We start from the raw sequence: 111,093 nt of genomic DNA, 5'->3' as shown, positions 1-111,093 counted from the left end.
GCTCCTCACGTAGCGAAGACCTTGTTTTGCCTTTTTATGTTGACTTTTGCATACATTTAGGCGTTAATCTTGTTACGCTAGCTCGCGCTTAATACTCAGTATTATAATCTTCAAACATAGCATATTTTCGGGCGCAATATACTACGAACAATTCTCCCTTAGCGTACAGTTTCTCAAAATAGAATAAAAAATCGCTTAAAATATTAAACTATGTCCATCTCGAAGATTTTTTTTATTATACCACACTCCAAGCTCAATCCTTCGTATCGGCAAATGCCACAGGTCGGTCGATTCCATTTCTCAAACCTAAAACAAGCAAAAAATCTTCCAACCCCTCCAAAAAGGTAGCCGCAGATAATCCTTCGCCAGCGTGACAGAAACCACGCGAGAATCTCGTGGTGTGCGAGTGTGTGCAATCAAAACAAACTCCTCCACGAGGACGAGTCCCGACCACCCTTTTCGGATGGGGTTTGGATTTTCTTACCAACCTAAATAAACAAAAAATTGCACGACCAGTACTGGACGGTGCGGTGCTGTAGAAGCAGAAGGGAAAGCTAAAAGAGTAAACATCACCAGGCGCCAGCCAGCGAGACATGTCCAGTGTGCAGAGATAGCAGAAAGCGGATCCTTTGCTGGTGCTGCTACAGATGGGAAAAAAACTGCATCCAAATAAATCGGCAAAGCACACACAACTCTGTGGTAAAAGAGACCAACAAACAGAGTGACGCAAACTAGCCACACACACACACTCAACATTACAGCACACTCTCGTCAGCCGGAGAGAATCCCCGAGAAATTCGAGTAACTCACCTTGTTTCTCTCGACGGTTACGACTATTTTGCCCTCGTCCACGTTGTTATCCTAGCCGAAAGTCCTTGCTTACTTCCACAAGCACAGCAGAGACTGGGGAAAAAATAGTGCCCCAGAGCGTCCGGTGTGTTCGTTCGGTATAGCGCGGTACACCTTACACCCGTTGTAAGCGTTGTGGTGAGCGACTGTGGCGCTCCGGACGACCGAAAACCCCGTTCGGCTTACATCGTTCGGCACTGTGCAACAACAACAAGTTACTCGCAGCATCGTTATCTGCTGGTTGGGTTTTGGGGGGGGGGGAGAAATTCTTGCACTTGCTCCCGTCGCCAGACATTCTCCACGGTGAGGTTCCACTGACCGACCCTCCCGATACCTTGAAGTTGACGGCGACGTCTGGCTGCCTGCTCCAGATCAAGTGTAATCGACCGAACAACAAAACTGATAGCCATAACACCATACGTCCGTGACAGGCGCTCAACGCTAGCATATCGGACCATCCTTGGTCACATCCTTGTACAAAAACCCCTCCGCATCCCTACTACTGAGATGAAGTTAGATTGGTACATTGGTGGATAGAATTTCCACCGAAGTCGTCTAAAAACTTGTCGTAAGTGAAGGTGTCAGTTGTCCAGCATTCTCGGCTCCTTCTGCCCATCCACCTTCGTCGAGACTATCTGCATGGGGCAAAATGTCTCCATGACAGCTTTACATCCTCCGTCCACCCATTCTGATCCCTCACCCGCCACTCCGTTCCCTGGTTAGGACCATTACATCAAAAAAGTGGAATTACGCTACGAAGCATGAAAACTCACGCGTCTCATGCATACAGCCACACCGACACAGACAATAAGTCCTTGGAACCTTTCTGGACTAGACACCGAGTCCGAGCCGGGAACGGACAGTTTGACGTCTTTTCCAGTCCACGGGCGCCCATTTCCCTTCCCTCTCATCCAGATATCTCCGACTCTCCGGATATCGATGGGGATGTCGGTACGGTTCGGTTGGTTCAAATGGTACCGACATTAAAGAGGACATCCGGTGCATCTTTCTCCTACAGGGATGAATCTTATGCACACATTACCTTCGAAATGGGGTTGCCAATGTACGGTGAGGTTAGGAAGGGGTAAGAAGGACGGGGAGTAGAGATGAGGGTGCGGTGGGGGATAGCAATTTTCCTCAACACTGCACGCGCCAGATTACATTGCACGTACGTGTTGGTGTGTATGGTTTTGCTTCCCATCTCTTCCTCTTCCCACTGCGACTCACTCTTCTATCGGTGTATATGTGTCCTCTAGCTCTCTCTCTCTCTCCCTCTCTCGTTCTCGCTCGCCCTCTCCTGCTTGTGTAGTTAGTATCCGCTTTGGTGCATCCACAGCATGCAGCCTAGAGTCGTGGAGTCCAGAGTGTCCTGATTATGTAAAACCATGTAACTCACTCCGTCCGGGCGTCCTCACACCTCCAGCATCCCGAGGACCGCGTCTCCCTATGGCGGCGGGTAGTGTAAGGTCACATGCGCTTCCTCTCAAAACCGGGAGATGCGCGGGCTAGGATGTTGGAGGGGGCTGGAGACATTCGGCTTCCGTTACTGGCGAACCTCGCCTCCCCTTTCCCCTCGCCCTTTCCCGCACCCTCCTCCATCATCACGGGAATCGGGAAAATCGAAGCAGATAATTCGAAAAACGGTAGCAACAGCAATTTTTTTATGTCTGTGTGCCTTGTGCATGCAGTGTATGTGTGGTCCGCTAGGCATAGTGCATCCGTGGCGTCGTGTTAGTCGCTCGGTTGTTAGTTGCTCGCTGCGTTGCGTCGCCGACTGGTGCATCTGCACAATTTTCGTGTCCTTCGAGCACTAGACCGAGTCCTATTGCTACTCCGCTACGCTGTCTCTACAGCCGTGCACGGATGCGTGTGTGAGTGAGTGCAGAAACCCGCGAGGACACTGGATGTGTGTTACAGAGAGACAGACCGAGAGAGAGAGAGAGAGAGAAAGAGAGGGAGAGAAAGCGATTGTGCAACCCAAGGGAGGAAGAATAGGGGAAGAACAGGGGAAAATGGAGGCACGAGAGGAGTGTAGTGGCTGGCTAGTTTTCAGGGTCAGACGGTTTTAACTTCCTAGCAACAGTGCACCGAGACACGGCACGCACGAACACGGACTCAACAGCGAGACACCGCCGAACACTGGGACACCCGATTCGCCCGATGCCCGGCGTGTGCGTGTGTATGTGTGTGTGTGTGTGCATGTGCATCCACTGGTGCTGGTGCATGGTGCTACCGTGTGTGGTCCGTGGTGCATTCTGTGCGACACCAGTTACCATTGTCACTCTGGCCAGCCGCTTACGATGGTGACGCTCCCGGTGTAAAGTCGTAACCGGGGCTGTGTGCTTTTGGAGCCAAACCAACCGACAGAAAAAAGGAGAAAAAAAGGAAAAAAAGGCAATAGAAGCAAAGATAATACACTGTCGACTGTGTGGTGACTTTATCGAATAGTTATAGAGTTGCAGTGATACTTGTGGGGCAAGTGTGTGAGTGCGTACGTGCGTGTGTGTGTGTGCGGCACCGGGTCGATAGTGGAGCCACGCCGCTAGCGAGACATCCTTCATCATCCCCGGGACATCATCATCTTCATCCTGCCGTAACTGCCGCCGTCGCCGCTGCCGCCACATCCGGCCGCCATCTTTCCTCGTCCCGTCCAAACCATGTGCTTTAGCGCACTAGACGCAACGGGTAAGTCCACTATCCTTAGTATCCATTATTTCCTTTAAAATTAAACAACAAGTAAACCAAGAAAGGAAGAAAAAAATTTTTTAAATAAAATTTAAAAAAAGAAGAAGAAGAAAATTGAAAGAAGAAAATAAATATAGCAAAACACACATAGAAAAAAAAACAGCACGAACAGATACACAGAAAAGGAAGAAAAAAAAACAGTTGGTGAGACAGTAGAAAACAAAAGGAGCAAAAACGTTATGAAACCCTTCTCAGCCGACTGTTTCGGTGGGTGGGTTGGATCGGTTGGGCTGTGACAGTAAGTAGAAATCGAAATGCAAATAAAACTCCCACCCCCCCTTCCCACCTCCCCCCACTCCCTCAACCTCCCACGTACTACTTTTTTTTTTCTTTCGCAACCCCATTATTTATAGAGCTGGAGAAATTACGGCATAAAACAGGCTGGAAAATGAGAAACAAAAAAAAAAGAAGAAGGAAGAACTGTATTGTTCCTGTTCTGGCATCGAAGCAAACGATATGAATGAGTGTGGCAGAAGGGAGGGAAAGAGATTGAAGGGGCGGGAGGGGGAGGGGGGTCGGGGTAAAAAAGTATACATACATGGACGGACAAACTCACACGCACGCATACACAGATGGAAATGGTACGGCGAAAGGACGAATAAATTAGAACATTCACAGTAATGAAGAGAGATGCCGAGAAGCGCCGAAACGCGAGTGGAAATCTTTTAATTCCCAAGTGTTATAGGAAACGGGGAGAGGTTTGGGTGGGAGGTAGGAAAGAGGAAAGAGAGAGAGAGAGAGAAATAAATCTAGCGAACTAGAGAATGTGCGTGAGAGAAAGAGAGTGCGAATGAGAACTAGAGTGCACTATAGTTGGGGGTTTTCTGGTGGTAAAAAAAAAGTTGGCGATGGAAAATGAAAAACCTCTTTTGCACTTTTCCTGCCCCCTCACACCACCTCCTTGTTTGCATGCAAATACCGGAAAAGCTTGCCGTTTTTAAATACGCCACAACACACAAACCGACCGATTTTACACTATACTCACGTCCTGATTTGGGGATGAGTAGAGCGAGGGAGAGAGAGACAGAGAGAGGGAGAGAGAGAGAGGGAAGAAGATGACGGAATCCTGAGGGTTTCCTTGCTGTTGTTGCTTCCGGCCAATGTGTGTTTTGGTTTTTTCGGTGTAAAATCTCTGCCAACGGGGCCGATAAAGCAGTAACGAGCAATAATAGCCAGCCGACGTACTAATACCGATGTAAGCTGAGCGTTACCGTGATACATACGTACGGGACAGTTACCCGGGGTGCTTACATATACTTACATAGCGTGATCCGATTCCATCCCTGACAGCCGGCCAGTCTATATAGTGAACCGGTCGGTATATACTGTGCGAATCCTTTAGCTAAAGGGCAGTCTCGTGCATATATATGCCAGACCAGGCTGGCATATATATGTTTAAGGTCCGTTTTTATGTGCCCTTAAATTGCAGCATCCTTTTCCCACTGCCCTAGCTGTATGCCAACCGTTAACCTAACCTTAAGGAAATTAAGCATCAAAAGCATTATTGCATGCGAAAGAGCTGATCGGTATTCGGGCTTTGGCCATGGCTAACGAGCCGCTTCCTAGCCTAGTACCTAGTGCTGCTTGTAGCTAGATGCACCCCAGAGACGATCCACAGCGTTACGCACGGTATCCTCCACCCAACCCCGTATATACAGGCGCATGTGCATCGGTCTAGGCTGGCTATGTAACGCGCGCGTTACCATTTACGTCCTTCAGATTGCATACATTGCAGGCGCACGCTAATAATATAGCAATATAGTAGCAGGTTGCTGCTGGAGGAGCAGGATTATTGGAATCGTGGCGATGCATTGCGTTGTACACCCGAGAGAAACAGAGAGACAGAGAGAGAGAGAAAATATAACCGGACAGAAATGTGCATCAACCTTCACAGCTTCACAATAAGATTATTAGAACCACGCTAGCGGAAGAAGGAATTGCAAGGACACAAAATAACTGAAGCTGATAAAATAAACACTAACTAAATATCAAGCGCCACCGGGGGGATTTTTTTGTTTTGGTGTTGGCGATACTTTTATATGCCACCTAAAGCTGCCAGAACTATTTATGTGAAAAGCATCCTACGTAGCCAGCTTTATGTGCGTTGTGTGTAAGAGTATGTGTAAAAGGGAACGATTTTTTGCTTTTCTAGTTTTACATGAACTGCGTGCATTTTCTCATTCGGATTTAAAAACACACACACACATACACAGGACATCATAATGAATGCGGTGAAGGGAGATGACGAGAGAGAGAGAGACGAGGAGGAAGAGGAGGGGTGAGGAGGTAATAATTTTGTCCCTTAGTCCCTTTCGTCTAATGTGGTTTTACACAAGGACATACCAGCGTATTTATGTGTGAGAAAAATATAAAAATACATAAATACATGAAAAATTTCAATCGCCAACCTAGAACACATATGTAAGTGAATGCTGCTGGTACAAAAGTAAGTAAGTTATGTAAAAATAGTTAAAAGATGAAGGTAAAAATTGTAAAACAAGCAACATCTACCATAATAATGCAATAATGCAAAGCGTTTGAGTAGATAGTGGTTGGTAAATTTAATCCACGCCTTATCCCCTTTATGCCGTGTTGCTGGACAGTAGCCGGACTAACGCACGCACTATGTATAGAGATGGTGCGATAAGTTAAGCTTATTTTACAGCTTTCCAGGGCGAGTGAGCGAATGGGTGGGTGGGAGTTGTTTGGCCGTAGGGTCATGTCAACTGGCCAATTAATTCGCCAATATTGACAGATTTTATCGAACACGGAAGCACAGGACTTTATTACCACAGTGAGGGAAATGAAACGGGGGGGAGGGGAGGGAAAATGGGGTTGGTTTGGGTGGTGGGTGGGTTTGCTTACAGCTTCCCACCAGGAACGGCACCGACACCGTAATGTAACGCACATGTATATGTAACGCTTGACCGACTCCGTTCCGACGCTCGCTCTGTTGTGCTTTTGCAGGCGGCCATCGGTGGGTGGTGAAAATTAAACACACACACACACACACACACGCAGGAGTATAAACGGGGGGTGCCAGCGTACCCCCTCCGTGGACTGGGTGGATGGTAAAGCGTTGCATTTTAAAGCGACAGGAAATGCAGCTACTCTTTAAGGAGTCGGGCTGGTCGGTTCGAACAGCGGGATCGTCACGAGGGACAAGTATCACAGGGGAGGAAAGGATAGGAGAGGAGGAGAAGGAGGAGGAAGAGGAGGAGGACAGGAAAGGAAGGAAAAACTCTCCGGAAAACTAGGAAGAAAAGTTAGAATAGGGCTTTGACAAAGGGTGTCGCATTGTTCACGACCGGCCTGCATTGGCCTGCTGTTGGTGTTGCATCGTGGTTTTACTTATACTTTTAAATTTTAAGCGTTACATACCGCACTTTGCCGTTATGTATACATACAGGAAATCTGACTGTGTGTGTGTGTGTGTGTGTGTGTGTGTGTGTGTGGTGCTATAAAATACCGCTTTATTTATAGTACGCACGCAAAAGCTACTGGAGCGAGAAAACGTGCTCCTAGTTCGAGACACCAAGTAAGTAACGCATCCCATCTTCGATCAGCCCATGCAGCAAACGCCGTCAACCAGCAGGCTCCAGGAAGGGCAGTCATAGAGCAATAGGATGAGGGTGAAGCAGACCGAATAAAAGAGAGAACGAAACCTAGAGCGAGAGAGAGAGAGCGAGTGCGGAAATGCCATCAGTGTCGATGTTTTCCTTTCCAACCGTCTTTATTTTTAATTTTACACCCATATGCTTCCATCCTTACCCACTTGGAAGGACTGTGGAGTGTCCTTCGCTTGATAGAACTGTGTGAGTTCCACACAAAAACAACACGAAAGAGTGCAAGAGAGAGAGAGAAAGGGAGGGAGAGAGAGTGTGAAGCAAGAACCCGACCTAGGGAAAATGCATTGGAAAATCACGCGGAAGTGCATATACCGTTGGGAAAGTGCGCTCTCGGTACCTATGTGCTTTCCCTTACATAACGCTGCTTTGTACCATATATATATCTAGGTATAGCTGAGTTCCTTACTCACTTTACCTCGCTATCACTAACAAGGGTATTATTGTGAAGGAGATAGAGAGAGCGAGAGAGATCCATAGTGCTACCAAGAATTAAGCGAGAAGGGGAGAGCGAGATAGAACACACAGTACATACCAATCTGGCAGACTCCTGAAACCTCGGTGGTTAATGTACTGTGCACTATACCTCTGTAAGTGAACATATTTACCTATATTCATTCTCGCCTTCTCGACCTTTGACTCACCAAACTATGCAGCAAACAGCAAATGCAAAATGTAGCATAAGTACCAACAACGACCCACCAAAAAAAGCACTCGGAAAAGAAAGCACTGAGCATTCACAAACATAAGCGGACGCCTATATGTATGTATGTATATATATATATAGAAAGCACCAAGTCCTCGCTATGTTGCGGTTGGCAAGTGCACTACCAGTATATACATAGTGCAATTGCAGTTCACCATTTACAGTTGCCTGGGAGAGGTGTGAGGTATCAGGAAAAATTGCATCGAACAAAATGAGCTAGCTGTGCTTGTGGATGTCAAGATATCTGGAAAGGTCCGGGCTATTCCGGGAAAGAGTGAGGCGAAAACAGACGGAGGTGGAAGGGTGGGGCTGAACATGCTTGCTGGTTGAGTGAGTTGTCAACGTGGTAAATAAGCGACGGCGGCAACTGTGGAAGCAAGCTGTACCCCACGTTCGTAAGTTGGACCTGAACCTGTGAGTACATGTGGGCAGGGCGACCTCGTCCCTTGAAGCGTCTGTCGGGACTCTGGCCGCCGCCGCTCTGCTGCATCGGCTGTCGTGTATGTAAAGCTATATGATGAATCGCTGGTTGGAAAGGAATAGAGACAAACCTGGCGTGATGGAAACCAACGTCGAAACTCGGAACTCTGAACCTCCAGAGCAATGGGTACCTGGGTTCTTCACCGCGGAGAAGGTGTTAGAAGAGCTCTCCCTATATGTGTGTGTGTGGGTGGGAGGATCGGTTCAGAGGAGAGGGGGGGGGGAGGGGAGTTTTTTTCCTCTCTTCCTCCCGCCCCTCCACCACTCCGCGTTACGGGTGGTACACGAACGCTCCTCGCCCAAGTAATCGCTTCCAGGGTTTGATTGGGCTTTAAAGGACGAACTACATCGCACGGTATGTACTAGCTACCACTTTGCGAGGATTCTGCCGGGCAGGGTGCCGCTGTCAAATGGTTTGCTTATCGAGCTGGTAGATAGACATGGGCGCTACATGGCGTACGGTGGTGACGGAGACGAAGTTGGAGAGAGCGAGAGGTGGGTACCGAGGTTTGGGGTTTTTCGTTGGTTGATTGGTTGCTGGTTGGTTGTTGGTTGGCTGGCTGGTTAAATGGTCGCGTCGGCCCGGTTGGTTGGTTGGTTTGGTGGCTGGCTGCCGAACGTTGGTTGGCTGTAGCGTTGATTGGACCGAAACCCTCGCACCCCCCTCACCCCCCCCCCCCCCTCACCTCCCCGCCCGCGTATGTGCAAGGAGTCGTCGATCCTCCGTTCCCCTGGAACTCTCCCTCAGGAAACCGGGGAAAGGAGTAGTAGTGGCGGTAGTAGCTGGGAGTAAGCAAGGATCGTGACCAAGGCCTGGAAGGTGTACGGCGAGCAAGCAAAACCCAGGATAACTAACTGTCGCAGGACGATCTCGCCGCGCCGAGGATAGCCTTGGTGGGATCGCCGTTCACTGGCGGTGGGCGCACAGGTTGGATACACCCACCGACCACCAACCAATGGTCCGGAAGGTTGGGACGGGTGGTGGAGGGCACGGCTCGGGACCGACGAACCAACATCCAGCACCGGGCAGAGAAGGCAGAGTCGTCGTAACAAACAAGCCGACACGAGGGCCAGTAGTCGACCAGCAAGCGACGACGACGACGACGACGACGAGCCAAGGACTCCAAACGCAATCAAACGATTGCAAGGCTCTGGCAAGTGTATACCAGTGTGCGCGTGTATTTCTGTGTGCGTGTTCGTGTGTGTGTGTGTATGTTCGCCGACTGGTACTGCTACTGCTCCAGTATATTTAAAGTAATGTTGCGTTTTCATCATTATTTAGTACAACACGAGATCCCAAGCTGTAAAGTCGCAAAACTGTACGGTGTGTGTTCTCTCGCTCTCTTCTTCTTCCCTCGCGTCCCCGCTTCATCCACACTCCAAGCCTACCTCTTCCTTCCCTCTCCTCCCCTCCTCCCCTCTTCCCTCCACCCTTACTTCCTGTCTCCCTCTCTTCTCACCCTACCAGCCAACCAGTCTCACCAAACTTCACAAATCACATTAATCAGCCATTGGGCTCTGGGTTCTGGTTCGAGCCACGGTGTCGGACAGATTTAGTAATTGTCGAGCATCCGCCATCGATGCATACACGGGCATTTGTCGTGATTTGTGCTGCCCGGTGGGAACAAACGAAGAAAAAAAAAACCTCCGTCGACGGAATAAGAACCAATAACGCTATTCGTGTGTGCGTGCCTGCGTGTGTGTGTTTCCGTTGTTAGTGCATGTGTTTTCTAGTGTCTGGTTTTAAAAAGTGTAACAAAAAACACAAAATACAACTCATGACCGTGCGTGTGTCCTCGTGCTTTTTGTTGGTTTGTTGGGGGGCTTTCTTACGGTGATCCTTTTAGGTCCCTACCGATCACTTCAATGCACGCAAAGCTGTAGTGAGATGTAACGTTTGTTAATAATACGCATCACCGGTTGCATAACTTTAGGCGCTTACACATGCGATAAGTGGTTTGCGCTTCGATCTAAGTAGCAGCTGTCACTGCCGAAAGAGACAGACAAAACAGCAGAAGAAAACGGAAAGGATCTCAGGGGATTTTTGTTTTGTTTTCGCTCTGGATCGTGTTAGTGAGCGGTGAAACAGAGTGTCTGAGTTTGCTTCTCTTAGTATTAAGTAACTTCAAAACAAATGCGACGCGCCACATGTCGGTGCTGTGAATGCTTACTTAGCTCCTTCCTTGTTTTTGTGGTCATCGCTCGTTACACACACACACACACACGATTTTCTCTTGCAACGATTGAGCTCGGTTTTGCTACTGTCGTTGTTGAGAATAAGAAAGTAATAGTAAAACAACGCCAGCGTATGTAATCGAGTGTGTCCTTCGGTGTTCAAATGGTTCCTGGTTCTTGTCTGTGGCTGTGTGTGTTTGAATGTGATAAAAAGCTGTAACTGTGTTTGTTTGGAGATAAACCCCGTGGCTTTGGCTATCGGCAGAGACCGTGAGCGACCGAACGAAAATGCACCCAGCACGACTTCATTACACAGAGCTGGTTAGTTGGTGTGCGGTAGCCAAGTAAAACACGCACACACAATTGAGAGAGAGAGAGAGAGAGAGAGAGAGGGAGAAAGAGAGAGAGCGAGAGAGTGTCCAGAGTGTGTGCGAGACAGACAGGTCGAGGTCTGTAATGGCGGTGGTGGTAGTGCCAGGACGCCATGCCGCCATGTGAGTGACGCGGCATTAGTAGCTCGATGTAAACAAAAATGCAATTTTCGTCTGGCATTCGCCCGGCATTCGTGTTCGGGCTGCGTGCTGTTCGGCCGCTCGGTTTTTCCGCACAACACAGCCGTTCTGTTGGCTGCAGCGTTCTGTTGCGAACAAACAGGAAAACGGGTATTGTTGTGTATTGTCGCGTTAGCGCGCGCTTCACTTTACAAGCACATGTGTACGGTGTGCGGTGTGCGGACGACACACATATATTTGCGGACGAAGCTGTGCGACCGTCGGTCATATGCCGACCAGGCTGGCTGGCCGACTTCGCGGACGGGCCTGCACCACGAGGCGAACGCTAAAGTACGGGAAAAACGGGATACGCAACACACACACACAGGCAGACGGACACGCCACATTTATTGGCTGACATTTGACAGTCCCCACAGTCGGCAAGCAGTCCCTCGGTGAAGCTTCCCAATGTGCTCTGTGTGTTGCAGTTTCCTGGTGGTGGGCCCTGTACCATAAGTCCAGTGTGTGGTGTGTGCGTCTGCGGCTCCTTCCAGCAAGTGTATCTTTGTATGTGTGTAACGAGCAGTGATAGGACAGGTGAAGGAGGGCAGGCCCCCGAGGAGGCAGGGCAAACAGGACGAAAACGCATTCCGTACGAACCGGCGTCGGTGTCGTGTGCGCTGTTTTCATCACACGGTTCGTTACATAATTTCACTAATGGTTTATTATAATCATCTCAATCACACAGCCGCAACCCCAAACGTCAGCCAACCAACCGGATAGGACACATACACGAAAAAGCTCGCCCCCCCTCCAGAAACCCAGAAAATTACCATCCCCTTTTTCCATCCCCGCCACACACCACACACATCACCTTTTACCAACCAAGCACACCGACATCAAACACGACCAACACCAGGACTTCCAGCCAAGTCTCCAAAATTCAACTCCAGGCCCCAGAATTCCCAGAGAAAAAAAAATTAACCTTCCGATTCCCTGCAAGCTCCGTGTATACTAGGGCATGCTTCTTTTAAGTAGGCGAGTGGAACGCGTGTGCATCAGACAGACAGACCGACTGCGTACCCAGTGACGTGCGGTGCAGTCTTACAGTGCAGTGTGTGGTTTGCCTACCTTTAGGCATGCAGTGATTGAAGTTCTTAAATTCAAATGCGAAAAGGTATATAGAGAGTAGGAAAGACACATTGACAACCAAGAAGGATGCGGTGAAATCCATCAAATCTCGAATCCCGATGTAACGGTGTGTAACGATGAGTAACGCATCATCGGTTTCAAAACACAACGGTGCCCAGTGACGCAAAAAAGTGTCGACGAGTTTGACGAGGCACGCGTCCGCCTGTGGTGTGGTGCGGGTTTTAAATCCCAAATCGCGCAGCGCAAAAAAGCGCAAAACATAAACACAAGTCATAATCCGGAGCCGTTAAGTGTGATTGAAAGGGGTTCGGTATCAAGTGGTGTGCAATATCTACAATATCGCCCGCACCCTCCGAACCAAGAAGGTTTCGCGTAAGGGTCGCAAACAGTAAAGAGGTTAGTAGTGAGAGCTCTCTTTCACCACGTGAAAATGGTTTTAACTTCCTGTCCCAGTGACGTTATTTAAATGAAAGTTTGCTATTACCAGTTATTACGTTTTCAGCTTCCTTTTTTCTGTCTGCTACGGTCCTGCATTTACATCATTTCTTCCGCTTACTTCGCTTGTTCCGGTTGCCTACCTTTAGGCGCTTCGAGAGTTCGGTACGGATTGGCCCAGCTTTCACGTGGCTTTAGCGTGGCAACCGCTTAGCGAAGCGACCGTCAGTAATGTTATGTCCTGCCGTGTAATGCACCTGTGTTGACGACACGCTTGTATGTGTTGGTGTGTGAGGATTTTTTTTAAATACCAGCAGGCCCGATAAATATGCATAACATCAGGTCCGCTTTCACAAACCCAAAGTTCACCTCGCTAGCAGCGTGGTAAACCGTGAAGCTATTTTTAATGTTGATTTTTCCCTGCGAACATAAAAAAAAAAACAAACCCAGCAGCGGAAGAACAACAGCAAGGAAATTGAGACAGCATGCGAAATGTCCGCTTCCGTTCCGCCGGCATTGCCTGAGCGGTTGACATTCCGCTGATTGCCTGAGTGCTGGGGGTCTGGTTTCCGACGCGTTGCATACAGTGTGTTACGCTGGTGGTAAATGGCGGTGGTGACCATGGCCCGACGCGCGGTAGTCTCCATCGTGGTGTGCCACCACCACCACCATCACCAGGACATTTGTGTGGTGGTAGTGCAATTTTTCCCCTTTTTATTTGAAGCTTCGTCCTTGTGCGTCGCGAACGGGAGCGAGCGCGAGAGTGGTGAACGTACGAGAGAGATAGGAGGTGTCTGTGTTTGCGTTTACAAACCACAGCTTGGTAGGTGTAGTAACCGGATGCTGTAACGCTACTTCCCCAAGCACCAACACCGTAATGTAAGCGTACGCACGAATATCCCGACACGAGGACCACTCATTCTCTAAGCAAAAGTTTCTCTCTATCGCTCTCTCTCTCTGTATTTGGTTTGAACCGAATATCCGAGGACCTTCTCAACGCGAAGTTCAACACTTCGGAGTAAAATGCTGCAAAGTTCGCATCGGTACCCAGTCAAGTCCATACCTTCGGTGGTGATGCACTAGACTGTAGGTAGTAGAAGTTTTCTTTGTTCTTGTAATGTCCTTCGACTATCGGCAGTATTCCGGGATTTGTACACGCAATATCTTGTTCAGAGTCTGGAACTACCTCGCTGTAACTATTTACTGGCGATAGATATATAACTCACATCACATACATGGAAGTCATCGCAGTTCGTACATAGCCACAACGACGAAAAATGTCTGCTTCGCCCGAGGAGAGATTGTCAACCCGAAACAAAAAAAAAACAACATCCGAGACTTTTTACATGGTCTTTTACATGGACATGCTCGTCTGATCACGCGCCGGAGTTCTTGCACATAGGTGTACTGCTACATCGGGCAGTACATTGGCTAGCTACTATACCGTGGTGGCTTACATAAGCGAACCTCTGGATCTCTGGACATGCTGGACACGCTGGATGCGTTTTATTTAAAACCCTCAATATTAGCCCTGTACATAAGCGAATGAGCCAATGTACAATAGAAGTAGCCGTGGCACATAAGTTGAGGTTTTGTTTTTTGAAGTCTTGATCCTTGGATCCACATCTCCCTAGACATTTCCCTCCAGGCGGTTAGAGACCGTAATTGAATACAAACAAAACGAAACAAATTTGGAGAGACTAGTTATGGTCTTTTGCTGTAAGTTCCTAGAAGAGTTAAACCCGCGGCCCACTGTAACAATCACTCAGATCAACCGGAGATTGTTTCCTATTTTTATCCACCGGATGCTCCGGTGCTGCAGTAGTGACAAAAGGTTGCATTTCCGTAGCGGCGCACGACTTCCGCCTTCCCTTTCCTGCCCATTGGGTTACGTCCAATAGCGGGAGGTCACCCCTTCTTCCGGCTCGTCTTCCACGCCTTGGCCGTGTTTTGCTACATTCGGGATTTAATGTGGCCACCTCCATTACATACGGCCCGAATACGGTTGGTATGTAAAACATAGTAAACAACTTTCAAGCCAACATGCACATTGTACCGGGCTATGTGATGGACACATAGTTGTTAAACATACCGGCCGGTTTATTTACTTCCGAATTATCCGAAAAAGCATTTCCTTACTGGGCACACCGCTGCATATAACGCGCGCTGCATATAATGGCTGACAGGGAATGCAATAAATATGCGGTATATAGATCAAAAATGCATTTTCCGGTGTAGCAAAAGCTGCTGTAGGATCCGGGACTCGGTGAACAAAGAGCCAACATAGACGCTGAACCTTGCGCTTAATTTTGCTCCCGTGTAGGATAACAAAGAAAATCGTATCCATGGTGTACGAAAGATTTGAACCGGGAGTATTCGATTGAACTCCGGAACTGGGTGCGGATCTACCCGGAGGTGAACTTAGATCCGGAAAACTGGCGATATGTATATGTATAGCTAAGTCTGGAGCGGGGGAATATTGTAGTGGACAGATTTTAGGATTGGATGTACATGTACATGATTAATATGAATCTAATGGTCATCAAAAACGCATCCAATAATATGCTGGAGATGGTCTAATCAGAGCACTCAAAGGGAACTCTGATTCTATTTCTTTAAAATATATATTGGTTTGATGTCTGCTCGCTTTATCCATATGTTTGACAGCATCATTCACCACATCAAGGCTCAATGATTTCCAGAACTCACGTCTAATACTAATACGAAAGGTATTGACAAGACGATCTAACATTCTTATCAGCTTTAAAGAGGCGAATAAGGTCTCAAAGAGCGAAAGCATCTATTAAAAAGCTATTAAAAAACTCTTATCAGGTAAAGATGCAAGCCTCTCCTGATGTCATCAGGACCAGAATCCTTTATTTTTGAACCAATCGAAGTACAAGTTACAAAAGTTTTTTTTTTTTTGAGAAATTGACGATGCAATCGAATGCAATATACACACCAACCCCAACATCCTACAAGAGATCTCACACGATTTAACTATTTTCAGGCTATATCAGCAATCAAACTTTATCCTGCTCGCTTAACCAATCAACCAAGCAGCAGCAGTAGTAGCAGGCGAGACAACAGCAGCAGTACCGCTTAGCACCTCACAATCAAACACCCGTATCCGGACCGGTCAACCAACGCTCCCCCCCAACCGCCATCACCAAGATGCTATGTCTAGCGTCACTGCGTCATGATCGTTCCCCAACGGTCAGATACGATCGGGGCCGTGTAACCGTCCGGCAGTGGCGATGGTTGACTAAGGTCCGGATGAAAGGTGGACCCGGTGTTCGCCAGAAGTAAACGTGCCCGTGTTTGTCACCCGTTCGTAGTTCGCTTGTTTGCATCGTAGTCGTGGAAAGATGGTGACGCTAGTAGAATACACCATATCTTGTGTGTCTCGCTCCGGAGCTTAGGAAGTTTGTGAAACGTTCCTTCATCTTAGTGCGCGGTCCAAGTCTCGCTAACGTACGGGCTACTCTTTCCAGTTAGTATACAAGTAGTAGTGTTGCGTACCATCCTCTATTCGGTGGACGTCTTTCCTGAAGACTTAGCTTATCCAGTTCCCGTACACTGCAGTACACTTTATTAAGTAGCTCCGTAACCAATATACATGCTGTATATCCGCGCAATCTATGTAGCAAAACGATATCGTAATAAGTTCTTGAACTCTTGTACGACGCTCGGATGCCAGCGCGCTCGCCATCTTGTGTAAGTACCCCGTCCGCCTGTTGTTCCGGGTGCTAATTGGCACCCCGTGCTGTCGGTATCTCTGATAAAGCAAAAAGAACGAGCTTTGGAGTTGGGGGAACGAATTATCGATGCATCTGGTGTGGCGGTTCTGCTGATGCTGAGCTGCTCCCTGCCCAGCACCAGCTCTTCACCCTCGTCCTCCGACAGGGACACGCCAGCTGGTTCATGCTGGCCAGAGATATTAAGCCAGAAGAACTCTCCCGGAGAATTAAGCTTCAGCTTCCGGTTCGCTTCCGGGTGCGCTTCCGCTTTCCATTTTCGGGCTGGGGTCTGGCGCTGGTTGAGGGTTTAGGTGAGCCTATCTGAATCGCTGGGTTCTTCGCGGCCCACCTCCTCGTCGAATTCGCCCTGCAGTGCTCTTGTAACGCGCGTGCGAGCGATGCCTACCAAAAACTACGAAATAATTAAAAAAAAAGCACAGTACAAGGCAGACCCAATGCCTGCCTACCGGCTATCTATATTCTTTCTTCCTCGTTTTCCTACTGTACTCAATTATTTTCTCTCCTCTCTACCCTTCTCTTCCACTGCCACCGCTGCTGGCCGTATGCAGCTCCAACCGCACCGCAGCACCATCGGACTTGTTCAGCATGGCTTCCTCACCGGCACTTCCACTGTACGCGAGCCGCTATCCGACACCGAATGGGTACCCGCAGCTCAACGGGGAGGTCGACGCGCCGCTCGACTTTCGCAAGGTGGAATCATTACGCAGGTACGTGTGTTACTTCGCCCAACCCATCCAGGGCAAGTGGGGATGAATGGCTCTTGGAACAAACCAAAACCAAAAAATCTAAACCACTTATTGGGATGCAATTGTCGCAGATTGTCGGCGCAGTTGTCAACCGCCCATGGTAAACTAATCAACAATCAACCTCTACGGAGTATTGGTGGGAGATGGGCAGGGTAGCAGGATGCCCCAGCCGTTGTGATCAGGTGTGTGATGAAGAAGGCGAGATGTGTGTGTGTTTGTGTCGAATGTGCGTCTGTGTGGCGTTTTGACGCGTAAACGCTGGAAAACGGGAACACTCGAACACGTCCAACATTTAAGCAATATGGACATATCGAACATTGCAGGTGTAGGTGACACTCTAAAGGGGCAACTACACCTTCAATAGCATCATTATCATAATCGTACAGCAAAGTCTTTCGCATCGCATTACGTGAAAAGCTCTCGCCAGATATATCTATATATGACGTAACTAAATGGAGATATCCGGAAGTCTGACATTTGACAGCGGTGGACGCTTCTGGACGCTGTCTGTCGCAATGATGGCGTATCTGTATCTGTAGATTTACGCAAACGCTATATACATTGAACATATGCTTCCAACTCGAACGTTTATACATATGCGTAGCTTTTTACTTTCTACAAATATATATATATATACAAACATATATCCATATATATATACATATACAACATACGCAGAAATGGTTGTGTGGTACAATAAGCGCAGCTGTGTAGGCTCGCGACAATATAGCATTATGACCTGTTCGGTATGATAGAGCCGGCACAGGAACGACTGGTAGCGGTGTATCGGCGACGACATACGGTGTGTACATTACGGTAGCAGGGTCCCCCGAGGATACCGATCGCGGACCTGCTAGCCATCCCATCTCATCGACAAGAACTGTGCATAAATTAGTAATGCAGGCGCGGCGCATTTTCCGTTGCCTACATCTAGATATATCCATACGTATATCGCAACTCTCAGTATCAAAGAAAAAAAATCCGCTCTTCGCTTTAGGTTTTTGTTTTTATATTCTTCCTCCTTGGGCACCATACGCCATCAAGAAGAAAGCCAAGTAATAATGGACGCTGAAGAAGAAACAAAAAACAAACAAAACCACTCAAATCACTGTAAATGGTTCGTAGCGTTTCAAAAGTACAAAGTAACCGTAGTTGGAGCAATGGACACGCAACTGAGCGCCCCGCAAGACGTACTCTCCAGGATCGTCCTGGAGATCCCGCGTGGTCCGCCCGCGGCCACGCAGGGTTGTGATTGCTCTATTAAAGTAGTTTAGAACGGCACAGATTTATTTAGCGTACAGCCGACCGTAGCTAGCGATGTACAAAATGGCCTGCCTGTTGTGTAGGCGAGGACACACTTCAGACCCGGCGTCACCGGGTCGGGGTCGTGAACACATATCAGTAAACCACCACCACCATCACCTGGGAGAAAAAAAAGCGCGGTGATAGAGGCTTCACACTATAAACAAGCCTGTCTGTGTGTGTGTCTATGTGCGTGTGCGTGGAGAGGATTCCCATCTGCACGCCAATGGCAAACCTAAAAACTGCTGTGATACAGGGCCCGGACATACCGGCGATCGATAATGGCGGTTGACGTTTGGTTACAAATTTTGACAGACGAGCAAAGTAACGGGAAGATGAAACGTGTCCGTGTGCGTGCGTGCGATGAACGTGTGAAATGCGTTTCGCTTTTTTTTTTTTTTTGCTCCCTGGTCCAATACCAAACTTGTGTGCCAATTGTGCGAACCGAGCGACCATGCTCTGGTCGATGAGCTGTGTGCGAATGCGTGCGTGTGTGACTGTTACAATAAACCGATCCTAATGTATGCGGATCGGCTTCACGAGCTTCAATCAAACCAAGCAACAATCAAAAACAACCGGCACGATGCTGCGGTGTGCGGTTTCGGACGACGACGACTACCACCACCCCGTCCCGTCTACACTGCCGGATCGAACTCCGGACACTGGATGGACGTTTTACTGGTGGTAGTAGTAGTAGTAGTAATAATGGTGCTCCAGCAACACCTGCCGTCGACGAGTGCGCCCTGTTACCTGGAGCGTATCTGTGGTAAGTCTACACCCTCCACTCTCTATATCTAGCAGCGCTTCATTTTAGAACATGTGTTATCAGAGTTTTGTGCGTGATTATTGCTTGCAAATGAGGCGAAAGAGAACAATTCGAAACAAGTCAATATGCAGGATGTAACGGGGGTAGGGAGAGATGAGGTTAATGTTAATCGCAGGCACGGTCAGTTACCTGGAGGAGCGTGTGCCAGATCGGTTAACAGATGTGTGGATGGCGATTGAGAGGCACCGATTGCTTAATGCGTGCGATCGCCATTCACTGTACACTTTGAATCCTTATTTAAATAGTACTGGAAAGGTGGAACTATTCGGGGGTGAAGTTAAGGTCCCGATAGTTTGACTGTTTAAGTTTTGACAGTTGGATCGGAACCTTTACTGGGCAAATCTTTATCCTAACAACAGTACATAGAGATGGGTTGTTTATCCAGCTACGGATAATTTAAGTTGAGAATGTCTGGTAGATCCAAATACCACGAAGTTGTAACCCCAAAAGAGAATAGCCCAACAAATCTTACAAGGAGTCCGACATGAACTAGTGATAAAAACACGACGCCACTCAAGCTAATCTGAACAATCCTCTCGAACTGAACAGAGATATTGAAGTTCGGTTGTCCACTTAATATATTTTGAATTTATATATTTTTTTATTCATAAAGAACGGCCTGGCCGTATTGCTTATTTTGAATTTATGTACATAAATATAAATCTACGGAATGCATAGTACTTCTCCTGTTAAAAATCCTTATTTAATTTACTATAATATTTGATGTAGTACTGTTTATAGAAAAAATATCATCTATCACTTTTAGTAATATAAATTCCAAGACTACCCTCATCGATGATTTTTATCTCTTAATTCTATACACGTCTTGTGTATAAACATGAATTAAAAATTAACTGAGTTGCATAGTGATCTGTGATATTCAATCCATATGCATATATAGGTGATTTTTAGTGTCTGCATTCACATACTTATCTGAGACAGATGAACTCTGTTTAAAACTGTCGAATTCCTCTTAGTCACGATGGAGTGCAAGAAGCTCAAAAGGATTTTTGAGGTCCCATATATGTGCTATATGAGCTGTAGCTGAACACTCCGGTGCGTGTTGGTGATGTCTTGAGACTGGCAACAAACCACCGAGCTCGTTAAATCTTTTAAGATTGTTCCTGGACATGAATAACTGAAGGCATGATAGGCAAACTGACATGAAGTGATGGTGATGATGCATTCGCCAGAAAAGCCAGGATATTGGATTGGGAAACGTTGGTGTGCTAGACCAAGAATAGTAACGAGAATTTCTGAGCTCTTAAAAATCCGATAAACTTGTGTGCCTCCTAAATGTATGCAATATCCACAGCACAAAGCATTGTTTAAAGGCCTCTGCCGGCACGCATTCTCCTAAACGTCATCCGGGCTATAAGCTATTAGAGTAGCTGAAATCGGATTATTTCTACTTTCATCAGACTTATGATTCGAAACGATAATATCATATCAAATTACAATTGGAAATTTCCACCTGCCACTCCAACCACCGTCGTTCAAGTAGTTTTAGCTTCGGGCACGCAATCCGTCCCAAAACTCTGGACGCGTATATGCGTTGCATTCTTCCTCGAATCGAGAAAAGATACAAACCCATGCGTCGAAACGAGCCCTTTTTGCGTATGCAAAAATAAAGGATACAGCACTGGGTGCCCAACCGTCGCTTCAACAGTCGTTCACCAATACCAAGTACTCGACGCCCCTGCTCCAGACAATTTGAGAGACATACACACACCCGTACGTCGCTGCCACTTTCGGCAGTCCGGGCATTGCCTAACCTGCCTAAACGATGATCGCATTATAAATAAGCAATTAGCTCGCAAATCGCAAACCCAAGCATCAATCAATCTTGCAATCCTGTTATCCTTCGATTACAGCGCACCGAGGGGTCAAAAACTGTGGAAAGCAGTGGCAAACCGGCAGAGTGGTTGTTGCAGGAAATCAATGGATTGCAACCCCAACTCGTGTCGAGTGATGATTACATTCCAAACTGTCTATCGTGCCTTCGTGTGCACACGTCTTTCGACAGCGATGTGCCATTCAGAACGCGGGCTTCCTTGCACCCCGTGCAAAAGTGATTAGAATGAGCCTTTGTCGTCTCCGGCCGTTCGAGCCTACCTTCGGTCTGGCTCTTATATTGGGTCTGCTACCCGCCTGCACGGTCTGCGGACCAAATGATGTATAATCATATTTTATTGTTTGGCAGCGTGAAAGCTGCCCACAGCTCGGAGGAAATGCTGGAGACACCGGGTATCGGTCGATCGAATAAATGAGCAAAGGCAGGCATCAGGTTTTCGGATGCGTTACGCACTCCACCCATCCGAAGACCAAGAGTAATTGGTTCAACAAACTCGCAGCTCCTCAACAGCGCTTCTTTTAACTGCGGGCATAACTGAAGCAAAGCTGCCCAAATGCTGGGGAGTATAGCCGCCAGCAGTTACGCCAGCGGAGCTGTAGCGCCAAAGAAATCAATCAAAACCGGATGGGCATTAATTTTCACTAATGATATCAATTATCCTTCTCCGCCCCCGAAAGAACAACGGCAGCAGAGCGAAGTAGGTAGAGAGAGAGAGAGAACCCGCAAAATGAATGGCTCCATCCGGTAATGGTTACGAGTTAAAAACGTAACAACAACACCCGGAACACCCGTAACATGCTTTTGTCTTGCACCTGTGCTGTAAATGCGTGTATCTGAGGATGAGGTTGGTCGGAGAACATTAAATGGCGTTGACAGGTGTAAAGATCACAAGAGATCGCACATTCTGAAGTCTCTATCCTAGAGTCTATTAAGCGAAAACATCTAGATTCAAGTCTCATCTGGGCCGTTCCCCCATAGTGAGGGCTGACTATCCAACTATGCGGTATCAATAAGTCTAGAAAGCTAGAAATGGCAGGCATGACCTAAGAGGTAATTAGGCAAATAGAGAAGAAGAAGACCTTGTTTTAAATAATGTCCTATGACAAATGTCCTACCTCCAGAATAATGGATATTTCATCAAGCAATCTAGCATATAGCAATCTCTCATAGCTAGACCGTAGAAGTCTCTATCAGAGAGTCTATTAACCATAAATGCCTAATTTGAAATGAAATCCTGTCCTACTGAACATCATCAGCTTCTACCATCTGAATATTGGATATATTAAACAATATGTCAGGGTCGGGCCGAAATCTGTGACTCTCACAGAATTTCACTCTGAGGGTCTATTCCAGCCAACAATTTTGTTTTGAATCGAAGTCATAGTAATTCCTTCTTAACATCTTTAACTCCTACCTCCTGAATATTGGGTAAGTCTCTATCCTGGAGTCTATTTAGGGAGAATCACTCACTTTGAAGTGAAGTTCTAGAAAGTCCTATTGTACATCTGTAGCCTCTATCGCCTGAATATCCATAATATAAGACAATCTCTTAGGGATTGAGAGATGTGTCTATCGATTATCGAAGTCTCTAACTAAGCTCTGACTTATATTTTAGCGTAAACTTCTGGAGAAAAAATGAAGTCCCAGTAAGTTTCACTGCAAATCCTTAACTGGCCAAGATTGAAACCTCGAATCTCAAAGCAGAACTCGACAATTCAGCTCATGGATTCGATTCAGGGAATCATCAAGTCAGGGAAAATCTAATACAGGGAGATTAAGACCCCTCAAGAGAGAAAGAGCCAAGTGCGGTACACTTGTTGTCAACACCATCGCAAACCCACACTTCACTGACTTATTGTGTAGGCCATCAAAGGCTTTAACCATTAGACTTCATTCGTCTTTGCCAAACTTGATCGCAGGAGAAATTTGCAATACTGATGGCAATATCGCTATCTAAAGGATATATTGCGGAATCTCTCGATTTATTTCCATGATATTACTATACCTGTACCTGTAGCTTTGTACAGCTGCTCCCACCAACAATTCGAGAATAGCTGGAAATTTATTTGTTATTCCTCCATTAAATCTTGTTTCCTTCAAAGCAATAAAACAAGGTTACTTCCAATGCTTATCGACTTCCGACTATCTTACCAGTAAAATGTCAAACCGATAATCTTCGACAGCAATAAAAAAACACTTCCACCGATATAAAGGACACAGTACCAAGCGTTACCAGCACCGACAAAAGTACCGTGATTAGCTTCCCACCCAGACCAGACGAGCGAGTCGCACACCTTGAGCGAGGCCTCTTCGAAAAATGAAAACTTAAGTAATTTTTCAATCAAAACTCATTTCGTGACGTATTGATTAAACACTCCAATCAAAGGCCAGTTTGGCCAGCCCGTGATACAACCATTTTTCCTATTGATTTCATGTCCGCGGCCAGGTTTGTGTGTGAGGTGTCTGTGCGCTACCTGCTATATTACCGGAGGTCCCTCTTCTTACAGGACCTGTTCGCGAACCAAACTCGGCCACCTCAGTGTACGTTGACATGCCGGAATGTATAATTCCGCTCCTGTCATCGAGGACTCTTCAACACACACACACACACACCCAAACACGAAATTAAAACACAAAATACCAGACGACATTCGATGTACAAGTTCGGGCGGAAGACAGGACAAACACCTTACCGCCTTAAAATGGCGCGCGCACACAGCCAGGTGTAGTAGCTGTTTGGTGGCATCGAGTGGCACCTGGCTGTCAAAATTTTGCACACCTCTTCCATAAGTATGTCTCTCCACGTGTGTGTGTGAGTGCATGGCATAGCCGGGCCAAAGATCCTAACCCCCCTAACCTAACCATTAAAATTTCGCCATTTTTTATTGTTGTTGTTGCACTTTGTTTTGGTATGTTTTTTGCATTCGCTCGACAACCTTCCCCTAATGTCCGGTGTCTTCTCAGGTCACGTCTAATGATTATGTTACGTACCTTTCCACACATCAACGCTAACCTCACCGAGCCCCAAGCAGACGGAGTGATGCAAGTCAAGTGTGTGTTTTGCCGTGTGTGTGTGTTGATTGCGCGCCCTTTTATGCCTTTTATCACCTTCATGTCTGTACTTTTTTTTCAAATGTTTCGTTCACCACTCACCCTGGCTAGAAAGGAACAGGGCGTACACAAAACAAAGTTAAATTATGCACCTGGACACCTTCACGTTCCAAGTCCATCAGGCAGGCAGGCAGGGCCCATCAACACGAACAGACACACCGTTCATTCCGGCCATAAATGAACACGTGACGATATCTAATTTCTATTGTCTATCAATTTTCCTGGCGTGAACATCTACCGGCCCGCAGCGCTCCGGTTTCCCCCTTGTCGTTTTGCCGGAAGCAATCAAGTAAGCCTTCTGCCAAACTCGGCACGGCGAAAGCGGAAGTGAAGCCACGCTCGCTAGTGCACCAATATCCGAGGATACCGAATTGATGCGAATCCGCCGGTGTCGCTGCGTGCCCAGGTACTTGACGGACAACAATGAAGGCGAGAGAGAGAGGGAGAAAGAGAGAAGAGGAAAGGGTTGGAAGACGTCAAGTACTTCTGTCGTTTTTTTTTTTTTGTTTCGTATGAGGAGCATTGGACCTGGACAGGCTACTGGAAACCGGGCGAAGAGGCACCGGATAGAATTCAAGTTTGAAAAGGTGATAATCGAACAGTCACTGATTTTGACATTCACTTACAATTGCGCAACGGCGCCCAAATACAACCAAAAAAAAAACCCGGCCCATTTCGCATTTAGGGTACAGGTTCCAGGGGTGGATGGAATCGGAATTGGGCGGTGGGCGAGTAGTAGGTTGCCTGAACTGGCTGATTGTTGTTTTTGTTGTTGCTAGCGCGCTACGGGCCCGACCGGGCGCATAATTATGCTTTGAATCCTTCCGTTTTTCACTGGCCGTCCTTCAGGGGCAACCGGCTAATAGCGGGCTATTCTGATTTATTTGTGTAGTTTTTGAAGTGTGAGGCGCTATCGGGTGAGTTGAGGTTGCATTATCGATCGGGTGTACAGCAGTATCGGGTGTTGTTATTGATTTGGGTTGTAATTTCATAAAAGTTATTTATTCACAAAACACTCTAAAGAGATGAGAACCCAGTAGGCAGACATCACATGATGTGAGATGCGTCATCTCACACAATATGAAGCACGTGATGAACACGGATTGTGTTAGAATCCGGTTTACCAGAACTATTAATCAGCTTTCAATTTAACTTGCTGCAGCAAGTTCATGGGCTCTCCAACACCTCAATTTCCTATCAAGCTCAAATCTCGATCGATTGACGTGTCCTTCCCATAAAATTCTGCATCACTAATAGCCGTTGGACATCGATGGTAAAGTTTTTGAGCCTGCTAAGAAGAGGAAGATTTTGACGTCTTTTATCTTCCACCACGAAAAGAAGAGCCCATTGACCGAATGAAGTGCTAGTAACGTAATGCAACTTCTCCAGAGTTAGAAAAGACAACCAATAAATTGGAGGAGTTATCCTACGTTATAGTTTTAGAACTTCTCTAGAATAAGTAAAAAGATCAGGTATTGCATCAGGTTTAAACGCGACCTCCCCGTACATAGAACTGGCATCCCAGCTACGAATATAGTCAAGTCAAGGTTGTCAAAGATGGCAGTCCAACACCTCTAGAGGTTTTAGTGCTAAAGACGAAGAAGTGTGTTGAGATGTCAGGAATAGTAATAATTAATTTGGTGATAGAAATCGCGGCAAACAGCTTGTAGAAGTCAAGGGAGAATATATTTAAACTCCTGACACATAGTTCAGTCATTAGCTCGACACACCAAGCAATAAAATTGAAGATAGAGATTCCAGAACTCGAGAGAACTCTCGATTGGAAGATTAGAGTCAGATATCTCGAAAACCAGGATGTTAAAATCAATTGCGAATTTATTGTACCATCCATGAGGGCTTAGTTATGGTCTAGGTATCGCTGGAAGATATTCCTTGTAATTTTTAATGCTATGTATAGTGTAAAGTATTATCTAGCCAGTAGTCAATAGAAATTTAAGCCATCAACTCTTAATAACTTTATTAAACAGTAGAGGTAGAGATCCCATCCAGACCACCTCCCCGTACGCAGGGCTGACTACTTTGCTACGGTTAAAATCAAGTCACAGAAAGCCAGAAATGGCAGGCCGAAACCTCTCGAGGTTGTAGTGCCAAGCAAGAAGAAGCAGGAGGAGGTAGAGATCTCTGAAGTAAATAGGATGAACTTGGAGTTAGAGATTTTCAAAACCGACTTCTAAATTTCAATTCAAAATTTGTTAAATCACACTAGGTACCTTCTTCAGGACCAGCGTTGTAACGTCGTTAGCTCTTAATATCTCAAGCACCAGAATTAGATAAAGCTTGCTTGGAGTTATAGATTTCCTCTATCCTCTTGTACCAATTAATCCCAAATAAGCTGAAACTTTCTTAAGGTATTGTCATTGTTCGGATGTCCAGACACTTTGGGTCTAAGGTGTCTCTGGAAGATACTCAGATAATATCAAGTCAGTAATAAGCGATTGTCCTGATTTTAAAGTGAAGTGTTGTTAATTAACAGACTATCGATCTACCATTTAGCTGACCACTACCACAAATCCTATTCTGTACATTATCATTAAAACCCCTGCACTTCGAACGACACTTATCACCCTGGCATTGCAATAAACGGGCACCCAGCAGTAGCAACGGATAAATGGGGCCCGTGGATTGTGTGTTTATGGTTTAATGGAAACGCTTGTCGCATTTTCCGCACTCCGCTACATTGTGGGTACATCCGCGCTATCAATCATCCCGCCCGGGGTACACACAGAGCAAAACTACAGCATCGACTACAAATAGGAGGCAAAAACAGGCAAGCGACACGCGTACACAGCCCGAGGTAGTACGAAGAGATGCATTCCAAGGTCATGGCATTTAACATAGTTACGTACCTCGCGGTACACCGGGATATTGGGAAGGGTGCCTGCAGAATGGGGTGCAACGAGACTCACTCCTCGTTGCACTCGATTTTCTCGATTTCCCGACGCCGGATCGGCCAGACACGCGGTGCACATGTCTGCCGGTTGGTCGGACGCAACGCCACCACACCGCGAACTTCGCTTCGGTCGCGTGCTGTAACCGCGGCTGTTTTCGGCTGCGACGCACGCCCGGTCCAGACCCGGGTCACTCACGGTGAGTGGTCTGTACGGCGTCGTGCGACACTCGTATACGAAACCATGTGTACGTTCACCCCCCCCCCCCCCCGCCCCTTTACAGTACTATCGTCCCATTGCCACTGATATAGCAAGCAGTGGAGATTGAGAGCGCGAATGAGTGTGTGAGGTTAGATGTACGAACGTAAGAAAACCTCGGAGATGCCGACGACGACGACGACGATCGCTCCAAACTCTCCGCATCCGCAGGGTTCGCTGATGATGCCGCGTTAGTTCCACGAATACGCGAAACAGGGGTGGAGCGCCACTCACTTTGTAACAGCTGTTCCGTGAATCAGCTACATTGGCGAAAATCAGCCGCGTGAGTACTGTACCGCTCACCGGAAGGTCGTCCAAATAGAGTTGCTTGGATGGCAGATGGTGGAGCGGTGCGGTGGGAGGGGGCAGAGGTCACACGCAAGGGTGGACCACATAATGTGCGTAATAAAATCCAACAAGATGTCCATTCGCCAATAAAAAAAAACTGAGAGCTCGCCCTAACTAACCCAACACATCCCACGCACTCCGGGCGGCTCCATCACATACCTTGCAGCAGTAGTTGGCTCCCCGGTGGATGTGATCTAAACCAACACAGTGCCACCACCCGGTACCGTATCCCATCCGAATGTCATGCCTGCTTTGTCACCGTCATTATCTCTCTCTCTCACTCTCTCTCACCGCTCACTGGACCCAGGCTCCCTTCATACACCAGTAACTCCTCTTCATTATCTCCCACGCACGTATTCCCTTTCATCATCCCTGTTTTTTTGCCCATGCGGTGTCTATAAAACACACACAGAGACAGACAGTCACAAAAACAGGGGTGGGGGAACTAAATACACGAGCGCTCGGCACAACAACAAAAACAAGAGCAAAGAAAACAACAAACGTCCGCGTCCGCGTCTGCTGTCCTGTCAAACGGGCGCACTCGCACTCGTTAAGTCAACTCCGGGGGGGCACACGGGTTCGATCCCTTTAAAGTGGAAGTAATGCGAACTTTTCGCACAGGTAAGTGAGCCGCTTTTTTCGGGGAGGTGTTTTTTTAACCCGGTGATTTTTTGTTTTTCAAATTCGCGCGTGTCTGACAACTTTGACAGTTCGTACCGTGTTCGAGAGAAGCTGCAGTTCTGAAGCTTCACCCGTAAAACACCGGGATGGACGGGCGTTATCAATCTTTCCTCCTAGCTAAACTTTGCTTAGATAACCTTGAGGCCTACCCTACGCCGCCTCCGTAAACCCTTTTCTATTTTGTGGTGTTCCCTGCACCCCCCCGTTACTCATGTGACAGGGTGCGTGTCCGTGAGTGAGTGGTTCGAGTGAGTGATCTGGCGGAAATAAAAACAAATCAAGCGAACAAAAAATCCAACGACACGTTGTGTGTGATTTGTTCAGTTCATTTTTGCGAATCTCCTTAGTTGTGCAGGGGCTCTCACCCGTCCAAATTTTCGTGCTCGCGTTCGATCTGTCATCCGTCCAGATGAAAGTCTCTTTTCGTCCGATTGAAACGATCTGTTGTTTTTTTTTTTTGTATCATGTAAAAAAAACACACACACCAATTGGGAAGTGAGAGCGAATGGCAAAGACATTTAGGATGGATGAGATGCTCCCAAACAGCTCTCCAATCACTTACACTAACGCAAGAAAAAAAAAATCGTGTGCCTCTTTTTCGCAAATACACCGCGAAGTTTTGGTGATCAGATTTTTTAGTCCCCCCCCCCGGCCCCCCGCCCCACTCTTCTTGTTTGATTTCTTCCACCCTCAACGAACCTCTGCGCCTCCATCACTCAACTCAACTCACGCACACAACAGCTCACGGACCACCACCGGTGTGTCGGGTTTTTTTTTTGGGTGGCGTATGTTTATCTTTACCGTGTGTGTCGTCATCGTCGTTCGGAAGCCGGATTCGCTTTGCACGCTTGGCGCTCGACCACCCTTTCCTCGCTGACGTCTGGCTCAAACGGTCCCACTCAATCAACCGTGGCGCGCACACCTTACCCCGTGCGGTACCCAATTGCCTGTCAACCGAAAGCCCGCGTCTATAGTGTGGTTGTGCCTTCCTCTCTCTCTCTCTCGCACAGATCTAATGCCCTGCATTAGCTGTGTCCGCGAATTGTCTCTCATACATTATGCATGTTCCCGAGCACCCGGTCGATGTTGGTCCGGCAGGGGTGCTTTTGCGATGGTTTGTGCAAGACTTTGCGAGGTTTTCGGTAATATATCTTCCAAGGAAACTGTCAAACGTTCAAAGTCCTTTAAAATCTGACACTGTTCAGTGGGCAGCCCATAAAAGACCTTTGGTCGCGTGAAATCTCGATACTTGTTTTGTGTGTCACACACCTTCATTTTAGTTGGACAGAGTGAAGGAATCTTGATACCGAAGTCACACCAGTTCAGTTTTTTTTTACGGATTTAATCCCTTAATTAGATGCACATGAACATTTGAGTTAATGAATAAGAGTAGATTGTCATATTTCCTTGTTCAATTGTACACTTTAGAGATTATCTCTATAGTGGCTATCCCCCATCACATACGATTATACTACAAAACGTACAAGACTATTCAGCTTTGAAGTTAACGGAGGTTCTATGCCTTTGGCAAAGTCCCAGCTTAAAACAATCAGCGACAATATTAACCTGAATCTAGCAGAAATAAAGTGATTACCGATCGTAGCACTTGTCGGCATTTGAATTCTGATCTCTACAAACACTTACAATGGCGAATCAAGCCCCTTAGAGGCCCTTCTGCTTCTTTCTTGGCATAACGACCTCTTAAGTCATGTCTGCCATTTCTGGCTTTCTGGACTTATTGATAACGCATAGTTGGAACGTCAGTCCTCACTATTGGGGGGAACTGCCCAGATGGGATTTGCACCCCGGTCCTGCCGTGTGAAGACTGGCGCCACTGTCGCATCTACTACCGGGCCGTCCCTAAGAGGCGGAATGAAAATTGGAGTCCCCTAACATATCGAATTCGCTGATTGGAGCAGAGTGAAAGGCCAAACAGAGACATCATATAAGGCTCCTTTTGGAATCCAAGAGTTTGTGACTGATCGAGTCTCCCAGGACCATAAAGCCTGCTTATAAGAAGATAGAACAGGGCTGAACAGAAGCTCGAGTCTACAAGTATCTGCTTAGTTTGCTTATACTATGACCCACCCTTATACGCTGGACGAAAGATTGACTATTGAGCAATTGGTAGTGTCTCAAGATCTTCAAATTCTCCCTCTTCTTTGCTTAACGACTTTTCAGGTCATTTAGGCTATAGCCTAGTTATTGATACTACTTAGGAGGATAGTTAGTCCTTGTTATTTGAAGACCATTCAAGACGGCATTTGAAAAACAAGTCGATTAAGAATAATGATTACGAATAAAACAAAAGCAGCATAATGAAGAGGATGAAGAAATAAATTAAGTCGCCTAAGCTCATTGTTGATCACTGGGCTTTGCAGTTCTAATCTAGACTAACATCTCCATCTAAAATTCTGACTGTTCGTCAAAACCATCAAATAGACTAGAAGTCAGGTTAGGTCTTTGGGGTCTTTAAAGTAAGACTTCTCATCTATACGACCTCTTGTAATATACGTTTCGCACCTTATTTGATCGTGATGTAATTCAGTGTCGGCGACTTTACGGACCCTCTCGGCAGAGGCCTTACAAACCCCTGCACTAGCAAGTGTATGTGGTTCGCGTACAGGATTACAGCAAATCCAGTGCGTTGTTTGTATCTGTTGTGCTTCACACCATCTTCTCTATCTCGCTCTCTCTCTCTCGCACATCCAATCCCAGATCGGTCCACTTTCACCATGCTGAACCCATCCCCGGGCATCCGGCATCCAATCCCGGGCTCAACTCCTTAAACCTTTTCGGTCCAAAAAGATAAAACAAAACCAACAAAAAATAAATAAAAACATCACAATAAAGATCACCCATACACACCCGCAATCGTCAGTGCAAAACGGGACGCACTGGTCAGCGAAAATGGCAGCACGTGTGTACATCGTCGCGTTCGTCGCCACCGTAAGGTCGTCGAGCGAGCGAGACAGAGACAATACGTTGCGACCAGCCAAATTTGGCAAGAGGTTCAAGCAGCAAACGTCAGACGATGGAGAGTATGTTTTTTTTTTCTTCATATTATTGCTCTCCGGGCACTTAGTCCGGACCGCAACCCTCCGCGCCATTTTCGGTCCCTTCCTACCACCCTTCAATCAACGGCCTCTTAACAGTTGATCGGGGGTCGTTTGGTTGTGTATTTCGCTGTTAATTGGGTTCCTCTTTTATTTTTGCCGTTTGTTATCTCTCTCTCTCTCTCTCTCTCTCTCTTTCCCTTTCCCTTGCCCTCGGAGTTTATTTCTTTAATTCGCTCGAGGCCGGCGCAGTGTGGGCGCGAATGAATAATTTGGCATTCGGGATCGTTTTTTTTTTGAGTTTGTTGTTGCTGGGTGCGTTTTATTCGCAAAATCGGTCTTTTCTTTTCCTTCTCTCTAACTAGCTCTTGGTGGTACTTTTTTCTTAATTTTATGATGCTTGTCCAACAAACCGAGCCTCGCCGAAACGAGCGATACAGATAATTCCACGCGTAAAGTATGTGCCGAGCCAAAAAAAACTATGGCGGCACAGTGATAGATCGCAATGCGTAAGATGGAGCGATCGTAGCGTCGCGCCGAAAAAGTGTGACACATCGCGCTAAAATGTATTGGAACCCGATAGCGGTGCACCCGGGCCACCTGCGACTACACAGCGCAACCTGTTCGCCCCAATCGGGATCGCCAACTTTGCAGAAGAATTTTGAGGTTAGATCCGATGCGATCGGTGCGCAATCTGGTTTCCTCTGGTCGAGGAAACGGGCCAGCCCTAGAAAGCCCGGCACACGTTCACGACACCTGGCCCCCTTTTTATATCCCCCCCTCCCCCTTCGTCGACCGTCCGCCCGTATGTGTTCCCGTCCTGTGTCCCCATCTTTCGGCTACTTTCGGCCAACCTAGACCTAGACCGGCATACCACGTACACATAAACTAGCTTTCACTGTTATTCGTCATAAGCTTTGACATCGACTCCCGTGGATGTGACCTCCTACACGTCCCCGGCGGACCGGCAAGTGTTACCGCTGGCAGAGCACGCAAGCCCTTGCAAGCCCTGGCTGCGGCTGTGCCATTTCTAGCCGTGCCAAGGAACGGGTTTTGTTTTTTTTTATCTTCTCGGAGGCACCGTTTTGCATCATGCGGCGCACCAGAACCGGGCAGGTTCGAGGTTTGAGCACTCGGGGCTACCTATAGCAGCTTCCAAACTGAGCCGGTGTCTTCCTCACCCGAGAGACCTTCGCCATCAATTCTTCGCCTTCAGGGTTTTTTTTTACTGTTGCCGCTAATACCGCTGCGCTGGTGAAAAGGTTGACTTAGATTAATATTTTCGCCACAGCCGCCGGTGGGGATGAACAATAGAACCGGATCGGGAAGGAGCTCAGGTTCAGGTGTGTGTAGAAAAAAAAAATCCGGAGCGGAGCGGTAGGTGCGGCCGAAGGTTTCGGGCCTTGAAGGAAAAGTTTCGCAAAGGACATATCACACACATGAGCGACCATGTTTCTTTTTCCCTTGGCTTTTTTTTCGCGGGTGATATTTCACCAACGACCCCCCCCAATAATGGTCCGTGAGCTCTCGTGTGGCGGGCGATAAAAATTTAAAATTCAAATCTGTGCGCATCCCCCCGACCAAACAAATAACCCAAAAAAACTCAACGAAAAACGAAAGAAAAAAAAGCAAATCCGATATTGAACACTCCACACTCCTGTGCTGCTCCTGGTTTCCCTTTATGCTTTTGGGGCCGCACAAAACCGTCTCGCTGTACCCTTGAGTGGTTTTGAGCGCGCCCGGCGAATCACACACACACACACGCGTGGAATGCCCTCGGCAAACTTGGCCAAACGAAGTTAGAAAAATCCGCGCCTAGCACACCTTTCGGATGAGCCCGATTTGTGGCTGAGGTATGGTTGTGTGTGTGTCTCTGAGGAAGGGGAATGGGGCTGGGAGTTGTGGTGGAGATTAGTACCTGATCGTGTTTTGTCGAGCCTCCCTTCTTCGAGGCTCTGATGCGATCATGGCGACTAGCGACACCATCAACTGCCAACGTGCTCTGCATCAGTTAGGGGTCAAATGACAGTCATCACACATTACTACGAGGTCTCTTAAATCCTAGAGGATATAAAGTAAAAAATTAAGGATTAGCAAACTGGTCTACATAATCTGTTGCGATTCGCCATTGTCACTGTTACATCTCTTAACAAAACTCTATTTGAGGTACTGTATCTGCTAGAAGCTAGAACATGGCCTGATTAGAAACAAATATTTTAATTTGTAAAATAGTGAAGATAGAGTAGAAAATTTGGAACGACAATTCAGCTGTAAGTCTGCTGTAGTGAATCGCTACTGTCCCTAAGATATGCCTTAAATACTCTTCTTGAGGTACTTCATCTGCATGAGCTAAAGTATGACATGATCTAACATCAAATACCTCGTCTTCTTCTTTCTTGGCACTGCAACCTCGAGAAGTCTTGGCCTGCCATTTTTCACCGGACCACCCCAAATACCTCTGGTTTGGAAAATACTGGAGATACAGTAGAAAATTGAAGATGATAATACTGCACCTCCCACGAATCGCTATTGTCAACTACGACATTTTTTTAAAAAAATCTTTTCTTTAGGTTCTGCATCTGCATGAGCTAGTACATGGGCTAGAATAGTACTTTGATTTGTCACATCTCTCAAAACAGGCTCGTCTTGAGGTACTGCATCTGTACGATCTAGAATATCGGCATGGTGAGAAATCGAATTGATCAGTTCTTTCTCGAGCGATTTAGTGAGGAACTCCAGGTCCTTGAGTATTGAGTCTCTCCCATTAGTAGCCAACATATGCGCTGATGTTTGTTTTTGTAGGACTTTGATTACTTCGCCACTTTCAGATTGTACTTTGATATGTAAAATGTTCCTTTACTTCAAGGTCGAACTCTTCAAACTATTAAGAGGACATTCCTCGATCCCCAAAGTTTAGGATATATATCCGACCCCTTCTGTCAATACTCTCAATGTCCAGTAGAGAACTGATTGCAGAACAATATCCTGAATTCCACCCAAAGAGGCCCATAACGCACCTCCATGTTCCATTGGTTCAAGCTCGCTCGTCATCGCCCGGCAAACACGGAACAGGTTGCAAATCGCCACCGACGGTAGCACTAGTGTCACACCGGTACTTGAACTGTTTGCTTTGCTGGTTAGTATAGTTTTTGGGCTTTATTTTGCACGCGCATTCGTATTCGCGTGGTCGTGGCCGTCGCGGCCAACCGTTTTTTTTTTAACAAGTTGGGTCACTCTCATCCTTCCCTCTCTCGCTCGCTCGCTTGCCTGTCTCGCTCGTTTCGTTACGTTTAGGTGTTTTCAGATGAGGGGCTAGTGAAGGTTTGGAGTTCGGCCTGATCGGCCCTGATGGGTTATGTGGTTGTGGCGCTGCGCTTAGATTTCTACACCCATCGGTTCGCTACTCCAACCTTCCTACCCCTGCCTTACTTGTGTAAAGTGGTGAGTCTTGGTAACGTTTTTCAGGGGAAGTTATTGCCAAAAATTGGAAACGCTACGGACCACCACCACAACAAGCGGAAAGGGCTACAGGCGCTAATGGGTGAGCCATAGAAAGCCGTAGAAAGCCGGGGACGATCGTTGGCGAAAGGGCTCCCTGGGCTCAGGAAGAAGAGGTAGGGTAAGAATTTCATTGGGTGGTGCCTGGGAAAACAAGAAGATGACTTGTTTTTAGGGCAAGATATGGTCGATGTGAAGAAATGGACAGTAAGTAAATCAAGTGAGAGAGAGAAAAAAATGGAATGAAAATCGTTTGGCCGTTTCCGTATATCTTGAAGACTTTCCTTTTTGGAGTCTTCCTCTTCTTCTTCTGCTTCCTCAGCTTCTATCAGCCACCTTCGAAGTAGAAATCGCCGAAAGGGTTAGGGCAAGCCACGCCGCACCAAACCCGGCGATGACGTGATGCCTCTGGCGTCGGTTTTGTGCATGCGTGGCTAGGTTTGAATATATTTTTCTTCTGTTTGTGATTTAACTTTTTTTTCTATGCAGCAAAAAAAAAATCGCACACACATACAAATTGGGGCCACAGTGGGGTATTGAGTTGGCAGTGGCCACCGGAACCGGTGATCGAACCGGTCCTAGAGCCACCTAATGTATGTCTCCCCGATGACTCGATATCTACCTATCCTATGTCCCGGGATCCCTTATCCCTGTCCTCACTTCATCCGGCACCTGTACATACGTGTGTATGTGTGTGTGTGTATTTGCATAGCAAGGCCATTGGCCGCCGATAACGGGGACAGGTCAGATCTCTATGATGATGTCTTCAAGCTGCGTTGTACAAATGGCAGCAGCAGCAACAACAAACGAGGAGAAAAATGTGGAGAAAAAAGGGTGAAAATATTGATAAATATTTGCCGTAACAAATATACTCACCCGGGGCAGTTGACCGGGAAGGTTCGGTGGGCTGAATATTAACCACCGTCACCACCACCATCATCACTGCCAGTGATTTCGCGTCTCAGCCCTCGCACATTTATTTTTACGAGCAATGAGTTCTCCGGCCAGAATCCGGTTCCGTCCTCCTCCTTCTCCAGCAGAACCGGGAGTCTGTGGACCTTTGCCGACATCTAGACATATCGGATGGGGGAAGGGGAAGTCATCACGGGAGCACCAGGGAAGGACCCAGAGAGGTGGAAACCATTTCAGAAACCTATTGATGAAATCTGCACAGGAAAACAGAAATGATCACTAATGAGAAACTTGAATCCCTTTCCACGAAGATATCAGCCCTGGCCAGGTATAAGAAGTGTGCGGGATAACACAAACATACAAAAAAAAAAAACATACACACAGAGCGTCACCTTTTGCGCCCTAACTGCTGCGTCCGGAACCGGTGGGACCGAAACTGCGTGCACGAAGAAGCGAGCGAGCAACGAAACCAAAACGTCAGCAATAATATAATAAAAAAAAACAACAGTTAGCACAGATGAGAAGTTCCAGAGCAGAAGTACCTGCGGCAGGTGAGGGGGCCCGGGGTCAGGGTGCGAAGCATATTTTGCAGTGTAAATTGTCGCGTGCTTTTGGAGGGCGAACAAGTGAGCCCAACCCGTCAGCTCCCTCCCTTCCGACGGCTGGTGCTCCCAGGAGCGGTTAGGGTTTTTGGAGAGGAAGAAGAGATATTCAAAGACTGAGGGTCGCGGAAAGTACAGTAAGATCGCTCAACGCGACAACCTGCTCCTGAAGGTGCTAGAATCCGGATAGACTTTAAAAAGCACAAGGTGTGCGTGTGTGGATAGAAGTTGACGCATTAGTTTCCACCAATAAGCCATGCATCACCACACCACATCTTCATGAATATCTGGACATCAGCTTGTTAGCATCGATTTTATCAACGGGGGTTTTTTTTTTCTCTCGTTTTGTTTTGTTCGGTTTTTGTTTGTTGCTCCATCGATAACTTGATCGGGACCCGTGGGTCCCGTTAGTCTTGAACTGGGGGCCGCTAGTGTCCTGCTGGATACTACACGGTAGATCACCAATTAGGGTCAGGTGGAGTTCACTCACGACTATCAACACGAATATTGAGGTCTGTCGATGACTTCAGTCTGCTTTTTCTATATATGTATAAAGACGTTTGACAGCTATCTATAGTTATCGGAAAGCCATCGATTGAAGTATCAGATTTCATTGGAGCAACCTTCTCAAAACTAGATTCCCACAACTGCTCGATAGAAGGTCATAATAATTGACATACAATACTATAATATATATTTATCTTTATGATAAAATTCGAGTAATTAAATTTTGAAACTAAGAAGAAGGCACAGACTTTAAGTTTTCAAACTGAAGTCATCATGCTCACTTACAGCTTCCCCTACGGTTCGAGTATTCTAAGAACTCTTCTACTAGAATTCCTGAGACTACTTTCATCCATAGTCTTCGCTCGTCTTAATTCCCAAAAACCACACTCAATCGGCCCATCGACCACCAATCTGCAGGTATCTCCTCGCCTGCACACTACCTCACGATCTCAAACCAAGCCCGACCCAACACCATCCCAATATTCGTGGCATTTTGATCTAATTCTAAAAGAAATAATTAGCGCCCGAGAAATAAAGGCCTCAGGCGGGCTCAATTTTCTTCCCAACCCTCCCCGCAACAAAAAAACACCTAACTAGTCCTGCAACTGTTGTTCCTCCGTACAATCGGTTCAGGCATGCCAACCGCTTTCGGGCCGCTTGCACCTCACCGCACACAGAAATAGGCCAGGGGCCATATTCGGAGCATGGCCGGGTGTACGGCTAAAGTTTGATTTCGGAAGTTTGGAATTGGAGTTTCCACCCTTCACTGCCCCACACCCCCCCCCCCCCCCTCTCCACCACCCACGACTAAGCTGCCGACCACACGAGCCAACATGAAAACCCGCAAATGGCCGACAACGTGAGGCGCCATGTTGGCCGGTTATTATCAGTAACTATCGTGGGCCACAGCGCCACAGCGGAACAGGAGCGAAACAATAATCATTAAATGGTTTGCTGCAATGCATAGATTAATAGCACCGATCGACTTCCACCCTACTTCCTTCCTTCCGGCAACAGGTACCCAGAGAGAGCGTCCACACTTCGTGGTGCGTGGTGCGGGCCACCAGAACCACTCGCCGTTGCCGAAATTATAATACGTTATTTCACATTATTGCTGATAATTTGCCTCTGCATTCTTGCCGCACACCTGCGTGCGTGGGTGGATGTTCGGTAACCTCTCTCCCTTGCCCTATCTCCCCCCATCCCCCACCCACTCATTTCCACGATACGGTTTGCTCAATTTTCTTTTGCTCTGGATTTGCTGGATCTGCGGCGATAGATCGCGTGCGCTCGCGCGCGCCTACCCCCGCGGAAACGCTCATTACACATACACACACTCCCACACACACATGCTCTCCATGTTCCCCACGTTCCCCGCTCGCTGGACGGATTTTATCAGCGCAAACCCCCTCGTCACGTCGTCCATCCACAGCTTCCCGTCCAGAGTTCCGGAAGATGGCGAGCAGAGCGTTAGACGGGGGTAGTTGGAGTTTGGGGAAGTGAAGGTGTGTGCTATTTCCTTTTTTCGGAAGCTTTTTAACTTAATTTAGCATCTCCTCGTGCCACCAGTTTCCCAGCCTCCTCCTTGAGGATTCCAGAAGATCTGTAAAAAATCAGTCCAGTTCTAACCTCTCTCCGGGCGCACGCTTTTCGCTTTTTGGGGCCTTCGTTGATTCGCCCCTTTTCTAATGCATACTCTACCAGGTTTCTGGAATGGGAGGTGCAGGCGGGATGGAGAGTTGTTTGGTGGTATTCGGATGTTGGGAGGAAGCGGGAATGGTATCGTAACGGAAGCCACGAGCGCACCTGGTTTTCGGGGTAATTTTTTTTTTCTTCGTTGGAACTATCAAAACGGAAGTGGTATCGGAAGCGATCCAGTGATATGAAGATCATCCCTTCTACCTACCATTACCCAGCCTCCCGTGTTCTTCGAATCGGTTCCCTTCCTTTTCCCTTGATTTCACCTCCCAGTCCGGTCAAGCAGACCGCGGACGTTTATTTCGGAAGTTTGTAAATAACGAAATTGAAGCCTCCGCCATTACGATTGCTTACCAAAGCTGTGAGGACTGGGGGAAAGGTGGCCGGCATGGAACAGCCGGCCCGATCACTACCAGCTGGACCTAACCGGACTGCGGATAAAACAATTACTGCTGGCCAGCATCGCTCAAGCATTACACCTTGCTGGTAATAGCAAACAAAAAAGGCAGCTAAAAATAAAAGATGGCGTGTGCGTGCGTGTGCCTGCCGCCCTCATGTGGTACCTTCGGGCTTTTCGGCTGGCAGCAAGGTTAGGCCCCGAACGTAGGTTGGAGCAACTGTTCCGCTATTAACCTGTCGAACCGGGCCCCGGCCGAGCACGAGCGCAGCTCCCTCGCCACGGGCCATCCTCGCTTCGCCAAGCGGGAGTCCAAACGGGTAATACTGGAATGTTGAACTTCCGAGAGTAGCATGGACGAATCGTGAAAAGCGGCTGGTGCCAACCCGGTTCGGATGTGGTGTGCGTGTGTGGCTGTTGCACTTCTATACTTAATTTGTTGCCTTATTTTATGTGTATGATTCCTTTATTTAATGCTACAAGATGGCGGTGGTAGGAGCTGAGGAAGAGGGAGGTGGTCCTCAGTGGGTTTTTTTTTGCAAGCAAAATAATGCAAACAAGGCAACTGCTCAGAATCGAAAAAACCCGGAAGGACTGGTTTTTATCGTAAAATGTCATTTTATTGACTGTGGACCGTTTTCGAGCCCAAGAGGGTACTGTGAGAACTAGTCGATTTTGTTGCAGAGTTAGCTAAACGATGCACCCTTGCGTTAATCCCGTCCACTGCTACCAGCCTGCAACTTACAGTAGTAGTTGAGGTACCAGATATCTAGACTCCAGCTCCAAGCCTCAGAAACAGCGCTTTGTTTTCATTTTGGGTAACATTTTTTGTTGTTGGTGGAGGATGAGAAAGACCTTCAGATATCTAGACGCTTCGAGATCTTCACGGTGTGGCAAGGGCGGGAGAGGTGCGAGGGAAAGCAGCCAGCGCCGTTTTGGAATGCTGATGTCCCTTCGTGCAGATCACCGTCATCGATAAGGTATGGGCATTTTGATTTTGGCGAAATCGTCCATCGGAAAGCCGTGAAGGAGAGTCGTCCAAAGTTTTATTTCTACCGCTTTTTGCAAACACCCGAGACACCAAGACAGAGAAGAAGAGAGCTAGGGAGAGAGAGAGAGAGAGAGAGAGAGATGTGTGTAAGAGGTGCTTGAAGGAAGGGCACACACACACACACACACACTGAGTTGAGCGATACCGTCGCCTGAGGAAGCGACTTGGCGAAATAGTTCACCGAAGTTTTTTTTTCTGTGTTGCGACTTTCTAAGAGCTCACCAAACCAAGTTCGGATATTTTATTTTTTATTATTTTTGTCCGTAAAAGGTTACACGCTCTAATCAGTCGGTGGGGTGGTAGGAGCTCCGGAAAACGAGCGAGGCGTGGGGTGACCTTCGGAACGCTTTCCATTTTCACCAAACACACTCCAACCTGGGTCCTTTCCTTTCCTTTTTTGCTGGAGTGAGTTGCTGGTGTTTGAAGCTCAGCGTTTCGGGTGACATCCAAATGGTGGATTTGCAGCGAAGCGTGGGATGGCCGAGAGATCGTCCGGAATCCGGATGACTAAGGCGAGTTTGAAGACGGTGTCGCCAGCATCTAAATCATTCAATGTAGCACAATTAGCACCAACGAGGCTAGACTTCGCGAAAGATCCGCTGTTCTGGGGCGGGAGAGCTCGGAGATATTTGGGGTGCTCAGTAAGCTACGGGAGATCCGGGAGAACGCCTCCCTCCACCCGAAACAGATCCAGATGTTGTCCAGATGAAAGGGTTTGGAGGGCCCTGTACAACGTTAACTCCCGGGCAGTGACGTGATTTCTCTTCTAAGTTACCCACCAGCATGCCCCAAACTTCCTACTTCTAGCAGCATGGCGGACCCGTTATCTTCAGATAGGCACAATACACCGAAACCAGTGGCGCTGGTCTCTTTGTGTGCTGCTGCGTGTACTCTATCAGGGTAGAGTGCGCTGAAACGCTAGGTCACAGCCCTCCAGTGAGTGAGCCCTCCAGAATTGGAAGGTCCAATTCCAGATGGGGGTTTTGTTTTTGGGTGGGACACACACACACACAGATGTATCGATGTGGCGCGAAACGCGAAAAAGAAATCTAACGCCCTCCTCATCCATACTTCCCGTGCGAAAAAAAAAATATCGAAGGTGTGCGATACAGTGTGTGTGTGTGTGTATGTTTTCATATATCGAATATCAGTAAGAAGAGCACACGTAACGCAACAGATCGGTTAACAGAGACCGGGCGCGCGCGCGCGCTCACGCTTATACCACTAGGCCCCAAAAAGCTACTTACCATCCCTCTTCTGTCAGCATCACGTTCGCTCATTCCCTGGTTTAGGCTGTTAGCTTCCCTGCGCGTGTGTTTTTTCTTCTTCTTCTGTTGGATGTCTTGGCGCAAGGGCGCACACAATACTGCCCTCGTCTAGGTTTCGCGCTAGCTTAGTGCCGAAAAATTGACACTCACACCAATTAAGGTCAGGGAGGGATGGATAGAGGGGGGGGGGGGGGGGGGAGTGGTTGGACGCACCCTGGCAAAAAGGGTGTTTAGAGGTGGGAGATATGCGAAAAACCAGGGAGTGGAGAGGAACCTTGCGAATATAAAGGTCCCCCTGCTACTTCGCAACCTCCGGACTGCTACCCTGGACTACCTTGGAGTAGAGCGCGATAGATTTTCGGAGGTCCCCCAATCTCGGTGGTGCTCCCCCTTTGCCGAAACCTTCGACGGGTGGTCTCGCTCTATCGTCCTCTTCTTCAGAATCTAAGGCATTCAGCGTCTTCTCTTCGCAGACTCTACCCACACAGAGCTAGTGGGGCTGCGGCCCTTTTTCCTGCCGGGACAACAACTGTTGGAGAGCTACTGGCGGCGGTCCGAGTGACTAGTCTAGACGCAGTTAAAGGGAAGACAAAACAGAGAGAGAGAGAGAGAGAGAGAGAGCGCGCGCAAAACAGCGATGAGCCAATTTCGGTATATTTGTATCCAAACGTCGGCTGTTTCGGATAGGTTTTTCGGCGTTGTTGGCGTTGCTGTTTCGGGGCAGGGTTATGTCATGCCGTGTGCCATTTTGTTGTTGTTGCTGTTGTTCAACCCCCTCCTCGCTCACAACTAGTGGTGTGCGTTGCCGATTTTTTATTTCGTCCATTTTTTTCGTCGCTTGTCTCCTCTTTGTGGGAATGGGTATGTGTGCTATTTTTTTTTTGTTTCGTGTGTGAGTGGCACTATTGGTATTGGGATTTTAAGTTTGGTTGGGCCTGGTATGGTCCGCGCTTATTTGTACGCCGCTCGCTCCTCAGCTGGTCATTTGGCGGGGTGATAGTTTTATTTGATATGTTTCACTCTTCTCGGTTCGGTCCTCGGGTATGATTGTCTGTTGTCGATTTCTGTTGCCGTCGCGGCCGTTGTTGGGGTTGCGCTGTGTGGGTCATAGCGCTTCCTTGCGAACGCACTTGCTGATGAGGAGCTAGTTTTTGTTGGGCATTGAGATAGAAAGGTCGCGAGAGAGAGAAAGAGAGAGAGAGAGAGAGAGAGAGAGAGAGAGAGAGAGAGAGAGAGAGCGGTGAGAGATATAAAGATGAGGTAAGTGGAGTCATCTCGCATACTTTCCTATCTGATTGTTGCTTTTTAATGGTTTCGGGCCTTTGGGAAGAAGAGTCCCTCGACGATGTTTTCTCCAATAGCGCGATATGTCACTCTAATTAGAAGGAGGTCGTTTAGCGCAACAAGACAATTGAAAGTAATCAATTCGACGATGGAAGACGACGAAGTGGCCGATTGTGAATTTTGGAAGCCATTTTTTTGTTCGTCTTTGGATTGTCTTCGGTTACGCGCTTGTCAAGCGCTTGTTTCGTTCCGTTTACACTCATCCCCGGGTTGACGAGTGAAGTGTACGCATCGTGTACTTCGACCACGTGTTCGGTACGACCACTACAAGCACACAAATTTGCAATATTTCTCTCTCGCTCTCACTCTCTCCTTTCTTTTTCGCTCCACACGCATCGTGTGCACGAAACGTTCTAAATTAGGGCTTGAGTTTTTCGGTAGGCAATCACTAGCAGAACTGCCAGCATTCGTCCCCACCTCCCAAGCAACGTATAGAATAGCAACTACCAGCAACCGGTCACCGTGATTCATTGGTTTTCGCGGACGGTCCAAAATTCACCGGACCGGTTCCGGTTCGCTTGGCCGTGGAATCGCGCAATTTAAATCAGTTTTCTAACCTCCCCGGACAAAACCGATAACGATGGCTGTTTTTTTGCTATCCTCTTCTTCTTCTTCTTTGTCTTTCATTTTCCTGTGTCTGTCTTTACTTAATTTTGGATGCGCGGGTGGATCATTCGTGACCCGAAGTTAGAAGGGCAAAACAAGGAAGCAGCAAGTAACGAAACGCAAACATCCCGCAAATGAAACTAAAAAGGTAAATGGAAGAAAAATGGGCAGATTGTCAAGAGAGCAACAAAACAAAGCGAGAAAAAAAAAATGAAGGAGCGAAAAAAAAACTACAAGCAAGTAGTGAACAGAAAAACGACACGAGGTAAACGTAAGAAGAAGCTTAAACAGCACACACAAACACAAATACACTGATGAATCGGATCAAAAGACCGAAAGCTGCAGATTTTGGTTGCTGTTTCATTTTTTTTCGGTTTATTAACTCCGGAGGGATAGGGTGTGTTTATGGGCACAGGTTGGTGTGCGCGGATTTTTTGGCCTTCTCTTTTTCGGTCGTTCTCTCTCGCTCTCTCTCTCTCTCTCTGTTTGGTGCACACATTCCCTTCCCATCTGTCTCTTCTATTTGCGAACCCAATTTTTTGGTTTGCCATTCGGTGGCTTTCGATTTGTAGTGGACCTACCGAAGGGGGGGGGGGGGGGGTGGAGGAGGGTGCGCGACCCGTTGTTGGTTGATCTTTTTTTTTCTTCCTTTGCTTTTGTTTTGTTTTTGGCTATTTTACTTGGTTGAATTGAAATGGATCGTGCTCCTCGTCCCCACCGTTCTCCGGGTCCGTTCCTCAGTGGACCCGGTGCGAAAGGGTTGGAATGGTGGCGATTTAGCGATCTTTTTTTTTTCGCTCGTGTGTTGCTGCTTCACCTCTTCAGGCAGGGAGTAAAAAGGAGCGGAGTTGTGGGGTAAGGATGAGTCCAGCAAAAGTACCCCCGTGAGTGGGCGAAAGAAATAAACGAGAAAGCGACGGGAGTTGATTTACCCAACAGAGAGGAGGGAAAAAAAAACAAGACGCGAAATATATACACCATCTTTCTCTTTTTGGGCGACAAACGGTGAACGAGAAATGATCATTGCCGAAAATTTTACAACTGCCTTCACCTGCTCCCCCTCCCCAAACCGTTTCTGTGCACAGTGGTTTACATTACAACATCCAGCTTTTGGACTTGGATCACATTCACCGGAAGTCTCGCGAACTGGTACGATCGTATTTTTTGGCAAGGTTATCCGAGGGGGCCACACCGAAAAAAAGGGTTGCCGAGGAAGGGTGGGTGGAGAAGGAAGAGAAGAGAAGGGAATTTTCTCACAGAAAAGAATACCGAAAACTGAAACCATACAACCGGTTGGATGGATCGAGGGCTCCAAAACGCTTCGGGGTCGATTAACACGTTATCGGGCGCCTACATAGAACGCTGTTTACTATTTTACTAATTGAGCGCTCGTTAGCGGCTTATTAGTAGCTAATCGGGATATGATCGGTTAGCATTCGGATATTGTTTGTTTGTATTAGTTTTGCAGAATATTATTCCGAAATGGACTTTTCGTATAGGATTTTTTTTGAATACGAAATTATGTCACAATAAAATGAAGTAAAAATGGAACTCCTGGTACCAAAAAAAAAACAAAATTATCCCCATCCTACACTACAATGTTGTCTGGCCTAGTCATTTGTCAACCGGTTCATCTTCAAAGCTGTTACAAGAAAGGATGGTACATGTGTGTGTGTGTGTGTGTGTGGGTCGCTTATCAAAAAAAGAAGGCAAATAAAAGCGCATAGTGCTGATTTGGTGGCTTCAGTTAGTGGTGGTGGGAACCGTTGAAGAAAAACGGGTAGAGAATAAATGCGGGAAGCAACATATTACCTCCAGATGGGTACATATGTGAATATGTACCCATCTGGAGGTAATATGTTTCGGTTATGTTCGGCCATTCGGTTGCCGAATTTGTGGGGTTTTTTTTCGCAATCTAATCCGCTCACTCGTGACGCTCGAAGGGCACCGGCGTCTGCAAAGAAAGCAAGAGATGGCAGCAGCCTGTTCGAGTGTCACTGTTACGCACGCAGAAGCGATCCGATCCGCCAAATCTAGGAGAAACATACCGAAAAAGTACACGCGACGATAGAGCGTGGGACAGAGAAACAGAGAGCGCGTGACAGAGCGAGAGAGAATTTGTGCGAAAATTTGAGGTTAATTAGAGAACAACATCGAACATTGATATGCGAATGATAAAGAACAGGGCTAATGCGCGGTATGAAGAAGGGGTGAAACGTACATATCTGCGAGAGGAACGGGTAACAAGAGCGAGAGCGAGAGAGGGAGGGTGGGAGAGCGCGATCGTACGTGCGCGCGCGAGAAAGAGAGACGATCGCTCGATCATGCTCGGCAAAGGATCGGGTTGAAAGAGAATGGCGTCACGACACGTGGAAGCGACAAGTGTGTGGACGTGCGTGCGCGATGAGGGCGAGTGCGAACACAGTTCGGGGCATTTTTGCCGGCACTTTTTGTCGCTTTCGGCAAGGTGACGTGCGGTGGTGTGGTATGCGATAGCGACGGCAACTACCACGCTGCGAGTGTGCGTACCGCAATTCGCAATCCGCGCGTTTGCTCTCTCGCTCACCTAACTCATCCGCCGTCTATCGGTTACAGCAGGGGCAGGCACAAAACATGCTAACCGTGCGTTACATGGGAATGGAATTTTTAAATCCCGGTGAATCGGAATCAGGTGTACGCAAATTCTTGAAGCGAGCGCACGTGGCACATGATCCAGCATGGTGACGTACTGTCGGCGCTTTCAGCTAGAAGCTCAATATCGCTGATACGAAAAAATCAAACTTAATTCCATGAAGCAATGCGACAGACACTAGCAAAGGTCTAGTCCAGTGGCCGAAACATCGTCACACTCTTCGATAGGTTTAAAGTTCATCCTTTTATGGGATGTTGTTCCAGGTATATAAAACAAGGAGGGCCACTGCAAAAGTTTTGGGATGGAATATTTTCTTCCTCTCGGGTTTGTGGTCTATCCCATCGCTGGGCAGCCTGCTAGCCTTCTTGGAATGTAATTGGGCGCTGCCGTTCGGTTAGTTGTGCACGTACGCGAATTACAGCGAAAAGTAAGACAATAGGGCCGTACTGTAACGGGTGAGGGGCTTTTTTTTTTCGTCACAGGCGGAACGCAAATATTCGTGGATTGTCTCAAGCCGCCTAAAAGTAATAGCAATTACCGTTTGACTGCATTACTGTATGTTGAAATTTGATTCTTCCTCTTTTTGGTCTGTCTTTAGTGTTTTTTTCCTCTGCATGATTGCATCCGTATTTAGTTGGTTCTGTTTAACTCGCATACGGGGCAGACGATTTCAGCACGGGTTCTGTTACAAGGGCAAAATCGCGTGTAGATGATATCTTCTTCATATTCTTCTTTGATACTACAATATCTAAAGGTCTTGGTATTAACACCCACAAAGGTGAGTTTATTGCACTCGCTTGTACCTGATAAGTTTGAGTGTGGGTAAACGACACCTGCGCGAGTTTCAGTGAGTGTGAAGGACCAACAGATCGCCCTAATACCCTTATTCTTCTTCTTTAGTACTACATCCTAGCAAGATTTCGGTCTGACAGTATTAGTTTCCTTGTCTTCATTATACTCGGAGTAACTGAAAAGTCTGTTCTTCGTATCAGAAATACGATCCAGATGCAATCGGTCCAGTCTGTCAGCAGATTGCCTAATGTTTATATATGATAGGGTTTATATATGATTGCCTAATGTTTATATATGATAGGATTATGTTAAGATTCCCTTACGCAACCAAGCCGAAATAATTTTCTGGCTTCTTGGAGTTCTTATTTACATACAGCAGGATAATCCACACTGCGTACGAAAGGAAACATTGGAATTGGATTTGGTATGGTCTTTGATTGTTAAAGAGGCGAATGAGGTCTCAAAGACCCAAAACCTCTATTAATAAATGAATAAAAAAAGGTTTTTGGTAGGGTTGAAAATATTCAATCACAATGGAGCATTACTTAATGTCTTTTTGCATAGAATCCCGTATTATGATTCGCATCGAATTAACTAATGCAATGTTTGCCTTCTTCGGACTTCTTATCAACTCATAACCCCAGATGGGATTTGGAAGGTTTTGGTTTGGGAAAATTACAACGGCAATAGATTCTGGTGGAGAATCGTAATTCGCATGTCTGAAACGTAAGGAAAGCTGATGTTACTGCAGAGAAGGATTTTCAATTTTAGCCTCCTCTGTCCTCTTATTTATCCACAGCTCGGTTTTGGGCTTTAGAAGCATTTAGTGGGGGGAAATTACTGGACTAAGATCATTAATTCTAGCATAAACCATTTGATGTTCGCGAATGCCCAAAAGCCTGCCAAGATTGCAAACCACTGCTCTAATCAGTCCAAACGCCTCAGCACCGGGAAGCAAGCGAGAGAGCGGGAGAGCTCTCTCATGCACAGGTTGCCCGGTACTGTGCCTGACCGTTTGGAGCCCTTCCCCTTTGCTTTCTCTTTCTCGCCACCACCGCCTCAGTGGACATGATGCGGATCAAGGAATTCGTAAGGTCTCGCACCTCTCACCGCACCCTTTTCGATCCAGCATCTTCTAAGCAGCGCATCAACTCTCAAACGGTTTTATACGCGCGCTCTCTCTCTCTCCTTCTCTCTCTCTCTCTCTCTCGAAAATGTTTGTGCAAAATAAAAAAACCAAATTCTGGAAGAGAGCAACAAATCGGCACTGCCGGTTTGATGCTGGCTCGGCAGCGAGCGAACGAGCAAGAGAGAGAGGTCCGAACGACCGTACGCATGCACTGCTCTAGCTGCGGCGTGCGCTAACGCGCCAACACACTAATCTGACTGCGCACCACGCGATCCGAGCGCTTCAGCTGTCAGTCCCGAGCCGATCGTCCGCGGGCCCGGCAGTAACTTGGCAACCGAACGAACGCGCCAACAAACAATACGAAACGCACGGACAAAATCTCGCTCGCCAAAAAAAAAGCAACAACAAACAATACGGAAAAAAAAACATCAAAACACACACACACACATAAGCCAACGTTACAAAAGTCACCAGCCGAACTAGAAAATCGGTTCATTTGTTCTTGCTGTGTGTTGTTCACCGAAAACCGCGTGGGGGAGCTATATAGTGCTCCGCGAAAGGTTTCATCCAAAAGGAAAAGAAAGAAGAAAAGTCCGGGACAAAATTTTCCACCCCCTCCCCTCAACACCCCTTCCAACGCCTTCCCTTACCTCCCCACCCTCCCAACCCACATACACACCCCTCCCTACCGTGCGTGCGTATGTGTGTGTGAGTGTGTCGCGTGTGTGCATGTGATTGGCGGGAAGGCAACAACAGCAACAAAATTCGCAAACCGCCGCAGTTGACACACACGACATCCAATATCCTCCTGTGTGGTACTGCCTGCCTGCGTGAAAAACGGTCTCACGGTCACGGCCGGGAAGGAAAAGCGCGCGCGGATATTCATGTGTTATCGCGTTGTGAGTGCATGTGTGTGTGTGTGAGTGTGTGCGCGCGTATGTGAGTGCAAAATTTCACTAAGTTCTTAAAGCAAACAACAACCACCCGGGCGAGAGAGAGAGAGAGAGTGTTTAAGCGAATATCCCGCCAAGTCCTCAAGAGTCCTGACACGTACCCCGACAGAGTTAGTGTACACCGCGGCACGATGTTTCGAGTTTGTGGTGTTTGTTGGAAGAAATAAGAAATTGGTGATTAACCAGCCAGCGAGCCAGCAGCAGCAACAACCAGAACATCAGCAACAACAACAATACAACCGTCAACAAGTCAACCGCCCTGCAGAATTGAACACACACACCCGAACAAGAAAGATCTTTATCCTGGAAAAGTTCCTCGGAGAGAGTTCCTGGCGGAAGTTGCGTGTAAGAAAAATCCGAGTTTTTGATCGCATCTCAGAAGTGGAGGAAAACCCACACATCCCCTCCTACCCATCACTATTCCCAATCAAAGTCGGGGGTGTGGTGTTGTAGTGCGTGTACCTCTCGGGAGGAGTGGTGGTGGACCCGAAGGGAGCAAGGTGAAGGCGTCGGGCGGTGTGAAGGTGTCGGTTGCAATAGAGGAAAGTTTGATTCTTACAATTAGTGTATAGTAAGTCGTTTTTAAGTCAAGTTCCATGAGGCCCAGCGTCTGGAAGTCTTCCCGGGCTTGTTGAGCTTAATTAAAGAGTTGTAAACTTTGGAGTGCTTTTAGTGCTAATGAAATGATGAACGTGTCTCGAAGGGTTCTGGAAAGTAGCTTCAAACACTTTGCAAACGATACTATGCTTGAAGTTACTGCCATCTCCTGGTCCGACGGCTTCTGATGGTGGCCTACAGTTGCCGGTCTCGATAGTACTTAGTAGGATTCTAGATTGTGGACTTCGAGTGATCGGAGCTGGAGGTCCCAAAAAGCTGCACTCCCTCCCCCACCGAGCCTTGTTGTATCCTCACAAAGCGAGGGAGATCAGGAAAGGTTTCTAATGTACTCTGCTGATGATCAAGAACTGTATCTTGAATGTTTTTGGAGAGTGTGAAGAATTTAGAGATGTAAGCGAATTTCCTGGAACATAGAACAATTCTCCCTTCTCGTATAGATAGACTTCCAGTAAATTTATATAAGGGCGCATTTGATGAAATCCAATGTAAAAGCCCATTTATCTAAAGCTCTTTTAAATTTATCTTGAAGAGCCTGGATATCGACGGTTATTAATTTAGTAGAAATCTCTCATGTTTAAGATGATTTGTTGTGTCCCTAAATAAGTGAAAATAGTGAGATGCCTAAGATAGCTCCAGAATCTTATTAGTAACACACATGACAAATGGAACGCTCTGACAGCAACTCAGAAGAGAACAGAGCCAAAAAGTGATTAGCACTAAGATAGAGAAACCGGGCGACATATGGTCTTAGTGCTACAGTTGCCCGTGATAAAGTCTTTGTGGATTGTGACTTTGAGAATGTCTCGGGATGCTGAAACACTCAGATCAAGATGGTAGAAGAAGAGGATGCAGAAACATGGGAAATGCAAAACTAATCCTCCTTTTTGCTCAAAATTCTATAACCTAAACGATATCTTGGACCTGCCATTACTGTGCCAATCCTTGTGACTTGTGATTATAGCCGTAGTAGCTTGATAATCAGCCACTGCGAATAAAGCTAGTAAATTTTTTGAAAAGCATTAGCTCGTGTTCTTGACCAATAGAACCTAACATGGTAAGGTTTTTGGTTGGGTGATTACTGGCTTCACTCAACTTTATTAATTCCCGACTCCCCGGCCTGCGTTCCCGACGGACCCGGACCTTCTTCTTTGGCTCTACAACCTCGAGAGAGGTCTTGGTCCTACAATTGTTGGCTTGTGATCTTACTCGGATTAACTGGAGTGAGTCATCCAGCATACTCCGGAATCCTACCGTATGAATATCAGATACCGGACTGCGTCCCTAGGGGAAGATAATCATTGTCTTCTTTTTAGAATCTTCAAACTTGAGAGATCTCAGGCTTTTGTGACTAGCTGGTGATTATACCATACCCGCGTCGCACCTAATCTATCTTTATTTTATTTATTTATTTATTAATTCTTTCTTCTTTCTTGGCCTAACGACCTCTTAGGTCATGCCTGCCATTTCTGGTTTACTAGACTTATTGTTATCGCATAGTTGGATAGTCAGTCCTCGCTATTGGGGGTAATCGGCCCAGATGAGACTTGAACTCCGGTTCCTGCCGTGTGAAGACCGGCGCCGCAGTCCAATGCCGTATTGTCCTATTCAATTTTTAATTGATACACACTTTTTGACCTATATTTTGAAGGGCCAGGTCATAGTGCCCCTCAAATAAACTACAATTTCTTCAATGGTCCCACGCACACAGGTTGCAAACGGACACAGTTCCAGTTTTCATTCTTGCCCTTGCTTCTACTACTGCACTTGAACCATTCAATATCAAAGGCAAGGCAAGGCCATTTTTTGTGTGTGTGTACTTCTTCCCTTTTATGTTCGGCCCAAAAGCTGTAAACCGATGCGTAAAATTTCTTCGCATTCATTCATACTACTTTTTGTTCCTACCAATACTGTCCAGGTATTATGAACCATATTTGCGACACAATTTGGCACAAAAGAACACGATCACACACGGGCACGCAACAATAAAATCGATCTTCATTCTCATTTGCATGTGTGTGTTTTTTTTTTTTGTTTTTGTTGGTTTCGCAGTGTTGTGTGTGCTGAATTGCGAATTGCACCTTGCTCGCTCTGACTACTTTAGCCGGCGGGCGGTCGGTCGACCTCTCGCTCGCTCTCATTGATCACACACGCGTCCTAACTCGATCGTGTTTTTCGGGGGCCCCGACAGCAAGAAAAAAAAATCCCTAACCCCGGCCTTGCCAATATTCAGTGTGTTCCCTTGTGTTCCCGTTTCTTTCGCTCTCTCTCTTCCTTTCCTCCTGATAAAGCGCACGAAAGAGAGAGAGAGGGAGAGTGAGTAGGGCACCGTAAAAAAAAAGTGAGTTGCGCATTTTCTAACGGTACGCACGGTTCAAAAATTTAGCCTAGTGTACCCCATACACAAACACTTAGGCGCACAGTAGAAACACAGTTTTTCGGGTACTTTTCGCGGTGTGTGTGTGTGAAAGGGAGCGAAATAGATAGTGCGGGCCGGGGTCTGCTGAGTCGCCGTGTGGCGGCTTAGTTCCGAGATTTTTTTCCTTCTATCGAACAGCGCACAGTGCCGCCGGGGTACTTTTGGGCAATCGCGCGAATATTTTGTGTAGTGTGTGTGTGTGTGCGTGTATACATTTTTGCCATTCAGTAGCAGCACTAAGCGTAGTTGTAAAGTTTTGCCTCCCGTGCGTGGTGGTGGCCCTTTCTAATCTTGCCGAAATATTTTACAGCGCACGTTAAACTTCGGCTTACCTTTACAACCAGCGAGACACAACACAAATACAGACGCGCTTGGTTTTGGCAAATATTACATTTTTCGCCATGTTTTTTTTTCTTTTTCGGTTGCCGTCACACACATCACGTGCTTTTTTTTTTTGCTTCTCCTTCGTACAAATGGAAAATTTTGGTTACATCCATGCTGTGAATGTTGTTACAGATGTTACTTGCATGAAAGCACCAGCGTCTATAGGTTTAAAATAATTTTGCTGGTCGAGATGTACTGTGTGTGTATGTGTATGTGACGGCTTAATCGGGATGATTGTTTTAAACAATTGGACACCTGTCATATCAAATATTAAAACTAAGAGATCAGTAGTCATTTACTAATGGCTCCGTAACACAACAAAAATAAGTAAGAGGATAGGAGAAGCTGAAGCAAAATGACAACTGCTTTTTGACAGCTGCATTTGACAGGAATGTGATCTCAGCATTTGCAGTAATGTTATTCATGTAATTTTTTTTGTTGAAAATCGCTTTTAATTTTGATTTTACTGTCATTACACTCCAGACAACACACGCATCTTACTTTACAATCTAACACACACATGCGTGTCATACATACTGTCGTGACTTTCGTGTGATTTCTAAAGAATCAGTTTCCGTGGGTTAGAGTCTATACAAACTGTGCTTGGGAAGCAATGTACAACAGAATTGCCAGCATCTTCGCCGGTAAAGGATTTCCTAATCTGTGTGTGTGTGTGTGTTTGTGTCACATGTAGTGAAAACGTATTAGAATTGGTGTGAAAATAGCAGTGTTTGCATGGTGTCGACTTAAAAGTTTTTTTTCTTCTTTCGTTTGTGCCGGGTTCACTATCTCTGCGCCAACCCTAACGCGCGGGGTGCTGCGCCCTTACATCATCATCAATCAAATCTTCCGCCAAAAATTTGTGTTCGTGCGCGTGTGTGCGATTTTACTATCAAAATATATGTAGCAAGGGCACATAGAATGCTTAAAATCCCCCCACACACACACACCAACATCAGGGCGAGAAGCAAATCGTTGTGTGCCCCCCGCGCCCTGGTCTTTATGGTTGTGGAAGGGGGGGGGGGGGGAGTGAGGTGATTGAAGGACGGAGATCTCCACAATCAAATATTGCAAACCCATCTTTTATACTCTATCCCTGCATCAGCACGAGCGAAAGCGAGAGAGGGAGAGAGATTGCTGGCGCGTGGCCGCGCGAAAATGATGTCGCCACCCTTTACAGTATACAACTTTACTATCGTGCGAGAGAGATGTAGAAAAAAGGGCACGTACAGGGGGGACGCGATGGGGCTTGAAGATTTGCAAATCCCAAACAAAAAAATACCCCCTGAAGGAGAGACTTTACTATTCGGGAGAGAAGGCTTAAGCGTTGAGCGAGCGGGAGAATCAGTGAGTGAGTGTGAGAGAGAATGGAAGAAGGGGAGGTGAAGAAACCGGGTTTGCAAAACGTGTTGCCCAACCCCCCCTAAATTGCACTCACAAATTCACCGTTAGGAAGAGAGAGATAGCAAGATAGAGATAACGAGAGTGAATGAGAGAGCGAGAGAAAAAAGGGGAGCATTTTTTGGATTATTTTGTTGTTGTTTAATTTAATACGTGCAAAATCAAGTTTTGTCGCGTCTTGTCGTGTCGCAGCTTAAAGAGAAGAAGAAAAAAACATGTACACACACACACACACGCACACCTAATCCGATCCGCCTAGTCTGCGTCCCCGACTAGATCGAGTGGACGCGCACAGTATTAAGGGTCGAAGATGAGCTCCACTCAACGCGATGAGAGTGTGGGTGAGTGTCCGAAACACAAGCGAACGAACAAGGGCAAGGGTTTTTCGATCACGGGACGCGCTGTGTGCGATTTCTAGTGCGACTTCGTAGTTGAATGCGAAGGGATCAAGGACGGTCACTCTCAAATACGAGTGAGAGAGAGAGAGAGAGCGAGCTAGCGAGCGAGAGAGAGAGCGAGTTGGCCCCCAAAATTTGACACTTTTTGGGGGTGCGTTTGCATATTTTGCTTTTCTCTCTCTCTCTCGTCTCATTTTTCTAATCCACGATTCCTTCTCTCTGGCGCTCTCTGGCACTCTCTCATTCTCACCCCCCTAAATCTGATGCGAGAGAGATGATCGCGAAACTGTGCGTTTGAAGGAGGTGAGTGAGAGTCGGCAGAGAATTGCCAAAAAATTGGCGCATACGATTAAATCACACGCCGCTTCATCGGCTAGGTCTGTGCCTGGGCATGTCTTTCTCTGTGTGTGTGCGAACGGCATCAAGCAACATCACCATATGGTTCCATATGCTCCACCGACCGCATGATTTGTGTTGGGGAGAAAAATACCAAGAAGCAGCAACATTTTGCGCGCTAGGGCACTTATAATAATAAAGATTCGCGTCAAACGATCCCTCGCACACGCCTGACAGTGTGTGTGTGTGTGTCTTTTGGCCTCACGGAATGTCGCCAAAATTTAATTCTGCCAATATATATTCCGTGTTGCGCACGCACGCACTCACTTGCGCCTGCGTCCACTAAAAAGGTTAATCTTCTGTCTCGCTCTCTCTCTCGCTCGCTCACTGTATGCCCTCTACATACTCTGCATCCCTCTCTCCCCAATAAGACCCCCCCTTAAAAACCCTCCGGCCCAATAGGTTCCGTTTCGCCAATTGTCTGCATCTGTGTGTGTGTGTTTGGTAGTTTCCCCTTCTCCTATCCACCCCTATCCCTCTATCCCTTCTTGGGAAGTGTGAAAGGGGGTGAAGTGGGCACCCTTTTTTTTCGCGACCGCACCATCATTCGTTCATGGGGTGGTAGATGAGTTCCTTGTTGTTTTTTTTTTTGCTTGTGTTCCCTCTGCTTTTTAAAGGGTACGAGAGATGGAGGTTAGAATGTTCTATTTTAAAAATCGCCAACCCAGCCCCGAAATATGGGACGGCGTGCTTGGTGTCAGCACCGATGGAGGAGGAGGAGGAGGCGAAGATATGGAGTCTTGGTGGTTGTTTTTTGGCGGGTTTGGTTTTATAGTGTGCCTGGAAGAGAGACGTCGTCTTTTTTTGGGGACCAGAAACATGGCTAACATGTGCAAAACATTAATGAGCATCTCAAGGGGCTAAGAGCAGGACCTACTGGGGGAGAGTGCAGAAGAATTGGCAACAATTTAATAAGGCAAAACCATGGGACGTGTTGTATTTGTTTCGAATCTGCTAAGTTTTGCATACACTGACATGATCTCTCATCTCGGGCAAGAAATTCGGGGCAAGAAATGCAGTCAGTAGTAGTGCTTTATAGATCTGTAGATGAGGTCTGCATTAGCCATCCACGAGATGTGTCCAAGATATGAAATGGACGCCATTTCATTTCTAACCGTCATTTTGACACTGAATTGCAATTTTGGTGCGTGTAATTTCGGAGGTTGGCATACACATTGTAATAGGAGCTGTATTTTGCAGAAGTCTTCTGCTTCTTCTTTTTGACTTAACGACCTGAGTGGTCATGCCGGCTATATAATGGCTTACCAGACTTAATGATTCTTCGTAGTTCGATCATCCCCCAGGCCCCACTATGCGAGGAACGTGATGGCATTTAATCCCAGGTCCTGTCTGGTGGAAATAACTCTATTCCTCGTCAATTATTCTTCTGCTTCTTTATTGGCACTACAACCTCGAGAGGTCTCGACCTGCCAGCCATTTCTGGCTTTCTGTCACTTGATTTTACCCGTAGCAAAGTAGTCAGCCCTGCGTAAGGGGGAGGCGGTCTGGATGGGATTTGAACCCCGATCCTGCCGTGTGAAAACCGGCGCCGTTATCGCTTCGACCACCGGACCACCCCAACTATTATTGAAGCTATATTTTTTTCTCTGTAACTTAACTTCGTTAAGCTTTATGAACTTCCTTTTTTGAAAGGGATTCTTTGTGAGAGGGTCTTAACGGACTCTGTTTCGATTAATGTTTAAACTTGGTTCCTATTGGAGTTATAGTTAGATTGCAACAATGAACAATTTCCTAAGATATTGGAGTTTCTTTTTCTTCTGACTGGGCGCTATTTAACCTCAGAAGGTTTTGGTCTACTAGTTCTGGATCTAGCGACTTAATTTCCTCAAAGAGCTGGATGGTAAGTTCAGAACAAGGGGAAACGACCTGCATCGGGATCTACCTCCTATATTTCTTTGGACTGACCATCTGAAGTTGATAATACAATATTAGCACTTTCGAGGGCGTCGTTATCGTTTCTTCTGGAGTCTTTGCAAGAATTTCCAAATTTTGAGGACCCTTTCTCCTTGACCTTGGTCCTTTGCAAAGAATTCATCAAAATAAGTGGGAGTCTAATCCGGAACGTTGCACCCGTAGTGAGGACTAACTATCCATCTACGTGGTATCGTTAAGTCTAGCAAGTCAGAAATTATTGACTTAACCTTAAGAGGGCATTAGGCCAAGAAGGGAGAGAGAAGTGAGAGTCTTCAATAGATATTTTTCGATTGAGATAATATAATTTTTGAGATAAAAAGTACTATTTTCTAGGCTACAATTAAGCCACCAAAGAATTTTCCAAGAACTCCAAATGCTCTTCATCTTTGTATATGTTCTATATCTAAAAAAGGAATGGGGTGTATAAGAGTACCTTGGGGGAGTCGATAACTAGATACAGATAGAGGAGCTGATATATATTGGGATTCCAAGATGATCTCAGTGCTGAGTGTACTCGAGCCTATTATTGATTCTGCTCTTGATGATCTAGAAACATCCTGGAAATATTTCAATTCTGTCTAAGTGTCAATGTTTTGGGAGGCTTTGGTCCAGATCTATAACTTTAACTTGAACCGTTGCTAGAATAATTGCGACAGAGTCCAGTTCTAAGATGTCCACTACATACTGAGCAGTGTTCAGATATCTCAGATGCTGTAAGAGTCCTATCCCTGGTCTTTTTGTTGTTGGCATCAAAAAGCTGGACTCCACCGAGTAGAACAAGCCAGAGTTATAAATACTCAAAATAAGAAGGCGAAATCTTCGTTGAGGTCCTAGCCTGAGTATCAAGATCACTCAGATACTTCATATTTAGACTATCTGACGTCAATCAATTATTATCCCTTCGGGGTCAGGATCTGGTCAAGAAATTTGCAATATACAAAACATTGTGTTAACATCATCCATCCCTAGCATCCATCTTGTAGAATGGATGTTCTAAGACTGACTGTGGCTGACTCTCTCTCTATCTCTTACACACCCAAGAACAACCCTATTTTAAAAATAGGCCACAAAAAGGTTTTCTCTCCATTAAAGAAGCACACTCATAAACCCAAATTCAAAACTTCGAAACGATCGGGCCAGATCGTAAATTTTTGATCCCAAATGTCATTAAGTTTTTGCAAAATTCCAATCGCGCGCACGGCCTTAGGAGAGTCACCGTCAAGTGTGTGTGTTGTTACAACCAGGATTTGAGCTTAAAAGCTTACCCGATTTCTTCTTTTCCCCTCTTCGCGGCCCAGAGTCGTCTAGCCGAGCAGAGGAGATCAATCGAGTGTCCCCCCTCCCCCTCGAGTGGAAGTATAAAAAGGGTAAAGTGTCATAGAAATCGGTTACGCGCGGATTTTTATCCGATCGGGCAGTTTTGGCGCGTCGGCGCCGGCCTTTTTGGCGCGGGTCCTCAGTGAAAGCATGCAGTTTTGAGATCAGTTTGTGTGGGCTGGGGAATGATATTAAAAGGGAGAGGTGGGTGAAGGAGAAGCAGGAGGAGAAGAGGAGTTAATGGGTGGGAGAGGCAAAAAGGGAGTTTTTTTTAAATATTTGCAACGCAAATTGGTTTAGAAGCGGGACGATTGGTTAGTTTTCCGCTGCTTTGCCTTTTTGACTTCTTTTCGTCGAAAAAATCCAATATTTTCTACGACTTTTTGGAGGGAAATTTAAGCTCAAGAAGGGTTTTCTGTGTGTGTGTGTGTGTGTGTGTGTTTTTAGTAATACAAGCCCCCTCATAAAAAACCCCGACACACAAAATAAGCCAAAAGATATAGCACGCGCATATAAATATGTGCATACACGAATGTGTGTGTGTGAGTGTTTCTGATGCGACTTTGAGTTTAAGCCCAACCAGAAATGTAGAGGGTTCCACATTGGGGGCGCAAAGGTTAGGCAAAACAGTAAAAAAAAAAAACACGACAAACTGGTTTTTTGGGGGTTTGCAATCAAATTTAATGTTAATAATATGTAAATATTTGCAAATTTCTAATTCCGTGCTTGTTATTGATGGCGATTTTTGTCTGCGCGCCATTTTGGTGCTGTTGTTGTTTCCGTCTGGTTTTTTTTTCGTTGTTGCTTTTCTGCTTTTCATCCACCATTCCATCCAAATGGTGGTAGTTTTATTATAATATCTTTCGTATAATATGCAACTTTTTTTTCTTCTTCTTCTTTCTCTCACTGCCGCTGTTGTTTCTCTCTACCCTTGGCGGGGTCTTGTTTTTCTTTCTTCTGTTTCAGTTGTTGGGTGATGTGTGTGGTTTGCTGTTTATGGGAGGAGAAGTTTCCAATATGTTGATTTAATAAAACAACCGCCAGCTTCAGACACACCACAGGGCCGTTTGGCCTATTGGCAAGTTTTAAATGTCCTCCCAACCCCCTCTTAACCTACTCTTCTTCGTCTTCATCTCGCGCGATGTCAAACGACCTATCGGCGGGTGGGTTTTTTTTTTGCCTCCTTCGCTGTGGAGCTCTGTTTTTGGAAATATTTTCGAAAGGGATTTTTGGTTGACAACCACGACACAGTGTTTGGGCGATGCGCTGCCTTTTTTTTTGTTGGTTCTGCGCTAGTATTACTTGTTTCTGTCTTATGACATTCCGATGTGCCATTTTTTGTTGCTTTTTTTGTTGTACCGTCTTCTTTCTCTCTCTCCATATATTATTTTGGTGACATTTAGGTCCTTTTCGGTTTGGCGAACCGTTTTAGCCGACTTATCTGTTTTCTAACCTGCAAAACCCACAAGATATATTATGGTTGCGAGGTGTTGCTGCCCAACATCAGGGGGAGGGGGAGCGGGTGTTTAGAGGTCAGGCGAAATACAACCTGGTGACACCCCCTTCTATACTCACTGACCACTTTTAATCAGTGAATCATCCGAGCGGTATCGGTGAGGAGGAGGATCCAGGAGACCTGATGTTAACGGTCTTGTTGAATCTCCAAAGCCTTTGGTTTTGCATGGGGCGAATATATGGTTTTGGAAACGACTTTTCCCGGGCTTTTTTTGTTGTTGTTGGGATTGGGACACCAAACGATCGGTGAACCGGCTTTCGCAATCAGGCTAAACAGATAGACAGCAAGTATGTGTGTGTTGCCTTCTGAAGTCATCCAAGATGGAGGGACCGTTTCAGATATCTCGTCGCATCCTAATCGTATAATAGATGGTATTTGGGCTTTTCTGGTTCTGCCAGTAAGCTGGGCCGCTCAATTCGTTAGCTATTGAACCTCAGCGAACGATAGATTACAGGAGGTCTACAAAAGAAGCGACGTGTTAGGCTTGGAGTTTGTGACATAGAATTCCAAACTGTCCAAGTGGATGGGTATAGGAATCGATCCCCTTAATTTGACTCTTTCCTCCAAATGTAGGACTTTATGTGGGAAGTTTCGAAAATGATTTCCTTGAAGTCTCAGAAGCCTTCCGAGTGTAATCAGACCCTATAGTCGTGTTAAAATGACATACAGAAGCGATCATCCAAAACGCTTTATAAGACACCAAGAGGATAACTCTTTACGGTAAAACAGACACTTGTACATATCTGGATCGAGTATGTCTGGTTGAGTCGGGCGCACTTGGCTATGAAAACTTACAAAATATCTTGAGGGTCTAACTCCGTTCGTTGTTGTCCTCACCATGCGTTGAATCTAATCCGGATAATCTTCCCTTACGCTCGACTGATTATCAGCATTTCGGGTAACATCAAGTCAAGGAATCCCAGAAATTGAAGAAAACGACCTCTTGAAGTTGCAGAGCCAAAGAAAAAGAGATGCAAGATGAATCAGCTGCTGTGTCATCAACATCATCACAGTAATATATCAACCGATGGTTAGATATCGGTGAAATGTAATCATATCTCCACTCATAGCCATTCTAGACTATATTTTGAATATCCTAATAACTCTTGATGATCATCAGGTGACAATGTCTTCTAGCGCTGACAACGTCTATGTTCTAAATCTACCAATCCTAACCTTACGTACAAGTTGCTTTGTGGTCCACCAAGGCCAGACAGAGAAAAAGGAACCAACAAACGAACAAAATACTTTACAACAACTTCTCTTATTCGCAATCTGGCTGGCAATTGGAACTCAGTTGGAAAAGCCTATTTTCCTTCAGCGAAACTGAAAACTGGTTGGAAGCATATCTTTCAGATTGCTTCTTCTACACTATTTTTTACTCTTCAGTGAATCATCAAAACATTGCAATCGCGAACCGGTGGTAGAAGGGACAACAGCGCCGGTCTTCATACGGGGCAGGACCGGGGTTCAAATCCCATCCGTTCCGCTCCCTCCTAGTGAGGACCGACTTTCCAACTACGTGGTATCATTAATTCAAGTAAGCCAGAAATGGATGTCCAACAGAGCTGAGAGATCGTTGGGCCAAAGAAGAAGATACTCGGTACTGTGTGGAACAGTCATTATGCCCTAGATATCTTGAATATTCTTCAAGAGTTCCCGCTATTCCCGCATCCAATCTCGAACCGTTCTCTGTTAAAATGTTGCTGGAGCTCTTGAAAAAAGAAAATGGCGTTCATATTTGGATTTATTCATAAAAATGCAAGAAATTTCAAACATGAACTTCTGTGTGATGTTCGAACGCTGCAATCTCTAGAATATACGTTAAGTCTCATTCGACAAATTATTGTACAACAGTACAGCCGTTGGTCGCTTCGCAGAGGTACTGTGGGAAGATTTTCTGTGATACCACAGAGTTACTGAGGTATTTGCTGTTTGCTGCAAATATCTCTCCAGCCCCAAGAGTAGCAAAGCGATTGAAGTCACTGAAGTATGCTGTTGGGGTGCTAAAAATATGAGGTTTGTTATTGCTTTAATTGCCAAACCATGCTCTCTCTCTCTCTTCTCAATGGGAGGCCAAAGAACGATTCGCCTATATTCTCAAGCCCCCCCAGTGCCAAGAGACACACTGTACAATAGAAATTGACTAAATTAGGCTCAAAGAAAGACCTACGATACACGTGAGAACAGTTTCAACGCTAGCGCAGTAGAGAAATGTGCCATTTGACCGTTTGATACGCATTTGTGTGGATTTGCTTTCGGCAATTTTCGGCTTCCCATGGACGAGCATTCTGCGCGTGGGCGCGTCACGGTACTAATTTGTGAGGGGGACACACAGCTTTATACTGGTTACTCCAATAGCGACGGCTGGCTTATTAAGGTCGAGCCTTCTTCGCAAAAAAAAAATCCCAGTGTGACCGGTCGCTTATCACGGTCTGGTTTAGTGGCCCTTGATACAACTTCAGACACGAGGGAGATAGAGCAAGCGGAGTTATTTTTATTTTACGGTCTAAATACCAATTAAAGGTAGACGCAGATGAGCGGCGCTGGTTGACTGGGAGTGATTTAATAAAAGACAGAGTTATTCACTAGTTGCATTGCAAAGTGGGCGCAAATTTTTCAGTAGGACGTCCAATTTTTCTTCAACTTTCGGTTGAATTTTTATCGACTAATTGTTGGCTGGCGGGGCTTCTTGCGTATTTCTCGCTGCCCAATCCACTTTCGCGATGGGTCGCGTCCGAAGACATCGAGCGCGAGAAAACTGGAACCTTTGTATTGGTGCTTTTATTTTGGGGGAAAATGTCGGACTCGTGGATGGAGAAGCCCAATGCAAAGATAGCGGGGGGAACGAGTCGGCGTGAGTATCTACGATGAGCGAATGCAATAATGTGTTTTTTTTTCTTCGTTTTTTTCCTCCCCAACCTCGGTTCGACCAACAGGAACAGCACCGACACCGGCATCATGGACCAGCAATACTGTCTGCGCTGGAACAATCATCAGTCTAATTTAACCACCGTGCTCACCACGCTGCTGCAAGATGAGAAACTGTGCGACGTCACGCTGGCCTGCGATAAAGGAATCGTTAAAGTAAATCCACCACTGCCAACCATTAGCACTTTCGCGAAACACACACACACACACGATCACCCTCACGCAACTGTATTATTAATATCCTCCGTCCGATTGATGTTCGTTTGCAGGCACACCAAGCCATTCTGTCCGCGTGCAGTCCCTACTTCGAGCAGATATTCGTCGAGAACAAGCATCCGCATCCGATCATCTACCTGCGGGATGTGGAGGTGAACGAGATGCGCGCCCTGCTCGACTTCATGTACCAGGGCGAGGTGAACGTGGGCCAGCACAATTTGCAAAACTTTCTCAAGACGGCCGAAAGTCTCAAGGTAGGTCAGGATGCTATGCGAGAATCTTGTAACACATCTTCTCACGTTCCACCCTTCTCGATGTTTCTTATGTTGCCAGGTGCGAGGACTGACCGAAAGTAGCGCGGACCGATATTCGGCCGATGCGGACAAGCTGCGCTCGGAGCGGATCCGGGACTCACGGGATGAGCGCGATTCCCTGACGTTGCCAAACGCGTCCAACAACAACAACAACACGATTAGCAGTAACAACAACAACTCGCTACATCATGGGCCGCTGCGCGACAAGGAGCTTACCGAGCACGATCAGCTCGAGCGCCTTCAGCACCAGCAGCAGCAACAGCAACAGCAGCAACAGCAAACACAACACCAGCAGCAGCAGCAACAGCAACAGCAGCAGCAGCAACAACAACAACACCAGCAACAGCAACAACAATCGCACCAATCGCAACATCAGCAACCGTCGCATCAAACGCACCACCACCATCACCCGCACGTCGTCGGTTCCGGTGGTGCGGTCCAGCAACCCTCCCGGAGTGCGAGCATCGATCTGATGCAGTCCGCCCTGGTGGACGATCGCGACTACCTGCCCGCCGAGGATCGGGAGATCAGCACGGTAGAGAATAAGAAGAAGCGTAAAATGTCCACCACCTGTGATAACTCTTCGCCCTCGACGCCCTCCCTGATGAACGAACGGCAAGGAGGTTACGAATCACAGGTAAGAAGCGGGAGAGCGCCTAGGGGAAACCCAACAACCCACCTACTAAACCATGCCCGGAACCTTCTTATCGTTGTAGGCCTCGTCGCACAGTAGTTTCAAGCAAAGTCCCAAACCGGACGACGAGTTTAAGGTGAGCTCACCGGCACCGGTGGTACATCCGCTGGCGGGCCATCCGCTGAGCGGCATCAAGCAGGAGCTGCCCGAGTTACCAGTGCGCCATTCGCTGTCCTCCGACCTGATGCAGGTAGGTCCGACCCGGCGGGTTGCGACACCGCGCCCTTAACCGGCTTCATCCCTATTGTTGTACTGCTCTTCATATAGATATATGACTATTATACGTATTTCTCCCTCCCATTTTCTCTCCTCACGGGAAATTGATCTTTCGTTACTATGGCGGCGTACTGTTGTTGTTGTTGTTGATGTTATTGTGGTCAGTCGTGTTGTTTTTTTTTCCGAATTAGGGTTATCGCTTTAAATGTTTGTTTATGTGCGCGTGTGTGCGGTTGTGTGAGTGTGAGTGTTTGTGTGTTGGGAAGGGTGATCCGAAAAGGATCATCTTGTTGTCCTTTATGTCCCTTGGGTATCTTTCGGCCGCTCTAACCTTGCATGATTCCTTAGTCTCCCTCCACCCCTCCGGCCCTCCCCGAAACCTATATATTCCCCTGGATGGAGTTCTTCCATTCCATGCACCATTATTGACCAGAGTGTCTTCTTCGAGTGTTTGAGCTACCTCTTGATCCACCAACATTGGCGGTTCTATTACTTACGCCAATGATTGTGCTTGTTGTGACGTTTTGGAGATCCTCGTGCAAAAAACTAACATTCCGTGCTAGTATCTGATTTGAGGATTACATTTTTTTTCTGAACAATATCCCAAAAACTATATACCCGCGAGTATAGGTACTCCAAATTCCGAAACCGAATATTAGGCGTTCCGTAACTTGATTCGTCTCATTGCCCGACGCGCGGTCTTAATATCTGTCTCATGTGATCTGCAAGTGAATGAAGTGCGATTAGTACGAAGTGATCATCAGCCATTTCTAGCATCTCCATGGATATAGTCATTACAAGTGGTTCAAATATGATGTTCCCTCAAATATCCGCTTACTTTGAGGGACATTGGATGAAAGTTCGCAGCATAAGTTGTTGCGGGCCAGCTGGTTCAAACCTTGTCATCTTATTGCCCTTCCGTTTTGTGTTCCTGTTCTAGTGGTCCTACAGTTCTTTAACAACTCCATAGAGACATCCTCATTCCTAACTAATCTCTAGGTCTTACCAACACCCGGGCGGGAACACATCTTCCGCCGAAGAGCGTTCTGGGGCAGGGAAGAGAGGGTGCGGCGGCAGGAAGGTTGGTAGTGAAGTATGGGGCTAACGGGGGAGGGGGAAATAGAGGGGAGCTTACAAGTGGACATACACTACTGCTATAATTGGCGTACGTCCGAAGAAGCTTCTGTCGTCCACTCTCTCTCTCTCTCTCTCTCTCTCTCTCTCTCTCGCTTTTTCTCCTTCCTTGCACATCCTCTTTCCCATTGCTTCCCTTATCCCGAACATTGGACAGTCTTATCCTAGTCCCTAGTGTCCCCTCAATACTTTCCCTCCCCTTCCTTCACACCCCACCACTACCACCAAACCCACCCCCCGAAACCCATGCACATTTTTGCCAATCACGACAAGCAAAAAACAAGAGAAAAAAGAGAGACATGCACTGACTCCTCCTTCCCTTCCTATTGTATTGACAGAAAAATGTTTGGGGAGACGAATCGAAAGCACAACCGTCTGCATCGATCATGTCAGCTTCACCGTCATCATCGGCTTCACCGGCGACGTCGACGGCGGCGGCCACGGCGATGGTGGCGGCTGCGGCTGCGCTCCCTACCACCACCACCACCAACACCACCACGTTCGTCACTACTACCAGCTCCATCTCTTCCCTACCGCTTCCGTCCCTCTCGCTCTCCGCCGTACCGCGTACCATCATCTCCTTTTCTGGTCCTTCCACCTCTTCCTCCTCTGCGTCGTCGTCAGCCGCCTCCAATGTGCGGCAAATGTATGGTGACGGTGGCGGCGGCGGCGGCGGTGGTGGTGGGGGACGAAGAGACGGGCAGGTGACGGCGGCGGCGGCACTACTGCCCACACGGTATCAGCAGCCGAAGCGCTCACTGCTGCTCTCGAACGCCCTGCAGCTCGAACCGCCGGCTAAGCGAAGCGCTGCGTCACCCGCCCAAGGAACGTTAGCACCAGGCGAAGGAGCAGGAGGAGGAGGAGGAGGAAACGGGGGCGATTCGAATGCTGTTGCGTCTGCCGCTGCCGCTGCTGTGGCGGCCGCCGCCGCCCTCGCTTCCATTGCAGACTGGCCGGAAAGCAAGTCCTGCCTGCAGCGCTATCTGCTCGCGCACAAGGCACACCGGATGGGTAGTGGCAGCGGCGGTGGTGTTGTTGGTGGTGGTGGTAGTGGTGTCGGTGATGGTGGCGGAGACGGTGGAGTCGGTGATGGTGGCGAGGTTGGTGGAAGGGTCAGCCGGATGGCTGGGATATCGCACTCATCGTTGCTAGCCGCCGTTGAAGCCTTCCACAGTACTGCCTGCGGTGGTGATGGCGGCGGTCCTTTTGAAGAGGATCCTAAAACAGATGCAATCTTTGAGGCAGCATTCGGGACAACATCCGGTGGTGGCGGTGGTAGCGGTAAAGCAGCAGCAACCATCATACCACCCCCATCTACCGCCACTCCTTATCGGACGGCCTCCACCGGCGGAACTGGTGGATCCGGTGCGAAGGGGCATGCTGGTGCGGGTGGGAAGATGGTTGCGGCCAGTACCGGTTCCTCCCGCAAAGGTGGCCGTTTTAGGTTGAACTGGCTCGACCAGTTCGAATGGTTGAAGTACGACGAGGAAAAGAACTACATGTTCTGCACGTACTGTCGCCGTTGGAGCGGCGACATCCCGGACATTAGGACGTCGTTTGCCGAGGGCAACTCGAACTTTCGGCTGGAAATTGTAAACCACCACGACAAGTGTAAGGCGCACCGACTCTGCAGCGAGCGGGAAGCGACCGAGGTGCGCCGTACTGCCATTGGCTGTGATAGTGGCGAGAAGTCGTCGACTACTACTACTGCTGCTGCGGCTGCTGCTGCTGCCACCGCCATTACTGCACCACCAGATAGCGCCACACCCTGACCATCACTATACTACCGTCTACACCAACTCTCTCCCTGCACACTGTTTCACTTCCTCGCCACGCGGGAAAAGGGAAACAACAAACAAGGGAGATGGCCGCCATCTAAAGCTCAGCTACATAAGCTCGCTATGCAGGAATATCTAGGTCTCCTCACACCGCGTTTCCTGCTGTACTATATTGTAACCACCAGTGGCCATATTTGAGGTTATGCCATAATCCTCACACTACAAACCAGCAACAAACAAACAAAAAAAAAAAAACAAAACGAAGTGCAGCTTGCAAAACGTCATCCTAGTGCATAGAAAACGGTCCTTACGCCGGGACCACTTGATACAGATGTTAGAGTTAAGCATTTCGAAAACCTTCTAACGACACTTGGTGTCAAATTTTTACCTTAGGTGTTGTACTACTAAGTAGTGTTGTACCTCGAAGGCGCGCACCACTTCTGTGCGCAAGCAAACGATCGAAAATAAATCTGAATTTTATCGACCATTACAAACAAAAACGTCCAGCAGCGCTGCGTATGCAATGTTTTACGCCTGATAGAGATTGAGGTTGTTGTTGCGTATATTACCTGTAGTACCGCCGACTGTCATTATCGCTAGGGACGCTGTACCGGTTGTGCACTTTGAGCGTTCCTCCAGGTTGCTTCGAGGGGCGTATACATGACGGTGGCAGACGTGCTCTCACTAATCCCATGCTAATGCAATTTGTAAGTAGAAGAACAAAAAATCTAGATTGTCCTCCTTTCATAGCTAGGCTCGAAGGATCTTTTGGGGTGAGACAGCCTCGTACCAACCCTTTCTCTCACAATTGACACAGCCGTCGGTGGGGATGGCGAAATGGCTCATTATAAATGCATCATCTAATCCCTTTTTGTTCGGAGCGGACAAACAATCATATTATCCCCGGGTAGAGATGACCTGAGGGCGCGTGTGCCATGTTTCGGAGATACTCTCGTCCGCTAGTTTGCGGACAGTTGTCTATAAAAGAGAGAGAGGGTAGAGTAGTCGGAAGAAGGACGCTGTCTGAGGGTGAGCGTGTGTGTATGGATAGGTTTGGTGGGGAGTGTTTTGTCTGGACAGGCAATTTACCTATTACGTCTGTAACCATCAGTGTCCAGACGATGGTTGGGTTTGCGAGGTTATGTAATTAGACACAAGGACATTCAGCAAATTCAATATCCCTTGGTCGATTCTGATCCTATTTGTGTGGTTCGGGCTAAGCTCTGAGCCAGGACTGTATAACTACACAAAGCAGGGCTCGAGTTAGTCATCTTCAAACTAGTGTCCGCTAGACGTGTTCTACTTCCAGCTAATATACCTTTGTATGTATGTGTGTGTGTATGTGTATGTGTGCACGAGTGAGATAGCATCTGCCGCCCTTATTTAACTACAAAAAAGAGGACTCTTCCGGGGGTTTCTTCTCCCTCTTTCTCTCTTTCTTTCCCTCTTTCTTTCCCTTTTTCTCTCTTGAACCTTCTTACTCATCGCCTTACTTACTGCCCTTCTTTCCAACCTCGCCCTATATTTCTTCTAGCCCCTCAAGTTGCCGCTGTATGCTGACGAGATGTCTGCGAGCATCGGACTCGAACCGCACGCGCACCTCAACCACCTGCGCCATAAATCGAAACATGTAACTAGCGCACACACGCACACATACACATTCAATGAACACCAATGTCACACTTACACACACACAGACGTACTAAAAACATTCAAACACGCATACACACATTTTTTACTTATCCGGACATAAATTCTGCTCCTGTGCTTCTCTAGAAATCCTGCAAAGCAAAAAGCCCTTTTAGTGCGTTTCTTATTTGTTTTTAGTTCAGATTCTTTTACGACTTTTTCGTTCGCATTTGTACTTAGTTGCGACATCTGGTGGGAATGAGACCTTAGTTACTTAGTTATCTGCTGTGTGAGAGGGAGGGTGTATGTATGTGATATGATGAGAGAGAGAGATAGAGAGAGAGAAGAAAGGTATCAGCAAAAGAATTCCGTCGTGCGGTTGTGTGTGTGTGTGTGTGTGTTACTATCTAAGTAAAAGCCGCTTCTTTCTCCCGTACCATAAACAGTGCCTTGACAATCCTCGTTTTCATCATCCGTATTCTTCCTCGCTCTTAGTTGTTTTGTAGTCCTATTATACCGGCCATCTTTTTTAAGTCTTTAAACCTCTGGTGGCATTTCAACTAATCTGTGTTGTTTTTTCTATTGTTCTCTCTTTCTCTTACTCCGTTTATTGTTGTTTGCTGTGTGTTTGACGAATGCCAACGCCGGGAAATGGCACAGCCTATACCAATAAATCTGAACGCGGACGATATGAACAACATCCTAGCGCCCGGCAATATGGCGTCGCTCAACGAGAGCGGCGACAGTGACGCACACTTGTCACATCCGGATCATCCAGACAATATTGATGGTGAGCGAACGAACACATTTTCATTATTCTTATTGTTTTTTCTTTTATTACATTTATATTTAAAAAATATATATATATATATATTACTCTTAATTTAATCTGCTACTCCTTTCTGTCTGTAATCTCCCATTCTTAGAGTACTCCTACGCTCTTGCGACGACGCATACATAAGCGGGGTACGATTTGTCAGGTCCCCCTTAATTTTAGTCTCTCGGCACACCACATTCCGTACCGCGCTTATGTATGCGTTGACAATCGCATATACATATTAATATATAGAAGGAACAATTTCTATATATCTATTTTATTTTAAATTATTTAACCAAAGAAACTAAAATCGCCAAGCAAAACAAAAAATCTTTTACCCATTTTGATGATTAATATTTTTCCTTGTTTTGTTCCTTTTTTCGGAGACTGTTTGTAGTACCATTTGTGAATTTAAATACCTTTATATTTAAACACACACTTATATATATATATAACTATAAATATTTATACTCTTGTTAGTTTTGGTATCGTTTTTTTTTTGTTTCGGCTCGAACGCTTCAATGTTTTTGTTTCTCTTACTGTTTATTTCCCCTGTTTTCATTTTCCTATTACTCTATTCCCATTTTCTACACCTACCTAACATACAAAAACTACACAAGAAATAGCACTTACATATATACACACTCATACAATTAAACCTTGCATTCTTAATAGAAAATACAAAACACGCTACCCACATCTCTCTCTCTCTTTCTTTCGAAACACTCAGTTTACACACACACATACATATGTATCTTTTAGTTGACGTTGCTCTTCATCTTCATCATTGTGTGCTACTACTATTACTACTACTACTTTGTTTTTTTACTACTACTTACTACTACTACCACAACTACTTACTACTTACTACTTACTACTACTACCAATACTTTTACTTGGCTTTATTTAGTTAGCTTGTTTTGCTCATCGTTTGTAAGAAAGTATTTGCTACTCAACCCCCCCCCCCCCCCCCGCTTCCCTTCCTCACCACTCCTCCAATTCCCCCACACACGTACGATTGTGTTTTACTTTACCCTTCTCGTTACTTACCACCACTTACCAACCCTTTTCTATGATTGTATTGTTCGTATTGTTTGTCTTTTTTGTTTGTTCATTCTCTCAATATGCCTATTCTTCCCCTTTTTGATACCGTAGTTGTACTGTTTGTAGTGTTTTTTTTTTTCAAAAAATAATATCTAGGCTTAGAACCAATATATTTAACCACAAACATTTCTGCGCTACCCCCGTTTTAGTGTATCTCTGTTTAGATATGCCATGCTCACCATGATTATCTAGCTATTATATCGATATACATACCTATATATGAACATTTATAAATATTTCATCGTGGTTTATAAATATATTTGTATGTCTGTACTACTTCCCTTTTTCGTTTTATTTTACTCTTCAACACCTGGGTTTTGTTCGTGTGCTGTGTTAACACGTTCGTTTTTTTAATTTTATTTTTATACATTATTTGTATATTTACTACCACTACTATTATCCTGTTGTCGTCTTTCCCGCGCTATATTTCTCCATTGTTCAACACTTTCCGTATTTCTTTTTCTTCTTCTTCTATTTTCCATGTTTCTTCTTTCCACTCTTCTGTTTCTTCTCTTCGCCTTCTCTCACTCACACACACACACATACTTTCTTTATCTTTCTATCGCTTTTTACATGCTTGTGCTGAGCAGTAGAAGTTTTTAATGGTGAATGTTTTCTTTCATAAACTTGTTTATTATTTTAAACATTTTTCACACTTTTTGTTTTACATTTCTGTTTTGTTTGTTTTATTTATTATTACTATTATCTCCCATACATGGCTCTGCTGCTACCTTTGTTTGTTTGTTGCGAATTGTGTTTGATGATTTAGTTTTCGCTGTGTAAACGTGTGTAACGTTTTGGCGCGTTTAAAGTTTTTTTCCCCTTTTCGCTTATACCAGCTCTCTCCCCCTGCCCACACATTCATTATCCATTGTTTTTTTCTTTTCTTTTCGATATTTTCATTTAAAGAGTGTGCTAAAAAGTAACCTTCCTGTTTTTTATGCTTTAAAAATACGCTGCAAAATGGAGAACAAACGTATTTTTTTTTATTACTTTTTATATGTCTTTTCTTTCTTTACCTTTTATTCCCTCACGTCTATTAACCACTTTGCTAGTTTTTTTAAATTTATTTTCTTTTATATGATTAAAAAGACATAATTTATGGAGTTTCATATATTTTATTGTTCCTCACAATATTTATATCCATTGCTACATTATCTGATTTTTTTTGTTACACCGGTACCTTTTTATTTATTAATATAATTTTGGCTGTAATCAGCTGCTTTTGGATCAGAAGTTTCAGTGACACGCACCCAACATGTTTGTGTGTGTGTGTGCGCCTTTTTGCACCTATTTCTCGTACCAAAAACGGGTTACGAATCTCTGTTTGTTGTAGCATCCTGTACTGTTATAGACTTTTCGTTTTTGTTTTCCTTATTACAATTACTTTGCATTTATTATCTTGTTTTATTCCTTCTGATTTCCTTCCATTGTTTTGTTTCGTTTTATTTATTTGTATCTTTCTTCTCTCTTCTCTATCTTTCTCTTTTCATTTTTACTAACCACACTTGTTCGTGATTCTCTTTCAACATTCATTCTCCATGTTTTGTATCCATGTTTTGTTTCCTTCATATCTCACCTTTCATCGTCTTGTATTATCTTATCTCCTTCTTTTATCTCTTATTCTTCCTCGCATTCTTCTTCTTCTACTACTTCTACTTCTACTACTACTACTACTACTTCTACTACTTCTTCTACTTCTACTTCCGTAAATTATATTTGAGTTCAGCGATCGTTTCAGTATTGTTAAGCAAAGACACGAAAAGAAAGCAAAAAAAAAAAGTAAAAGCGAGTTACAGAATATAAAGAAATGAAAACCCCACTCTTTCTACGGTGCAAAATGTGCCACAAAAAAGGGCGCACAGTTGCCAGAGTCATTTGTTTGGTTGGTTCTCTGCCTGTGCAAGAGTGTGTACCGGGGTCCACGCGCACGCGACGATTTTGTGAATTGTATGGACATTGTTTTATGTATTAATCTACGTATACGTATACACACACATCGACACAGCCATACACAGTTAAACACATGCTAAACGCAAGTATGCAAGTGTGTGTGTGTGTGTGTGTGTCGCTATGCAATTCAACCGTGAATGTTTCTTTGCTGCGAGTAAGTATCTTTCGGTATACGACGATAAACCTTTTGTTGTTCGTTTTTATTCCTATTTTTGTTTCTATTTGTCACATCTCTTTCGACGGAAAAAATGTGCCTAGATATACTTATGATAATCTCCATTATCGCGATTCGGGTTCGTCTACCTTTATGCACATGTGTGTGCATGCTTGTTGGGGGAAAATCAGCTTTGATTCATCTACTAATAAGGCCACTATTGCCACATACTATTTTTTGTTTCCGTGTGTGTGTGTTGGAGCGTGTGAAAGCTGTGCGAATCTATACACTGTCGGGTATTTGCCCAATTTAGAATTCAACATGGGCGAGTATTATTAAAAACACATTTTCTTGAGTATTATTACAATTTTTATAGGGCGAGTATTATTACACTAGCACAATTTCTGGCCGATATTTCTTGATTTCTCGGCCACAAAATGGTTGCATTACCCGATTCGAGTTTATGGTCTCCGCTTTTGAAAGAAGAGAGAGTGTCCCGAACGTCAACGGATGTTTACTAAAGAGCGCCTAAATGTATGCAATTCTCGAGATCGTACTTTTCGCCAACCGTTATCTGTGAATATCGTCCGAGAAAGCGAACAGAAAAGTTAATCCAGGTAAAAGAAATGATAATGAAAAAGAAAGAGAGAAAGAGAGGGAGGGAGAGAGAGATAGATAGAAAAAAAACTTACTCTATATGCAATGCTCAACGAACACTTATACACTCGAAAATTGCAGTTTTGACAGATTCAAACAATTTTCCCTGACATTTCCATCGCACGGTGGTATATCTCCGTACCATTTGACGTGTAATTTGCTTTTCGTAAAACAAATATTTCTGTGGCTTCCTTGCAACTGTTTCTTCTCTTTGAGCTTCTCCGAACAGTCAAACCCTTGTCTTGTGTAATTTTTATCGTTCTCCGTTTATCTTTTTATCGTGTCTCTTTTTTGCACAACACTTTCTCTTTTCTCTAACGTTTTGTTAACAACATTACTTACTTATACACAAGTTTACTAAAAGTTGTGAATGCAGTGCACTGTTTTGTTATGGTTAAAGCTGACATTCGTTTTTTGTGCGTATGACAAAAATGATCTTTTCTTAGTTTTCTGATGGCTTCAACGGTTCTTTAAGGTATTTTTATGCAAGCAAAATGCTTTCAAAACTTTTTGTTACGGGTAAAAGGGATGTGCTTTATGCAGCGATATTTTACTGTCAGTAAGACAAATCTGTGTGTTGATTTATTTTGTTCGACACCCCGGTTTATGATACCATGCTCGCAAGATTCGGTTCAAACGTCATATTTGATTTAATGAGATGACATAATGACCTCTATACGAGAGCAGCCCATTCGTGTTTTTGAGTACATAAAGTTCTTTCGCGTAATATGTAAGAGAAAGTGTGACAGATATATTCGGGGACTTATTTATTAAAAAATGCAACAGTCGGTTAAAAAATACAACAAAAATCGTGTGGTGCTGTCAAGGTTTTTTTTAAATAAATTTAAAAGAAGTGACCATGTACCCAGCTGTCATAATAATGCAGCAGTAATACTGATGAAATTGTTTAAATTAATAAAAAAAAACAATATACAAAAATAGTCAGAGGCTATGGAAGAAGTACAAGAAATATTGAAAGTAATAAAATACTCAAACAAAATTTAAAAAAAAAAGAAAACCAACAAATATAATGCGACACAGCGGAAACATGCAAAAGGCATCAAAGAAAAATCAAAACAAATTACAAACGTAACAAAGCAAAACAACCAACAGCGACAAACAAATCATGTACAAGATAATCAAAGTAGAGAAAAGAGCTACAGTGAAAAGCGAACGACGCAAAAAATTGTGACACAAAACAGAAAAAAACTGTTGTGATACAACAAATTTCAACATGGCGATGGGTAGCGCCATTCTTTTCTCTTCCCCTCCCGTTATCCTCCCCCCCTCCACCCTTAACCGCCCCCCTCAATCAATACAAGTTTTGTCAGGTTTTGTTGTTGTGAAGTGGAGAGAAGATCGAATTATTATTGTTTCTCCAGTTTTCTCGTTCTTTCCTTATTGCTCACAATGTTCCGGTTCATTTTATATGTTCGATTTTTTCGTGTTTTTTTTGTTGTTGTCACTTTTATCATTTTGTTTTTGTGTTCTTCATATTTCATCACCTGTTTTGTTTCTTTTTGTTCTTCTTTTAATGATCGTTTTCGTTTCGTACGGTTAGTTAGAGTGTGTAGTGTTCGCTATATATCCCTGCAACATTTTAGTTTTGTTTCGTTGTTTCGTTTCCTTTACTTTCCACAGTTGTGTGTGTGTTTGTTTTTCATTTATGTTTTAACATATATTCTCCGTTGTTTTTACCGATGCCTTCTAACGTGTATTTTCAAAGTGTGTGTGTGTGCCAAAATAGATAGAACTTTAGTGCAGCAGTACCGTTTTGAATGTTCGTTCGTCAACTGTTTTGTGAAACTCTTAGCGACAGCTCAGTTTTGTTGTTCGTTGTGGTAATGTTTTTCCTTTTTTTTTGTTTAATTTGTGTTAGTTAGTTTTCGTTTTGGTTCGTTTTTTTTTGTTCATTGTTTAGCATCATTTTGTTTTTTACTCTTGCCGTGCTCATTCTGCGTCAATTCATCATGTCAAACAAACGAAAAATCTTTAACATAACAACTCGTATGGTAGCGAGTGTTTTGGTTTGTTTTTTCGTTTCATTTCGCCATCCATTAGAATAGCATTAGAGTACCCGGTACATTACCACTGAACTAAATACTTCATTCTCTTTCAACTACAGCCACAGCCCAATATTTTAAAATACAAAACCCAAAAAGCCCCAAAGCATTTCCCTTTGTTGTAATGTATAGCTGTTTGTTTATACTCTCTAGTTGCAAACCTGTGTCGTTAACTAGTCGCTTGATGCGGTGCCGCGGATACGTTATTAGTGTTTTTTGTTTCTTTTTTCCCCATCATTATCTCTTTCACCCATTCGCTACTCTTTATCTCTCTCTCACTCCCTCAAATATCACTTATGTTGATTACCTATTCCTTTTTTTTGTTGTTGGGTTTTTTTTTGTTTTTTCGTTTAAAAACATTTAGTGTTTTGTGTGCCTTAATAAGTGTCGTTTGAGTTTACGTCCTTATTCAGCTATTATTAAGGCAGCGCAATAATGCGGCGATCCAACACACACACCATTTAATACTCACGTAGTAGTAGTGGCTAGAGGGACAACCCATACAGTTCCATACAGCATTATCTTTATACTTAAACGTGGCTTAGTGTTAGAGCACGTCGTCCGGGCTGCCGCCATTACGTTCTTCCGTTCTACATCTTTGTGAGTGTGTGTGGAAGGAGGTTTCGTCCAATTCATCTCTTGGTTGTTTATAATTAGTTGCTGTTGTGTGTTTCGAAACCTTTGTTTTTGTTTCGTTCGTTGTTGTTTGTTGTTCCGTTTGCAATTCCAAAAAGGCCTTCTCCACTCTCCTGGCTCCATCCACATCCAAACCCACCCACACATTCATGCTGACTCGAGCCTTTAGTTTTAGCGTAATACGTTTTACTCTTCCCAGTCCCCACAAATTTGTAAAGCGAAAACCCCTAGTGCAGTTTATATAAGAATAGCTCTAAGCATAACGCATAAACATTAGCGATTAGAATAGTTATCAATATGTTATCGTTTTCTTACATATATACATACATATATAGCATAGGCTCTCCGTTTTTCCTTGTTTGCCGTTTTGTTTCAATTTGTTTTTAATTGTTGACTTTTGTTGTTGTTTGTTTAACCTTTCACCTCCTTCCCCTTCCTCCTCCTCTCCCTCGTTTCTGTTCTAGATTCTATTTTTAAACACACAAACACACCCACACACGCATACACACGCCTTATGATTACGACATAATGTGTTCCTAGGTTGATAGTTGATTATGAGTTTTCTGTTATTGTTTTGGAACGTTACCTGAGTGTTATACTATAGTGCGGCATATGTATTGTTTTCAAATTCTAGACGAAATCCAATCCAAGTTTAGCAAAAGATTGCATTCAAAACACGGAAAAAAACAAAACTATGAAAAACAAAATAATTATACCCGAATCGGTTAAACCAAAAATTAATACAAAACTAGTTATAATCATATATCTATTACATATTACATCAATATCTCATGTTTAAATATTAGTCATGCATTTGAGTGCCTCCTGTTTAAAGAAAAAAAAACATCAGTTTGTTTCACATTTTTTTTATTTTAGTTTTTTTTTCTTTTAATATCCTCCATTAAATCCTTGCCTTTGATACCTTTTAGTAAATATAAATAAAAAAAAAAAACAAAATAAAATCACAAAAACAACTACAATTAAGGGAAAAAAATAAGAAAACAAACGTACAACGAAACCAAAATCAGATTGAAATTAATTAAAAATAAGATAAAGAACACCAACACACGCATGCTATTAAAATTCCAGTAACGAATTACTTAATTGTTTGTGTGAGCGTGCGTGTGAGAGATAAACTTTTGTCCGCTGGGCCGCGCGAGAGTATAAAAAGCGCCGCAACTCTTGAAATAATCCGTTCGGAGCGATTCTGAGCTAAAGAGCGCTTCCCAAATTTCCTATTCCAATGGAATTTCCATCTCTTATATGTCCGTCTTAGTTCTGTTCAATTTTCTCCCTTTTGTTTTCTAGTTGTTGTTGTCTCTTTCCATTATCAAATCAACTCCCCGTTTCGTTGTACGTGTGTGTTTTTTCTTTCTTTTTATTCCTTTTATTTGTTGTTGTTGTTGTGATTTTTTTAATATGTTGTTTTTTTTTGGTTATCCGAGAGGTGTACAATTTGTTTCAGTTTTGGTTATGTTGGTTTCGACGTATTTTTTGTTGTTTTTTACTTATGTTCTGTTTCTCGGAGGCGAATGTGTTGTGGGCGAGGGCGCGCACTCGGTGACGCCGTTCTTGTGTGCCTGTGTGCTTTGCAGGTGACCGTATGTTGCGTCTAGCGATGGCGTCACGTCACCACCATCATCGTGCCGGTTTGCATCATCACGATCTTGCTTCAGGAGTGGTTGTGAATGCCGTTTTGGCAGCGGGAGGAGGTGGAGGTGGCTGCGTTAATGGAAGCCGTGCAGGCGGTGCAGGAGGTGGAAGTAGCGAAGGTGCAGACTATGAAAATGCAGGTAGAGGAGGAGGAGGAGGAGGGTCAGGTTTAGGGAGTAGGGCAAGTGGTTCCGTTATAGGGTCAGATAAGCAACAGCAGAACCGTAGTAATCACCACCGTTCCGATTCGGCGGACTGTGTAGGAGGTGGAGGTAGTGGAGGACTCGGGTGTGACGGTTCGGCGGCTGCTGCTGCTGCCGCCAGTATGCTTGGCTTCAGTACCGTCCCACTCCCGCTCGGCGGTAGCCTCGTGGAGTCCCTGGTCGAACATCATCGGCTGGCAGCGAGCCTAGGAGCAGCAGCAGCAGCAGGTGGTGGCTCAGGTGGTGGAGGAGTAACAGGAGGTAGTGGTGGTGGTGGTGGTGGTGGTGGGGCAGGAGGCGGCATCACGAACGGGTCGCAGTATGTTGGGGGACATCACCTATCCCATCACCACAACACCAACTCCAACACCACCAACACCGGTCATCACCATCAGCACCACCATCACCCACCGCACGCATCACACCATCATCCTCTGCAGCAGCACAATCACGCTGCGAGCAGTGCCTTTAACAGTGCCAGTGATGCTGCACGCACGGGAGTGGCGGTGGCGGCAGCGGCAGCAGCAGCAGCGGCGGCGGCCGCTCTTAACGCCACTAGCCAACCGGATGGTAGCAATCGAGGCGGTAGTAAACCGTCTGCCACGTCCACGACCCCACCGACACCGGCGTCCTTATCGTCGTCTTCATCGTCCTCATCCTCAGCATCGTCGACTTCCCTGTGCGGTGGTAATGGCGGTGCTGGTGGTGGTGGTGGCCCACCACCCGGCAGCTTCCTCGTAACAGGTGATCCCTCCGACGGTCAGATAAACCTAGGAGGTGGAGGAGGAGCAGGTGGTAGCAGTGGCGCTTCCGGCGGCGGTGGTGGTGGTCCCCTACGTAATAGTGGTGGTGCGTCGGGGGGTGCGGCCGGCGGTGGTGGATCGAGTACGACACGGCGCGATCACAACATTGACTACTCCTCACTGTTCATACAGCTTACCGGTACCTTTCCGACGCTGTACAGCTGCGTCAGCTGTCACAAGACCGTCTCGAACCGGTGGCACCACGCCAACATACACCGGCCCCAGAGCCATGAGTGTCCGGTGTGCGGACAGAAGTTTACCCGGCGAGACAATATGAAGGCACACTGCAAGGTGAAGCATCCGGAGCTGAGGGACCGGTTCTACAACCACATCGTACACATGTGATTAAGCGCCGCCCGTAACAAGCAGCGACTGAAGTATAAGAAGAACCTGTTCGTGTAATATGGGTGGGCGGTAGGTTGAACCATATTGTGGACCTTATCCAGGTGTGATGTTCGTGTGTTCTGAAAGAGCGAGAGAGAGAGAGAGAGAAAGAGATGAAGTGAGAGTGAGAGAGCATAGACGACAGGTCTACTAGCTCTATTACTAAGTGTGAAGAACAGGGTTAGGGTTGCTGCACGTCGGATTCATTGGGAAGGACTCCCTATGAGGGAGCTTAAACGTCCCAGTACTTGTCGTTGTTGTTCACCCACAGTATGGATGACACTTATACATATATATGCGCGTATAGACATACACATTCATGCCTAGTGTAGTAGTGTTGCCTTCTTTGTGCGTTAGACGTGTTATACATACGCGTCCTGGCGCGTAGTCGACTACCTGCGCGGTGTGGTGGTGGTGGTGGTCGTATGGTGCTAATCGGTGTAGTTGGGGTGTTACAGATATATACACGCACAAACTAATGTGAAAGAATCGTCCCCATTCCAGAATATAAACAGTGCCCCCACATGGTGTACTACTGTATAGTTTGTGGTCTCATATGCATGAGACACTCTTACACACTTTGTTGATGGGTTGAACCTTCTCTCTTCCGCCTATATGTTAGAGAACCAAATACAGGAACGAGAGAGATAAGGATAAAGTAAGAGCGAGAGAGATAGAGCGAGAGCGAGAGAGATAGCAACAAGTACTCGTAGGGAACAGAATGATCTTAAGATAAGAGGTTTAGTAAGTAAGAGGTATCCATAATTACAGTTTGTCTAGTGGACGATGTTGTTGATCAGGATTTTTTTTTTACAGTTTTGTTATGCGATTTGCATACCTCTCTAGGCGGTTATTGGCAGCTTATTGGACGAATTTTGCTCTGATGGTAGGCGTCGAGAACTTGTGGGATATAAGCCCTTCTTTCTGTTATCCCACGTACGCGATCGCTGTTTGAAGTTGATTTGATTCGTACTCGCTCTCTATAGCTCTCTTTCTCTCTTTTTATCTTTTTTCCTTCTCCTGCTTATACTTATAACTCTTTTAGCTAGTTCATTCTGTATGTGCGTTGTCGTCTAGACAGGATGCGGCGATGGTTAGCTGTAATTGATTTTCTGCATAACTATCTCTATCTCTCTCTCTCTCTCTATATATATACATGATCTTTAAAAATGGCTCCATTTGCAGCAAAGACGGGGTTACTCTAATTCGTAGTGCGTTGCCTATTTCAAACTGTAGTCGTTGTTGCGTTCTCGTTTACGTTGTCTCGTTGCGCCCGTGTCCTTTATCCCACCCTCTCTCACACACATACATATTCTCTTCGTTGCTGTGGGTGCGTGCTTTTATCTACGTTTCTAGTAAAAATTAACGAAACCAATACCCAACCAAACTATGGTAGTAAAACTTTTTAGGATTGGGGTGAGGGGGGGGGGGGAACAAGAAAATACAAATGGGAAGCCATTTTTAGTAACAATTGTGCTCAGGCAATTAGAGTGCTTCGCGGTTTAGGTGTAGAAGTTGAAAAGTTTTTTAGTGACGAGCCAGCATCTTACAGGAACAAAAACAAACACACACATACATAAACACACACACACACACATATACACAAATATAATACAGCCAATTATATATGAAATACAAAATGTATACACATTCCGACACAGAAAAGCTAACAGAGGATAACAGTAACCGAAGCAGCAGATTAACAAGAAGAAGAAGCGAAAACCAGTAGAAGTATCTACAAACACATATACATTTATATTTTTATATGATATGGAAACTATATTTATATGCGTAGGTGGCCCTCCCCCTGGTAACAAAAAGAAGGAGAAGCAGACGAAGAATAACAAAAGTCAACAGAAAATAAATCCAACATAAACTAGTGAACTTACCGATAGTGTACCAATTTGCGTAGTTGAGATAGATTTATAGACACAAACATACACAAAGGAAAACGAAAACAAATAATAAAATACTTATGTATCCAATAATCCCAACTGCAAAAAGAAAAGAAAAAGAAAAAGATGAATAACTAATACTCATACAAAATGAACAACAATAGAAGCCAACTCCCCATTTAAAGGAACAAAAGAAACAAAGCGAACAATGCATAGTATTAAACTAAATATTGAACTGCTAAACGAAAAAGAAAAAAAAACAGACAAAATAACCAAGAGAGAGAAAAAGATAGAGGGAGAGAAAGAGAGAGAAAAGAGAAAAACATCCCGAGTTGTCGTCGTATGATGATGTGGTAGTGGGTAAAAAATCGTAGATCGTTAAACAGAAGAAAAACAAAAGACACATTCACAAACACACAACCACACACAAACTTTATGGGCTTAATGATACCTTATATAGTGTTATGAAACAAAACAAAATACAAACGTAATGTTTAAGTACGTAAATGAAGGCAAGCAGTAACCAATATAGAAGAGAAAGAGAGAGAGAGAGAGAGAAGAACAAGCGAATGTGAAAAGAAGAAAGAGAAAACAAAACAGAGCTAAACCACCAACAACCAAACTAAACATTAGATAAATCGTATGATGTGATATTTAGAGATAGTAACAAAAAAACAAAAGAAAACACAACAACAAAAAAAAACATAAGGAAAGCAAACAAGAACATGAACAAAAACAACACAAAAAAATATTGGGCCTTTCCTGTTTTTTTTTTTCATGTTTTTGTTGTTATATTCTTTCGCATGTAGAAATGTCACAAACGCGAAAAAAATGCTCCAATCCGTGCATTTGTGTGTGTGTTCACGAGGGAGACAGCGAGAGTAGTAGAGGGAGAGAAGAGGGAGGAGATTAAAACCAAACATGAACTAATACTACAATATTACTACTTTTAATCCACGGGATCGATCATCTTCTTAAGCGATTCGAGAGTGGGAATTTTCGTTGCTGAAAGTCGGATGGGGAAAGAAGTAGGAGGGGAAGGGGTAAAATAGTAGCTCACTCACACGCACTTGGGTATAAGTGTCAAATTGGGACGAGTGTAATAGGGAACAATATGTTCGATAAGCCAAAATTTTTCATCCATACAAGTGGACGTTGAATATCTGGAGGTAAAGGGACTAGTAGTGATTATTATTAATTTAGTTGTCAATCGGGTAATCTGGGGATTTGTTGGTGTGCGTTTTGATTTTGTACCGTGAGACCGACTACCGTATAGCAGTAGCCAACATCCAGACCTGTCACTTCACTGTCATTGGAAACTCACTGCGAAATGCAGAGGGAAAGAGAAAGCGCGAGAGAGCGAACGATAGCCAGTGAATGCGAGAGAGAAAAAGGTAGCAGAAGAGTGCGTGGTTAGTGTATTTGATATTTGTTTAACACTTTCATTTAAATTTTCGCTATTTTTTCAAACCCGTTGGCTTACTGTTACAGTAGCAGTTTGACGTGTCGTAGTATCTTTTTTCGTTTGATTTAGCCTCTGTATACTTACCAGGCACTACAACCGATCCGCAGTCTTGGCCTGCTTCACAAGTCCTCGATACGAATTACGGAGCGTTGGCGGACGTCACTGCATAACACTATGACACCGTTTTGTACACGTTCATGTCCATTATCGTGCTGCGATTCTTCCAGTTTCGATTTAAGACACACTAGCCTAGGTCAGATTAAGCTGTTAAAGCTCGCCATATTGCTTGACAGTAAAATGACATTGGTGAAAGCTGCGTATGGCGATACACTTAAACGTCACTCCAGATACTACGTGTCAAGCGCTTATGTGACGAGTAGGTGGGTGAGGGTGGATAAGAGAGTGAGTGAGTATGAGGCTCTCATCCATAAGTATTCATGGCTTGGTCGAAACGTCAAACGTTCACGCATGTCACTGTCCACTCAGTTGCATCAGTTTCTCTTAGTTCCTCTTGTTTACTTTTTTTTGTTCATATGATACACACACACATACATATCTCCTTTCACTCGTGATTTTGACGTTTTACTTTTATATACTTATATGTCACTCTTGCTCTCTCTCTCTCTCTCTCTGTGCGTGTGTACCGTTGGGGTCCGTTTTAGTCGCGCGTGTACGGTTGTCAACTCAATTATTGTGTTATTGTTTCGTTGTTTCTTGTACTCGTTTACATTCGCTGCACTTGTACGTATTTTACGCTTCTTTCCATGCAACTGCATCGTATTAAAAAAAAACACCATTTTGAATACACCAACACACAGACACAACACTCTCTTGTACACCACTTAATGGATCGTTTTTCTTCTTTCTTCTTTTGCTCTCGATGTCGTTTGTTCTTTGCAAGCCACACACACTTACCAAGGATCACAATTCCAGCTATCGATGTGTGTGTGTGTGTGTGTTGATGTCAACTGGGTGTTGTTGTTTACTGGTGCGCTCTCTGCTTGCTGTTCGCCGTTTCAACTTCTTCTTACTCCTTCCTATCTCCTTCTTGTTCTAGCAAGCAGTGTGTTGTTGTGTGTGTGTGAATGTGTGTGTGTGTGCGTGTTTTCCCTGTTTGTATGTTCGTTTGTTTATTACTCATTGTGTATGCGTTTGTTGATTGATGTAGCGTAGCCCAAAAAACCCGGGCAAATGAAAACAGCTATAAAAGAACACACGTTAGCCGCGAAATTCGCGCTTCGAAAACATAAGAAAAAAAAACTAGGAGGGGATGTTTGTCGTCAACTACTATCCGGCTACTACCGGCAAAGGCAAAAAACAAGATGGCGTATGTCCTTGGCTGTATCTGTTGTGTTGTCGTCGGTTTCTTACCCGTCGTTTTCTTACTTTGCTGCCAATTGTCCCTCAATCTCTGTCTGTCTCTTTCTCTCTCTTTTATACACAAGCCAATACACTTGAAAAAAACAAACACACTCCCTCACATAAATCTATTTCTGAATGTTCTGAATTATCCTCTGTTGTGTGATGTTGTAGTACGCTCTTCACCATTTTTTCTCAAAAAAAAACTCATTGTGTCTGAATGTACCGCTCTGTGTGTGTGTGTTGTTACTACTTCTCTGTCTTCTCATGCAAAAAAGAAACGATTACTATATTTCAGTTATTGTTTATGCAAGCGTCGTTTACGTGTACCATTTTGAACTGTTCTAATCCTTGCGTACCCTTAATCTATCGAGCACCCTAAACTCTAGACGACTTCTTTATCTTTTTTTGTGGTCTTCTCCTTGTGACTGGGACTGATTTTTGTTTTGGTTTTTTATGTTCCTGTTTACTTCAACCAAATAAATTGCCGCCACCTTCTTTTTTCAAATAAAACGCTAAACTAAGGAAATGTAAGAGAGAAACGTAAAGAAAACGTAAACAAAACGAAAACAAACTACAACCGAAACACAACGCACCTCAAATACACACACATCCACAACAAACAATAGAAGAGGAAGCAAAAAGAATGAAAAACAAAATTATAAGCAAAAACCAATAAATTGTTTGTATACGCGCGTGTAGCAAAATCTATGTTCCTCTACCGTCAGCTCTAATAGTCCTTTCCTTTTCTTACCTACACCTTTTCACTCTTTCACCTTTTACACTCTTTCTCTCTGCTGTCTGGTTGTCTACTCCAACATACACATCGTCATACTACTTCTCTTTCTACCAATGTTGTTTACTACTATTACTACTACTATTACTACCATTACTACCACTACTACTACTACTACTTCTACTACTGCTGTTACACACCCACCAACACATTGTAAATAGAAGCGCAGACACGCGCTTGTGTGCGTTTTGTTTTTAAGGATGGGGAAGGGCAAAAGGGGAAGGAGAAAAATTGGAGTGGGGAAGTGATATTGTAAATTATGTTTATATCAATTGTCCGGTTGTTTTTTTACGTTTTGATTGGTTTTCACTGGGTGAATTTGATTATATAAATAACGTGTGTTAAATAAAACTGATACGAAGAGTGTATTCTCTTCTGTCACGCACACAAATACACTCTGAATTTCAGCACCAGTACGAACAAAAAAAAAAACGTTTAAAATTTGTTATCTTTGAGCTTTTTCTCTTGGTGTTGGTCAGGTCAGTAAGATCTCTTTTTTTGTGTACAAATTTTGTAAAAAAAACAATCTATAACTTATTGACTTATCGCAAAGAAAAGATAATTTTGACTAGCGCTTTTGCAGCGCTTTTTAGTATAAAAAAGGCGAAGTAAATTATGTAAACAACAGTACCACACATACACTCTTCCACATCCCACCCCCAACTCCACATGACAAACATTCAAAATATCCGTTGGTCACACTGAGTTTCTTCTTCCCTTCTTTTATCTGCCCATCTGGACAACTCTCTACGCCTTGCTCTTTCTATGTTTCCTTTATCCATTAAACTTCTCTATGTCTATTACGCCCTCTGCACTGTGTTAAGGATCATTTTGAGTAAAGACTCGAACATTTCATATCTCGCGACGGGCTGCAAATTCCCGGTTGAACAATCATATAGCGCTCCATTTGGTAGTATAAAACACCCAAGCAACACTCAATTAAGCTGCCGGACATTTGTAAGGTTCCGTGATAATTTGGTTTTAAAGTCCTAAAGCTGTGTATGGGTGCTGTAAATTGAGATTGAAATTTTATATTTTATCGTAAATTTGGTTTTTCCCAATTTAAATATCGAATTGAATGTGTGTTGTTAATTTATTTTTTAATGGGCGCTTGATCATTACTGATAATATATCTATGTGTATCCTCATCTTAGCTCACGATCTTTGTACCTCTGTGTTTACGCTAACCTATCTATCTGTCCTCGTCTCTGTTTATTGCTGCCTTTCTCTGTGTTACACTAATACCCTCTCCACTAACCTTATTTCTGTGTACTATCTGTTCTGTCCTATATATCTCAACGTCAAACTATATGTCATATTCCACCAAACAGTTTGTTTTGCCCAACTTATCCCTTTTTCCTCATATCTGTCAGAGCATACACGTTCATGTAGCATTATTTCCCAATCAGAAACGACATAGCGGACATAGTCTCTTTCATTATTACACACGACACACATACACACACATCAACACGAGGAAAATAAGGAACAAGAGGTGTCTCTAGCACGTCAACATCACGTACACAATCTCATAAACATCGTCTATATCACTGCTACTTTCAGTACTATTACTACTACTACCACTACTACTACAACTGTTACAACTACCATAACTACTACTTCTACTACTATGTTAACTGGCATAATACTAGTACTTCCACTGCTACTACTACTACTATTACTACTACTACTACTACTACTACTACTACTACTACTATTACTGTACTACTATACTACTACTATTACTACTACCAACTGCTACTTGTTTCAAACTGTCAAAAAAAAATCAAAAGCCAAAAAAAAACCAAAAGTTAAAAAAGGACCTCGCGTGTGACAATCTCATTGTTTTTGTTATCCCTCTTCTCTTCTCTCTCTCTTTGGTCTTTCTCTCTCTCTCTTCTCTGTGTGTATGTATATCTTCCCAACAGGCTCCAAGGCCTGGCACATGCGGCTGACCTTTGAACGGCTCTCAGGCGGTTGTAATCTGCATCGGTGCAAGCTTTGCGGCAAAGTGGTCACCCACATACGCAACCATTATCATGTGCACTTTCCGGGCCGCTTCGAATGTCCACTCTGCCGGGCGACCTACACCAGAAGCGATAATCTGCGCACGCATTGCAAGTTCAAGCATCCGATGTTCAACCCCGACACCAGAAAGTTCGAAAACATGCTTTCCCCCACGATGGCGTCGCAAGCGGCTGCGGCGGCAGCAGCCATTTCGGCAGCGGCTGCCGCCGCAAACAGTAGCTTCAAGCCCGATTTTTCTACGGCGGCGGCCGCGGTCGCGAACAGCTTCAAGTCGGAGCAGTTCTCCGCGGCGGCAGCCGTTGCCAATTACGCGCTGGGCTCGTTCAAGTCCGAATTCCCCCCCATTCCGAGCTCAACCGCGGCGGCGGCTGCGGCGGCTGTAGCGGCGGCGGTAGCAGCATCCGTCTCGCCCGGCAGTACCGGTGGTGGAGGCGGTGGCGGTGGTGGTGTCGGGAGCGGTGGCGTTGGTAGTACTAGTATGGGCGGCGTCGGGGGGAGTAGTATTGGAGGTGGTGTTGGTGCTGGCAGCCTCAGCATCATGCAGTCAGCCGCCACTGGCAGTTTGGTGACAGGCAGTGGGATAATGTCTACCGGCGCGGGCGGCGGTAGAGATGGAGGCTGTGGCGGTGTCGGTGGTGGGGGAGGAGGTGGCGGTGGTGGAGGTGGCAGTGTTGGTGGTAGCAGCAGTAGTGTCCGAGAAGGTAACAATGGTGGCGATCTATCCGACTGATATCGAAACACTAGATCCCACACTGATCAATCCCAGCCGCCTAATGACTATTACTATCCCGATCATGGAGACGAAGCAGGTGACGAGGCCCCTCATCATAATCATCAGTTTGCTGTCGGACGAAAAACACCCGACACGACACTACAGCAGCACCCGCACCAACCGCAACCCGAACTCTCTTACCCTCCCATCTCCCGTCCTGTATCGTCTGGGCCTACTGGTTCCGTGTCTTCTTGTGCAGCTGAATCACAGCCGCCTAGTGGTAGTCGAGAGCAGTGCATATATCCATATCCGTCAGTACATTCGTCGTTGCTATCGCCCTTCTTCTTACGGTCTACGGTTCAGCAACAGTCGGCAGGTTCTGTCACTAATACCACCACCACCACCACCACCACTACCAGCTTATCTTGCACGGCTGTCAGTACCGTGAGAAAGAATGGCGGCTGTAGCAGTAGAAGTCTTACCGAGCTAGAAGAATCGCCGACGTCCAGAATGGACTACGGGTTGGAAGCAGTAAAAAGCTACCAAAGTAGCTGTTGTCGGGATAATGCTGGTGGCTACATTGATTGCGGGCCGGCCTATCGTAGCAGCAGTAGTGGAGTTGGCAGCACTGATGCCATCAATAACATCAGTAGTAGCAGTAGCAGCAGCAGTAACAACCTTCCGAATCTCCCATCGTGCCGGATGGCGGGTCGCCATATTGCCGGCAGTAGCAGCTATCTGTTAGACCGTACTGCGGCGGCAAACAATGTCGCACCGAGCTGTCACACCGCCACCATTAAAGGGCGCCGTCCCTTATGTTCGCCGTGCGGTAGTAGTTGTAGAGGTAGTAGTAGTCGCTCTTCTCACTCCACCCTTCCGCACCGGGGCTACGTTTGGAGGGGTTACGAGTCGTCGCTGCAGCTGGGTGTTGATGTGTCGGCACCGTTACCGGCTGCCAGTGGTTGGCCGCTCGTATTCCGTACACCTACTGGACATGGTGCCGGTGCGGGCGGAGGTGGTGGTACCGTTGATTACCATCACCCTCGCCGGCAACAGTACTACCGACAGAAGCAGGAGCAACAACACCATAGGCCCTTCTTTCAATATCAGGCGCAGCTACAGCAACTGCGGCGCCGTCGAAGACGCCAAATAAAGCGCCCACTATCGGCCGTCTGCGAAAACTCATCCTCGTCAACAACGTTTCGGCGGGGTGAACTAAAAGCCGACTATCAAGGTTTCACGGAGGACAGTAATGGTGACGGTGGCGGTAGTAATGGCGGTGTTGGTGGTACCAATGGCAGCAGCAGCAGTACCCACCGTACGAGCGGTGGCACGGTCGTCTGTTCCACGCAGCTAGGTTAAGTCGCGTTACCCTGGTCTAGTTCTCGTCTGTGTTTTTGTCCTGTGCGCCACGTGGTGTGTATCTTTAACGGCTGCGAAACCATCATCATCTCCTGCTAGAAATGGCCGCCTTTTTCCTCATATATACATAGCCACACTCTCACACATACTACTCCCACTCAACATATCCGTTGGTCCTCATCTCTGCTTCGTCGAGTACACGCGTCAGACACAAACACTCCAACTTGTTGTTACTTTGAAGGAGGTGGATTGTGTGGTGAAGCTTTCTCCAAACGAGCGCAACAGCCCAACTGTGCAAATTTTGACAGCTGGTAGGGCGGGCACTACTTGGAACATCTACCTGCTCTGGTCCTCGTACATCTAAATCACCTGATGATACTTATAGTCATTGATGTTGATTGTATAGTTTGATAAGCTTTAGTGCTTAGTCTCTCGATGGTTACACAACCCCCGACTCTCACACACAAACACTCACACACTCACACATAGTCGTGCGTAATTAGTTATGTTTTTTCTTCTTCTTTGTGTTGTGGATGTGCCTACTCTCATTACCATACTCTCCCGATACTCCCTGTTCGCCAATCCAATCCCCATTATGCCTGAGCTCACACTGTGCGCGTAGTTCAGTAACGTTAAATCGGTGTCGGTCGGTTCGCTACAAGCGAACCTCAACTATCACTCCAGGTGCATTTAAACGCAATACGCCTTCGTTTACAATAATTGTACCATCGCAAAGCAAGACGTCCCCCATTAATATTGTATATGTTGTGTTATTATGATTATGGTTAGAGATTACCTAGATTCTTGTTTTTGCGTTTGCTCCTTCGAATTATAACTTCTTTTTGCTTAGTTTAGTTAATCCGCCTCTCCACAAGAAGCGTCGTGGCGTGAACACACACACACACACAGGAAGAGTGATGAAGTTGAGCCAGTTTGTCGAACGGTCGCTCCTATCTGCTACCTATATCTCCTTTACCTTCTGTATATCTTAGACGCTCATCATTATACCCATGTTTCTTGGTATGGTCGTTCATGCATGCCGTACGTACGTGACGTACTACCTGTAGAGAGAGAAAAAATAATTGTTTATATAATTTTATTTTTTGCTAGCTGTACTAGAATGTTTAAATGAATTTATCATAGTAAAAGCAAAGTGAGAAATCTGGGAGCCCAGGATCAGCCGGATCGTCGTGTCCAGCTAGAGACGATGGTGTTGCTTTGCCCCATCAAAAAATCAAAACAAGGAACTTTGTTTCGATACTAATAACCCAGTACGCTCTGTAGTCGTATAGCCTCCTAACACACATCACATCCAGCTTTTTTTTGTTTTTGTTTCAATGAGGATGTCTGTATCCTGAACGTTGCGTGATAGAAAAAAATAATAATGCAGACTCGATGAAGTGTTGAAGTCGTGATTCTTGAAGTTATGGGAAGAAGAAGAGATAATGTTTTGGGCGGGGTCGGAGGGAAGGGTAAAGAAGAGTGATCGTTTCTCAAGGGCAGAGAGCGGAGAGGGACTGGTAGGCAAGGGGCTCGGGAGGAGGGTGAAGGGGAGAGGTAGTAGTGTGAGGAGGTCCGGGAGGGGAGAAATTATGACAGTGTTAAGCTATTCCTTAATCTAGTCAAACACATAATGAATGGTTCTGTTCCGAGCTCCGGGCAACAGGTAACCATTTGACAGTGCTACTACTCGTTTGACAGCTACTGACATATTAAGTACACACACACACACACACATACACATCGCTCATACACACTCACACACATATAATTAAAATGTTCATATTTGAGTTGCTTTATGCATTTCTTTTTTTGTTTTGTTTCGTTTATTTGTTTATGATAAGCGTTAATCAAACAAAGTTTTCTTGAAGATGACAACCCGATTGTCAGAACTCTAGCAGTCACTAACAGGTTTTAGCCAGTCTTTTGAGATATTATAGTATTGAAGTAACGATGTGTGTGCATTATTTGAAGTAATAATAACTTGCAAGTTGGGAAAACCGCACTAGTAGTAGAGCTGAACTGTCACTGACAGATGACAGAAAGATTGACAAATAGGGTTTTTTGTTTTCGTCTATAAATAACCGAGGTTCTTTTGGTTTCTTTGTGTGTTGTATTACTTTTTTGGGCTGTTATCTTCTCTCCTCGAAATTTATTCATATAGTAGTGAAGTTCAAACTTCCAAACTCGGTTCCAGCACCTATACACACAAACACCCAGGTGATATAAGTTTCTCAGTGAGAACATTCCTGACCGTTTCGATAGGCGAGAGCGGTAAGATAGTGTGTGAATGTGAGAAAGAGAGAGAGGGAGAGTGTGTGTGTTGTGTATTTTATATTCTCGCACGGAAGCAAACACTGCGTCAAACTACTAAGTACTACTACTAAGATGAGATCATCTCAAGTTTATTACTTAGCTGGTTTGAATAATGGTGAGCTTTCCAATATCTAAGCAGCTCACACATATACACGCTTCTTCTCGAAAGCATTTTAAGTTAGACGAAACACGGGTATAGTGAGGAAGATTAGTTGGGTTCTCTGTTGATCCAGAACGAAGAGCAGGGAACCTATATCTCTTTCCTTCACGCTTCCTCTTTTGTGATCATTTGTTTTTGGTTTTTCGGGGTCCTTTTCGGGTTTTTTTCGTGATCGTACTGACATTGCCTAGCAAAAGGCGTAGACGAGAGAGAGTGAGAGAAAGAGAGAGATAGAGAGAGAGAGAGAGAGAGAGAGAGATAAGAATACTTATTACGTAGGGCGAATCGGTTACTTTTGCTCTGGACAAGAATAAATCGTCGACAACCGTAGAACATCAGAGTACTGCAAATAAATAATCCCCTCCCACACATACACGCACACACGCGCACTCTCCTTCACAACTCCACTAAAAACCGATTGTTACACGCAATGTGCGGGATGGGATCGATGATCAGAGTTCAGCGGCGTGTCGAATCATTCCTTGGATAATTAGTTCATGGGAGCGGGCCGGGCACGGGCGAGCAGGAGTGGAAATGCAGCAGAGCAAAACAAAGTAACAAAACACGAGGGAACGTGTATAACCAGTAGAAAATGGCCAGGAATAATAGGATATGTGTACATTTTTGCGCTCATACTCCCCTCATACTATACCAGTGTTCGTACGTTCGTTGCTAGTAATATATGTGTAATTCTCCGATTAGTGTTCACACTGTGTGTTATGTATGTGTTTTTTGGTGCGTGAGCGAAATAGAGCGAATGTGTATTTGTGTGTGTGTGTGCGCGCGCGTGAGTATGTGTGTGTGTGATGTGTTCGTGCGCGTCTGTATGTGTGTGTGTGTGTGGATGTGAGTGTAGTTGAATGATATTGTATTGTAAGTATTCTTTGCCATGTATATGTATTTTAAAAGTAGGATATGTATACATAGCGATGAGTATTTATGTGATAAGTTAACACACATGCGCACACACATACACACACAAACACATATTATATTCACACCAACATCTCTTTAACTCATAGGCGAAAGCGTTTTAAGATACCAATTATCGATAAAATTACTAATAATGTGCAATATAAACAAGAAAATGCCCAATTTTACGCTATATTTATATGTTCAAGTTATGTTTCTTAATTAAAAACTCCCTCGATATGCTTTTTATTATTATTATTATTATTATAGTTAGTGTGAATTAATATTAAAAGTTATGAATTATCCTTTACCCTTGCGTAGTTACTACAATCTTTACCGTAACCGTCATTACGCAAATGAAAGCAAGCAGGCAAGGCAAAAAATGGTTATGATTCGCATAACAAAAAAAAAAAAACAAGACAAAAAAGAAGGAAAACAAAGCATAACTCATTTTTGGTAAGCGCGTTTTGCTTGTTTCGTGTTTTAATTTAAAAAGGTTTTTTGTTTTCTTTTTTTACTTTTTTTCCACTTATTTTATTTTTGGTTCTGTATTTTCGCATTTATTTTTGTTTGTTGTTGTTATTCGTACGCGCCGTTTACACCGTTGATAGTATAAATGATTAACTTAAAAGTATAACGTACTACCTCATTTTGTATGGTTGTATTTAAATGTATTGAACTATATTTTTGTTTTTTTTCTGTTCTTCTGTTTGCTTTTTTTTCCATATTAACACACTCTCGTTTTTCTTTGTTTTGTTGTGAATTTGTTGTTATATTTGTGTTTTACTATTATTTTTTGCTTGTTTGTTTTTATTTACCACTTTTCTCGTTTTTTTCGGTTTTGTTAACAATACTCTAATCTCAAACAAGTTGTGTGTGTGTTGTACGAGCGCGCGTGTGTTTGTGTGTGTGCGTGTGATTGTGTACACACCACCTCCCCAATCTCTTCAGTTAAAGGGTCAGTTGGATATAATTTAATATTTTGTTTAGTTGAGTGTTGTGTTTTTTTTTTTAAATTATAGAAATGTTATTTTCTTTTAATAATTTTATTTAACCACAGAAAGATATTAGCCGTGTCTTACACATTTTACTGCGACTGTGTAAAACTGTGTAAGAGTGTAGGGAAAGGCAGGAAGATTCGAAAGTTAAAAAGTGAGATTAGAAAAAGCGGATTATTTAGGACAAATCCATGTGTTTTCCACTAGTCTAAGATTTTTGTTTGGGTCAGGGTGCATGCACGATGCGAACACCACTCATTAAATTCGCACCAGTGCCGCTGTGGCAAGCTTTAGTGTGCGTGAGTATCTAAAATACTCTAAAAGCTATTTCATGTTTCAGTTTTTTTTCTCTACAGATTGTTGAGCTTTATTTATTAGCATATTCGAGTGAAATTAACTTTGGTAAATCAATCAAAAAAAGGACTACTAGCTCAAGAAAACAGAAAAGTTACACAACATAATGTTTAAAACACACACACTAAAAGTTACTCAGCACGCGGTAAGAATAAGAGAGAGAGAGAGAGAGAGAGAGAGAGAGAGAGCAAGAGAAAGAAGCGAACAGGGAAAACTAACACGCACACTAATACTATAAAATGTTAATGGGGTTGTTTTTGGTAGGTTCTCGTGTTCTAAGTATTAAGGTAGTAGGCTACGCCCGCGCACTGCTCGCAATTTCAGTTAAGGTTGATACCCAGGGGACAATTTTTCATTGAGCTAAAATACCTTTCTCTCACTCGCAATTATTCATCGCTTTCCACTTTTCTCTCCCTCTCTCACTCACGCACACTTTGTCTGTAACACGCAAAAAAACATACACACACACACAAACGTTCGCGCACTCATTTAAACGCATAAAACGCCCGGTTTACGTTTTGTCACTCAGATATTTTAAAATCTCATCAATGCTTAGAACGTAACTCGTGTAACTTAATTTCCGTACAGCTAGCTAGTTGCTGCTTGGAGATCTGTCACTGGCAAAAAGAAAATAGTAATAATAATGACACAAACACGGAAAACACTCTCACACATACACAAGCACGCGTAGAGAAAATATCCATCCATTATACACGTCTTAAAAACGACCGTTTTTGCACAGTTTGTGATGTCTTGATCCGTGTGTCTACTCTTTTTTGCAGACTGTGTTTATTTGTTCGTACGTTAAGTCTTTTTTCTGTTTTTCTTTGTTTCTCTGTTTGTTAATTGTTATATTAGTGATTCAGCTAATTCGATGCAAAGACTCATTTAGAAAATTTCAGTGCAATTCTGGCAGATCCTCTTCGCGATCAAGTGCCGAACGGGTAATGCATTTAATGGTATATTATTATGTGTCTCTCGGTGTAGAAAAAGAAGTTAGAAAGGTGTAGGAGGAGGAGGCGGGGTGTTGCAAAAAATATATGCAGCTGAGAATGTGCCCCTTTCTTTCGACGCGTTTGGTTGGTGGTAGTGGTGGTGGTGCAGGAACAGGAAGAAGGGAACAAAAAAAGTTAAACAAAAAAAACATACGGGAACAAACAGAGAAGATATAACATACCGAATAAAAACAAAACAGAGAAAAATGGGGAAATTGTTGCTCGACAAGTCATTTATGTGGCTTTGGTTTGATTTGAATGATGGAATGTAAATGAGTTGGTTTGTTCCTCTCGATTCGGTGATGTGTGTCCCTTTTGACCTGTTCAACCTCCTGCATCATCTTCCTTAATAAGGGCTTAATAGCCAAGCTCTATAAGACAATGTTTATATAATAAGTGAAACTCAAACATCCAGTAATAAGGTATAAGTGGTAGGGTCTCTGTCTGTTCAATCCCCTCCCCGCCGACCTCACGATGCTATAGACCCACCTCCCGTGTAAAGTCTCCCAGCCCTCCCCCCTCATTAACCAATTCTTTGAATTTTCCTGCCTCGTTAGCTTACCAATTAGAGAAAAAAAACTCGTACGTGCAATAAAAAAAATATTAATCGCTATTTATGTTTTATACGATCCAACTCAGTTTGTAGGACAAGCGTAACCCAGTAGAGAGGGGGTGGAAGGAAAACAATCGTTCTAGCCGCCTTCTCGCTTTAAATTGGATTGTAGCATTGGGAATAGGAGAAAAAGGTGGTTTTTTGATGGAGAAAGTCCTCTTAAAGGAAATGTGGAGATTAAGGGCATAATATGAGGGAAGGGTGAAACAAATGGAATGGGAGAGGGGGGGAGGGGGAGGGGGGGGAGGGAAGAAAGGAAAAGAATGGAGTTCGGGATACGCTCCTCATATTCCACTGTCGTCTCCCTCTCCTCCATCTCATCACCGGTTCCCCCCCTTGGCCTCCCTCCCTATACACTACCATAAGATGTGTGTACTACTAGCGCGTGTGAACACATTTACTTTTAAAATCTCTAAACTTTAGTGTTCGGATTCGTATATTTAATGTTTATCATTGTTCTTGTTATAATATCTTTCGTTTCTCGGTTTTGTTTTCTTCTTTCCGATGGTGTATAATTGAATCTTACCTGATGTAAACGTAGCAAAGGCGGAAGAAGAAAACCGAAAAAAATAAAGCAGGAAACGGAGCAAGCAAAAATCAAAGCAAGAAACAGACGAAAGGTATGAAACGAAATGGGAATAAACAAAAGTATGGTGGGTAAGCAACAAAGTAAAGTAAAGTGAAAACAAGAGATAAAAATACACGGACAAAAAAAATTTAAAACAAGTAAAAAAAACGAAGATAACCAGTTTAGGGTAGATGAAGGTATGAAGCAGGAGAAGCAAAAAACACGCGCACACGTGAAAGGTAAACAAGGAAAAACAAACGGAAGCTAAACAAATTGACCGGAACTTTGAAAAAACGAAAAAAAAAAACACACACACGGGATGGCGTGAAAAGAAGGGGAAGGAAAAGAAAAGCTAAAATCCTATTTGTTATAATTTATACTAAAATAATTTATATTTGATGACTAAAAGACTTAATAAAACAAAGGCAAAGAAAAAAAAAACAATCATCATCGTTGCACCTCTCTTTCTGTCGTTTGTTCGTGGGAGTTTTTCGTGCAGTATGTGTGTTAAATGGTGATTTCCTGTCGCACTCTACACACGACGCCGTTGGTGCATTTTGTATTGCTAAGTAGTGCCTTTTCGATTTTGACATTTGGCAGCTTTTCGGTGGAAGCAAACAATTAAAACAAAACAAAAAGAGTAACGTCATAAATGGGGGAAGTAGTGGGAAAAATAGGGCCAAAACTAGCGCAAAATCAAATAGAGAAACGCAAATATCATCTCGCGGAAAGAAACTTTTCAAAACACGCGTGACTGCTCCATGAGTGTGAAATGTTAACTGAAAAGTGATTAATGAACTTTATTGTGAAGTGAACAACCATTGGAAGAGGAATCATTCATCGTGCTTACAAAAAAACAAAAGCCGTTTACAGCGAACCGAGCTTCGGGATAGAGAGAGCGAAAAAGAGATAAAGAGAGAAAGAGAGAAGGATAGTAGTAGAGGAACACACATGGAATGGGTACTTTAGTAGTACATACTGAAAAATAACCCAGCTGACAAAACATCACACGCTCAGTATCACCTCTTATTTCTCTCTTTCTCTCTCGCTTTCTCGCTTTGGCATACGCATACGTTCAGCAAGTACTCTGTTATTCTTTAATCTCCTTTACTCGGTATTCGAAGGTCTTTGTACCACGCGTTTGATGAGTGATTTGTGAGATTGTTAGTGTACTGTGTTTCAATCATGAAATATTATCAGCACGTTTTATTTGGTGCGATTTACTAATTGAGGTTTACTAAAATACCGGTTTTTAGCAAATATTCCTGAAACGGAATTGTAGTTATTGTGCTGCTTGTTAAGTAATCAAGTCTGGACAAAGTTCAGGAGGAACGGTTTACTCTGTTGAATCTACTTCTTGCGGATTTCAAATAGAATAATTGGATCTATGTGGAGTGGATGAAATAAGTTGGATTTGGTCTCACATGACCTTCCGTTTTTTTTTTTTTTTGTAGAGTTTATTCGTATGCTGTCTCTTCTCACAAACTCTGTGTATTTGTGTGAATATAATTGAATCGCTCTTCTGATTTAGTGTGGCCGAGGATTGTATATGCAGTCAGTTTCAAAACATACGCAACTTTTATTCATAAACTCACGTTGAACTCAATTCGCTCTTTCTTTTTGGTAAAAATATCTTGTTAAATATTGTTAGCTTAAAAAAAATCTGTATTGTTATAAAAAAAACCAAACAAACGAAAACGTAGAACAATGTTTATATAATGTATGGTAAAAAAAAGATACACACTTTGTCTCTCTTTTTCTCTTTCTCAATTAGGCACGCATCTGCAAGTATCTGTTGGCAGGAATATATTTACCAGTTTTGGATTAACTCAACCATCAATTTGATTTGTTGATATATTACTAACTTCTTCGCATTTGCCTACCTATCTATCAATCTGCAAACGTATCTAGTAGTACAGTTTTCTTTTTTCCTATGGGATTTTTAACGAACGTGACTTATTCATTGCACCGCTTTTCGATTTTTCGTGGCTTACTCTCAATTTATCTCGCTCTGTCTCTTCTCGCTCTCTCTCTATCTATCTCTCTCTGTTCTCTCTTTTTATACCATATTACAATATCTCTCTCTATCTCTTTCACTCACAATTGCTACTTTGTTTTATCCGTAACTTTGATATTATGTTTAAGTAAATCTAGTAACCCTGAAATAAACTGTTATACACGTGGTATAACGCACAATTGTCAATATCCTCTCATCCTGCCTGAAGCTGAAGAACAACCATTGAGAATATTTTTGTCCATGGGAAAATGACAAATGTCTAGACACACCTAATCATAACCCTGAACAAACCAAATAATGGCGTACGTGTGTTGATAATGAATACTTAAGTTTAGTACTCTGCTGATTGACGTTTGATAGCCGACCGTGTATAACATTGCTGGGTTTTGAGACTCGTATTGAACTTTTTTCCTCTTTATTAGCGGGTACAGTGCTCTCATCTGTTGAAACGTTTCTCTTAACTCAACTAATTTAACTTTCTTTCTTTTCTCTTTGTATTGTTTTTGGTTTCACATATTTTCTTTATTTTCATTTTAATTTCTAATTGCTTGATACTTTTATGTTATAATAATAAACTTGTGAATTCTTTTATGCAACATTATTTTCTACTTACCATTTCTATATTATGTTATTATGGTATTAGTTTTATCGACTTGCGTAATGTTGATCAGCGTCTTCTCATATCTTGCGGCTCAGTTCTTTTGTTTTGTTTTGCATTTCTTACTTAGTACATATTCGCCTCGTTGTTATACAGTTGTGGAATGGATCACGACTGTTGCTACGTTGAACATTTAACTTCTTTATGCCTGCCAACTATGTTCCTCTATTCTCTATTTTTATTGTCAACTTCACTTGTATGCTCTTTACAGTTTGTCTTTCTCTCTTGCTCTCTGTCTCTCTCTCTCTCTCACACACACACACACACTCCTTCTCTTTGTCTGCTCCACCTCTGTACTGTCTGACATTAGTATTTAGTACGTATAATGTATTTTCATGCAGCTTAGGGCACGTTCCGAAGATTTTCGCCAGTTTTTTGCCCCCGTTTATGAACAATATACGCCTTTCTATCTCTCTTATCTTTGTTCTGTCTCTATCTCATTCTCTCTCACACACACAGATTTATATTAAAGTACACTTTATTTCGACCTCTACTTTTTGCTCAAATCACATTTTCTATCTCGCTCCCAAGTCTGGCTGTCTCTCTTTCACCTTAATTCGATCCTTCTCTGGCTCTCTTTACTCTTTCTCTTTCTCTCTCTCACACACATACACAGTCACATACACTCTGTTCTTGTCATACTTTGCGTGCATCTCTTCTTTTACTACTTCATCTTCTGCTAATTGTACTTCTTCTTCTACTACTTCTACTACTACTATTTCTTCTTCGTATCTCTCTCTCTCTCGTCTCTCTCTCACTCTCTCTCTCTCTGTTTCTTCGCTTTATCTCACACACATACGCGCGCGCACTTTGTTTTGAGACTTTAAAAAAAAGCAAGAAACAATCGCTCTATTCTGTTCTACCAAAAGTCACTTCATTGTGTGTGAGAGTGTCAGTCATCTCTTTCTATCTTTTCTCTCTCTCTCTTCTCTCTTCTCTCTCTTCTCTCTCTCTCTTTCTCCTGCTGCCCTATATCCTGATTACACTTCCAGAGCTGAAGACCTATCGCATTGCGCAGATATTCGAGAAGGTGAACTCCCTGGACGAGCGAAAGCGGTGCCTGCTGTGCGGGAAGGTTGTGTGCAACGTGCGCAATCATTACTACGTGCACTTTCCGGGCAAATACGCCTGCAGCCTGTGTACCGCGGTTTACACACGCAGCGATACGTTGCTAATGCACTGCCGCTCCAAACATCCCGAGTTGAATGTGTGAATGTTGTGGCATCGATTGACGGGCGATCGCTGCTGAGGCTCTGCTTTCCCGGCTTTTCCCCAGTGCACAGAGGATGTTGCGCTTCTGTTGTTGGTCCGCTTTGTTAGAGCCTCCCCTCTCATACGCACCCCCCCCCCCCCCAATTCCTCTCTCGAAAGACCCCCAACCCGTTCCAGACCCGCAAGAGGTGTTGTTTGTCTTCCCGACCGATCCTGTATTCAATTCACCCCTGTATCACTGCGCGAGATATTAAGAGTTCGCGAATTTGTGGGCAGTCCAGTCTGTCATTCTTGGCACTAATGATACGTCTTGACAAGCTTGGTGGTGTGTGTCAGGTCTGCTGCTGCGTTCTCAGGATATATGTGGCTTAGGTTCTAAGTGAGTGCGCCGGTTCCAGCGTTTGGGCAGTTAGTCGTTAGTCGTAGTAGGTCTAGGATTGAGGTCCGCTTGAAGTTGATCTACGATATGCGTACCCAAGCTCTTGCCTCTAGTGTTCATGCTACTAGCCAGTACCACAGCGTGATAAATACAATCACAACATTGCACCGGGGACATTCTAACTTTACGTCTGGCAAATGAAAGATTAATAGTAGGTCCTACATTGGTCCTATACGATGACGCTCTTTTAACAGCTCTCACTGTGCCCTTTATAGTAGGCGCTGTTTGAGTAACGAGTATCGCATCGAGTTTGTAAATTCCATTTCTCAGGATCTGTACTTTTCGCTGACTTTTTTAACGACTGATTCTACATCAACCACTCTATCTCTCTGCCTCTTTCTTTATCTTCTCTTACCTACTGTTATGTACACTAATTTTTATCTTAAGTTTACTCTACTATACTTTTGGGTGTTTTTGTTACGGTTCTTGATATCCTCATCTCTTTCACTACACAACATACTTTCTCTCTGTCTTTCGCTCTTTCTCTCTCTCTCTCTCTGTCTGTCTCTTTATCTCTTATTCATTGTTACTACTCTCTGTCTATCTCTATCTCTAGCTCTTTTTCCCTTTCGTATGTTTGGTTGAAGTAATCTATCTCACAAGATATTTGTATCTTCTGTCACCCACTCCATCGGATCCTTGTTTTGAGTTCTTATTTCCATCCCCTGTACTACTGCTTCTCATTGTGTTCCGCTTCTTCCCCACTAACTACTACTTAGCGCGCTCATACTGGTTCCCTGCTCACCATTTGTTCGATACTGTCAACACACTAAGCTTTTTTTTTCATACTTCCTTTGAGTACACAACTATCGCTGAGGATTCCTCTGTCAGCACCCAACACTATCACCACAACTTAACCCACACTCATGCCTGAAAATTTTGTTTGTATTCATGTTTTTTTCCGGATCTTCTGTGTGCGACCAACTTTGCGTTTTTCATCTTCATTGTTTTCCGTTGCTTGTGCTACTACTACTACTACTATTTCCCAACTATGCAGTAATACTTATGCAGTATGCATATGCAGTAATAGCAAGTCTTATGCAGTAATAGTAGTAGATACTACTACTTATCTAATTTTATTTTCTTTCCTATTCTTATTGGTTTATTTGTTACCGTCTTTGCATTTTCCATACTCTACATCTGCATATTTATACCATACGCTGTACTACTACTACCACACCCGACCACTACCACTACCAGAAAAAGACTTGCTCTCTTTTGTTTTTGTCCTACCCCTAAAGTAGTTAAACTTTGTATTTGATCGATTTATAAAGCAAACTTTGGTTTGAATTTGCACGGGTATGCTCTCTGCGTGGCAGGCAATGATATTCGCTATCGGTATACTGTAGTGTATAACACCAGACGAAGTGAAACGAGAAAAAGACAGAGAAAGAAAGAGAGACCCAAAAACAGAGTAAAAGAGAGCGAGAGCGAGTGCATGTCTGACAGATGACAGTCGAAGCGTATAACAGATGAGCGGTCAGAACTGTTATACCTGAGTTTTTGTGTTTCGTTTACGTTAAAGATCCCATTTTAATGATTGCATTGACTACTACTTCTACAACCTCATCATCATACTACTTCTTCCACAGCAAATGGCCTTGTTTTCGCTCGCCAGCTCCCAGTCAAAGCTTTCTTGATACACAATTATCACTTTTTATGCTGTCCTCTCTCTCTCTCTCTCTCTCTCTCTCTCTCTCTCTTTTTATATGTCTCTCTTTCTCTCACTCTCTCCTTCTCTCTATCTCGCTCTCTTATTCTCTTGTTATATATCTTTGCTCGTTCAGTACTATTATTCCCTAATACTAAAACAAATTATCTCCCACTTTGAGTTCTGTCATTTGCTCTTCTCTTTTTCTTTCCTTCTTTTACACAACTATGTGGTTTGATAAACGAAAAGAAAGCAAAAAAGTAAACAAAAGCTTAGCTAATGAAACATTGAAACAAAGCACAAAAAATAAAGAAGAGAATAAAAAAAACAAGAAAGAGAGAATGAACACATTTGGTACAACATACCCTTTTTTCCAATTTGTTACCTTCTTTGTACTGGTTTGATACTTTTTTTATTTGTATTTAATTTTTGCTGTTTTTTTGTTTTGTTTATCTTTTGTGACATTCTCCGACCTTTGTTTTTGTCTTTAAAAACGTTTAATAAACTTAAACTTATGCCTTTTCTCCTTTTCCTCTCTCTTTCTCTCTTTCTCTCTTTCCACCTCACAACACCATCACCAACTACTGCTCCCACTTCATAATCCCGTGTTTACCATAACATATTTCACCGCTTGTTTCATCATCAACTCCCATGTAATCTCTTCTTTCTCTTTCTCTCTTTCTCTCTTTCTCTCTTTTCTCTGTCTCTTGCTCTCTCTCTTTCACTCTCTCTCTCTCTCTTTTGCTTTCCTTCACATCTCCAACAACTCCTAATCTCCTCAACTCCTCACTGTCTCTCCACCCCGGCTCCCTCTTCTCTTCATCACGGGATGGTATGATGGCCCCAACGACCCTTCTTTCACAACCCCCTTCAAACCCCAAACCCCCTCTACCCTTCACCACACACTTTTTTCTTCACGTTGCGTTTTGCCCATCGGTGTGTTCTCTGTTCCTTTCTCTTGTCGGTTGCAGGACCGGGGGGAGGAGGAGGAGGCGGAGGTGGAGGCGGCGGCAGTCGGTACGAGCATCACTTGTCACGGCACGCCAGCAGTATCCTACCATCCAGTCTTGTCTCGTCGCCCGATGGTAACGATCTGCCGCACCACACGCATTATCAGCTGCACCATCAGATGTCCTACCATAACATGTTCACACCGTCGCGGGAACCGGGCACGGCCTGGCGGTGCCGCTCGTGCGGCAAGGAGGTCACCAACAGATGGCACCACTTCCATTCGCATACGCCCCAGCGCTCCCTTTGCCCGTACTGTCCGGCGTCCTACAGTCGAATCGATACCCTCCGATCGCACCTCCGGATCAAGCATGCCGATCGGCTCAACGCGGCCAAGTTTAGCAATCCCCTGAACTGCAAGCTGCCGATGTAAGATGGCGGCTGCGTGCTAAAGTATGGCGCGTGCCACGTGTGTGATTGTGTGGATCATGTGGATGTGGAGAGAGAGAAAGAGTTTGAGTCATCACACATCCGTATCGACACACACATACACGCGCACGCACACACCAGCCCGTACAAACACATAACACACACGCGCACACCCACAGATATAATAGTTTATACCCATTTGGTTACCATCCGGACGATGTTTGATTTAGCCACCATGCTGCTTTCGTTGTTTTTCCATCCGTATTTGGTTAGGTTTTTTTTGTTTTTAAATACCCTCTTTTTCTTCTTTATTTTTACTCGTGAACTTGCCAAAAAAGAACGAGGGAGAGAGAGAGAGAGAGAGTGAGTCACCAGCCAGCAAACCTTTGCGCAGAATCAGTTACCAACATATGTCAAAAGCTCTTAGTAGACCCAAAGACGCATCTTGTCCCGATCCCGACTAATGCCCGTACACACGAAAAACACAAAATGGCACATCCTCTTGTCATCGACATTGGAGCTTATCAGTTGTGATAAAGAATGGGAGGGTGATGGAGATGGAGAATGATTCTGTTGAGGTGTGTCTTTGTGATATATCAGGTTTGCTATGGGCAAGTCACGTTACCCCATAAGTGCAATATTCATGGCTCGTTTTTTGTTTTGTGTGCGTATGTTTTTGCGAGTATTCCTGTCACCTCTTATTGTGTTCAATATGTCTTTGTTTAGTTCTTTCAATATTTATTTTCATCTCTCTCTTTCTCTCTCGCATTCTCTCTCTCTCTTTTTCTCTCTGTCATTCTATTTCTCTCGATCTTTAACTTCTGGTTATAATACGCAAACTTTTTTATGTACTTTCGTAGAATATGGGTCATAAGAATCCATAGCAACCGTCAAACATACACACACCCTACAGAGATATTGCCCACATCCATTCAGCCTCGAAAATATACTTGTACACTGGAATTGGAGAAGCTTGAATATCTCCATCAGGATGAAGTTTCACGAACTTTCTTCGCTTGCTAGCGTAAGAGGTGTTGGCTGAGCTTTTGGTTGAAGCTGTAAACAATGTCTTGTATAAACTACTCCCAAGTACTAAGAGATCCAATTGCATTGCACTACCATTTCTGTGACTTATAATATGACGGTTATAATGTGACGAGCTGTCATTTTTATTCCAAACTTTCTGCAGAGCCCAGCGTTGATGTATCGCTTCTGTCAGTCTCTAGCTCCAGATGTACCGTTTAGAGAGGTTGTATCGATACTGCTGGAGCAGGAAGGTGTATCAGACTACTGTTCCTTGATTTTTTTTAAATATCTCTGATTATTTAATATGTATTCTGTTACATTTCTGAATTGGTTGTTGAAAGCTTGTCTTTTTAAGTGAAGCTTGAATGTCCGGATGTTGTTGATTAGGCGTTGTGCTGCGACTTGGTGTTTAAGTGTAACGTTAGTTAAGTGCTTGGAATATCATTGTGAATCCTCAACTACACTTACTCTTGGCTCAAGCGATCCCGCAACTACACTTACTCTTATTAGCTCAAGCGACGGACAACTATAGGAGTGATAAAAGGAGATGCAGAGAGAAGAAAGTGAATGAGAGTAAAATAGAGAGAGAGTGAGAGAGAGAGTGTGTGAGAGAGATGGAAAATTGTGGAGATAAGTTTCTTAGAGGTTCCCACGGCAAGGCTCTAATAACTGCGTACAGTCACCTGTCAGCTAGAAATACTCGCTTGTCCTGTTCGTTCAGAGGGTTTCGGATTTCGCCCCGTCAGCAATCCCATTCTTTTGATGTGCTTCTTCCACACGTGCCATAGCGGGGAAGTGTTCTAGAAATAGCTGACACCCGGAGAGCTGACTCTAGAAGGAGGATTGACAAAGGGAAGCTTAAGAACTTCGAACTGAACTCAAACAAAATGGTGCAGATGAGACTCTCAGCCCCATACAACCAGCAGCGGGTTTGCGTCGTCCAAAGTCCTGAGGCGTTAGCTATAGCACTGGTTTAATGCATTTAAGTAGTCTCATTATGTTTTCCCTTTCTCTTTCTCTCTCTCTCTCTCTCTCTCTCTCTCTCTCGACCTTCGCTCACATACGGACACAAACACATACACCCTCGAATAGTAAACTGGCTCATGTAAACACACTGTACGTCAAAAATGAACTATGAAGAAGAAAAAAAAAAATGGAGGAGACTATCATTGTGACACGAAAGAAGTCTGTTAGTTTAGTTTGGATTAGTATATGTACGTTTTTCGGCCAAGAATCTCATTACCAAATCGGCTTTAGAACAAAATTTTCGTGTGTTTGTGTGTGACTGTTCTTTCGGATGTTTGGTGCAATCCTATGTTCTGCGTAAGTTTCTGTCAAATTAAGCAAAGATCTTTAATCCTTCATGTTATCGTATATGTCATGCAAGGTGGCTATTAAGCTGCAAACTGAACACACAAAAACACACTGTCAAAAACAAAATACTACTTACATAAGACTATCGGGCTTTCTGGTTTAATGTTTTGAGTTCCTAAGGGTGCCATTTTTTGGACTGTGTTAAACCGTCGCTCCACATTATAGTAGGAGAATAATAACTCAAATACACGCACACGAACACACACACACATACGCACAAATCTAAATTATATTTTAATGTCAAATGTGAAAATGTTAAGGGTCTCGTTTGAATCATTGGACTTTTTCTAATTTTTTTTCGCTCTTTCAACTATCCAATTACACGTTTTTGGTTATACAAATAAAAACAAAACATCACAAACACACAACAAAAAACTGTATTTTTTGGATAGGGATCAAGTGATGGTTGCAGAGAAACAGAGCGAAAAAGAGAGAGAGAGAGAGAGAGAGAGAGAGAGAGAGAGGGAGAGTAAGTCGTAAGCCTCAAGTCCCAGCAAACTTTACATTGTCTACTGTCCTCTCCTAGATCTACGACGATCTACATCCATATTCTCTTAAAAAGTATAACTGTACGCGGATCATCAATGTTCTGTAAAAAAAATGTAATGGTAAAACAAACAACCGAAAAACGGAAACAAAAAAAAAACACACTCACATTTAAACTGGAAAATTCGTTGATGCCAATAATTATAATATTGCTAATTGTGAGCCGAACCGATAAATAGCGAAGAGATGTTATGATATGAGGGAGACAGAGAGTAAAGCAAACCTCGCGCAACGAATGTCAAAAGGGAACAAATGAATTAAACATTAAAGCAAAACAAAGAAAAGCAAAACATTAAACAAAACACGTAAGACACAACAATATAAGTCTGAAAAATGAATATAATGTGTATAGAGAAAACGTAAAACCAACAAGCAAACAAAACTTAGCCAGATATGAACAGAAAGGAAGGCGAAGCACAGCTTTTGTGTACATATACATCTTCATTTCTGCCATACACTCCAACGCAGGAACGCGAGCGTTATTTTTTTTTAATTTCTTTTCGCTAGTATAAAAACTCCCGAACACACCGATACGAATAGTAAAGCCCGAGATTCTACTTACAAACACGGGATCAACCGGCTTGTGACAGCTAGAAGCTATGGGCAGGATATTCAGACGGACAGCCAGACAGCCATCTTGCGTAGTGGATGTTCGGAAGGCAGCCAGACAGATGCACAGCGGTTTGATACAAAAGGAAGGTTTTAATCACTCAGGGCAAGGGTAATGGAACTTTGTAATCATATAATGGACGCGTGCAAGCAGGGAGATATAGTTGCGTTGCATAGTCTCCCCAAACACTATGCCATGATTCCACTGTACGAATTGCAATGTTCCACGAAGGGCTTGCAATACTACGCAGTTCAATTAAAACTCTCCCCTAAGTGATTGAAAAGCTCCATTATACGTATCGAACCCCTGCATATAATGACAGTAAGCTTTTTTGTTTAGCCTGTTCTCTCTATCGTGTATATCCCAGTTTTTCAATCTTTCTCGCTCGTCGAATATGCTGTTACGGTATATCTTTAACGAATTAAAAAAAAACAAAATGGAGACACACACACACAACAAAGATAGCAAAGATATGGCGAACGATAAAACGTTGCGCCTGACAAACCTAGTTACCAGAGCAAAGAAAGATAAAAAAAGAGAGAGAGATAGAGAGGGAGAGCGAGAGAAAGGGAGAGATAATTTGCATTTGATTTCAATTTAATCGATATTATAAACGCGTCTAGTGTAAACAACTCTTATCTTAAGAAGTAAAACAAGCAACAAAAATATGTTCATTCTCGCATTTTTAAGTTTTTTTATTCTTTCAAATAAGCAACTAGAAACTAGTGGAACCTCTAATGTTCCTTATCCCCCCGCCTCTTCGTATGTATTATACATCAGGAGAGGTAAAGGTTTATAAAACTAATTTTAGCAAATTCTCGGAAACAAGCAAATGCAAGCAAACGAGAATTTGAGAAAGAGAAACAAAAACAAAAGAGGGAAAAATTCAAGAAAGAGTGGAAATAAATAAAAAATCTTCAAAAATTTCAGAGCACAACAAAAAAAGAAATCACGAAAGTAAAATAAAACCATGCATTCGTGTAAATGTATATACTAAGGCTATGGAAAATGTGTGTGAAAACAGCACAAAAGAAGAAACCGCTATCATAGATTAAAGCATCTTTCTCGAAGGATTTATTATTGAAGTATCGTATGAAATGCCATTCCCGAAATTATGTATAAATATATATAAATACATTGACATATTGAGCAACAAAAAGAATAAAAATGAAGCAAAATCCTCCCTCCCCCTTAAACAATTTATTACCTAAGAACATATGAAAATTAAAAAAAAAAAAACACACACAGAAGTAAAGCAAAAAATTGATGCAAGAAACCGAATAACTACATGATAAAATTGAGCACACACAGACATTCAGAACAAGAAAAAACACTCACATAGATAGATTTTGATTTTTGTTTTCAGTTTTTGTCATCTTTTATGCATTTGAATTTGAAAAAAAAGGAAATTCTAAAAGGATTAATATTGATGATGCCCACAAAAAAACATACACACACAGACAGATTTGAGCCGTATTTAACATAATCAAATATATGTATACAATCAAACAGAAATTGAAAAACAACTCAGTAAGCGAAAATCAAATAATGGTGTAAAGCGAGAGAGACACACACACAGAGACACACAACTACTCAATCTCCAACACTCTTACAGCACATACAGACACACATACACACTCACATATATACGTAGAAATACACATACGCGAAACACAGAGGGTGAAGCAATGGAGTCGATTTAACCAGTGTAAAAGATCCCGAATTAGACGTGAATAGAAATTGGTGGGCTGGTTGAAACAGAAGAGCATCATTGCATCAAGACGACATTTTACTAACGATATTTAAGTGAGCGAAACAAAAAATTACAATTTGCGAAACCAACAAAAAAAGGCAAAGAAGAAAGGTAATAATTTAAGCGAATCCATGTAGTGTGTGATTTAAACCCATGACATAGAATTTTTACAAAACACAAAACTAAGAAAAGAGACGAAAGAAAAATAGTGCATAGAGCAAGCGCAAAACAAACACACAGAACAACGGGGACGATTGAGATGGTGCAGGAACTTAACCTATCACTATAAACGCGGGGGAGGGTTTAAATAGCGTTCGTGAACATAGTGCAGACACCGACGTACAGGGTTGGCAGGGTAGAGTTTTTATCGGAAGCAGTCCTCGTTGAGATAATAGGGAGAGGATGCAAGAAAACTACTAAACAAAAAGGTTTAAGAAATAAATAGAAGGTAACTCAATTGCCATACTAGGCGATAGAGAAGCAAACGTCACCCAAGTGTGTTTTGTCACCAGGTGACATCAGGTGTGTGTGTGTGTGTGGGCGCGCTGATCCCTTTCCTCGTATCGGGATGGATGGATGGATGGCGGTCGAGTCGACTACACAATCTTTCAATTTAAACAAGATAGTCTAACAATGATACGATTGCTTAAAACAAAACAAAAAAACAAATACTCTTATAGGCAACTACTGGGTTCCTTAGATAATCAATTATCTTTTTTCTGACTGTTTTCTCGTCGAAAACAAAAAAAAGGGATAGTTCTATAAATATATATATATTTCATATAGCATTGACAGAATTTGGGGAGGAAAAAAAAAAGAAGTATGAGGAGAATTAAGGACGAGAAGTTGCGCTTAAGGTGTGGTGTGGAAGAGGCAGAGCTCTTAAACACTTCAAGAGAGTCATCAACAGAACGCCACACCCACACGTGCACATCGTGAACCTATATATATATATATACATTGATATCGAGGCCATCCGTTTTTTCGTCACGGGAAAACAAACAAACCAAGTTGTAAAATAAAAATTTACTGACAAAATCCAAACATACATCGGCCTATTGTGTTGTGGGCAAGTTACTTGTGTTGTGTTGCGAAACCAGCCAGAGCAGAAGCAGCAACGGCAGTGACAGCCAGCCAATGTCAGCAGCAATGACAGTTTAGTGGTGTGGTGTTAGTGGCCACCAAGAGTTGCGGGCTACCACCACCCGAAATCTTTACCCGGCTTTGTAAGCAATGTACGTACGGAATTGTTTTGGCGTAACAGAGTGCAAGTAGTATTATAGGTCTGTTTGTTTTGTTTTTTTTTTGTTTGGTTGGGATTATTGATGATATGTCGGATCCTCCATGAAGGGTGTCGACCATTGGGAGTAACAGAGCTACAAGCGCGTCCGCTGTCGTCCAGAATTAAGTCCTAAGTCTGGAAAGCAATTGAGAACATTCGTTTGAAAGTTTTGTAGAACTATGTGTTCTTTGTATGGAAAGAAATTCAAGTCCAAAGTTCAGAAGTTGCTCAGGAGTTTTCTTATTTACTGCGAAAGAAATCTAAGGTTTCAGGGCTAACGAAGGTAAGTTTGTTTATTTTTTTTCCCCCCCAGATATATCACATCCGGTTCTCAGAGGCTGCTCTCTGGGAATTTTTTTATCGGGACATTCTTAAGATTATAGGGATTATACAGCCGATCAATTGTCGTTGTAAAATGCCTGAATGTTTTAACTAAATTGCACATTGCCACCGTCAACCATTAATTTTGACATCCTAAATCTCTGAATCCTTAATCTGAATGATTGAATCGGTCAAACATAATTAGTTGTTTGACCGGATAATTTTGATAAATGGAGAGAAATGAGGAGAAATAAGAGTGAATTGGAATAAAATCAAAAGAGGTTTGAGAGAGTATCGTAAGATAATCGAGAGAAAAATAACAGAGAATCAAGAAAAATGAGATAACACCGAGAAAGCAATCAGAGAGAAATGAGATAAATTCCAAAGGAAAATGAGAGAGGAAGGAAAGAAAAATGAGTGAGAAATGGAAGAGAAGTGAGCTAGAAGCAAGAGATACATCCCAGAGAATTGAGTGAAAATTGAGGGAGAATCGAGAGAAAAATGAGATTCGGGAGAGAAATAGGAGCGAATCATAAGAAAATCGAGAGAGAAACGAGATAGGAATGAAAGATAAAAGGAATCAAAATGAGAAAGAAGCGAGAGAACATTGAAATAGAATCGAGAGAAAAATGTCAAAATCGAGAGAAAATCGAAAGTGAATAGAAAGAGAAATGATAGGTAATCGAGAGGCGAACGAGAGAGAATCGAGAGAGATATGACAGAGTCGAGAGAGAGAGAGAAATGAGAGGAAAATGAGAGAGAAAAGAGAGAAATGAAAGAGAATTGAGTGAGAGATGAGAGAGAATCGAGAGAGTTCTTATTTCGCTTTTTCCTCATTTCTCTTTAGAATTTATTTCCCTTTCGTATTTATCTCATGCTGCTCTCTCTCTTATTTATCATTGATACTCTCTCAATTTTCTTTCGAATCTCTCATATTTCTCGCTCATTTCTCTCATAAATTATTCTCATTTATCTCTCGGATATCTCTAGATATTTTCTCAATTCTCTCTCATTTCTCCCTCGAGTTTCTTTCGATGCTCTGTCATTTTTCTCTCAATTCTCTCCTAATTTTCATTCGCTTTTCTCTCGATTATTTCTAATTTATCTCTAGATTCGCTTTAAACTCCTCATCGAGTCGCTCTCTCGATTCTCGCTCGGATTGGCTCGGAGCCTGGTGAATTTGATCAGGAAAAATAAACAGCTTGAAGCCATTTTCCTTTCGAACGTAGCTTTAGATTAATTCCTCAGATTTAGCAACAATTGTTCAGAACCCTAGATAGGTCATCGCGGTGATCACCTTTCTGCAACCCTGCATAGATCAATGTGTGTTAGCAGGGCTGCTGGCAGTGTCACCATAATTTCATTTCTTTGATTCATTAATCTTCAACATGAGGTCCTGTACTGCCTACCCGACCCTTTGGTATACTTTTGCTACAGAGGAGACCCTCAAACCGATGATGTCTATGTCATCAGCGCATGTCACGATCTATATTGATTTGTAAATTCTACCCGAAATTTGTACCTCTGAATCTTGTAGTTGCCCTCTCTAGCAATCTCCCTGCCACAGACAGGCCCTTGGTAATAGCAAAGCGCTCTTCCTAATAATTTTCCACTCAGATTCACTGTGGCTGTAGAATCAACTGAGTAAAAAAGTTAGGATATTATTCCGGATA

At 44.3% G+C, this 111,093-nt stretch overlaps 2 protein-coding genes across 14 annotated transcripts; both read left to right on the top strand.

Moving 5' to 3' along the window:
* Positions 1–2,108: 2,108 nt before the first annotated feature.
* Positions 2,109–80,776, top strand: LOC118509861 (mediator of RNA polymerase II transcription subunit 13-like). Of its 13 annotated transcripts, none has more exons than XM_036051103.1 (12): positions 9,406–9,660; positions 11,821–12,620; positions 15,670–16,376; positions 16,969–17,127; positions 17,238–19,234; positions 62,222–62,369; positions 62,483–62,683; positions 62,763–63,380; positions 63,460–63,627; positions 68,100–68,195; positions 68,855–68,984; positions 77,174–80,776. In XM_036051103.1, the coding sequence occupies exons 6-12, from the start codon at positions 62,244–62,246 to the stop codon at positions 78,580–78,582; spliced, it is 2,748 nt and encodes a 915-aa protein (XP_035906996.1). In that variant the 5' UTR covers positions 9,406–9,660; positions 11,821–12,620; positions 15,670–16,376; positions 16,969–17,127; positions 17,238–19,234; positions 62,222–62,243; the 3' UTR covers positions 78,583–80,776. The 13 variants fall into 13 exon arrangements, with proteins under 13 accessions (XP_035906987.1, XP_035906996.1, XP_035907031.1 ...); XM_036051113.1 differs by lacking the exon at positions 9,406–9,660 and adding an exon at positions 9,710–9,730; XM_036051122.1 differs by lacking the exon at positions 9,406–9,660 and adding an exon at positions 11,124–11,243.
* Positions 80,777–85,945: 5,169 nt separating this feature from the next.
* On the top strand, positions 85,946–86,924 carry LOC118509913 (alanine and glycine-rich protein-like). The gene has a single exon (XM_036051197.1). It carries the CDS (start codon positions 86,046–86,048, stop codon positions 86,892–86,894), a length of 849 nt encoding a protein of 282 aa, XP_035907090.1. The 5' UTR covers positions 85,946–86,045; the 3' UTR covers positions 86,895–86,924.
* Positions 86,925–111,093: the final 24,169 nt, after the last annotated feature.

This window comes from Anopheles stephensi, chromosome X (genome assembly GCF_013141755.1).
Source record: "Anopheles stephensi strain Indian chromosome X, UCI_ANSTEP_V1.0, whole genome shotgun sequence".
In the NCBI taxonomy this organism is placed as follows: Eukaryota; Metazoa; Arthropoda; class Insecta; order Diptera; family Culicidae; genus Anopheles; species Anopheles stephensi.
This window is presented reverse-complemented; position numbering and strand designations above follow the sequence as displayed.

Bases quoted from the DNA above. Each gene is read 5' to 3' on its own strand.
- LOC118509913 (XM_036051197.1), top strand. From the start codon at position 86,046: ATGTATATCTTCCCAACAGGCTCCAAGGCCTGGCACATGCGGCTGACC.
- LOC118509861 (XM_036051076.1), top strand. The intron at 62,370-62,482 runs GTAAATCCACCA...GTTCGTTTGCAG, and splicing joins GCGATAAAGGAATCGTTAAA to GCACACCAAGCCATTCTGTC. The intron at 63,628-68,099 runs GTAGGTCCGACC...TATTTCTTCTAG, and splicing joins TGTCCTCCGACCTGATGCAG to CCCCTCAAGTTGCCGCTGTA.